The sequence below is a fragment of the Ovis aries genome, chromosome 4 (assembly GCF_016772045.2).
Source record: "Ovis aries strain OAR_USU_Benz2616 breed Rambouillet chromosome 4, ARS-UI_Ramb_v3.0, whole genome shotgun sequence".
Classification (NCBI taxonomy): Eukaryota; Metazoa; Chordata; class Mammalia; order Artiodactyla; family Bovidae; genus Ovis; species Ovis aries.
Window position 1 is genome coordinate 113835468 of NC_056057.1, and position 113130 is coordinate 113948597.

Sequence of the window (113130 nt, forward strand, 5' to 3'; positions counted from 1 at the left end):
ATTTTGAGATTAATCTGTCAAGCAAAATAAATAATGCAGGAGGTTGCAAATAAATTTATTGGGAATCTTAAGAATTACAATTCAGGAGACATGGATATGGGTAATCCTGAAGGAGTGTTCTGAGGAAGAGAAAGACTTGGGGGCTAATAAAAACAAAGAGCCATGAGGTTGTTTAAAGTTGCCTGGAGAGAGTGGATTGAGTCTGATGTGAGTCAGAAAATAGTTGATAAGCAATCAGGTGGCACTAGTGGTGAAGAATCCACCTGCAAATTCAGGAGGACGAAAGAGACAAGGGTTCAGTCCCTGGGTCAGGAAGATTCCCTGCAGTAAGAAGTGGCAACCCACTCCAGTATTCTTAGCTGGAAAATTCCACGGACAGAGGAGCCTGGTGGGCTACATATGGGGTTGAAAAAGAGTCAGACATGACTGAGCACACTACTAATACTAAGAATCAGGAGTCGTTTTAAAGAAGGCCTGTCAATGGAAGAAAAACACGCCACCTAAAAATTGCCTGTTTTATTTGGACCCCTTACTGAGGACTATGTTTTGGGAGACAGCCTCTCAGACAGCTCTGAGGAACTCTGAGACAGTGGAGGAATATATAGAAGATTTTTCTGAGGATTAAAAATGTAGTTGAATGTCAACTGATTATTGCTAATCACAAAATACTGATATCTCCAGTTAATGATTATAGTGCTTTTCTATGTATGGGAAGATGCAAGAGTCTGGGTTCACTGAAATTATCCCTTACCTATGCATCTTAACTATTTGGGTCAGTACCCTGTTTTCCTCCATCCTGAATCCCCTCAGGGTACACATGGAGCTGTGGCTACAGTTGTTGATGGCTTGATGGCAGCAACAGTTATTGTTAACTAAAATAGCATGCAACATTGCTTTGTCCGTGGATCCAAGAAGCAAAGAGATGATCCTATTTTAGGGTAGGGGTCTGGTGTATCTTGAGTTTCTGGCAGGTATTCTGGACCCTGTATTCCCCAAGCCAACAAGTCAAAAGATCAGATTCCACCCAGGCTGAGAAATGAATAAGTCACATGTCCTTAGCTTTCTTAGCAATACCAACTCCATTTTTATTTTCCTTTCCTTTCACACTTTCATATTACAGCATGTGCCAGCAGCTTGTTCCCTTTTGTTGCTGAATAGTAATCCATTGTGTGGATATGCCATATTTTATCAACGCATTCATCAGTTGATGGACAGTTGAGTACTTCCTTATTTTTGGTCTACTATGAATAAAGCTGCCATCAATTCAGTTCAATTTAGTCATTTAGTTGTGTCCGACTCTTTGTGACTCCATGGAATATAGCATACCAGGCTTCCCTGTCCATCACCAACTCCTGGAGCTTGCTCAAACTCATGCTATAAACAGTTAAAGCTGCTATAAACATTCCTATACAAGTCTTTGTGTGGTCATGTTTTCATTTCTCTTGAGTATATACCTAGCAGTGGAAATTGCTAGGTCATATGGTAAGTTTAACCTCTTAAGAAACTTTCAAACTGTTTCCCTAAGTGGTTGCACCATTTTACATCTCCCTCCCCTGTCCCTATGCCATCCCCACTTTTGCCCCAAAATGTACCAGGGCTCATTTCTCTACATCCTCGCCAACACTTGTTGTTATTGGTCTTTCTTATTTTTTAAAAATTACCCATTCAGTGGATATGAAGTCGCATTGCAATTTTAATTTGTATTTCCTTAATGACTAATGAAATGGTTAGATAACATCACTGACTCAATGTCCATGAATCTGAGCAAACTCTGGGAGATAGTTAAGGACAGGGAAGCCTGGCGTGCTGCAGTCCATGGGATCGCAAAGAGCTGGACATAACTTAGTGACTCAACAACAAATGGCCAGTGATGCTGAGCATTCTTGTTCATGTGCTGATTTGCCATTATATAGCTTCTTTTCGAAGAAGGCAATGGCACCCGACTCCAGCACTCTTGCCTGGAAAATCCCATGGATAGAGCAGCCTGGTAGGCTGCAGTCCATGGGGTCTCGAACAGTCGGACACGACTGAGCAACTTCACTTTCACTTTTCACTCTCATGCATTGGAGAAGGAAATGGCAACCCACTCCAGCGTTCTTGCCTGGAGAATCCCAGGGACGGGGGAGCCTGGTGGGCTGCCGTCTTTGGGGTCGTACAGAGTGGGACACGATTGAAGCGACTTAGCAGCAGCAGCAGCAGCAGTAGCAGCAGCAGCAGCAGCAGCAGCAGCAGCTTCTTTTCAAGCTTCTTTTGCTTTCTGCCCCAGGGCTTTCTGACCACAGAGAGTGTCCACTTGGCCTCCATACAAGCACAGCTAGAAGTACAAGTGTGAGGACGGAGTGCAGTTACCGTCTCTTGGGGCAACTCTCAACTTCTGGGGATGGGAGCAATGGGTGAATGCTGAGCTCCCCTCCCCCCATTGTTCAATGGACTATTATGGGGAGGGGCATTCTGTATAATTCTTAGAAGTGGAATGAAGCCCCCAATACCCACAGCAGTGACCTCGAAAACGCATCCATCCATCAATTTTTCCTCTTCCCTGCTTAATCCTCTCAAGTCCCAAGGTCTGCTCTCTGGGGTCACTTTCCAGGACCAAACCCTGGTCTCCAGCTCTGCTTCCAGAATGGGGTGGATATGGAGGAAGCCGGGGTGGATAGGGAGGAAGCCAGGCTGGACGCTTCTGCTCCAATGCCCAGTGATTCTGTATTTACCCTCTGTCCCTTCATATTCCTCAGACCACCCCGACAGGAGAGTCCTATGCAACTGCAGTTACTGGCAAAAATGGGAGGGAACTAGCCCAGTCAGAGCACTCTGCCCTTACTATCCGGCCTTGGAGAGTGGGAAGGGTAGAGAGCGAACCGCTCTGTCCGATCCAGACCCCGTATTCCTGAAGCCAACAAGCGGCTCTCAGAGCCGCTTACTGAGCCTGGACTGCGCGTCCCATGATGCCCCGGGCTGGGCGGCTGCCGTAAAGCGGTTCGCCGGCTGCGACGCGAGTACCGGCGCGCGCCTCTCCGGGAGCCGCGAGCGCCACCGCCCCCTGTGAGGAGGCACTGCCGGTCCCGGGCCGCGCTCCCTCCCTCTCCGGCGCTCTCCCCTCCGGAAATCCGGGTTCCCTCAGGTGGTCGCGGCGGCGGCGGCGGCCTCCTCATGCCAGGCCGCGGGGGGAGGGGGCGGCCTGGCGGCAGTGGCGGGGGCGGCACGGGCCACCGAAAGCGGGGCCATGGAGCCCAGGGAGTCGGGGAAGGTAGGCCTGGAAGGGCCCGGGGGCCGCCACTCCCCTCCCGTCGGTCCCAGGTCTGGGCTCCGGTGAGGCAGGCGCTACAGGCGGAGTCCGCACAGATGAGCCAGCCTTGCAGGGAAGGACTCGCCCGCTCGCCCGCCTCTTCGTTCGCTCTCCGGGCGAGTCCCGCGCAGCCTTCCGCTCCCTCCCTCCGCGGCTGGCTCAGCCGCGCTCTGCCGAGTGGTCGCCCCCTTTGGTGCTGGGTGGGTGACCCGCTTAGTGGAGTAATGCGAAAGGGCTTCCCGTTTTTCCCAACGTTAGCATTTAGAGGCCTGTGGTGTTTTAAGGCTTTGAGGCTGGATAAGACACCACTGCTGGGAGCCAGGGGAGGGCAGGGTGAGGGCTTGGCCCTGCCTAGATGCCTCTTCCCAAGAAAGGGCTGAGAAGCAAAAGGCTTGGCATCTGGCGTATTTCTTGCCAATTTCTACTTCGTGGAGTATCTGAGTATTTCTGAGAAGCATATCCCATAAACTTTTCTTCAGGCTTTGGACAAGAAGCTGAGTTGTAAAAAAAGATGGGGAAGAATGCTTGAAGATAGTTAAGTGTTTGGCAGGATTGCTAAGAGTTCAGAGTCTGTCAGCAAAGACCAGTGTGGTCGCATGCTCTTGACTTGGAGACCATGGCAGACTTTGGGGACTAAGATCTTTCTGGATATTGTTTGATGCTAGTTCTTGAGAGTTTCTTCTCTGCCCAAAGAGGAATGTCTTCAGCAAACATTTTCGAATGCGGATTGAGTCTCTTCTTTTTAAAAAATTGCTCATTTAATAAGCCTTTGTGGTTAGGGATTTAAGTTGACGGAGATTCTGGAAGTACAGGATAAATATGAAATGACCACTTTCCTCCAGGAACTCTCCTGCATTTTTTACCTTGGTAACATGGACAAGCACGGCAAGGTGGCCCCACAGACAAAAGAGAGAAAGAATCAGGAGGGTATTTTGATGCTGTACTTTTTCCTGGGAAGACTGGGAAAGACTTTGAATTACAAAAGAAGTTACTCCTTGCTTAAGCATCTTTTCCTTACTCAGTCCTCTCCACAATGCATTTTCCAGATGTAACAACCTATAAACAGTCCAGGACAATAAAGCCCAACAATGTAACCAAAGAAAGATTGAAGATGACCTGCCTGCCAGCCTCATACTAAGCACTTTAGGGCAGCAGTCCCCAGCGTTTTTGGTGCCAGGGACTGGTTATCTGAAGGACAATTTTTCCACGGACCAGAGGGAAATAATGTTGCGGGGAGGGTGGTGACAGATGTGGGAGATGGTTTCAGGATTATTCAAGCACATTGTATTTATTGTGTACTTTTTATTATTACATCAGCTCCACCTCAGATCATTCAGCATTAGATCCTGGAGGTTGGGGGACCCCTGCTTTGCTGTGCTGTGCCATGCTAAGTCACTTTAGTCGTGTCCAACTTTTTGCAACCCTAAGGACTGTAGCCCGCCAGGCTCCTCTGTCCATGGGATTCTCCAGGCAACAACACTGGAGTGGGTTGCCATGCCTTCCTCCAGGGGATCTTCCCAACCCAGGGATCTGACCATTGTCTGTTACGGCTCCTGCATTGGCAGGTGGATTCTTTACCACTAGCACCAACTGGGAGGGCTTTCCTGGTGGCTCAGATGGTACAGAGTATGCCTGCAGCGCAGGAAACCCAGGTTCGATCCTTGGGTTGGGAAGATATCCTGGAGAAGGAAATGGCAACCCACTCCAGTATTCTTGCCTGGAAAAACCCCGTGGATGGAGGAACCTGGCAAGCTACAGTCCATAGGGTCACAAAGAGTCGGATACGACTGAGTGACTTCACTTCACCACCTGGGAAGCCCCAAGTCCTGCTTTAGGGGATACCAAAAAAGGAAATGGCCCTTGCCCTCAGGTAATATCCGAGGTTTAGTTTAAACTGAACCTGATTTTGGACAGGGGAAGCAAAATGTTAGTGGGAAAGAAGGGCTATAAACAATTGGCATTGCAAATTGGAATTAGTGATTTGAGGTTGATTTCAAGTGATTCTGTCCATTTGTAGACTTTCTTAGTCTTTAGTATGAGAAGAGAAAACTACAAATGTTTTGGGAAGTGGAAGACAAATATTATGTCCTTTTCAGGAAAGTGAAAGTCACTTAGTAATGTCCAACTCTTTGCACCCCTATGGACTTCCATGGAATTCTCCAGGCCAGAATACTGGGTAGCCTTTCCCTTCTCCAGGGGATCTTCTCCACCCAGGGATTGAACCCAGGTCTCCTGCATTGCAGGCAGCTTCTTTACCAGCTGAACCACAAGGGAAGCCCAAGAATACTCAAGTGGGTAGCCTATCCCTTCTCCAGGGGATCTTCCTGACCAAGGAATCAAACTGGGGTCTCCTGCATTGTAGGCGTGTTCTTTACCAACTGAGCTATGAGGGAAATCCTTTTCAGGTCCAATCACTACTTGAAACCCTTGGGGACTGGAAATTTCATTCTTGATTCCAATCTTGATTGCAGGATATCAAAAGGACACCCTTTCCAGATGTATCAGTTTTTTTAGCTTGGGGAATGAGAATGCTATTCAAAGATAAAGTGATTACAGAACAAACTAGACATGTAAGATGCATTGCAAATGATTGATGATAACTAAGGCCTGGGTAGAATAACTGTGCTATTCTAAAAGTGAAAGTGTTAGTCACTCAGTTGTATCCAACTCTTTGCAGCCCCATGGACTGAAGCCTACTAGTCTCCTTTGTCCATGGCATTCTCCAGGAAAGAATATGGGAATGGATAGCCATTCCCTTCTTCAGGGGATCTTCCCAATCCATGGATTGAACTGAGTTCTCCTGCGCGGCAGGCAGATTCTTTACTGTCTGAGCCGCCAGGGAAAGTTCCATTCTTTATTTCACTCTTTTGGCTCAAAGCGGGAAGAATGGGGGGTACATGTGAGGTATTATTGGTCTGTTACTAGAATCTTCCTTTGATGCTATTTTGTGATATTTATTAAGTAAAGGCAGTCTTGGCCTATAGGATTGGGTGTGGGATGTCTTGCTTGTCATTGGCAGAAGAATGGATAGAGGTCAAAGACTCCCCCGTCACTCTATACCATTATCCTGTTTCATCTTCTTCCCAGTCCTTATCACTGTATGTAAAATTCTCACATTTATTTACTCACATGTTTGCTGATTCACTGTCTGCTATATCCCCAGCTAGAATAGTGGAGCAGTATATAGCATGTAATAGGTTCTCTGCTTCTGTTAGGTCCATACCATTTCTGTCCTTTATCAAGCCCATCTTTGCATGAAATGTTCCCTTGGTGTCTCTAATTTTCTTGAAATCTCTAGTCTTTCCCATTCTGTTGTTTTCCTCTATTTCTTTGCATTGATTGCTGAAGAAGGCTTTCTTATCTCTTGTTGCTATTCTTTGAAACTCTGCATTCAGATGCTTCTATCTTTCCTTTTCTTCTTTGCGTTTCACCTCTCTTCTTTTCACAGCTATTTGGAAGGCCTCCCCAGACAGCCATTTTGCTTTTTTGCATTTCTCTTCCATGGGGATGGTCTTGATCCCTGTCTCCTGTACAATGTCACGAACCTCATTCCATAGTTCATCAGGCACTCTATCTATCAGATCTAGGCCCTTAAATCTATTTCTCACTTCCACTGTATAATCATAAGGGATTTGATTTAGGTCATACCTGAATGGTGTAGCAGTTTTCCCTACTTTCTTCAATTTGAGTCTGAATTTGGTAATAAGGAGTTCATGATCTGAGCCACAGTCAGCTCCTAGTCTTGTTTTTGTTGACTGTATACAGCTTCTCCATCTTTGGCTGCAAAGAATATAATCAATCTGATTTCAGTGTTGACCATCTGGTGATGTCCATGTGTAGAGTCTTCTCTTGTGTTGTTGGAAGAGGGTGTTTGCTATGACCAGTGCATTTTCTTGGCAAAACTATATTAGTCTTTGCCCTGCTTCATGCCGCATTCCAAGGTCAAATTTGCTTGTTACTCCAGGCGTTTCTTGACTTCCTACTTTTGCATTCCAGTCCCCTATAATGAAAAGGACATCTTTTTTGGGTGTTAGTTCTAAAAGGTTCTTGTAGGCCTTCATAAAACCGTTCAACTTCAGCTTCTTCAGTGTTACTGGTTGGGGCATAGACTTGGATAACTGTGATATTGAATGATTTGCCTTGGAGACGAACAGAGATCATTCTGTCGTTTTTGAGATTGCATCCAAGTACTGCATTTCGGACACCTAACCTGCCTCTTGAGAAATCTGTATGCAGGTCAGGAAGCAACAATTCGAACTGGACATGGAACAACAGACTGGTTCCAAATAGGAAAAGGAGTACGTCAAGGCTGTATATTGTCACCCTGCTTATTTAGCTTATATGCAGAGTACATCATGAGAAACGCTGGACTGGAAGAAACACAAGCTGGAATCAAGATTGCTGGGAGAAATATCAATAACCTCAGATATGCAGATGACACCACCCTTATGGCAGAAAGTGAAGAGGAACTAAAAAGCCTCTTGATGAAAGTGAAAGAGGAGAGTGAAAAAGTTGGCTTAAAGCTCAACATTCAGAAAACGAAGATCATGGCATCCGGTCCCACCACTTCATGGGAAATAGATGGAGAAACAGTGGAAACAGTGTCAGACTTTATTTGGGGGGCCTCCAAAATCACTGCAGATGGTGATTGCAGCCATGAAATTAAAAGACGCTTACTCCTTGGAAGAAAAGTTATGACCAACCTAGATAGTATATTGAAGAGCAGAGACATTACTTTGCCAACAAAGGTCCATCTAGTCAAGGCTATGGTTTTTCCTGTGGTCGTGTATGGATGTGAGAGTTGGACTGTGAAGAAGGCTGAGCGCCAAAGAATTGATGCTTTTGAATTGTGGTGTTGGAGAAGACTCTTGAGAGTCCCTTGGACTGCAAGGAGATCCAACCAGTCCATTGTGAAGGAGATCAACCCTGGGATTTCTTTGGAAGGAATAATGCTAAAGCTGAAGCTCCAGTACTTTGGCCACCTCATGCGAAGAGTTGACTCATTGGAAAAGACTCTGATGCTGGGAGGGATTGGGGGCAGGAGGAGAAGGGGACGAGAGAGGATGAGATGGCTGGATGGCATCGCTGACTCGATGGGTGTGAGTCTGAGTGAACTCCGGGAGTTGGTGATGGACAGGGAGGCCTGGCGTGCTGCGATTCATGGGGTCGCAAAGAGTCGGACACGACTGAGCAACTGAACTGAATAGGTTCTTAATATTTTTTGAATGAATGACTCAAAATAGCATCTCTCCAGGGGTCTTTCTTCTGTACGTGCGGGTGCCGTGATGAACGCCGTGTTCTGTGTCCGCTGGGAGATATGTTGGTGCTGCCAGATAGGGGTATTTATTGTGTGTTTGTTTATTGCCTCAACATCTTTGGTTCCTAGTCACTGACCTCTAGCAAACCTCCTCCCTTTCCCCTAGAAGTGATTTTTCCCTTCTCATTTGCTCTCTGGACCCAGTTTTGTTATTGCACTTATATCACAGTTGTCTGTCACCTCCCAAGGGGTTTTATTCTCCTTGACGAATATGGTGTCTTTTATATCTTAGGATCTCCAAGCACACGCAGAAACAAATAAAATGTGTGTTCAGTGAAGAAATGAATTAAATCCCTATGAAATCCTGTGGTGGTGATGGGAGGAAGGGTGGTGATGGTGAACGTGGTTATAAAATAAGATAAGTAGCATAGGCTTCTGAGCACCAGGCATCATAAGGTCTTTCTGCTCAGGGGAAGCAGAAGTGCTTTGCTCTGTGGACAGGAAATGCCTTGAGAAACAGATGGACTGTGAGTAGGAACTTAAGTGAGTCGGTGGAAGTGGGCAGAATCGGGGAATCTGAAGACTGGGTGTGTGGAGGGAAGAAAGGTATAATACAGGGTTGTGATTACAATTATATTCACCTGACCTGACTGTAGTAGAGGTTCCAGGTGGGGCAATGTCTAGAGCTGAGGAAGGGGAGTCAGGCTCAGATCCAGGGCACTTGGTAGAACTCAGAGCTCTACCTTATAGACAGTAGGAATCACTAAAATAAAACATCCAGGGATATTCCTTGCTGTCTGTGTAGGTAAGAAATTCCTCCTGTTTAAGCAGATTTGTGTGTCTTGTGTAGGTGTGTGTTTTACATTGCAGTCATCACAAGGCTCTTGCTATAATATTGGTTAAAAGAGAGGTACCAGGGCCAGGTAATCATCATTCTTGTTGGGAAGATACTTCTTTAGTATCTAAACATTCAGCCCTGGCTGTGCCGTTCGTCCTTGTGGCACTCATAGAGTGATGGGTCTGTTGGCTTTCATTATGCCACCTGTTCCCTCAGGGAGGCAGGGTGGGTGGGAATGAACAGCGAGCCCTGCTTGCCCTTGGTCACACACTCTGACCTGTCCTGATCGGAACAGCTTGCCCTGTTGCCCTGGTGTGCAGTAGTCCTCCTGGGATCTTCCTTCGTTATAATCTTGAGGGTTTTCTACCCCCTTCCCTGCATTGGCTCTCCTTAGGCCATATCCTGTGTGTACCTGTTTCCTGTCTGATTGCCTGCTTTTAGTGGAGCCCATCCTGCAGCGTGCTTGCAGCGGTTTTTTGGAATTATAATCATATTTTGCTTTGGAAGACACTCTGAGAGCAAATAGTTATTTAAAACATACACATTGGCAGTACAATTCTATTGTTGCTTTTAAAACTGTTCATTCATACATATTCATAGACAAAAGACTGGAAAGTTGCATATCAAATGTCAACACATTCTTTTTTACTAGGGAGATTGTGGATGATCTTAAAGCATTTTTTGTTTTTGTTTTTTGGCTTTCTGTCTAAATTTTCTGCAGTAAATATTGATTTACAAGAAAAATGCTCAAATTATTTTTAAATATACAAATCAATAGTGACTGATAAGAATTATGTATACTGTTTTTTTCAAGAAGCTTCTTTGCTGAAATTAGATATTTCATGTACTTAAAATTGGAATATAAAGTTACAGGCAAATTTTTAAAAATGTACTATAACTTGCTATAAATGGAAATAGCCATTGGACTATTTGGACTTACCAAATAGTCTCCTCAGTGTTGTCACTTTGGAATGGCCAATACCCCAAGGATGTGATTTCCCAAAATGTTTTTCTTTGGGGGAGGTTTTTTTTGTTGTTGAGAATTTTATTTATTATTTCTTTGACTAGCTGATAAATATTGGTGGTACAAAATTTAAAAGGATAACCAGCAACAAATTCTGAGTGTTTTCTGATTATTTCTCTTATAACCGCTTGGTTCATGGCTGCAGTGTCTTACTTCTCTGGGGCTATTGATGATACTTTTGTTTTTTGCAGACTGTTTTCTCCCTGCCTCACATCCATTTCCTCAGTTCCTCCTCCCCCTTTCCCCAACCCCCATCTGTTTTGGACTCTGTCAGGCGTGAAAGAGCCTTTTGCTGTGTCTTGATAGTCCAGTTGTTTGCTGACTCTAAACAGTGGGAACCCAGAATTCTAACTGGAAGCTCTGACCATGTGGGAAGGAGGATCTTGCCATCTTGGAGCCTGTGTAAGGGGTCTGGCATTTGTTGGCAAACAGGTTTCCCCCAGCTCTTGTTATTTTCACCTCACTGCCTTCACTCCCAGCCAGTGGTTCCTGGCGCGGCCAGGGCCTGAGTCTCTCTAGAGAGACTCAATAAATCCTCTGATTTATTGGTGTAACTTGGGTTGTTCGTCCGTTTGTCTACTGTTGGGTGAGAATTCAGTTTTCTTGGATCTGCTCAGATATTACTTTTTCATCTGCTTCTCAGTTAGCAAAATGATATTGCTATTGTCCCCTTGTTGTGTTGTCCATCCTAGTGGGTGTATCATTTGGAGTTTTTTTCATGGGAAGAGGGTGTCTTTTAAATTCACAGGAGGAAGCAAAATTCAGTGTACTTGTTGAACTTGCTATCTTAATCCAAAACTCCTTGAAACATTTTCTGAATTTCCTTGCCCCTTTCTGGTGGAACCGAGCTCCTTTACAAGCCCCACGGCATGTAGTTCTCAGTTTTAAAGCCTTGCCCATCTTGATCATTGACACATTCACAGGCATAGTTCTCAGTGACATTTGACTATTTTCAGAAATCAGATACATCTTCCTAAGTGGATATTTACCACGTTCAAGATTTTGCAAAAAGAAGCACTGTTGGTTGTTTCTTATGCACTGGCTGAGAAGTAATGGGTCCTGTGGGACAGCAGGTACGGAGCATGCAGGGAGAGGATTGTGAGAGTCCAGAGTCAGCCTTCGTTACAGCACTTTGGTTTCAGGGTGTGGCCCTCCCTAGAAGAAGGGGGTCTCTTTCCCTCTGTGACTTGCGCTCAGTGGGAGAGAGCGATGAGGTGCACTCCTGTGTGTAGACTGACGGTGCTCCCTCCTCCAGTCTGATCTGTTTCCAGAGTAAATCCCAGTAGGTCCCACCTCTGTTCCCAGGGTGCCCTCAGGTGATCGTGAACACAGCCGTGGAAGACTAAGGAGGAAGTTGGTGCTTACCTGGTGTCATTTTTCCTTCCAGGCTCCTGTGACATTTGACGACATCACTGTGTACTTGCTTGAGGAGGAGTGGGTGCTGCTGAGTCAGCAACAGAAGGACATCTGTGGTTCTGACAAGCTGGTGGCACCCCTGGGTATGGCTCCTGTTCACTTCCCCACAGCATTCCCAACCATGTCTGACTGTGACGTGCTTGAGAATTGTCTGGAATCCGATCATGTATCCCCCAGCATCTTGACACTGTTTATCCACTCAGTCCTCTATCTGGCTTAACTGCCTGTGGGTTCACACATCACGCTTTCTCTTCTCCACTTAAACTGGCCAAGATAAGTGGGGGAATTGGGTGGGCTAGACCTGGATGCCTCAGCATATCCCAGGGCACTGGGGGCAGGGGAAGCCCCACCTGTGGACCTTGCTGCTGGAAGGTGGGTTTTGTTTCAGTGCCCAGAGGACACTGGAGGCGGTGGGCAGTGGTGGAAAGAAGCCTCAGATCTGCAGTGTGGAAATCTGGTCTCAGTGCTGGTTCTGCCACAAGGCCTGGCCATTAGCCTTGTCGAGACTTGGTGTCTTTCTTCACAAGCTTTCCTTTTTCACAGGCTTGTTGTAGTGGTTTAATGAAATGAAACAACTTAAAAGTTTGTGCCCAAGTAGATAGTTTTCATCTTTTTTATTTTCTGAATGTCCTTTCTCTGCCTCTGTGGATAGACTTCCGGTACCATGGACAGAGGTGATTGTAGTTGGTTGTGTCTATGTGCATATATACCCACTCCAGTGTTCCCGCCTGGAGAATCCCAGGGACAGCGGAGTCTGTGGGGTCGCACAGAGTTGGACACGACTGAAGCGACTTAGCAGTAGCAGTAGCAGCATGTCCATATATATTCTTCTGATTTCAATTTGATGAACATCACCATGCCTTTCTTTACTTCTTTTCATCTTGGCCCTTGTCTAAGGCTTATGGGGGCAACAGTCTCAGCTCTCTTTGGATGGAGGGGTTGTGTTCTTTGTGTCTACTAAAAAGTTTGACAACTGATGATTCTTTTAAATGAGAAGTTGCAAAATAGCGCTGGGCCAGATTTGGCCTACACCTTTTTTCTCTTTCTTTTTTTTTTGGTTTGACTTCTTTAAAATGCTTAAATAAGAGGCTTTCCTGGTGGCTCAGTGGTAAAGAAACCGCCTGCCAATGCAGCAGGCACAGATTTGATCACTGATCCAGGAAGATTCCACATACCTCAGAGCAACTAAGCCCATGCACCACAAGCGTTCAGTCTGCGCTCTAGAGCCCAGAAACAGCAACTACCAAAGCCCACCCACCCTATAGCCTGTGCTCCGCAGCAAGAGAGGCCCCTGCCATGAGAAGCCTACACACCATTAACTCAACAGTAGCCCCTGCTCTCTGCAACTAAAAAGAAAGCCCATGCAGCAAAGAAAACCTAGCCCAGCCACAAATAAATCAACAAAATTATATATTTAAAAAAATACTTCAATTAGTTGTCAGTGTTTAGCCATGGAGAGGAACACATAGAAATATGATTTCTGGCTTCTCTTGAAAACTGGGATGGTCTGGCTGTGCTGACCCTGCATTTAACTGATGGCCCCTCCTGAATCTGAGCAGCTGCCCACACCTGGGCTCAGATCCGCAGCCTCCCCTGCTTCCCCCTCCTCCCCACCCCGCACTTGGTTTCCTCAGATTGTTGTCTGGTCCACTCAGCATTTGAGTTTGAGCTTCTGTTCTGAACCAATAGTTTTCATAACCTTTTTAACCTATGTGACCTGGATTCAACCTCATAGTGCTTTTCTCTGTTCCTGACTCAGGACCAACTATTGCCAGCCCGGAGCTGTTCTATAAATTTGAGCGAGGGCCAGAGCCATGGCTCGCCAGTGTCCAAGGTCAGAGGAGTCACTTGAGCCCCAACCCAGGTGAGAGTAGCCCTGTCCCAACCCAGGTGAGAGTAGCCCTGTTCTGGGAGGAGGGGTGCTTTGCTAGAGGGAGGGAGCAGGAAGCTGGGCTCCAGGCCTCTGGCCTTGTCCCCTGCTTCTCCTTGTGCACCAGTTACACACGAACGCTGCTCCTCCCCCAGCAGTCACTTGATCTAAGGCATGCACACCTCGTTCTCCGCACTCTCATCTCCCTGTAGTGCATTTCTACCTGAGGGTAGATGTTTCTGTGTAACGATATAGTCTAAGTTCCGTGAAGACATGCCTCAGTCTCATTTACCACCATAGTCCCGATGCCAGGAGAGATGCCTGGCAAGCAGTTGCTCAGTACTTGAATGTGGAGTGAATGGGTGAAGGAACGGAGCTGCTAACTCCTGGGGATTGATGTTTGCTTTCCTCCTTGGATAAGCCTGTCCTCTTCAGGGACTGGCTTGGCCAGAGCCAGGCCAGATGGCATCTGTCACCGTGTAAGAGACAGCGTTAACCCAGCCCCTCCTGCTGGAGAAAGGGGAGGTGGAGCTACTTCCTCCAGGAATGGAATCAGGGAAGATTGCTCTCCCCTTGTGGCCTGTCTCAGATGGACCACACAGAGCCCTAGACTTCACAGACACTGACTTGTTTTGGTTTGTGTTTGCTGTGTTTGGCTCTTAACTTTGGACCTATTGAGTCTATTAGTAGATTTGTGCTTCCGGGGTTCATAATGGACCATTTCGTGGTCCAGTGGCCTGGAGCAAATACTGTCAAGTCCTTGACTGCTGGGCATCTGAACTTGGTGCATGAGAGCAGTTAGAGGTGTCTAAGCTGCATTTCAACTAAGGCGTGAATAAAGAAACTTCTGGTTTAGCTTAGAGAAGAAAATTCTTAGTGAGGTCCTGGGAGTTTTCACCTTTCAGAAGGGATGTGGTGTGAGAGAGGGCTGAAGTAGCCCTCCCAGGGGGAAGGTGCTCCAAGATGGATGCAGCTCAAGGAGAACTCTCTGGGGGCCAAAATTGTCTGCCCAGTAGTGGGGCGGGGGTGCGTTCTCTCACTCTGAAGATACGTGAGCCAAGTGCAGATGCCTGTCTGGCAGGGGTACCAAAGAGGGGGATTCCTGCTAAGTGTGGAGTAGTGGTGTTTGCTTCAGGTACCTCTTTAACCCTACATTCTCTGAGTTCAGTGTTCAGTCTCTAGTAAATAAGTCTGCTCTCCTGAAGGCTGTGCCACTGTCTTAGGCTGCACAGGTCAAATGGTAGAGCTCTCTTTTTGGCCAGGTGTATCTGTCCTTTACATTAGGAAAAAAAGGAACTTTTTCTTAAAGTCCATTTGTTTCTTTGGGGTTAGGCAAAGTGGGCCTGGGGGCTGAGGGCTGGAGAGAAGAGAACACGGACACAGTGGGTCACTTTGTGCCTGTGGTTCCAGCTTTCACAGAAGGTAGATCTGAGCACCTCTGAGTTGCAGTGACTCAACCTGTAGGATTTCAGAGAAAATTCCATCTGTCTCTTTTCTCTAAAGGAAAAACCAAGATGGGCTTCATGGAGGAAATGGACATGCAGCGCCCATCCAGAGAAGCTGGACTCTACCTGCCTCCTCAGAAGGAAGCCTGTCTGTCCTACTTCAGCTCAGAGAGAGGCAGCCTCCAGGGAGACTATGCAGGAAGAGGCAGCAAACCCTCCAAACCCCGATCCATCCAGAAGTCGTGGTTTGCGCAGTTCCCGTGGTTGGTCATGAATGAGGAGCAGACAGCTCTGTTTTGCTCTGCTTGCCGGGAATACCCATCTGTCAGGGACAAGCGGTCAAGGTTAATAGAAGGTTATACCGGACCATTCAAGGTGGAGACTCTCAAATACCACGCCAAGAGCAAGGCTCACGTGTTCTGTGTCAAGGCCTTGGCGGCACGGGACCCCCTCTGGGCAGCCCGTTTCCAGAGCACCCAGGAGGTGTCTGGTGATATACTGGCCAGCCAGGGGCCCTTCTTCCCTGCAGATTATCCCATATTTTACTCCCCAGGGCCTCTGGGAGCCTGTGATAATGTGGCCCAACTCCTGCCCAGCTCAAGAGCTGCCCTGGGGGACCCTGGAGGGAATGGAGCAATTCCTGCATTGTACCTGGACCGCATCCCTGATTTCAGGCAAACAGAAATCATTGATGACATCCACAGTTCCTCAGATGATAACGTTTTATGTAATGACTCTGCTGAACCCTGTGGCCAGGTAATATGTTTATAATGATGGGTCAAGGGGGAGGATTCCATGCTGACAACAATGTATATTGCACGATGATGGTGGAACAATTCCATTAGCCATAGCTGCTACTAACATTATCATGTTACCATAAGCTGCCATGCTTCAGCTGTGCCAGGTCTTATTTTAAGTGCTCTACATGTATCAGCCCCTTTATTGGCCACATCAGCCCTACTACTATTATCTCCTTTTGGCAGATAACAAAACATATTAATGGGTCCAAATACTCTAACTTCTGACATAAACAGAACAGCTACATTCAGAAAAGCCATCTTTATCCAGAATCTAAACTGACACAGAACTCCAGAAATAACCCACAACCACGAAACAGCCACAGAGCTCTTAAATAATCAATGTAAAAGATATGTTTCAGCTTTAACTTTGGACTCATGTTTCTTCAGACTTTGTATAATGTTTTTTAAATGCTGCACTGAGAGGGTAGAGCAAGCGCAGTTAAACTCATCTTGTTGGGCAAGAACAAAGATGTAGCCAGAGAACAAGGGCGCTCGTGGTGCTGCCCTCCCCCTGAGCCCCTGGCTGCCAGCCCAGGGCTCTCCTTCCAACCTGCTGCACTCCTGAGACCTCCAGACTCCACTTCTCACCTCAGGCCTGTTTTATCAAATGCAACGGGTTTAGTTTCTGATTCTTTGGAAAATTGCCCTGCAAGGAAGCTGTGTTAATTGAAGTCTCTGAGTAAACAGATCCATCTCCCTTTCTCAATCCCCCCCACCCATATAAGCGGGGTTTTACTACAAGTCATTTTGAGCAGCCCCTTCTAGTATTCTGTTGAGAAGAGCTCAGACGTTCCTTATTCCTAACATCGTAGGTAAAGTTAGTAGGTTCGGATTTTTATGGAATCCAGAAAAGGGACAAAGCTCATTTCCCTTCATGTTCCTTCAGTGTTTAGGATTAGAAGATGATAAACAGATCTAACCTTTTATAGCCTGAATTCCTTTAGCAGTAAAGTGTGTGTTAACCTAGTCACTGAACCGGAGCATCTTTACTTGTTGTTTTACTGCTCTTTCCATCCCGATGGGGAACCTCAGCAGTGGCTCAGAGGCAGCGGCCACCTGTGCAACGGTGGATAAGTAGAAGGTGCTCCTGAGGATGGGTGCAGCCATGAGGCTCTGCAAGACCCTCTTCCTCAGTGCCCTGCCCTTTCCTTCCCAGAGAGAAGAGGAAGGGTCTTCTCTTCCTTCTAGGATCACGGTGAGGTTTGTGTAGTTGTTACCTACCAACTCTGGGCCACACACGTTTGCTCCTTTGACTTTAGGTGGATAGCTGAATTCCTCAGAGAGCGTCTGGGCCTCTCCGCAGGCTTCCCAGGAGAAACAGGCTGTGAGCAGGATCCCCGGAGCATCATGCTGGGTGTCCAACGTGAGAGGAGTACTGAGTGCCTGCTACTCTTTGTTGCAGGATCCTTCTGAGGAGGGGCTGTTGGAGAAGCTCCCAGTGGTGTTTGAGGATGTGGCAGTGTATTTCACCCGGGAGGAGTGGGGCACGCTAGACAAGCGGCAGAAGGAGCTGTACAGAGACGTGATGCGGATGAACTATGAGCTGTTGGCGTCCCTGGGTAAAGATCCTAGAAGCTCCTCTGTCTGTGCCATCACTGGAGATGGGGACCCGCGAGGGCAGCTCCGTTTGTCCTTGTTGTCCCTTTCCTGCCCTTTCCCTGCATGTAGGCAGAGAACGTTTAGATCTTTGCATCTCAGAACTTTCCCTGCCTCGGGGTGCTGTGCTCTATCTCCTCTTCATCCACCCGTCGTCATCCGTCTTCCACCACTTACTGAGCACCTACAGTGTGCTGGCTGAACGGGCACGAGTCAGGGCTCGGCTTCCAAGAGACAAGCAGGTTGTGGAAGAGACAGGCACTTTAATAAGAAACTAGAAAATAACACAAGCTTTGTGAAAGAGGTTCAGGAAGCACCCTGGGGCCGCTGGAGACAGTGGCTTAATGTGGCCAGGCATCCGAGGGAGGGGTAAGGACAGGCTTTACGAAGAATGAAGTGCTTTAACTGCGCTGAAAACCAGGTGCAGGAGGAGGCCAGGCTTCCAGACATGACAGAGCTGGGGACGGTGGGAGCAGAGGCAGGGAGGCGAGAAAGGGCGTCCGGCTGGGCTCCTGGATTCCCACCTCTACTTTGAGCCAGCACTGCTTCATGCCGGGGCCAGCAGGGTGGGCAGGGCCGGTCCGGGAGTCCCTGGGCTACAGGCCCCGGAGATTGATCCGCACATGCTGCTGCCACCTTCCCAGAGCAGGCTCCTCTCGCATCTGCTCCTTGTTCTTCTCTTTGCCTCCTTTATCCATCAGGCAGCCCGGATTTTCACGTGGCACCAAAGAGACAACTCTTCATCTTAAACGCTGTTATTGTTATTATTATTATTATTACTAGCCTATATTGTAACAAAAGCCTTGCAGAACAGGCTGCCGTGCCTAACTTAGGAATTCCACCAGTGACCTGGGTCATGATTTCTACAGAATAAGGAGTCCGAGTATTTGTGGCTTACTTGGTGTCATGTGCCTGGCTCACAGTGCCCTTTCCTGGGCACCTGAGTATTTTCTGTACATCCTTGACCAATATAAAACTTCTTATAATTGTTCACAGAGTTTTAAATGGCTCCTCAAACATTGAGAAAGGATGTGAAAAATTGTCTTTCATGAGGACAGAGGTATTGTACTTGTGTCCTGGGCCAAGGCCTTTGAAGCACAACTTCAAAGAACACTACCATCCACAGTGTCTGAGAGAGTGAGTGAGCGAGGGTGAGACTGGTTTAAACCAATCTCACAGGAAGTTGGTTTTTCCTTTGAAGGAGTGAACAGTAGTGGTTGCACTCTGTACTCTGCCCTCTGGGCCCCTGCGGAAAGTCATGGGGAAGACGGGGGTGACCAGTGGTATAGCAGTGTGTTTCCCACAGCGTGGGCCTGACTTGGATTGTTGAGCTGGACCATGTCATCTAAGCGTTTTTTATCCTTTTCTTTTTAATTTCTATATGTTCAGAAGTGGGGAAATCTTCAGTAAGTAGGCCTCTCCTCCGGGAGAACTGAGGTACAGAAAGGGGCTACTGCCCTGGGGTGAGAGGTTGGGATTGGCTCAGGTCAGCTCAGCTCAGGTCCTGGGTCTTTGTGGTCTGGTGGGCCTCAGGCTGCATCGAAGCACATTTGTGCTGTCGATTTCCTTGTGCTCTTTTCATTCGAGGAAACCCAGCTAGTTCTTTAGTTTCTGTTATTAGGACTTACAACTAGTAGATTTGTTCTTTTAGATTTTATTATCATAGTACCTGTTTTTTAAAAAGACAGTCTCAATTTGATGCAGTCAGATTTAATGTTAATCTGTCAGTTGTGCAGCAGTTAAACTGTTGTCGACTAAAGCTTTTCAGCTGGTAGTTTCCAGGTTAGGTTCAGCCTCCGTGGCCCCCCCAGTTGTCTTATCAATAGGACTGAACTTGTAGAGGACCGTCACTTTGATTATGGAGAAAAGAAGAGGTTTGTGCTTTGATTTTAGTGCTTTCCTCTGTCAACCTTTACTTTTGTGGACTTGCTCATTTAGAACTCTTTATCACTATGTAGAGTTCCAGCTGTTCTTTTATTTCAGTATTTTAAATTCTGGTTTCAAACTTTGGCCATATTTGGTGATATCTCTTGCTCCCCCCACCCCCCAAAAAAGAAAATTCAGTTACATTTCACTGTTAAGAAATTAATAGCTGTCATTACAGAAACAGACAGGCAATACAGGGACTAGGTGGTAGCCCTTGTTTTTACTAGTAAAGGTATCATCGTATGCGGAGTAGCAGGTCACTCACTTCAGGTGGGCAGTGCCTTTTCTACAGATGAGCTCATCAGCGATAGCTGGACCTCACAGCTGGGAGAAGTCAGGTCACTAAGTGGAAAGAAAACTGAGTGGGAGAGCCCTCAGTGACATGAGCGGGATTAGAGTGGCTTATGTGTTATCTAGGAGGCTAGCTGCTGCACAGTGGGCCGTATCTGGCCTCCCGGTGGGGCCCTGCTGAGCTAGAGAGAGAGAAGCAGTGCCAGGAGCCCGAGGGGCCGTCTCCAAACCGGTGCGGGAGCCAGCCTGGCAACCTTGGGGTCAGAGTAGCCTGAAAGGATCAGAATCTGTCTTTGCAAGCCAGGCCATTTTTCTGGACTCTGTGTGTGTGTGTGTGTCTGTGTGTGTGTGTCTGTGTGTGTGTGTGTGTGTGTGTCTGTGTGTGTGTGTGTCTGTGTGTGTGTGTGTGTCAACATGCACATGTGTGCATGTGCTATATTTATATCTCTTCAGTCACTTTTCTGTTACTAAGACATGGAGAATCTGTTTGCAAATTCCCTCTGTTTCACTTGTTCTGAAGAGAACAAAAAGAAAAGGTTTTTTAGCACCATTTCAGCCATAGTTTCAAAGAGCTGGGCCTGGGCTCCAGCACTTCTGGGGCCACTGCTGCGGGCAGTCAGAGGTGACCGATCCTCAGGGGAGCGTAACTGAGGCAAACATTTTCTGGGATATTCAGTCTCATGTATGATTTCAGTTAGTCTTTAAAAATATTTCTTCATAATTATGTTTTTTAAAGACCTTTACTTATCTATTTGATTTTTTGACTGTGCTGGGTCTTTGCTGTGGTGGGCGGGCTTCGCATTGTGGTGGCTTCTCATTATGGAGCACAGCTTCTAGGCTCAGAGTCGTGGCTCACCGACTTGGTTGCTCCTCAGCATGTGGCATCTTCCTAGACCAGAGATTGAACCCGGGTCCCCTGTATTGCAAGGCAGATCCTTAACCAGAGGACCACCAAGGAAGCCCAATAATTATATATATTTTTAATCGAAATAGTTCTCATATAACAAAAAAAATGACAGTTCCTGTCCCACCATTCTCTATCACTGAGTCCTCCTCACCAAAAATTTTTAGCTGTTTTTTTCCAGTAGCTGGTTTCATTATGCCTAAGAAACACACATATATAGATATTGTTTTTAAAGGACCAACTTCAGCAGGATGCATTTCTAAAACAGCTTCATTCTTTTCCATCACCACTTGCTTGGGTCACCTCTTTGGGGATTTTGTTTTTCACCCTTTGCATTGTTAAAAGAAAATTAAGAGAGCTTTCCTGATAGGAATATTTTATTGAGGAAGAAACAAACTGTTCATGAACTGGGAGACTTCACACCCAAAGTGGTTAAAAGTTCGGCTCTCAGCAGGTAATGCTTGGTTTATAAAATGTGAATTAAGGACTATTTTTTTTCTATTGTGATTATATTCTCTGTAGGGTAGTAGCACTGTTTACCTTTTCTTGTGTGTAGCTAATTGTCTCAGAAGCTGTATAGTCACTCTGACATGAAGGAAACTTAAATCTTATTTAAGACCAGAGTCAGCATTTTGAGGAAATTAGGACAGTTTAAGATTTGGTTCTGTGATTATGAGTGTTTGGTCCAGGGGTTTATTCAAAAGGTGGCCTCTGGGACTTCCCTGGTGGTCTAGTGGTTAAGACTCTGCCCTACCACTGCAGGGGACATGAGTTCAATCCCTGGTCAGGGAACTAAGATCCCGCATGCTGAGGCCAAAAATAAAAGCAAGTTGTGGCCTCCATTTTGGCTTTTTTATAGGGTGAAACCTTGATCGGGGCCCATGACTCGTCACACTCAGGTAGCAGATAGGCCTCCAATCACTTTTTAGTCACATTTGTGTTCTAATTTTAATTAATAAAATGACCAGTACTGTACTCTTCAAAACTGTCCTGATTAGGAGGAGAACTCTGGGAAGAGCACCAAGAATCTGCTTCCTTACCTGGACAACAGTTGCACTGGTAGAATCTGTCTGGTGTAGCTATTTTGGAACTCTGAAATCTGCCAGAGGCTTTCAGCTTACAGGGGAAGAGTTGGAAAGTAAATTGTGGTTCAGTTCAGTTCAGTCGCTCAGTCGTGTCCGACTCTGCGACCCCGTGAATCGCAGCACGCCAGGCCTCCCTGTCCATCACTAACTCCCACAGTTCACTCAGACTCAAGTCCATTGAGTCGGTGATGCCATCCAGCCATCTCATCCTCTGTCGTCCCCTTCTCCTCCTGCCCCCAATCCCTCCCAGCATCAGAGTCTTTTCCAATGAGTCAACTCTTTGCATGAGGTGGCCAAAGTACTGGAGTTTCAGCTTTAGCATCATTCCTTCCAAAGAAATCCCAGGGCTGATCTCTTTCACAGTGGATTGGTTGGATCTCCTTGCAGTCCAAGGGACTCTCAACAGTTTTTTCCAGCAGCACAGTTCAAACTCATCAATTCTTTGGCGCTCAGCCTTCTTCACAGTCCAACTCTCACATCCATACACGACCACAGGAAAAACCATAGCCTTGACTAGACGGACCTTTGTTGGCAAAGTAATGTCTCTGCTCTTCAATATACTATCTAGGTTGGTCATAACTTTCCTTCCAAGGAGTAAGCGTCTTTTAATTTCATGGCTGCAGTCACCATCTGCAGTGATTTTGGAGTCCAAAAAAATAAAGTCTGACACTGTTTCCACTGTTTCCCCATCTATTTCCCATGAAGTGATGGGACCGGATGCCATGATCTTTGTTTTCTGAACTTTTTCACTCTCCTCTTTCACTTTCATCAAGAGGCTTTTTAGCTCCTCTTCACTTTCTGCCATAAGGGTGGTGTCATCTGGATATCTGATGTTATTGATATTTCTCCTGGCAATCTTGATTCCAGCTTGTGTTTCTTCCAGCCCAGCATTTCTCATGATGTACTCTGCATAGAAGTTAAATAAGCAGGGTGACAATATACAGCCTTGACGTACTCCTTTTCCTATTTGGAACCAGTCTGTTGTTCCATGTCCAGTTCTAACTGTTGCTTCCTGACCTGCATACAGATTTCTCAAGAGGCAGGTCAGGTGGTTGTTTGGTCCATTTTAGCTCTTAGCACAGTAGCAGCTGCCCATCTCTCGCTCCTACCACAGTGCAAGCAGCTATACTGTATGACTAGAGCAGGTTGCACACAATTGGCAGGAATTGGGGTGGGCCAAAAGGGCACTGTCCTCAAAATATCAGTCAGGGGTCAGTGCTCTGATCACTGATTGCTGATTCTTATCACAGAGGTGCAGACAAAGAAGTAAGCAGCCAGGGTTGTATACCTCCTCCATTGCTGCAGGTTCTTACCCCTCCTCTTTAATTTTTCTCTTTTTCCTGTTTTGGAAACCAGACATTAGAGACTAGGACATTCAAAACCATATAGGAGGAAAATTAAGACAGTGATTTTGCGTGACTAGGGAAGGACTCGAAAAGACCTGAGAAGACTTTAAGTTTACACTTCAGGCTAATATTTGGCACACAGATAGCCTATAATGATTAAAAAATTAAAAAAAAAATAATGGTAACCCAAAACAATAAAAACAGCAAACCTTGGGGACAGGGGAGAATCTGATTTCCAGAGTTACCACATTATTAGATTCAAATGTCCAGTGCTCAACAAAAAAATCACAAGGCACACAAAGAAATAGGATAGTATGACCCATTCAGAGGAAAAAATTAAACAAAAACTGTCCCTGAAAAAGACCTGATGGCAGGTATACTAAATAAATACTTTAAAACAACTGTCTTAAAAATGCTCAGAGAACTTTAGGGAGATATGGAGAAAGTCAAGACAGTAATGTATGGATAAAATGGAAATATCAATAAAGAGAGAAAACCAAAGAAGGATCCAGAAAGAAAACTGAGAGCTTAAAACTACAACTGAAATGAAAAATTAACTAGAGGAATACAAAAACAGATTTGACCAAGGAAAATAAAGAATCGGCAAGCTTGAGGATAGGACAATGGAAATTATGGAGCCCCTGAAACAGAAAAAAAGTCAAAGAAAAATGAACAGAGCCCAAGGGACATGTGGGAAACCATCAAGTGGACCAACATGGACATTGTTGGAGTCCCAGAAGGAAAAGAGAGAAAAGGAAAGAAAGAATGACTAAAATCTCCTCAGTTTGATCAGAGACATGGTGGCTCACACTGTAAAGAATCTGCCCGCAGGGCGGGAGACTGGGTTCGATCCCTGGGTCAGGAAGATCCCCTGAAGAAGAGAATGGCAACCCACTCCAGTATCCTTGCCTGGAGAATCCCATGGACAGAGGCATAGTGGGCTACTGTCCGTGGGGTTGCAAAAAGTTGTACAGGACTGAGTGACCTACACTTTCACTTCATGAATACAAATATCCAAGAAGCTCAGTAGACTTCAGGTAAGATGAACTCATATCCACACTGAGACACACACTATAGTCAAACTTTCAAAAACAAAGAGAACCTTGAAAGCAGCAAGAGAGAAGTGAATCATCTCATACAAGGGACCTCAATAAGATTATAAACAGATTTAACTTCCAGAGGCCAGAAGGCAGTGGGCAGATATATTCAAAGTGCTAAATGAAAAAAAAAAGTCAACTGAGTCCTATATCTGGCAAAACTGTCCTTCAAAAGTGAGGGTGGAATTTAGAGATGCCAAGCTAAACAAAAATTGAGGGAGCTCCTTACCACTAGATGTTCCTTGCAAATAACACTCAAGGGAGGTCTGCAAGGTGAAATGAAAGGACACTAGACAGTAACTTGAAGGCTTATGGAGAAATAAAGATCTCAATCAAGGTAAATAAATGGGCAGTTATAAAAGCTGGTGTTATCATAACAATGGTTTGTAACTGTACCTTTTGTTTCCTGCATAATTTGAGAGACTGGTACATTTAAAGGAAAAAAACAATTATTAATCTATAAGCTAGTATTTTCTAACTTTTTAAACTCCATATCTTATTTTCTACATAATTTAATACATTTAAAAGAATTACTAGTTTATGTTTTGGGACACATATATAAAGATGTAATTTTGTGACATCAATGATAGAAAGAGATAGATGGGAAAGTTGTAAAGGAGCAGTTTTTGTGTACTATTGAAGTTAAGCTAAATTGAAATTAAGAGTGTTGGTACTTTAGGATGTTAAATGTAATCCCCATGTTTGTTATTGTTTAGTCACTAAGTCGTGTCCGACTCTGTGATCCCATGGACTGTGGCCTGCTAGGCTCCTCTGTCTGTGGGATTTTCCTGGCAAGAATACTGGAGTAGGTTACCATCTTCTCTTCCAGAGGATCGTCCCTACCCAGGAATTGAATCCATTTCTTTTGCATTGGCAGGCTGATTCTTTACCACTGAGCCACCTGGGAATCCCTAAATGTAATTCCCATGTAACCAGAAAGAAAATAGCTATAGAATATACACAAAAGGGAATTAGAAAGGAATTTAAACATTGTCACTACAAAAATAAACAAAACACAAAAGAAGACTCTGATGATGGAAATGAAGGACAAAAGCTTAAGGCATATGGAAAACAAATAGCAAGATGACAGTCCCTTCTTATCAGTAATTACTTTAAATGTAAATAGGTTAAACACTGCAATCAAAAAACATTGTCAGAACAGATAAAAACACATGATCCAACTATTTGCTGTCCATAGGAAACTAATTTTGTACCCAAAGACACAAATAGATTAAAAATGAAAGCATGGAAAACAATATTCCATGCAAATAGTAATCAAAAGAGAGCAAGAGTTGGCTATACAAGTATCAGAAAAAATAGACTTTAAATCAAAAAAACATATAAGAGACACAGACATTATATGTTTATAAAAGTTTCAGTATAGAAAGAAGATATAAAATTATATATATAAACCTAATGACAGACTCTCAAAATTTGTGAAGCAAAAATTACTAGAGTTGAAGGAAGTAAACAGTTCTACAGTAATAGTTATAGACTTCAATATCCCAGTCACAATAATGAGTAGAAAAACCAGAGAGAAGATAAAGAAATAGAGTACTTAGACAATAAACCAACTAGATCTAATAGATATCTACTAGATACAGCACTCTATGAAACAGCAGCAGTGTTCACATTCTCACATGCACGTGAGGCATTTTGTAGGCTAGATTATGTGTGGTGACAAATTAAGCCTCAATAGATTAAAAAAAAAGATATCAAACAGTATCTTCTCCAAATGTAATGGGATGAGATTAGAAATCAATAACAAAGAAAACTGGAAAACTCACAAAATTGTGGAAATTAAGCAATTTTAAACAACCAATGGATTAAGGAAGAAAATCACAAGAGAAATTAGAAGATACTTAAAGATGAGTGAAAACAAAAACAACATATCATTTTGATGTGGGACAGAATAAGTGGTGCTAAGGGGGATATTTATAAATGCTTCCATTAAAAACAAGAAAAATCTTAAATCAACAACCTAACTTTACAACTTAAGGAACTTGGAAAAGAAGAATAAACTAGACCCAAAGCTGATGGAGGGAAGCAAATGATAAGGGTTAGAGCAGAGAGAAATAGACAATAGAAAAACAATAGAGAAAAATCAGTGGAAACAAAACTTGGTTCTTTGAAAAGATCAACAAAATTGAAAACCCTTTACCTACATAGATTAAGAGGCACAAGCAACAGAGAGAAAAATAGACAAGTTGGGCTTTATGAAAACTGTAAAATTTTGTGCATCAAAGGACATATAACCTGGGGATTGTCTAGTGGTCCAGTGGTTAAGACTTTGTGCTCTTACTTTAGACCTGGGTTCAATCCCTAGTTGGGGAACTAAGATCCCACAAGCCATGTGGCATGGCCGGAAAAAGAAAAAAAAAAAAAGACATAAACCTAATACAAAGTCAGCACACACAATGGGAGAAAATATTAGCAAACCATAGATAAGGGATTAATACCAGACTATACAGAGACCTCCTAAAACTCAACAGCAATAAAGCTGATTAAAAATGGATACAGGACTTGAATAGGCATTTCTTCAAAGAAGATATACAAATGGCCAGTAAACACATGAAAAGATAATATCACTCATCATTAGAGAAACAGATCAGTGCTACAATGAGATACCACCTCACACCCATTAGGATGGCTACTATCAAAAAAATGGAAAAGCACTGATGAAGTTGTGAAGAAATTAGAATCCTTATGCCTTGTTGGTGGGAATATAAAACAGTACTGTCACTGTGGGAAACAATATGGCAGTTCCTCAAAGAGCTAAAGATAGAATTATCGTGTGTGTATGTGTCAGTTGCTCAGTTGTGTCTGACTCTGTGACCCCATGGACTGTAGCCCACCAGGCTCCTCTGTCCAAGGGATTCTCCAGGCAAGAGTACTGGAGTGGGTTGCCATTGCCTTCTCCAATAATTTTCCTACCATCCAGCAATTTTACTTCTGGGTATATATCCAAAATAATTGAAAGCAAGGTTTAAACAGAATAGCAGCAATATTTTCAGAATATTCTGAAAACAGAATAGCAGCATTAGTCGCAATAGCTAAAATGTGGAAGGAACCCAAATGTCCATGGATGGATGAATGGATGAGCAAATGTAATCTATACATACAATGGAATATTATTCAGCTTTGAAATGGAAGGAAATTCTGACACATGTCAAAACATTGATGAACCTTGAGAACATTATGCTAGGTGAAATAAGCCAGTCACAAAATGATAAAAACTATTATTCTATTTACAATAAATAATCTGAAAAAGTACTTAGAATGGTCAAATTCAGAGAGACAGGGACTTCCCTGGTGGTCCAATGGTTAAGAATCTGCCTTCCAATTGAAGTGATGCAGGTTTGATCAGGGATCCTGGTCAGGGATCTTAAGGTTCCACCTGCCTTGGTATAGCTGGGCCCATGGGTCAGTTTATGTCTTCAGTCTTTTCTAGGCCCGGGTTCCTGAGTAGTCCCACAACTCCAGGAGATGCAGGTCATACCTCATTCCCATTAGGCAGAGGAAAGAAGCCCACCCCACTCTACCCTTCCCCATTGTAGTGTGGGGGACTCAGTACACCTAACAGCTCTTTCCAGAAACATCTCCAATATCCAACTCCCTGACCTCTTCAGGTCCAGTGTTCTGACTCCCTCTTGGTGGCGAAGCTTTGGGTTACAGCCCAGTGTTTCAGCCATTCTTTCCAAGTAGGGCTTTGGTGGTCTAGCTTTGGAATGGGGAAAGAGTTGTCTCCTATTTTGAGGGGGACTTTAAAACAGGCAGACAGAACCACACTTTAATATCTTGTTGCATATATTTATTGCTATTCCTGATTTATTGATTTTAGATATTATCTATTGATTCCTACTGTGGAGGATGAAGATATGGCCCTCTTACATCACCCCAGACCCCCACTTCTCTTCCTTCCATCCTCTCAGAACAGGTATATCATACTTTTTTGGTTAATTCAATGTGAATTATTTGCCTAATAATGATTATGTATTATTTACTTTTAATCAAAGTGACATATGATGATGTTTCATCTGCTGTAATTTTTTCTTATTTTTTATTTTGTGAGTTTTCTGTGCTATCACCACTATTTCTCAAGTTCTTCCTGGAATTAGACAACTCTTCAAAGAGTTTCTTCCACATGATTGAACAGCCTGTGACTTATCTCACTTTTTTTCTGGAGATGTCTATCACTGAGTCTTCCATCCCTCTGCTCTGCCTAAGCTAGTTATTCTTTAGGCCTGCTGCATATCCGTGGCCTTGGACTTTCTTTTGTCTCTCCCCTATTTCCCAGATCTATTGTTTCTTTTAGGTTTATGTCTTCATTTTATTGGAGCACATCCTTCAGTAACTTTCTAAGAAAGGGTTCATGGGAGGAAATGTTTTAAAAGAGTCTGTATACCTAAAAATGCCCTCATTCTGCTCTCACAATTGCTAACTTGGTTTGGGTATAGAGTTCCAGGTTGGAGATGATTATCTTCAGCATTTTGAAAGCACTGCTTTTAAGTTTTACAGGTCCTATTGAGAAGTCTAATTACATTTTTATTCCTAAATCTTTGAACACAGCCTGTTTTTCCACTCTTAAAGGTTTTAAGGTCTATCCCAGTGTTATGAAGTACTTAGTGCTTAATGATATAAATGTTTTTTCATCATCTTTTGTTCTAGGTATCTGGTGCTTCCCCTTCCATGTGGAAACACTTTCCAGTTTGAGGAAACATTTTTGTATTATTTCTTCCTTCCTATTTTTTCTTTCTTCCAAGTCCTATTAGTTAGATATTAGACTTTCTAAATCGAGTTCCTGGTTTTGTTTTATTTTTTACTTTTTCTCCTGTTTTCTGCTTCTATATTTTTTCTTATACTTTCCTAGAGATTTCCTCCATTTTATTTTCTAACAATTCTACTTAATTTTTAAAAATTTATTCTATCATATTTTTAATCTCAGAGTCTTTATTGCTCTTTTCATGGATAACTATCGTGACTTTTCTTGGTGGGAATATTCTCCTTTTTAGGGGAGGGGTTGAAATTTTGTTTTGCTTCTATCTCTAGTACCTTCCATTCTTTTTCCTTCTTGTTTCATGTTCACAGTTTGTCTTGGATAAATATCTTTAGGTTCATTCATATTTAAGAATAAAGCCTTAAAAACTGACTGGAATCTCTGTGTGCATGGCTGGGACTCAAGGGGTAGGTTATGAAAGGTTGTTGCTAAGCCATGAAAGACGTGGGATTCTTGGCCTCCAGAGGAGAGGAATTCAATCCAGGGCCAGTGATAAGCTTTTGTGTAGTAAAGTTTTATTAAAGTATAAAAGAGATAGAGAAAGCTTCTGACATGGACATCAGAAGGGAGCAGAAAGAGTGCCCACCTGCTAGTCTTTTGCAAGCTGTTTTATGTCTGTTACAAAGCTATTAATCAGATAAGAGAGACACCACAAGGCTGAGGGAGTTTTACCAGGTGCCTCTCCCACAATATGCATTTTTGAGATAGGATGGCCCCCAGCCATAAAACAATTGATATGACATCAGCCCAAGGTTTGAGAAAAGAAAGAAAGTTAGTCTTAGCTGGAACTGTTTTGAAGAAAGGCAAATTCCAAAGCAAATACATAGTTTCATTAACATAGCTTAAGAAAAATATTTCCATAAGAAAAATGCATTGGTTAGCTCTGGGTTTGAGAAAAGTTAAGTTCAGGTGGAACCAGGTGTCGTCATGGCAACACAGAATTTTAAGAGCGACCTCCTTTTAATTTTGTATAGAGAAGGAAAAAAATCTGACCCTTGTAGTTTGTTTCTTCCTGCCGCCTAAGGGAGAGACAAGAAATGTCTGACACTTGCAGCCTATTTCCTCCATTTGGAGACCCCTGGCCTTCCTGCCTGTTACCCTCTCAGTTACATTCACTGTCGGGTGACCATCTGTGAACCTGGATGTTTCACTGAAACACCTTCCAAAGTCTGGATCCGTAGGTATTTTGGTGAGGGGGGCTGGGGAGGGGCAGTTCTATTTCTCTAAAGAAAATGTGTACTCTCCCGATTGGCTGTATGCCAAGCTGGTGTTCCTGGAGCCCAGGAATACAACTTCTGGTCTATAGGCTGTCTTCATCTATTTGCATTGCAGTGCTTCTCCTTCATCTTTCACTCACCCCACCATCCCAGGGCCTAGAACCTTTCTGGTTAAGTTTTTTTAGGAGAATAATCTCTCTTCTCCTCCTCGAGGGAGGGTGGTGGTATTTTCCGGTTTCCTGGAATAGGTGAGAGGAGCTGGACTTAAACAGGTCTCTTCTTGCCCACCACCTTCTGCCGCGCCTGGTGCCTCCAGGTCCTGGCTCTTGTGGGGATTCTGAGGTCAGCCTCACTTCTTTCTCCTTGTTACCCGCTCTGCTGGCGTTTGGTGTTCAGCTCTGTTAGTTCTTCTCTTTTATCTCCTTTCCTTCTAAAAATGCATTAACATTTCTAGTGCAGCGTCTCTCTTGGGCTTATGCTTCTTTTTACTGTTATTATTCCTTTGCCCTCATTTAAGAGATGTTTGAAGGATATGTGTTCAGTCTACCACAGATTAATAATCTATTATATTTTCATGAGTAGTAATTATGTGGGTACACACACACACGAACATATAAATATATCCCAATGATCCAAAGATGAATAGTGAAAATAATCTCCCTTTACCTTGTTCTTCAGTCCCTCAGCAGAAGTGCCCACAGTTACCAGTTGCTTGCATATGTCTTTCCAAAAAAGTTTATACACCCATTCACATTGATACGTAAAAAGCATGTAAGTAGAGATGATGGATTTTATTTTAAATCAAGAAAGAAAAATTTTCACATGCCCCTGAAGACTATTTATGTTTTCAGTAAAGGGCAGTGCTTAACCCAAAGACATGTATCTCTTTGAGGTGGATTTCAGGGCCCACTGCCGGTGTAGACACAGCATTAGGGGCCTTTCAAGTGCCCCGTGTAGTAGCCACCTGCACCAAGGCCAGCCATGGGTGTCTCTGAGAAGCACGTACATGGGACAGTTGTTGGTGACCCTCTCCCACTTCTTGTGTGACTTTATCATCCCTGTCTTCTTTACTTTTGGCCTCTGTATTTCTTCCTGTTTTTACCCTTTCCCCTCTAGATGTATGTAGCCGACTCATGGCTTCCATGTCTGGCCCATGGAGCTAAGGGATACCCCTAATCTGGCTGCCTTTTTTGGGTTTTAAGAATCAATTGGAATCCCAGACCAGTTTGCTTTCATCATACCCCTAGTTGAATAGATTTTATCAGGAAATACTCCCGAGGCCTTCCCAGGTCTTTCGGGTGGGTTGCTTGACTTGATAGTCCAGGGCTGTGACGTCACTGTGACTCTTTGTCCCCGCAACAGGGCCTGCTGCTGCCAAACCAGACCTGATCTCAAAACTGGAGCGGAGAGCTGCACCCTGGATCAGGGACCCACACAGGCCAAAGTGGGGGAAAGGCCATCCTCCTTCAGGTGGGTCTTGACCTGCTGAGCGCTTGAAGGGTCTATCGGGGGGCCAGGCAGCTACAGCATGCCACACAGTATTAGTTCAGCCACACTCGTGTGAATCTATCGTACATGCAGCCCTGTGTTAGGCCCTGGGTAGAAAAACATGAATATGAAACTAACCCTGCCTTCACAGCATAGAATAGTCTGAGAAACTGGGATTGTTTGGGAAAAGGAAGGAGCTTTGATGAGTGGAGGTGAAACCAGGATGGTGTGGTAGAGCTGATGGGGGAGATACGTGGTGGACACTGGTCACGAGGAGCCATGTGACCCACAGGCTGTGAGCCTCCCCCAGCTCCTCTGGTGTTTAGTGACAACACTGCTGGTCTGTGGGAGTCAGCAGTTTTGCATATGTCTGTCAGTAACTTATTGGCCCCTAGCTACTGTGTATACCTCTATGCCCCCTTTGTTTCTCAGGCTAATAAGAAGACTTATGGATGTTTACCCTCATTTCTTTATGGTGCCTCGAAAGAGGATTAAGACCATCCAACAGCATCTACGGCCAAGGTGGTTAATTAAGCTTATGAGCATCTGATGTCACGTGATCCCAGGGTAGCTTTGTGGGTAGAGAAGGGGTGGCTGGCTGAAGCAACCATGAGGATTAGCACATAACCCGTGGGGAGCCAGACTGACTTTCAGAGAAAATAATGGGAAAGGGTTTCAAGAGAAGCCACTCCTGGGAAGATCCCCTGGAGAAGGGGACAGCTACCCACTCCAGTATTCCGGCCTGGAGAATGCCATGGACTGTATAGTCCATGGGGTTGCAAAGAGTCCAACACGACTGAGCGACTTTCACTTTTCACTTTCTGATTTCTAGAAAGGTGGAGCCCATCCATCTTCTCTGCTTTGCATAAGGGGTACTTACTGAATTGGGATGTCTTAGCTGATAGGATGCTGCAGAGTCCTCGGCAGCAAAACCAAGCACAGTCTGATTTGCCCCAAAGGGAAAAAGAAGATGGTGGCCGTTAGAGAGGCGCACACACAGGCCTCGGCTGTAGAGTCCACGTGGCTTCCAGTTCCTTCTGTGGAGACGTGTACTTCCTACTGCAGGCCCCGCCTTTGTGAGGCAGACGGACAGGCCAAAATCAAGAGGACTTACAGACCCCGATCAATTCAGAGGTCGTGGTTTGGGCAGTTCCCATGGTTAGTGATGGACCCCAAAGAGACCAAGCTCTTCTGCTCAGCTTGCAGAGAAAGGCCTAGTCTCCATGACAGTTCATCCCGGCTGGTCCGCGGCTACACGGGCCCTTTCAAAGTGGAGACTTTAAAGTACCACGAAGTCAGCAAAGCACACAAGCTCTGTGTAAACACCGTGGAAGTCAGGGAGGACGCCCCGCAGACCGCCGCAGTCCCCGAGATCTCCAGTGACCTGATGGCCAACATGGAGCACTTTTTCCATGCCGCCTACTCGATCGCATACCACTCGAGGCCCCTGAACGACTTTGAGAAGATCCTGCAGCTCCTCCAGAGCACGGGGACCATAATTTTGGGCAAATACCGAAACCGTACCGCCTGCACGCAGTTCATCAAGTGCATCTCCGAGACTCTGAAGAAGGAGATCCTGGAGGACGTGCGCAACTCCCCGTGCCTGAGCGTGCTGCTGGACAGTGCCACGGACGCCTCCGACCAGTCCTGCCTGGGCATCTACCTGCGCTACTTGAAGGGGATGGAGGTGAAGGAGTCTTACCTCACGCTGGCCCCCCTCCACAGTGAGACGGCCGATGGATACTTCGAGACCATCATCTCGGCCCTAGACGAGCTGGACATCCCCTTCCGGAAGCCGGGCTGGGTGGTGGGCCTGGGAACCGACGGCTCCGCCCCGCTGCGCTGCGGGGGAGGCCTGGTGGAGAAGCTGCAGGAGATCCTGCCCGGGCTGCTGCCGGTGCACTGTGTGGCCCACCGGCTCCCCCTGGCTGTGGTCGATGCCTGCGGGGGCATCGGCCTGGTCAAGAAGTGTGACCGGCACATCCGAACCGTCTTCAAGTTCTACCAGTCCTCCAACAAGAGGCTGAATGAACTGCAGGAGAGCGCGGCTCCCCTGGAGCAGGAAATGGTCCGCCTGAAGGACCTGAATGCGGTCAGGTGGGTGGCCAGCGAGAGGCGCACGCTGAACGCGCTCACCCTGAGCTGGCCCGCCCTGGCCAGGCACCTCCAGAGCGTGGCGGACGCGGGTGGGCAGGTTGGGCACAGGGCCCAAGGCATGCTGAAGCTGATGAAGGGCTTCCATTTCCTCAAGTTCTGCCACTTCCTCTTGGACTTCCTGAGCCTCTACCGGCCTCTGTCCGAGGTGTGCCAGAAGGAGATTGTGCTGATCACCGAGGTGAACGCCACGCTGGGGCAGGCCTACGTGGCACTGGAGACCCTCCGTCACCGGGCAGGCCCCAAAGAGGAAGAGTTCAATGCCAGCTTCAGGGATGGGCGGCTCCACGGCATCGTGCTGGAGAGGACTGAGATGGCAGAACAGCGGTTCCAGGCAGACAGGGAGAGAGTGGTCCTGACGGGGATCGAATACCTCCAGCGGAGGTTCGACGCTGACCGTCCCCCGCAGCTCAGGAACATGGAGGTGTTTGACACCAAGGCCTGGCCAAGCGGGATGGCCCTGGCCAGTTTTGGGAATGATGACATCCTGACCCTGGCCAGGTATTTTGAGCTCTCGCTGCCCCCAGGATACAGCAAGCAGGCGCTGCTGGAGGAGTGGCTGGGCCTGAAGGCCGCGGCCCAGAACCTGCCGTTCTCCATGCTGTGCGAGCACACGCTGGCCCGGCACCGCCGCTTCCCCCTGCTCAGCCGGCTCCTGGCCCTGGTGGTCTGTGTGCCCGTCTCCACCGCCTGCTGTGAGCGCGGATTCAGTGCCATGAACCGGATCAGGACCGATGAGAGGACCAAGCTCTCCAACGAGGTGATCAACATGCTCATGATGACGGCTGTGAACGGTGTGGCGGTCTCAGAGTATGACCCCCAGCCGGCCATCCAGCACTGGTACCTGACCTCCTCAGGCCGGCGGTTCAGCCACGTCTGCACCTGTGCCCCGGTGCCGCCCCGCTCTCATGCAAGTAAGTATGCATGGCAGAGCTCCTAGACGCGGGGATGCCAAAGAGGAGAACCTCAGCTTCCCAGCCCCTCCCTGAGCTGACAGCCTGGTAGATTCCGCTCAAGTCAGCCGTCACCACAGACTTGCTTTAAGGGGTCACTTGCTCAACTGTTTGCTAGACCAGTGGGTGCTCAGGACAGGTCACCTTAATTCAGCTAGACAGGCTGGGCGCCCACACTGCAGGCCACAGGGCGCAGCGCTAAGAGCAGGAAGTTCCAGAGCCAGGCTGCCCAGGTTCAAGTTCTAGTCATGCCGCTAACTAGCATGTGACCTCGGGCAACTTAATCTCTCTGTACTTTGGTTTTTCATCTGTAAAGTGAATTAATAACTCTGGGAGATGGGAAGGGACAGGGAAGCCTAGGGTGCTGCAGTCCATGGGGTTGTGAAGAGTCGTATACAACTTGGTGACTGAACAACAACAACAACGGTGCTTAGAACAGCGTCTGGCGGGTAACACCCATGGTGGTCGTTAAAGGTTCAGCTATGACCAGGACTAACTCGACGACTGGACGAGTGCTGGCAGGGACACCACCTTGCCATGGTCTGTGGGGACCCTGTCTGCAGCAGGAAGAGGTCAGTGCAGGTCAGAGGGGCCGTGAGGACCATGTTGCGTGGAGGAGAAGGTTAGGGGTTTCAGGCAGGGGAGGGGTCCATGAGGAGAGCCTCTCAACTGGAGGGCTGGGCTGGGACTAGGTTAGAGGGGAAGTGATATTATCCCGGAGGCCCAGTTACTGAAAGTCTTAAGCAAGAAATTTTCCTCTTTTCAAGTAGTCACTGAACAAAGAAAACCAGAGCTTCTCCAGGCTGTGCACGGGGCTCCGTCCTGTTGCTTCCACTCTCATTCTGTCTCGGGGTCTGTGGTCATCAGCAGTGGACTGGCCTCAGGGTTGACAGAGGCTCTGTGGGAAGCAGGGTGGCCCTGGGCCTGCAGCTAGGCGGTGGGTGCAGGGAGGTGGGAGGTGGAAGTGGGGAGAAGGAGAGGGTGCTTCTGAGATAGTGTCCTTCACCCAGCATCTGTTGAACGAGTTACTCTTTGAGCTTGGCCCCGGGGAGTGGAGGAGAAGGTGCCCTCATCCGTGCCCTTCTGCAGGTTGTAACCACAGGGCGATGGGACTGTACCTCTGAAGCAAAGAGAACCCAGCCAGATTTTTATATAATGAAACCTTCCTCCCCAGGCAGTTTCTCAGCCTCGGCACTGTGGACATTTGGGGCCAGATAGTTCTTTGTTGTGGGGGCCCATCCTGTGCTTGGCCAACCCTAGCTTGCCCATTACACACCCACTGGTTACCAGCAGCACCATCCCGGTTGTAGGAATCAGAAACGTCTCCCTCCAGACTCTGCCTAGGGTCCCCTGGGGGCAGAATCGCCCCATGAGCTCCGCTGCCCTCGGGTGGAAGAGTCCACAGAGTGGGACTCGCTTGAGCCCCGGAGAGCAGTCCTCATCCGCCTCCAGTCTGTTTTGCCAGGGGCTACTCCCCCAGCCTCCCTCGGGTGCAGCTGAATGTGGGGGGGATGGATTATCACCTGAACTGTTCTCTCCTGCTCACTGTGCCTTCTCTTTCCTCCCACACGAGGGGCGGGGCTCAGGAAGAAGACTGGCGCGTTCTGCAGGGAGGAGCCCACCGCCCAGAAGCCTCCTGGCCTGTCCTGCAGGGAACCGATGGAAGTCCTGACGGCCTGCGTCCCGGAACCTCCTGAGAGGCTCCTGTGTCCCCTCCTTGGCCAGGAGGCCCCAGGCTGTCCTGCCAAAGCGCTCCTGTAGTAGGAGCAGGAATCTGAGGGGTTCACTCCTTGGAGCCCCCTGCTGCCCTGGCCCCGTGATCGTGGTGACAGGCCCTGGGATTCGAGGCTGCCCGAGTCTTCACTGGGTGGGACTCTAAGCACCAGGAGGTGGGCAGTGACAAGGCAGTTAAAGCCACACCCTGGGAGGCAGGGGGTTAGGAGGTGCACGGCCTGTTTCCCGGGGCCCTTCTCCAGGCCCAGGGGGACCTCACAGCACTTATATATGCACAGAGGTTCTATCTCAAGCTCACTTTCAAGGTGCTTCAGCACGTAATCCCATCATGAAATCCCCAGCTTCTGGTGGCAAGGAGACTTTTCCAAAGTGGGAATGACAGCTGGGGGAAGGGGCTTGAAGGAGCTCTCCGGCCCCTGGGTAGTTGGGGAGCATCCAGGGGGCAGCCCACAGCCTGAGGCACAAGGTGAGGGCAGAGGGTGAACAGGACTGGGGTCGGCCTGGCTCCGGGCTCTGTCCCCCTGGCTCCACAGAAGCAGGGAAGCCTCAACCTCACATGGGAGACCTGCCTCAGAGGCTGTCTCTGCCTCGTCGCGGGGCCTGCCTCTGCGATGCAGCAGGCAGAACCCCTGCACCCTGAGCAGCCAACAGCTCCTGGACGGGAGGAGTGTCTCCCTGGAGGGGCCCGGCGCTTCCCACCAGTCCAGCCCCTGTGTCATGCCGAGCCCTGGATTTCTGCGGAGCAGAGCGTAAGGACGAGTTTGCACTTGGGGGGCTTGGGATCCAGCCCCAGCTCTGCTTCAGGCAGTGGGTCAACCGTGATGGCCCCCTCCCGTCTCCTGTGCCTTCGCGTCCCTCTCTGTGAAACGGCAGCAGAGAAGCCAAGTGCCTGTCAGTGCCCGGCCCCCGCGGGACTGCTGGCTGACAGCTCCTATGCGGGCAAAGACGGGCCTCAGGAGGCAGAGTGGACTTGGCTGTCATCAGCTCTTGTCCCTGTCCCTTGCCACTGATGTCCTTATTGTGGAAGGAGGTGCCCTCACCATACTGGTCTAGTCCATTCTTCCCAGAGGTGCTCTGGGGACCGGCCTGGGAATCAATAGGGGTGTTGGTTTAAATGTTTTAACACAGACCCACCTGATCAGTTCCCCGGGCCTGTTTCCTGCAGGCCCACCAGAAACTTCATGGGCTCACTGAAGCCTGAGGAGACCACCCTGGCGGCACAGAGGGTGTCCCACACGATTCGGTTCCCGTTGCCTCTCCCCGTCTCCCTTTCCACCCGGAAGTAAGGCATGTTTCCTTCTAGGGCAGCTGCCCTGGGGAGGCCTAGGCTGCTTGTTTGCCCGAGGACGATATGGTATCTGCCTCCCGCCTTCCTTTCCACAGGTGGGAAACCAGGGGAGCTTGGAGGGAAGGCTTCGGCCTTTCTCTGGCTTTAGACAGGCAAGAAGCAGTTCTCCGTCCTGACTTGCTGCCGGGCCCCAAGTGGGGTCCCTGCCTGTGCTTCAGGCCCAAGCAGTCTGACCTCGAGCAGACCCTGGAAAGGTGCTGAGAGCCCCTGAGATGTTGGTACCGAGTGTCTCATGGGCAGAACCCATGGTTCCCAGTGTTCCTGACTCTGCCTTACCACCATTACTTTCCCGTTTTCTTCAGCTTTGAGCCAGGAGTTTTGTTCTCGCTTCCTGCCTTTTAACCTGTGGCGCTGTGTCCTGGGGGCTGAGCTGTACCGGGGGCCCTTGGAGCTCTGGCTGCGCCACTGTCCACATAGCCAAGATGGAGCCCAGGCCTCCCGACCCATTCACATGGGGCTCTACAGGGAGTTGAGGAATCCGTCCTTGGCCAGTTGCCTAGGGTGTGAAATGGCAGGGTGGAAGAGAGAAGGGCCCTTTCAAGTGGGGCTTTTATAGCTCCCACCTGACCTGTCGGGATTCCCTTTGCGTGACGTTCCTGTAGCAGCTGCCGTCCTTTAAGACTTCTCAGAGCAAGAGATTAGTCCTGCGAGCACCACTGTGTGTGAGCGCCACTGCACAAACCCCGCGTGTGGCGGAGGCCCGCCAGAGCTGCCCCTGCCCCTCCACACCTGTGCCCTGAGGAAGCCTCCAGTGCCAGCTGTGAGGAACTTGGGCCCCTTGGGCGGGGGGACTATTGAAAATGCTGTTTATCATGGGAGGTTACACCGCCCAGTTCCTCAAGGAGCACAGCCGTGCCTCTGGCTCCCCGCTGTTAGCTCATGGAAGAGAGGACGCTGGCCATTTTGCGGAGGGCCCCAGGGCCGAAGCATGGAGAGACCCCGCCCCCTCGCCTCTTGCCCAGGTTCCTGTGTTTTGTTTCAAGAGTCTGGCAGCCTTTCAGACTCCAGGGCCTGGAGACCCCACTGTTGGAGAGCCTGCCTACTTTTGCCTGGAGAAAACAAGCTGAACGGCGCTGGGTATGGAAGGAGCGAGCTCTCTGCCTTTGGCCAGAGCCCTAGCCCTGCCTCCACCCTTGTTCCCCACCTGTAGTCTCCATAGCGATGCCGAGAGGGCTGACAAGCTCAGTGACCAGCGGTATAACAGACAACGTGAGTTCAATAGCCATAGAGACCAGGCAGGAGGTGGGGCCGGCCCCCACCCTAGCCAGACGCAGAGGAGGTCAGCTCCTCCAGACCTTTTGCTTCCCTCAAACCCAGGTTCAGTTCCTAGGGTGCTAAGTACCTAAGGACCAGGTGATGATGGGCCTGTTCCCTCCATCCAGGGGTCCGTCTGCCGAGGTCCACTTCTCTGGTTTCAAAGATGTGCAAAACATAGTTTAAGAAAACCATGTTCGATTTTCAACTTGTGTGCTATCCGAATAAAGCAGAGCTTTTCCCCATATATGCCTCTATCCCATAACTCCTATAGGAAACCGTTGGAGCGGATCAAAGTCTGCCTCCGCCCCCGAGTGTCGAGCTGCCGCGCATGCGCGAGCGGAGCGGCCGAACGCGCGCTCTCGGGACGGTGGGGTCCTGCTGCGCATGCTCGGCGTCCCCTGCCCGGCCGCGACAGGTACTCAGCGGAGCATCCGCATCTCTGACCCGCATCCCGCGCCTGGCCATGACGGCGCATTCCTTCGCCCTCCCGGTCGTCATCTTCACCACGTTCTGGGGCCTCATCGGCATCGCCGGGCCCTGGTTCGTGCCCAAAGGACCGAACCGCGGGTAAGGATCGCGCGCGGCCCAGCCTCCCTGGGGACCCCTCTGCTCCTGGGCCCACCCCTCCTCCGGCGCGAGGCGGCAGCGGTGCAGCGGGCACTGGTCCCGGCGCACGGTGCTCCAGTCCTCCTCCCGGGTCCGCGCTGGGTCGCGAACAACCGGGTACAGGCGGGCTGTCGGGGCCAAAGGGCAGAGAAGGTCGTGCTGTCGAAAGGAGGAGACAGCTACGCCCGCGCTGTCCCCTGCCCCCGCGCCTGGGAAGGTAGTCTGTGGCGAGCCACTGATGCAGCTTGCCCACTCCTGCCCAGCTGTGACCTTGAGCGTCCCTCACCTCTTCAAGCCTCACTTTCTTCTTGGGTCACTGGGGGTGATGATGACTTCTGCCTTTTAAGGCTGCTCTGAGGATTACACAAAATATATAAAAGTGTTAGTTGTGCATGGCACATACTGTATGGAATAATTTTTTGCCAGTGTCAGTGTTTCTTGGGGGCCCCCAGCAGGTTTCTATACCTGTGGCACCACTCACCGGTTTCTGCTTCATAGTCTCTTCAGCAGTGATGGGCCCTCACTCTTTGATGACAAGTTCCTCAAGGTGGAAGACTGTCTTTTCACCACTGTAGACCCCAGTGCCCAGCTCAGGACCGGCCTATGGTGCTTGGTAATGCTGAGAGAATGGATCAGATGCTGATGTCTCTGGCGCCAACCTCAAGCAGAGGTCATAGGGCCTGGTTTGGGTTAGGGTTAGCTTCAGCTGGAGGCTGCATATGGGTGTTTCCTCTGTTTTTCAAGATTCTTGGGGCTGAGGTCCCATGGCCTCGCCTTGTAAACCGTTTTAGTGCATCAGCTCTCCTGCACACTTTGGTGAGTTTTTTCTTGTAACTGAAGTCTCTCCTGCTGCATTTAAAGCCTCTGTTTCCAGTCTTGGAGTGGGACTCAAGGCAACCAGCCCCTATTCTCAGTGTAACTGCTTACTCTGCTTCAGAGGTGACCCTCGGTCTCCTTGCTTCTTGCTCTGTCTTCTGTCTTCCCTTTGCCCAGTGAATTTTGGATCCCAGAGACCACTCCATGGTGGGTGGCTGCAAATGCAGCTGTGTGCAGTGTCGTTCTCCAACGTGACTCCTCTACGATGGAGAAACAGTGGGTGATGGAGAAGGGACATAGGTGAAGGGAAAGATTCATAATGTAAGTTGGATGTGGTCGAGGTTGGCTTTCCCAAGAGGTGACACTTGGAGTTTTTCTTTTCCATCTAGCAATTCTTACCTAAGAAGATCTCAGCCTCCTTGTGTTCAGGTGGCATCAAGAAGGCCAGAGGGAAAGGGGTTGGCACCAGGAGCTCTTTCTCTGGCCTTGGCGAGGCCTCCTGAGGGCGCTGCTTCAATCCATCCTGACCTGGCATCCTCTTCCATTGCAGAGTGATCATCACCATGCTGGTGGCCACCGCCGTTTGCTGTTACCTCTTGTAAGTACTGCTCTCCCAGCTCCTAGTCCACAGGGGCCCTTCTCCTCCCTTCTTTCCTCCTCTCCCAGCCCTGCTCTCACCTCTGTCTTGGTACCGACGCATTCAGCTCTTGAAAGGCTGAGTCTGTAAACCACAGAAGAGGAGGGGTTTGGAGTAGCAAAGAGAGCGACAGGCTGGGAGTTATGAACTCAGGGTTCTGGTTCTGAGTGTATCATCTGGACAAGCTCTGCCATGTCCATGGGCTGTGGTTGTCTCATCTGTGACATGAGTGAGTGGGGCCTGCTCGGTGCCTGTTGTCCCCGATGGGCATCAGAATCCCCTGGAGAGATTGTAAAACACAGGTTTCAGGGTTCCACCTTGGACTCACTACATCACAGTTCTCACAGTCTGCACGTGGGAATCTGTGTTTTTATTTAAAATTTATTTATTTGTCTGCATCAAGTCTTAGTTGCAGCACACAGAGTCTTGTGTTGTGGCGTGAGGGGCTTAGTTGCCCCACATGTGGGATCTTAGTTCCCCAGCCAGGGATTGAACTCACATCCCTAGCACTGGAAGGCAGATTCTTAACCACTGGACCACCGGGGAAGTCCCTCCAGGAATCTGTATTTTTAATGCATGTCCTTGAGTGCTTGTGATGCAGACCATTTAGAACCACTGGGTGAACAGTGATCTTCAAACTTGGAAAAGTAAGTACATATAGAATACTGTCCTATATTCCAAGTCCTGGGATACAGGACACATACCAAGAGATGCAAGTGCCTGGACCATGTGAGGGGGTCAATTTCCATGTCAGTAGGGTCTAGGTGTTCTCTTTCTATAAGTGCGTTTCATGGTAGCCCCTCCCCTTTTGCAAAAGAGACACTCCGCCATTGCTCCCCAGTTCTTCTATGTCAGCCTGCTCCATGTTTAAATCTCCCTGGCTGCCAAATTGAGGAATAAGTCCAAGCTCTGGTTTTGAGGAAGGCCTTTCTCATGAGCAGTTGGTGGTGGTGGTTTAGTCACTCAGTCGTGTCCGACTCTTGTGACCCCATGGATTTAGCCCACCAGGCTCCTCTGTCCATGGGATTCTCCAGACAGTTAAGCCATCTTAAGTCGGAATGGCTTCCCTCTGTGCCCCTGGGGGCCGTCTTACCTCTTCTCTAACGCCCTGAGTCCAGCCCCAACACAGGGATCTTATAAATCTACAAAATAAGTCAAACTAAACCTAAACCCAAACCCATGTGCCCAGACTGAGCCCCCGAGCTGGCTGCAGTGCAGATGTTTCCGAGGGACCCTTCCCTCTGAAACCCAGACCGTCCATGTGCTGGGTGGGTCCTGTGACCACTGGCGTGGTGCATGGCGGAGTTCCTGGTGCCCCGGGCTCACCTGCACTGTGCTGTCCCTGGCAGCTGGCTCATTGCCATCTTGGCTCAGCTGAACCCCCTGTTCGGGCCCCAGCTGAAGAATGAGACCATCTGGTACGTTCGCTTCCTGTGGGAGTGACCGTCGCCTCTGCGGCCCCAGGTACTGCCGGGCGGGCGGGCAGGCAGGGGTGGGGAGGACGAGGTCAGGCAGGGTTGCAGGACTTTGCATGTGGACACAGGTGGTCATTTATTATGAAGAACAAACCCCTGAGCACCTGCTCCGTGCCCCCCCACCACCCCCACGCTGTGCTGCGCAGCGCAGACAGAAGATCAGGATCCTGGGGGGAGCACGTGGGCCCAGCCTCACTCATGGGTTCCCAGACCCCCGAGGAGGCAGCGGAATCTGTTGGGAGGGCGGGCTCAGGGGTCGTGGTGAGCCGCGGCTCCCCAAGGCGGGGCTGGGGGGCAGGGTCTCCACTGCGAGGCCATGACCCTGTCATGTGATGTGATTTCAGGTGCCCCCGCTGTCCAGATGACCGTGGCTCCACTGTCCCTGATGACCCTTTTGTCACCGTCCCCCCACCTCCGTCCCCCTAGCTGTGTCCGGTCCCTCTGGGCCCCCTCCCCTAAGGCCTGCCGGGTTCTGGAAAGGCCTGCCGGGTTCTGGAAAGTCCCGCCTTCCCCAGCTCAGGAAGGCCGAACTCAGAGCCAGCCCTCAAGTTCCCTCTGCCCGCTCCTCCCCAAGTAGGTTCTGACCGGAAGCTGACTAGGGTGGGGGCTGCCTTGTACTACAAGGGGGAGCCCAAGGCCGGCTGGGGCATCGGCATCCTGGGGAGGAGGGCTTGGAGCCAAGATGCTCAGAGGCTGGAGAGGAAGCCCTAGGGAGGAGGCTGGGTCCTGCAATGCCCAGCTCTGTGATCCCAGAGCATCTGCCCGCATGAGGTCCTTACCCGTGAGATGGGCTGTGGTGAAGGCCCGTCTTGGGAGTTCTCCTTTGATTTTCTGACATGCTTTGATGTGAAATTTCTGGAAACGTTGACATAACGGTCAAACATTCACACACAAAAAGCGCCACAGTAATTTGGATCAAGATTGAAAAGCTGTACGTTCAGCATCCTTTATCCTCCGAGTAACTCAAAGGGGCTTGCTCAGGAAGTGGCATCTCCTCTGCATATTCTCTCCTCGCTTCCTCCCTGACCTGGGCCTCCCTGTCTGGGGATCGGGCTACCTCCCTTCCCGGGGGCTCAGCCTGAAGCAGCTCCCCCTGCACCTCAGGCCTAGACTCCCCATGGGAGGAGGATTTCTGAGCCCCTCGAGGTCGCCTGGATGGAGGGAGGGCGAAGACAGACAGGTGTGAGTGATGTGTGGGCAGCGCCGTGGGCCCTGAGGACTGTCTCCAGTGCAGGCTGGGAACCCCTGGCCTGGTGAGGACCGCAGGCAGAGCTTGCGGGCATGGACCAGAGGGAGCCTGGGGCCCCAGCCCGTGCGCTCACTTCCCCCAGCAGAGTTGGGGCAGACACCTGACAGTCCCAGAGCTGACTCGAGTCCCCGACTCCATTCTGCCACGCTGCCTCCCTGGGGAGGGGGAAGCCAGTCTCTTGTCTTTATTGACTTTGTTTGATTGGCATTCTGTTCAGCAGGCATCTTTTTTGGCACAGTGGCAGAATGTGGTACATCTTCCCTGGATTTCTTGCCCCTGGGCTTGGCCTCTTGCTCAGGTGGGGGCCTCTCTTTGACATTCCTCCACCCCCTGTCTGGCCCCCTTGCTGTGCTGAGCTCTGCGGCCCCCTTGGAGTGGGGTGCTGAGCCTCGTGGCCATGTCTAGTGACTAATGAATGAAAGGTGGGGAGACTCCTGTCTGGGAGCCAAGTCCTGGCTGAGGCCAAGTTTGCTGCCTGTCGCACCCCTGCCTGCCCAGTTCCCGTTTCCTTGGTGGGAGGATTTGAGGGGCAGGAAAGGGGCCTGGCAGCTGCTTGGCCCTGCAGCCGTGGAGTATGGACATCAAGGACTACGTTTTCCTGAGACCTGAGAGCGAGTACAACTTCCCGGATTCTGCCCAGAACCAGGCCTGGCAGGAGGAGGAAGACGGAGGACTCTTTCAAGTGGAACTTTGCCCACCTCCCAGCTGTGATTAGAGAGTGCACGGCCTCTGGGGTCTGCAATAAAGCCTGTTCCCAGCTTGTGGAGCGTGGCCTTCCTCCTTCCTAAGTGTTCCTAAATATCCATGGTTCCCTGCACAGGGGAGGGTGATGGAGTGAGTAGAGAGAGGAGCTCCAGGAGGAGCAGCTGGGAAGCTAGGGGTGGGGTGTGTGGAGATGGGACTGGGAGAAGTGAGGAGCCTGGGTTCATCCAAAATGAATGTGGAGCCATGAAAGGGATGGGGGGCATGGGATGTGACCCCACTAGGCTTCTAGGATGATCTCTGCTCTGGGCGTAATGGGCCCCAGATGAGAATGGTGGGGAGGATGGGGGCCCATGAATGGGTGAAGGGCTAATTAGGAGATCAGGGGGCCCAGCGAGGGCTGTGGGAGGAGGGATGAGGCAGGATGCACCCTGCAGGGAGCTGTGGACAAAGGGGTGCCCAGGACCTGGTGGCTGGAACCTGTCAGCAACAGGCCACAGAGGAGAAGTGATGATCTGGGGCATCCTGCGTGTCCTGGTGAGCCTGGTCTCCCTGTGGAGATGCCCAGCAAGTGGTTGGATGCTTGGGTTTGGAGATCAGGATGAAGCTGTGGCCTGAAGACCTGAGATGTGTGTGTGTCTGTCCCCGAGTTCTCACTGAACAACTGGGTGGCAGCCTCTGTCCCGAGGAGCCCCCACCCCCCAACCCCCACTCTCTGGGGAGTCTCTGCAGCCCAGGGCAGGCAGAACCCTCCCAGCAGGCTGCCTCCCTGCCCTCCCTCCCTTTCTGCCTTTGCAGCCATTCAAGGAGAGAGAGCTTGGGACGTCCTCCCGGGGTCTGTGCCCACTCTGTGTGGATGCTGCGGCTCTCAAAGCTCTCAGCCCACCTCAGTGCAGGGAGGAGGGGGGACCACAAGGCGAGCAGGTTTTGTCAGAAATAAACACAATCAGACATCAGTTAAAGCCGTGAAAGCACATTTTATTCTGTAACAACTGACAGGGAAATGAGAACGCTGCGGGATCTGGGCATTTTGGCAGGAAGGTGAAAGCCGGTGGGGGGGGGGGGGTGTGTGGACAGGGCCCAAGCAGAGCCAGGAGTGAAAAGTCACAAAGGGTTGGTAGGCACAAGTGCGGCTAGGCCACTGAGAACGGGACACGGGCCCAAGCTTTCCTGAGTTCATCTCAGAAGGAGGGTTCTTAAGAGCCACCCCTGGTCTGCAGGAGATACATCTCTCTCCCAGAGGGACCGAGGAGGATCCACAACCGTGGATGTACTAGGAAAGGGCGGAGGGGTGGGGGTCAGAGGCCCGTGGTTGGGCACTGGCTAGAACAGACAGTATATTCTAACAGTACATCCTTCTGACAGCCCAGAGCTTGGTCAGACAGGAACCCAGCGTGGCCAGGTTGTCCCAGGGATGTGGCTTAGGCAGCCAGAAGCCAAGCCAGGCGGGTTGAATGTCCTAGTGCTGGGTGTGGACGGGCTTGTTTGTTTCAAGCAGGAAGTACCCTACCACCCCCTTTGCCTTGCCAAGTGGGATGGAAATCAGTAAATGACTGCCTCTGACACAGACACTCACTACAGGAAGCAAACGATCCCTGAAGATGGGCAGTGGGCAAGGGTGGGACACCCCTGCCCACCCCTAGTGGCAGAGTGGAAAGCTTAGCTCAGCTGCACTCACAGAGGCTGGCCAGCAGAGGGCGGCGCTGCCCAAAGGATGGAGACCTCAGACCAGATTATGCTGTCATTGGGAGTGCAACTGCTCTGCACTGATGTTAGAGGGTGTGGCAGTTATAGGGAATGGGGAAGATTTTCCAGATGGTACTGGAGCCTGGGTGAAATGTCACTGAACGATATGTAACTGCAACAGCCAGGTATTTCTGGGGAAATCCAAAGGGCGGAGAACTAAGGGACCTTGGCAACTGGATGCTCCTGTGAGGCCAGGCTTCCCAATGATCTTCCGTGACTTATCCCCACCTCAACATCCTGAGACCTGGCACGTTCCAGTCTACGGTAGGGACACCCATCGGCCCAGTGGAGAGGATGAAGGTGTCTGTTACTGCAGGCTGCAGGGCCACCCTCCCTGATGAAACACCTAGACCAAGGCCTGTGATGAGGGCCTTTGGGTTGCTTTGAACAAAAAATCAGTGTGTAGATAACACTGGGAATGTGAAGAGCAGAGAAATCAAGTGGGGGTGGTTGCTGTCTGCTCCTGAGAACCTCCAGGGTCACCTGCAGGACATGATCTTTGTTTATAAGCCTTGGGGTTTCCAGAAATGGAGTCAGTTGGCAGCCACTGCAGTTCTGCTTGACTTGGAGCCAGAAGGGTGAGGGCCGGTGACCAAAGTCTGCACTAGCTCAGCGCACGCTTCATGTAATGAACCTGGGTGAGAATCACCCAGGACAAACAGACCCATAGAATGCTGGGACTAAAGCCAGGCCCATCACGAAAGGATCTCCAGGGCTGGAGCGAGGATCCCAGACTTTTAATCCCAGTGCTCTGGGTCATTCTTAGGCAGGCCCACACAGGTCTTAGGACCTGAGTTTTGGAATCATGCAGTGGTATTTCTGTGCTGAGACATAAAGAGCCAGAGCTCCGTGGAGCCTCTGGAAATGCCGTCTAGCAGTTTTAGGAGCACCAAAGCCTTCAGGGATTACAGGGTGTCTGAGTGGACTCTAATCCCAGTGCCACGTGGCCCAGCAGAGGCCAGGTGAGGGACAGGGTGTCACACAAGCCCAGCTGAACTTTGGCTCACCCTGCAGGCATCTGCTCCGAAAAGGGTTGGGGTGGATATTCTCAGAAACCCATACAGCCCCCACCTCAGCTCCCTGATCTGGGGATTAAGGGCTGTGATGGCAGCAAGGCTTTCCCTCTGCAGTAAAGGTCAGCCTTTCTTCCCCTGACAAAGACCCAGGAGACATCAATGAGTGATCCTCTGTGCCTGACCACTCCCTGTCTTGTACAATGGGAGCATGGGGCCACAAGGACCATTGCCAAAGTCTGGGCTCCCTGTCCCCCAATGCCTAATAGAAACATGGAGACAGAGTTTGGAGGAAATTGAAAAGAGTAGCTTTATTATTTTTTGCCAGGCAAAAGGGATGCATAGCAGGCTAGAGCCTGAAGAGCTGTGTCCCCTTCTCTTGGGAGTAGGGAGAGGATTTATATACTCTTGAAGGTCTTGCCTTTTTTTTTTTTCCTCTTGCAAAGTTTCAGAGTGACTACAGCTGGCATCAGGCAACTCAATAGCTGGGTGTGGTGTCCCTGAAGTTATCGGCCTGTGACCTTTCTGAAATGCAGGATGCCACAAGAGAATATATGGGGGAAGAAGAATGCCAGGTGCAGGGTGTAATCTATATGGAGTCACAGAGTAATTAGCTTGGTGAAGAACAAGTCCAGCTACAAGTGTCTGCTAGTGGTAACAGCTAAAGCATACCCCAGGTTGTTTACCTTTTGGAGGCCTGTTTGGCCGGTGTGCGCCAAAGGCTGTTCACTCATTTCTGGTTTTGCTGCAACAGGATCATGGCATAGCCTGCAGCTTTCACCCGTGCTGATACCAGGGGCAACAGCTGTGCTCTTGGTCTGCAGCAATTGATTCAGCAAACAAATTTTTCTCTGTTTTTCTGTCTGGTCAGCCTCCCAGAGGCCTTTCACTTAGACTGAGCCGCAGGAACTGGGCTGCCTGAGTTCAAAGTGCAGCTTCTCCAGTAATTAGTTGAGTGAAAGTTATTTAATCTTTCTGAGCTTCGGTTTTACCACCCAGTTGGTATGATACTACTAGTGCCTGCCTTGTAGAGGTTCTGAGTGAAGAGTGAAGTCGCTCACTTGTGTCTGACTCTTTGCGACCCCACCGACAGCAGACTACCAGGCTCCGCCGTCCATGGGATTTTCCAGGCAAGGATACTGGAGTGGGCTGCCATTTCCTTCTCCAGGGGATCTTCTCAACCCAGGGATCGAACCTGGGTCTCCTGCATTGCAGTCAGACGCTTTCACGTCTGAGCCACCAGGGAAGTCCTGTAGAGGTTGTGACTGTGTGATAAATGGGTTAATAGTGCCTGCCTCCTCAATAAATGCCATCAACCAATCACGTGACTTTTACATAGTAACTCTACTTTCATGGTTCCCTTCATTCTGCCAGGATCTCAGCTTCCTTCACCTTTTCTTATTCCCATCACGTACTCTACACCGATCTACCTTGTGGAGCAGAAAGTGGCAAGCACCCTGAGTGCTTTGATGTGTGAGATAGAACCTGGGAAATATGTGCCACAAAAAGTACCCAGAGCTTGTTTATGCAGCTGTATTTCTGTGTTTTGTGTTAAATGTCCTTAACGTAGTCTATAAATGTACTGTCCTCTTGATAAAACACTCATGCTTTGGGGGTGTGGGGATGAAGAGGGAATGGGTACTAGACTAGATCTGCTGAATCTAAAGTTCTTGGGGAAAATAAATGTTTAAGAAACAACCAGGAGATTTCATAAAAAGCAGAATATTGACAAGAACACTAGCCCTCCCAGATATTTAAAAGTATTGTGAAGTCACAAGATGAGAGGCTACAGAAATGAAAACAATGGTGTTAGCACATGAAAAGACAAGTCAATAGAAGAAAAGTCTAAAAATAAACTGATAAACATTCAAAGCAAATCTATGAGGGGAAGATGAGTAAAGGCAATGAGGAGTGTGGGGACTCTCTCCCTCCTGGTGACAAAATTACTACTGGCTGGATCAGAGATTTAACAAATGTAAATGAAACTATAAATGTACCAGAAGAAAACATAGGGGAATTTTAAAAAATTACTTAATTATGGGAAAGGTCTAAGTAAGAGGGGAAACAAAGAAATCCAGCAGTGATGAAGATAAAATGGATAAACTTTAATTAAAATTTAGATTTTCTGCAAAGCAAAAAATGTGAATGACAGACAAGGAAATTATTTGCAACCCATGACATACACATACACAGAACAACTGTACAAAAAAAGGTCATAATGACCTGGACAACCACGATGGTGTGATCACTCACCTAGAGCCAGACATCCTGGAGTATGAAGTCAAGGGGGCCTTAGGAAGCATCACTACGAACAAAGCTAGGGGAGGAGATGGAATTCCAGCTGAGCTATTTCAAATCCTAGAAGTTGATGCTGTTAAAAGTGCTGCACTCAATATGCCAGCAAATTTGGAAACCTCAGCAGTGGCCATAGGAATGGAAAGGTCAGTTTTCACTCCAAACCCAAAGTTCAAACTACCACATAATTGCACTCATTTCACATGCTAGCAAAGCAATGCTCAAAATCCTTCAAGCTAGGCTTCAACAGTATGTGAACCAATAACTTCCAGATGTTGAAGTTGGATTTAGAAAAGGCAGAGGAACAAGAGATCAAATTGCCAACATGCACTGGATCATAGAAAAAGCAAGGGAATTCCAGAAAAACATCTACTTCTGCTTCACTGACTACGCTAAAGCCTTTGACTGTGCAGATCACAACAAACGGTGGAAAACTCTTAAAGAGATGGGAATTCCAGACCACCTTACTTGCCTCCTGTGAAACCTGTATGCAGGTCAAGAAGCAACAGTTAGAACCGACAAGGGAAAAATGGATTGGTTGCAAACTGGGAAAGGAGTATGTCAAGGCTGTATATTGTCACCCTTTAACTTCTATGCAGAGTAAATCATGTGAAATGCCAGGCTGGATGAAGCACAAGCTGGAATCAAGGTTGCTGGGAGAAATAGCTATAACCTCAAGTGTGAAGATGACACCACTTGCAGAAAGTGAAGAGGAACTAAAGAGCCTCTTGAAGAAGGTGAAAGAGGAGAGTGAAAAAGCTGGCTTAAAACTCAACATTCAAAAAATGAAGATTATCACTTCATGGCAAATGGATGGGGAAACACTGGAAACAGTGACAGACTTTATTTTCCTGGGTTCCAAAATCACTGCAGATGGTGACTGCAGCCATGAAATTAAAAGACACTTGCTCCTTGGAAGAAAAGCTCTGACAAGCAGACAGTGTACTGAAAAGTGTATTGAAATTACTTTGCCAACAAAGATCCATATAGTCAAAGCTATGGTTTTTCCAGTAGTCATGTACAGATGTGATAGTTGGACCATAAAGAAGGCTGAGTGCCAAAGAATTGATACTTTTGAACTGTGGTGTTGGAGAAGATTCTTGAGAGTCCCTTGAACTGCAAGGAGATCAAACGAGTCAATCCTAAAGGAAATCAACCCTGAATATTCATTGGAAGGACTGACGCTGAAGCTGAAGCTCCAATACTTTGGCCACCTGATGGGAAGAGCTGGCTCATTGGAAAAGACCCTGATGCTGGGAAAGATTGAAGGCAGAAGGGGCCAGCAGAGGGATGAGATGGCTGGATGGCATCACCGACTCGATGGACATGAGTTTGAGCAGCTCCAGGACTTGGTGATGGACAGGGAAGCCTGCTATGCTGCAGTCCATGAAGTTGCAAAGAGTCAGACACCAGTGAGTGACTGAACAACAAACACATATACAGAGGTCATCAATAAGGCACAGCAGGTTAATGGGAAAGGAGACAAGCAGGCAATTCACAAAAGAAGTGGTAGAAGTGACTTTTCAGCATGAAAAGACGCTTCCCATCATTTATAAGCAAGGAAAGCAGATGGAAACAACAATGTAGCCCCATCATTACCTGTTCTGTTAACAGAGGTCAAAACTGCTGACAAACTATAACAGACATGTCTCCTAACAGTCACAGTCAGTGTCGCCCGCAGCTCCCCTTGCCTGAATACTTCCACGCACACTAGCTGACTTCGGGCTGTCAGCGCTGTCTTCCTGCCCTGTGCTGCAGGCTGGAAGTGCTGTCAGGAAGTTATTGCCATCGGCGTACTCTTCCACCAGTGGTTGCTAGGGCTTGCATGTGCATGCTCCTGGGGTTTCCCCAGCTCTGGTGGCCCCCTGAGCGGGTGGTTTGTGCTTTTGTCTTCATCAAGAGGTGTGTTCCCCGGGCCGCCTACCAACGCCATAGAAGAAACGTGGCAAACAGACCAACCACAAGATGACCTGGAGCCAAGTGTTGCCAAACCTCAGCAGAAGCAGAGTCACATGAGTGAAAGAGAAATGCTTATTGTTCTAAGTCAGGGTTTTCAAGTGTGGATATGCAGCATCATGGTGGCATAGCTGACTGACGCAGCGTAATGACAGGTCTAGCGCAGGGTGATATACCTGTTGTGTTTCTACTCCCTTGTTGATGATACTTGCATTACTCCAGGTTCTCCTGTTACAATGAGCATCCCTTCATAGGTCTTTGTGCACATGTGCTGGAACTTTGCTAGGATGTATGTCTCCATGTAAAGAGCAGAGTTGTGGGTGCTGTTTACTTTCAATGTTACAAGATATTACCAAATTGTCCTCCAAAGCAATTATTTACGCTCTGACAACACTTACAGGAACTCCTGGGCTTCATTTGTTACTCAGCCTTTTTTATTTTTTCAACCAGATAGTGTGTGTAAAATGGTATCTTGTTTTAACTTACATTTTACTAATAATACCTGATGAGCCTGACTCTCTTCATCTGTGTGTTGACCGTTTGGATTTCGACTTCTCTAATTTGTTCATGTTGTTTGCTTGCTGTTCTATTAGACTTTTTTGGTCTTTTTCTCACTGATTTATGGAATTTCTGTATATATTTTAGCTACAAGTCGCCCTGATCCCATACAGCTAGTGCCAGGAAGAGAGATGGAAGGAGACAGTGTGTGTGGGGGAGGCGGGGGGGTACAGTGCAGTTCAGTTGCTCAGTCGTGTCTGAATCTTTGTGACCCCTGGGCTGCAGGATGCCAGGCTTCCCTGTCCATCACTGTCTCCCGGAGCTGCTCAAACTCATGTCCATCGAGTCGGTGGTGCCATCCAACCATTTCATCCTCTGTCACCCCCTTCTCCTCCTGCCTTCAATCTTTCCCAGCATCAGGGTCTTTTCCAATGAGTCAGCTCTTCACATCAGGTGGCCAAAGTATTGGAGCTTCAGCTTCAGCATCAGTCCTTCCAATGAATATTCAGGACTGATTTCCTTCAGGATTGACTGGTTTGATTTCCTTGCAGTCCAAGCAACTCTCAACCAGTATATTGCTAGTTACCGAAGTCCTTTTCTTTTCTTTTCCCCCCTTTCCCCCCTCTTCTTTTATATAGTTATCCTTACATTCAGTTGACCATTTCTTCATTTGATTCCCTTGCTCACCACAGACAGTTCCTGCTGAGCTCTGTCTCTCCTGTGTCTGGCATCAAGTAGAACACAAGTATGTCTTTGAGTAAATGGATGATTCTGTGATAACCATTGCTCTTATTTCTGCAAGCTTTGTGAGGATAGCGTGGGGGTCAAAGAGCCCATGCCACTGTAGGGAAGATGGGTCAGGAGCAGTGGTGTGCTTGAGCCCGCTTGCACCAGGGAGTCACTTGTCAGCATGTCTTCCCAACACCATGATCAGCGATCTTGTGTTTGTGGCTTGACATTGGACTTGGTGAGATTATTTATACCGTGAAGTTGAAAAACACTGCAAATCAATGCTTCCCCTCCCCTCAAGAGCTGGTTGTTAAACACTTAGCAACACAGCACTGACTTAGGGCAATGAAAACATGTAGAAATAAGCCTATGTAGAACAAGACCAGTGGTAAGTGAAAGAAAAAGTTGTAGTTGGAGGAACGTATCACTCTAGAGTTGTGGTGTTCAGAGACAGGGTTTTAAGTTACCCCAGATTTTTCCCCAGATTTGAGAAGACTTGGTATCCTGAGGCCCTGGATTAGGGAAAGGAGCTGAACCTTCAATACCAGCTCCAGCTAGCAAAAGTGAAGGACAGCAGGGGGCACCTGGATTTGAACCAGGGACCTCTTGATCTGCAGTCAAATGCTCTACCCCTGAGCTATACCCCCTCATGTAAGTAGAGGCCTTAGTACTGCCTTTTATCTGTGTCGCCATGCCCAACATTCCTATAAATTTTTGCCACAAGATGTTCACCAGGCTGGGCCTGCTCAAAGCTGCCAAACCAGCCTCACTATAATTTTACTCCCTTGATGCAAAACAAGCAACAGGTTCCCCTCCCTGTAACCACCTCCCTGCTCTTTCTGGAAAAGCACTGACACTGGTATTCATGGCAGGAGAGGCCTTCAGGGTCACTGGTCTGTGCCCTTCACAGTGGGCATCTGAACACGGAGATTCAGGATTTCTGGTGTGCCCAAGCACACACAGCTCCTTACAGATAAACTCAGGACCTGAATCCACTTGTCCTGACTTTGGGTTCAGGACCTTGTAACTAAGCCAGTGAGTCTGTTGTCTTCCTCTTTTCCCTATCCTCTATCAGTCAAAAAATGGAAAGGCTACAGAGGAGGAGTGTTTTACTAGATTAATGATGAGTTGGGACCATCAGGGGAACTAGAGTGTGGGCTTAGCAGAGCACACAGTGCCATGCAACCGAAGGACCACAGGGAAAAGCTAACGGGGACACCAGAAGTTGACCCTGGGCACGCTGCACCCTTCGGGCCAGTCCTCAGATTTCCTGTGCTCAGGAAGCATCTTGGGAGGTTGTCAAACATGCAGATGTGATGTGGGGTTAGGAACAAGCTTCTTATTGAGGGTCTGGGGGATCCCACTTTGAGAAACACTTGTCACAGATCTATATCGGCTCTCTTGCGTGTCACTTGCAGGAAGCCTTAGGTACTGAACCCCCAGGATGGGAGGGGTTAGGAATTCTAGCGCCTGCCCCAGGGTCAGACTGAGCTGGTGGGCAGAGGCAGAATGAACACGAAGGACCACAATCAGATTGCTCATCCTCTGAACTCTGCTCTAGACACATGGTTCTTAATTGTAGGGTGCGTCAAAATCACTTGGAGGACTTGTTAAAACAGGGATGTCTGGGCTGGGAAATTCTCCGGTAACGCTGATGCTGGGAGTCTGGGGCCATGCTTTCAGAACTGCTGCTCTAGGTCCACACATCTGTGACCAGGCCCTTTCACACTCACAGCCACACCCAGGGCACCTGTTCACCCTTGCCTCATCTGTGTGTTTACTGAGCACTGGTGCCTCCACTCCACCAAAGACCCATAACCTGAAACCGCCCCCTCTTTCCTCCCATTGCCTGCTGGGAGACCCTCGGAGGGTCTTCTTTGTCCTGGATTACCTCTCTTCCCAGTTTACCATTTAGGAAACTAAATCTAAAGAAGCTTTTGCCAATATGGGGAAAACTCATTCAAGGGAGCCAAGGAGATCCAGCTGTTCTGTCTGAAGCAGCCCAATTCAAGCTGAAGATCTCAGCCTGCCTCAGAAAAATTCAGCCCAGGGGGTTGTATTATTACACGTATATTGCAGATGAGGAATCAGAGATTGGCCCCACAAAGGCAAGTAGCTCAGGAGAGAAGGCGGCTCCAGATATTCCAGGGGAGTCATCCTTCAGCTTTACATTTCCTTGTTTCTCTTTGGCTTCATCTCCCTTCTTTCTCCTTAATTCATTGAGGTTATGATCCAGTTAATGCTCTTAGGTTAGACACATCTGAAATGTCTTTGTTTTGTCCTCTTGCTTGAGTGTCCATTTACCTGGGTTCCGAATTATAGATTGAGTTTACAGCCATAACACCCTAAATGCACCTGACCTTGTCAGAATTCTAGATTGGAAGTTATTTTCCTTTATACCTAAAAATGTGTTTTATAATGCTATAAACTATCAGTAAAGACAACTTTATTATTCAATTACTCTTCTCACCAAATATCAAGTTTTAAAAAAATTTGAAATGCATGCATGGTTCATGGTTCTGGCCACACAGCTGCTTAATTTTAGTTATTAGTGCCTATATTTTCACTTATACAATTTAAAAAAATAACATTTTCCTAATTATGATAAATAATAATAAAGTGCTGTACTCAGTATATCAGCAAATCTGGAAAACTAAGCAGTGGCCACAAGAGTAGAAAGGTCAGTTTTCATTCCAATCCCAAAGGAAGGCAATGCTGAATAATGCTCAAGTGACCATACAGTTGTGCTCATTTCACATGAATGCAAGGTAATGCTCAAAATCCTTCAAACCAGACTTCAGCAGTACATGAACCAAGACCTTCCAGATGTTGAAGCTGGATTTAGAAAAGGAACCAGAGATCAAATTGCCAACATGCATTGGATCATAGGAAAAGCAAGAGAATTCCAGAAGAACATCTACTGCTTCATTGATACTCTAAAGCCTTTGACTGTGTGGATCACAACAAACTGTGGAAAATTCTTAAAGAGATGGGAATACCAGACCAACTTACCTGTCTCCTGAGAAACCTGTATTCAGGTCAAGAAACAACAGTTTGAGTGAAAAAACTGGCTTAAAACTCAACATTCCCAAAAACTAAGATTGTAGCATCCAGTCCCATCACTTCATGATACGTAGATGGGGAAAAAGTGGAAACAGTGACAGACTTTATCTCCTTGGGCTCCAAAATCACTGCAGGTAGTGACTGTAGCCACAATATTAAAGACACTTGGTCCTTGGAAGGAAAGCTATGACAAACCTAGATAGCATATTAAAAAGCAGAACATCACTTTGCCAACAAAGGTCTATATAGCTGAAGCTGTGGTTTCTTCAGCAGTCATGTCTGGATGTGAGAGTCGGACCACAGAAGGCTGAGTGCCAAAGAATTAATGGTTTTTAATTGTGATTGCTGGAGAAGACTCTTGAGAGTCGCTTGGACTACAAGGAGATCAAACCAGTGAACCCTAAAGGAAATCAACCCTGAATATTCACTGAAAGGACTGATGCTGAAGCTGAAGCTCCAGTACTTTGCCACCTGATGCAAAGAGCTGACTCACTGGAAAAGACCTTGATGCTTAGAAATATTGAGGAGAGGAGGAGAAGACAACAGAGGATGAGATGGTTGGGTGGCATCACTGACTCACTAGACATGAGTTTGAGCATACTCGAGGAGATGGTGAAGGACAGGGAAACCTGGTGTGCTGCAATCCGTGTGGTCACAAAAAGTTGGACACAGCTTAGCAACTGAACAACAATGATAATAAAGCAGTAAAAAGGTATAAACCTACAGGACAAAAAGTATATGGATGAGATAATTAGTTTCACATGGAAGAAAAAAATAAAACAGCTGACATAGTCTGTAGAGAAATCATCCAAGAAGTATTCTGTGGGAGGTGCAGGGGAGGTTGGAGACCCGAGGGCATTACTGAGGGATGCTGTTCTACAGGTTCCCACTGGCTCTTGGAGAATGGATGGTGATTGCCATCAACTGCATACCTGGGTGTTATGACATAGTGAATTGGTGCTAGTTCAGAACCTACAATGGCCTGGGGGTATAGCTCAGGGGTAGAGCATTTGACTGCAGATCAAGAGGTCCCCGGTTCAAATCCGGGTGCCCCCTGCTGATTTTCTTTACATCTGGAGACTATACATGTGGTCACTGTAGATTAGATCTCAGTACCACCAATCTTCATCTCCACCCCCAACCCCGCTTGTTGGGAGGCTTTTTAAATTAGGCTACTTTCCTCCAAGGGGGCTTAGCAAACTGAACATGGAAGGAGTAAGGAGAGGAGAGGAAAGGTAGGAAAGGTCATCTTCTGACTCAGGAAATGGTTGGAAGTTTTCCTCATCCAGCGTTAGAGGCTTTGTCTTGACCTTAAGAGCTGTGTGTGTTTGGTCAGCTCTTCCAATTGTTGTTTATATTATTATTTCTCTTTTCAAGTAGTTAGGAAGGTCCAAGGAGCCAACTGAATTAGCAGCTGTGTCCTGCAGACTCGGGACGAATCCGAATACTTTTATTTGAAAAACAACACATTCTCTGCTCTTCCTACGCGACCAGCACTATCTACCCGATCAGACACATTTGGGGAGAGATGACACTGGATGATTTTCAAGCGCATTTTGCCTGAACATGGGCTTTCCAGGTGGTGCAAGTGATAAAAGAACCTGCCTGCCAATGCAGGAGACTAAGAGATGAAGGTTCAATCCCTGGGACAGAAAGATCCCCTGGAGGAGGCCATGGCAACCCACTCCAGTGTTCTTGCTTGGAGAATCCCATGGACAGAGGAGCCTGGCGGGCTATAGTCCATGAGGTCGCAAAGAGTCAGACATGACTGAAACGACTTAGCATGCACATATGATTATCAAAGCCAGTGCCCTCGACAGGGCCAGAAGCAAGGAGGGAGAGGGTGGGAAGAAGACCTGGTGGGAAAGTCGTGCTTCTGCCATGGGGCAGACCCCCAGGTTCTGGAAGCCACAAACATCTGGGTGACTGACTGTGCTATGGGTGGAAAGATGCTTTTTAGATAATAATGGCTCAGAGTTAGATCATTTAAACACAGATCACAAGGTCTCTGATTCATAATCCAAATAACCCTGCTGCTGTCACTTTAAAAAATTAATAGACTTTATTTTTCAGAGTAGTTTTAATTTTACAGAAAAACTGAGCAGAAAGTACAGAGAGCTCCCCTCCATTCCCTCACCTCAGCTGCCCCCTCCCAGGTGCCCCATTATTAAATTTTATATCAGTGTTGTTGTTGTTGTCCAGTTGTCCAGTCATGCCTCTTTGCGACACCATTGACTGCAGCACGCCAGCTTCCCTGTCCATCACCATCTCCTGGAACTTGCTCAAACTCATGTCCATTGAGTTGGTGATGCCATCCAACCATCTCATCCTCTGTGGTCCCCTTCTCCTCCTGCCTTCAGTCTTTCCCAGCATCAGGGTCTTTTCCAATGAATCAGGTCTTCACAGCAGGTGGCCAAAGTATTGGAGCTTCAGTGTCAGTCCTTCCAATAAATATTCAGGACTGATTTCCTTCAGGATTGACTGTTTTGATTTCCTTGCAGTCCAAGGGACTCTCAAGAGTCTTCTCCAACACCACAGTTTGAAAGCATCAATTCTTCTGTGCTCAGCCTTCTTTATGATCCAACTCTCACATCTGTACATGACTACTGGAAAAACACAGCTTTGACTAGATGGACCTTTGTTGGCAAAGTAATGTCTCTGCTTTTTAATATGCTGTCTCAGTTTGTCATAGCTTTGAGGAGCAAGAGTCTTTTAATTTCATGGCTGCAGTCACCATCTGCAGTGATTTTGGAACCCAAGAAAAGAAAGTCTGTGACTGTTTCCAGTGTTTTCCCATCCGTTTGCCATGAAGTGATAATCTTTGTTTTCTGAATGTTGAGTTTTAAGCCAGCTTTTTCACTCTCCTCTTTCACCCTTATCAAGAGACTCTTTAGTTCCTCTTCGCTTTCTGCCATAAGGGTGGTGTCATCTTCCTATTTGAGGTTATTGATATTTCTCCGGGCAATCTTGATTCCAGCTTGTGCTTCATCCAGTCTGGCATTTCACATGATATACTCCACATATAAGTTAAATAAGGATGGTGACAATATACAGCCTTGACTTACTCCTTTCCCAGTTTGAAACCAGTCGGTTGTTCCCTGTCCAGTTCTAAGTGTTGCTTCTTGACCTGCATACAGATTTCTCAGGAGGCAAGTAAGGTGGTCTGGTATTCCCATCTCTTGAAGAATTTTCCAGGTTGTTGTGATCCATATAGTCAAAGGCTTTGGTGTAGTTAGTAAAGCACAAATAGATGTTTTTCTGGAACTCTCTTGCTTTTTCTATGATCCAACAGATGTTGGCAATTTGATCTCTGGTTCCTCTGTGTGGGGGTGATGGTGGTGAGATCAGACAGTGCCATCTCTACTACTGGTCTTTGAAACATTGTTAAGAAAGTTTGGAGAAAATATCTGCAGTGCATATATCCAGAATATATAATGAACTGAGCCAAATATAAATATATAAAGAATTCAACAGTAAGACAAACCCAATGTTTTAAAGTAGGCAAAGAATTTGCAACCACACTTCACAAAAGAAGACGGATAAATGGCAAATAAGCACCTGAAAATGTAATCACCATTATTATTCACCTGGAAATGCAAATGACTAAAATGAAAAGGGCTGACAATAAAGTGCTGATGAGGATTTGGAGGCAATTTGAACATTGTTCCTAGGAATATAAAATGGCACAAACACTTTGGAGAATAGTTTGGCAGTTTCTTACAGAGTTAAGCATGATTTGTCATAGACCCCACCACGGTCACTCCTATCTTACCAAAGATAAATGAAAACCTCCACCCTCACAAAGACAGGTCTATTCATAGCAGTTTTATTTGTGATATCCTAAAATTGAAAAGAATCCAAGTCTTCAAAAGGGTAAATGGGTAAACAAATTATGCTACATTCATATAAAGGAATTCTACTCAGCAATAAAAATGAATGAGTTCCTGATTCATACATCAGCATGGCTGAATCCCGGAAACATTGTGTTAAGCCTAAGAGGCTATACATAAAAACTGCATAGTGTGTAGTGCCATCTTTATGAAGCAGCCGGGAATGTAAACCCAGTCTTTCATGACAGATGGCATATTAGCTCTTACCTGGGGCACAGGGTGGAAGGTTCATTGGGAAAAGGTGAAGTGGTTTATTACTTTATTATTACTGGATGTATGTGTGGATAGAAATATCCTGTACTCTGATTGCGAAGGTGGTTCTGCAGGTGAACAAATTTGTCAAAATCCACTGCAATGCACACTTAAAATTGGGACACTGATTGGATCCAAATCATACCTTTAAAAACCAGAAATGTATTCCTGCAGGGAGAGACTATTAGTATAGAATAAAAATGCATTAGAATATGGAGCCTAGGAATAGATCCCTATGCCTATGGGAGTGAAAGAAGGCGGAGGTAGGGGGCAGAAGTAATCAGTGAGGAAGCAATACACACTGCAGGAGGATCAGCTCTCTAAATGGAAAAAAGGTCAGATGAACTCTCCGTCTCAAATCATGCACAAAAGTCAAGCTCAGGTGGGTTAAAGGCCCCGGGGTGTAAGGGACCTTGGGGATCGGCCAGTGGAAAAGGAAGACTTGGTCGCCATCGGCCCAAAGCTCATGCCAGCGCTTTTTCCAAGACCATAGAGTTAAACTAGCACGACTATAAACAAGCAAACAAGTCCCTCCCCGACCCCTCCAAACTAGCACCGTTAAACTAGAGCAAAGTCTATCTGGGCAGAGCAATGAGCGACTTCCGGCGGAGGAGCAGGCGGGACCCCACCGTTTCCGGCCGGGGCCCGCCGCGCCTGCGCACTCCCTGCTGACTGCTGGCAGGAGGAACGTGGGAGCCTCGGGACGTGGGTGGGCCCGGAGGATCCCTTGGGCTGTCGCTTCCGGAAGTCCACCCCGGAACCTGGACTCCTCCCCCTTGGCTGTGCTGGGCCCTGGGCGCCTCCTGGTAGGTTCAGCTGCTGCGCTGCGCGAGCGGGTGGGAGGCGGCGCCCTGCTCCCAGCTGCGGGGCCGCGGCCGGTTGCCGGTGGAGCGGCGCCGGCGTCCCGTCTCCGTCGGTCCTGCCGGCGGGCCTGACTCTCGGCAGTAGGTAAGCCGGGGAGCGGGCGTGGCGGTCCCTGGATTCCAGGGGCTGAGGCGGCTTGTCCTGACCTCGGCCCAGCGGGCGGCCTGGTCTCCCCCGTCTTCAGAGCCCGCTCTGGACAGAGGGCTCATGTCCATCAGTCAGTCTATGCCTGGAACTGTCGCTCGATACCGTGATGCGAAGAACTAACTCATTGGAAAAGACCCTGATGCTGGGAAAGATTGAGGGCGGGAGGAGAAGGGGACGACAGAGGATGAGATGGCTGGATGGCATCACTGCCTCGATGGACAGAGATTCCTGGCGTGCTGCAGTCCATGGGGTCCCAAAGAGTCGGACACGACTGAGAGACTGAACTGACCTGAACCGAACGTCACTAATCCTTCACAAGCCAGTGAGGCAGGTGCTGTTCTCCCTGTTGTGTAGACGGGAAACCGAGGCTCAGTAGCGGGAGGAACACACAGCTCTTCGCCCACAGGCAGGATTTAAGCCCCCATAGACTGGCTCTGGAACTTGATGCTCTCAATCCACTATGGAGAGCAGCCTCCCAGAAAAGAGCCAAGTGTGTGTAGTTTAAAACACCTCATTTTGTGTCACTTTTTGCATATGATGAAATCTAATGATGCATGTTTGTTTCAAGCCTCTCCTTTAGGGTTTGCGTGTAACCAAGTGTGCACTTGGGACCAAAGCCGGAAATGTACCGTGGTTTGCTCTAGGCTTTTACATCCATGTGTTCCTCTAGTTCCATGCTCTTCTTCACCATCTTTCATCTCCTCCTAGCTTGAGGGGGCAGGGGAATGAGAAGCCCAGGACTTGAAGGCTCATCCAGTGCTTTGAAGTCCCCTGCAGGTCTGGCAGGGATGGGCTGGCACCACCCCCTCCCACCCTCCACCCGCCCAGTGCACAGGCTGACAGAGGTGGGGGCTGGTGACTGAGCAGGGTGAAGATGTCTCTCTGGCATAGGTCCTGAATGCCCAAGGTAGGCTGAGTTGCAAACAAGGTGCTGGGGTGAGGCAGGCCTAGGAAAAATAGAAAAGTGGCCCCTTTCCTTCTGGGCTTGCGCGTGGGAAAAGGCCTGGTAAGAGTTGTTGTTCAGGTGCTAAGGCATGTCTGACTCTTTTTCACCCCATGACTGTAACCCAACAGGTTCCTCTGTCCGTGGGATTGTCCAGGCAGGAATACTGGAGTGGGTTGTCATTTCTTTCTCCAGGGGATCTTGCTGACCCAGGGATTGAACCCACATCTCCTGCCTGGGCAGGTGGATGCTTTACCCCTGAGCCACCTGGGAAGCCACTGGTAAAGGTGGTGAGGAAACCTCTGATCCGTGGAGCCAGCGCCTGTGTTAAGTGCCGAGGCCTCGCCTGCCTCAGGCTCAGCCAGCAGGTTGCTGCTTCTCTGAGTATATGGCTTCCCCTTGGGAGTCTGTAGGGTCCTGGACATAAACTGCCTGGGTCCTCCCCTTACCCTTAAGGACTTGTCTGCCACCACAGCATCCTTCTTTGCTGTGTCGGGGGGAAAAAAATAGATTCTTTCTTGTCTCTGAGGATAACCCCTTCCACCTCCTCCCACCCCACGCACCTGTGCCTTGAGCCCCTCACCTTCTGGAGGCCCCTGCCACCAGTCCTCACTATCTTCCCACTGCACCTTTGCTCTGTCTTGAGATGGAGCTAAGCCTTTCCCCTCCTAACCCTTTGACACTGCAAGCGCCTGCACCCCCTGCTCCTCACTGCATAGCCGGGGGCTCCAGCCACTTCATCCCACTGAAGTGACCCTGTCTGTCCTTTCTGGAAGGGCTTCCCTTGTCCCTCCCTAACATCACTTAGGTGTTTCTCTGCCCCCTGCCCGTCGGGCACCTTTGGAGACTGCTCCTCCTCTACCCTCCCCACAGTGTGTTGCCTGGGCAACCACCCTCCCCTCTCTTCTCCTGCCAGTGTTTTCCCTCCGTTTCTATGGGGACTTTTCCATGGATCTTCATCTTTAGCTCAGTACCTGCCACGTCTACTCCTGAAGACTTGTTGCAGGAGAACCTTAAAATCGCCACATCTGTAACTGATCTGGGTTAGTGGGGAGGACCACTGGGGAGGCCCTGTGTGTCCCCTCCTCCTCCACGCAGCGGCCCAAGCACACCTGCCCCCCGCATGGCTCTCCAAACTGTCCCTTCACCTGCAGTCCCGCTGCCATCACCTGCTCCTCCTCCCCCCTGCCCCCCATTTGCTTCTCAGGGCCAGGCCTGCCTCTATGGGGTCTCCCCCCACCCCCCAGCTCAGCCCCAGACTGTCCATCTTGTCATCATCCTTGAAGGTGCGTGTGTCAGCTGTTATAAGACGTGTCACAAACAACCTCTCACTAATAACCAAAGTCCTGGAGTTTGTGGATGACTTTCTTTTTAAATTTCACACTTTGGATTCGTGTAGACTCGAGGCCGGCTTTCCGCAGCTCTCATCCTGCTGTGCTTCGGTGGAGAGAAGGGGGCGCTTTACTGTGGGTGCCACCGGGTTCCTGATCCGCCCAGGGCTCTGTCCAGAGACGGGGTTCCTCAAGCAGTAGCCCCTGGGGAGCCACCCTCCGGAGACAGCACTAAACTCCAGTGTCATAGACTTGGTGTGCCTATTGGGCAGCCCGCCTGGGCTCTGCAGTGCTCGCCCCGCTTGCTTTGCTGTTCCCAAGTTGTCTTGTCATCCTGAGCCCTGTGTGCCAGCTGACAGTTCCTCTCCTGTGTGTGTGTGTTTAGGGCACAGTGCTGGCTTACAGTAGATACTGATGAAGTTTTGTTAAATAGTCAAGTGGATCAAAGGTGTCCGCAGAATACAGACTGGTGGGACGAGGCTGGTCGGGGATGGAACAGGATTGGTGCCCTGGGGTCCACTTGGGCCCTCGGGTGAAGGCGTTGAGGTGTGCCCTGGGCTGCAGCCTGACTCACAGGTGTTATGCTTTTCTCTGCCCCCATCCGTGAGCACAGGCGGGACACAGGCCTGCCTTCAGTACCCTGCTCTGCGGGCCCAAGAGCTACGGAACCGGCAGACTGCTCCGGTCCGCTGCTGTGCCACGGAGCATTATGTTTCTGCTCTGGGTTTCCTTTTCTTCAGTCAAAATAAGAGCAGAGGTGAGTCCGTTTTGGTTCTGACATCTAGAGCCCTTCTTCTGGACCACGACAGCATCTGGCCCTTCATCTGTGCCTCGACCGGGCCCCTCCGCACATCCCCTCCAGTGGGCTCCAGGTGCCTGGTGTGGTGGTGGCTGACTCGGTTGTCGAGTGATGGGCTGGGGCAGTTTCCTCTTGGTACTCCTGAGGCCTCTCCCGTTGGACAGGGCTCCTTGGTGTCAAGCCGTCCACCCGCTTTCATGGCCGAACCTCCCTTGAGCTGCCCAGCAAGCTCGTCACCAGTGAAGGCCATCCTGCCATCCCTGATGGCCCTTCTGAACGTTTCACATTACCGAGTCAGAACGTCCTGGCTTAAGTCTCCTCGGTTAGCCTGCGTCTCGTCCTGGGCTGGAGGAACGTGCATACCTCCTCCTCAGGTGCCCAGGGCGGATCCGCCATCCTCCACTGAACCCTCTCTTTCCCGGGAGACACATCCTCGCTTGCTGGCCTTTCACCTTCCCTCTCATTTGCTTTTCTCCTTTCTGCATATTTCGTCCCTGACGTCTTCGTGCCTCTTTTCTTTTGAGAGCAGCCCTGAATTTGATCTCATCTCCAGGAAAATCAATGTGGGGGGTGCGGAGGGGTTGAGGACAGTGCCTGGATGTGGGTTCTGAGCGTCTGGGTGAACCGGAGTCTGTGCCCTGGTTTGAGCTGACTGCAGGCAGAGTGGGCAAGGGGCAGCCCGCGAGGGGGTCGTGAGCCAGGCAGGGTTGGGGGATGCAGCGCTCGCTTGCTCGGTGGTGTGGAGGGGCCCAGTCGGTGGGAGGGCGTGGTAGGAGAGACGAGGAAATGCCATTAAGGGGCAGGCAGAGGACAAGGGAGCAGGGCAGAGGCTGGGAAGGAGTCTCCGGTGACAGGAAGCCAAGGAGACCGTGCTGTCCAGAGCCGAGAGGATGGGGTGAGTGGGGCTGGTGCAGAGGAGTCGGGGTCACTGGGGGCCTTGGGGTCAGTGGGGGGCAGCGCCAGGGAGTGGTGGGAGCCGGACCCAGAGCAGAGTGGGCTCTGAGGGGAGGAGATGCTGGAGGCCTGAGTCGCCAGCGTCAGGAGCTGCCCCGTCCTTTGTGCCCTGATGGAGCTTGGGAAGCCTCAGGCTGCCTCGCTCCGCAGGACCGAGTGATGCCCCTGCTTTCCTGGGCCCTGTGGGTGCCCTGGACGCTGAGCCCGGTCCCCTCTGCTCCCATGGCCTCGCTGACAGTGTGGGCACCCATGGCTCTCCCCGGGAAGCCTGCCCGGCGCCTTGGAGCCCTACATCGTGGTGAGGTCAGCCCCCTGGGGTCCCACAGCCCCGAGGTGCCCCCGTACAGCCCGCACTGGGGCTCTCCTCTTCCTGTCGTGTGAGCGAGAGTTTCATTCATGTCTGCCTCTCCCGCCAGCCTGGGGGCCCACCTGCATGCAGGGGCCTTGCCTACTGTATACTGTATCCAGCACACAGAAACGTTGTCAGGTGCCTACTAGGTTCTGGATAAACACTGGAAAAAAAAAGAAACAGCATTAGCGTGGCAAAGAAAATGGACACAGACACCACTCAGGTGCTGAGGGCCACGGTTCCGCTGGGTCTGGAAGAGTGAATGTCAGGCCTCCCTCGCCAAGGAGGGTGGGGTCTGGAGAGCTCTGTCCTGGGATTGATCTTTGGTGGTCACAACTCCTCAGGTCTTCCGGCGCTCCCTTCTCCCCACCTCTGGCCTCACGTCCCCCTGCAATGGTGCCCATGGTAGCCCACTAGACAAGAGCCATCCTCTTCCGCTTGCCTTCCAGCCCGGGCCCATGTTCTCACTGCCCCAAGCTCCCAGGCATGTCAGAAGTAGAAAAAGCCAGAAAGCCCCGCAAGAAGCAGACGTCAGGATCCGTGGGACAAGAGCCCCCTGATGTGTGCTGACTCCTCCAGGACTAGACCCATGACCCCACCTGCCATTCTGGCTCTTCCCGGCTCCAAGTTCAATGCCAGAGCTACTAACGCCTCTTGTGGACTCGGCCAGGGTGCCAGGCAGCACCTCCAGAGACTGAGGTCAAGCTTGAGTTTGCAGACGTAGAGGAGAAGGCCAGCAGTGGCCCCCGGAAGAACAGAAGCTCCAGTGCCCAGAAGATGGTTGGGAGGGACCCTTCCCAGCAGAGGAAGAGAACCCGCCCCCTGCCCAGCAGCCTGTGGGTCCCTGCGCCTGACCAGGCTTTCCGGGAGGGGCAGGAGGGAGGTCTCCTGGGCCTCGGTGTCCTCAGTGAGGACACAGGGGCCCACTGCCTGGGGAGGCCTGGGCCTGGCTCGGCTGCCCCCTCTGCAGATTGTCATGCCCACCCTGAAGGAGAGACTCCAGGCCCCATGGCCTCCTGTCCAGGAGTGCCCTGTGCAGCGGGGGTTGAAGGTGTGCAGGTGTAAGGCCCCAGACGGTATGAGGCGGAGGACCCAATGCTCAGCCCTGGCCAGGCCGGACAGGCTGGAGGCAGGCCCGCCCAGCGAGGGTGAGGAGGCGAGGTCGGCCGGCATCCTCATAGCCCATCTGGCCAGAGAGGCACGTCACCTCAAGAAGCGGAAGAAGAGACACTTGCTTCCTGGTGGGGGGGAGTGGCCACATGGCCCTGAAACTGCTGTGCCTACAGAAGCCGGGGAGAACCACGCAGGCTGAGGCCAAGGGCTGGGCACCCAGGCTGTCCCGGGGTTAGCGGCCCTCGCCTGACGTGAGGTGCTTCTTTACTGTCAACTTGCAGGAATGCCCGCTGGGTCACCCGCACCCCATGCCAGTTGAGCGTCAGGCCTGGCGAAGTGAAGGGTCAGCCCCAATGCTCACATCTGCCCCATCACTTGGCAGGGAAGCACAGGGCTGGAGGCGGGAGGCCGCGGGGGGACAGTGGGGAGGGCCGCCCGAGAAGCAGCAGAAGGGCCTGGCCTTGGTGGGCCAGCAGCCGCATCCCCGTGGGCTGCCGTCACCACGCCAGCACCCGATGCCTCGCCTCTGGAAGATAGAGATAGGTGATTCCGCGTGGGCCTCCCCAGCCTGCTCCCCTCCCCCAGAGATGACCCTGCTTCTCCCCTGACGGTGGTCGGGCAGGACCCAGGTGGCATGTATGCCCCCCAAGCAGCCCCAGGCCCGGGCCTGGAACCAGAGCACCGCGGAGCTCCTCTGTAGCCCAGCCCTGGCGCTCTCCTTTGTCTGGTCTCCACCCTTTCAGGAGGTTCGTGGCGCCGGGGGACGCTTGCTACCGCCTCCGGCCTTCCTCTCCCACAAAGCAGAGCCCCTGCTCCACGAGGCAATGGGAGAGCAGGTGAGGGGCCGAGGGCGTCCGAGTCTACCTCACCGTCTCCCTGGCAGCCAGCCCGAGGACGTGGACTCCATGGGCGTCACTGCCCACCGGGGGGCCGGCAGGGGGCGTAGGGGAGCCCGAGGAGGCAGGTGGTGCTCGGGGTCCGCGGCCTGCCCCTGGGCGGCGATCCGGAGGACAGGCTACGGGGACAGCTCGGCCTGTGGGTCTCGGACCCGTCTCCCCTCGCCCGGGCTTCCTGGTGAGAAACTTCCGCGGACCAGAGGGTGTCCGCGCATCGCTGGCTGGAGTGGCTGGTGGCGCAGCAGCGGCAGCCTCGCGAGTTTGCGAGAAGCAGCGGCTGGGCGAGGCGGGGGCCGCCCTGTCTCCGGGCCACCTCCTGGAGCCTGACCGACAGCCCGGTCCTGCGCTCACGGCTCTTCCGGATGGCGGCCGCGGAGGCGCATGCCGCCCAGGCCGCGTTCCGCCCGGTGCCACCCCCAGCTGCGCTACTACTTGGAGCTGTAGTGCAGGCACTTCGAGGAACGGAGCGCCCGGGAGATGGGCGCGGCTGTGCGGCCGGCCGAGGGCCTGGCCCCTGCAGCTCTCCACGGACCACCAGCTTACCGAGCTCTTTCACCGCGAGGACCCTGCTAGACCCCCGGTTCAAGGGCAGGATCGAGACCATCCTCCCCGAGGGGGCGAACACGGACCACTGGAAGCAGGCTCTCGTGTACAAGGTGAAGGAGCTCATGCTGTCTGAATAGCCCGTGCCACCCTCCCCTTCCCTGCAGGGCCCCAAGGCTGGGCAGGTGGAGGCCACCCTGAGCAACAGAGGCGCTAGGAGCCCCAGGGCAGAAGGGAAGGGCCTGGGAGAGCCAGTGCAGAGAGGCCGGCCCCCCTCCTCCGGGTCCTTGCTGCTGGGCCAGAGCAAGAAGAGCCTGTTGGAGCGGCTGGAGAGCATGGGGTTGCTGGCCTCTGCGTGGAGCGATGCCTCCCTCTCCACGGAGAGCCACCTGGCTAGCTTCATCGTCAAGAAGCACCCGTGTGAGAATGAGACAGTGGGTGCCCAGGAGGACCCCTTGGCTTACTGGAAGAAGCGGCGGGACATCTGGCCAGCCCTGGCGAGACTGGCCACCACCTATCTGTCCTGTCCTTCTCCTGCCGACAAGCACCTCCTTGGCAAGCATCTTTGCCTCCCTGGGCAGCCCCACCATCATGGAGTACGACTCCCTGCTCCTGGTGGAGACGGTTAAGCATCTTCTTTTGAAGACCAACCTGGAGCATTTCTCCAGCTAGATGCCCCCCACCCCTCATTTCCCCCCCGCGGAGACCTGGCCAAGGAGGGGCAGAGCTGGGAGTCTGAGCGCTCAGAAGCCCCAGAAAGCTGCCCCGGGGGATGGCTACCTAGATGAGAGAAGTGGGCAGAGCGTCCTGTCCTAGGATGGCCAAACTCTGAAGCCTCTTTGAGAAGAATGAGGACGGTTTCTCAGTTCTGGCCAGGTTGCCAGTTTTGTTTTCAGGGAGAAGCCGTTTTCCATCTGCCCACTGTTTGTGTTACTGCCAGTGGCGTGTGTGTGGAAAGGTGGGCTGTGTTCCTCGGTGACTCGAGCCGTCCCGCCCGGTGTACGGCTGCGGTGCCCCTTTAAAGCGTTGGCGGGGAGGGAGGGCCCACACGCAGGGCCTGTGTTGGCTGTGACGGCCCTGGAGGGCGGCTTTCTCAGAGGGGCCGGGGCTGGGGAGGTGGGGGCGCCACGGGCACCGCGGGGAATGCCCTCAGCCGCCCTTCCTGGCAAAGGAAAGAGCCCCAAAGATACAGCAGCCACCTCAAGAGGGACGTGCCCATGCACCCGCCAGTCTCCTTCAGCTCCATCCGTTCCAGGGCATCCTGGGTGCCAGAGCCCTGGGGGGCTGGACTGCCCAGCTCCTGCAGGCAGGCGTGTGGTGGAGCAGACCTGAGACTCCTCTCACGGCCGTTCTCACCTGTAGTTTGTTTCCAGGCTGCTGGGAACCTCAGGGTTTCTTGTTTGTACAGTGACAGTGGTCTCAGGAAGCCAGAAAGGGCATGTGTTCTGGTACCCACCAGCCAGAGTTCCTTTAGGGCTGGGCACAGGCCCTGGGGGCTTGTGAGTCCCAGTGCTGGTGGGATTGGGTGGGAGAAGGTGAAAGGGTGAGGCTGGAGGGCCTGTCTGTCCCACGAGCTGTGAATCCAGCTCTTCTGAGGTGCTGGGAGCCGGGCCCTGAGGAGGGAAGGTTGTGGAGGCTGGGAGGCAGCAGGCTAACCTGCACTTTGGCACCGGCCATGGGGGCGAGCCCCGGAAACCTGTCCCCTCTTTCCCGCCGAGTCACTGTGGCTAGTTCACTGCAGGACATTCAGAAGTTACTGAGAATGGTAGGCAGCAGGAGAAATTCATGGTGATCGTTTTTGCTCAGCAGCCTCCGTGAACTCTTTACCTTGAGATTGTAACCCTCGGTACTAGTCAGTCTGCTCTGTGCTCATTTGAGCAGGGTCATGTGGCTCCTTCTTGAAGAAAGCCTTGAGTGGCTTGTGTTCAGTGTTTGCAACAGCGTGAGCTGGAGTCACCTCCACTCTCTGCTCAGGTGGCGTCTTCTCCCCTGCTGCTGGAAGGCATGTGTGCGGGGGTGGGCTGTCCTGGGGGCCACGTATTATTGGTCGGTGCCGCCATCCCTTGGTCAGCTCTCAGGAGAGGCACTCTTTGGTGTGGCGTCACCCCCAGCGGCTTCTCCACATTCCTGGAGAAGGGAAACCTGGACTGGAGCAGCAGGGGGTGTGCGAGGAGGCGGGCGAAGGCAGGGGTAAGAGCCTTGAGGGTCCTGAGCTCGGGGGCTTGGGCTCTGGAGCAGCCGTGCCCCACCAGGGGCAGTTTGGTCCCCCAGATGTTTGGATGGTCGCGGCTTGTGGGTGGGTCACTCCTGTCCTCTCGTGGGTGGGAGATGGGCACATGGCAGAGGCAACACCTCGCTCCCGGGCAGCGCCCGGACCCCGTCTGCCTGGACTCAAGCCGGCCTCCTGAGGCTGGCGCCATCAGCACCCCACCCCTCATCCTTTCTGCACCCACATGCCTGAGATGGACCTGGGCGTCTGGTCACATGGCCAGCTCCGAGGCCACGTCCTCCCTCTCTGTGGCTCCCTGACTGCCGTGGGGGCCTGGCCTCTGGCTCCTGCATTTATGGCAGGACTCCAGTGCCCTTCATGTGCCCCCCACCCTGTGGGCCAGATGAGGTTTAACCTGATGCGGCGGTGACCCCGTCGCCACGCTCCTTACAAGCAAACCCTAGCAGACGCTTCTGCAGAGTGAGCCAGGCTTCTCATCAGGTACCTCCGTGCTTTGGGACAGAAACTTTGCTAGAAATGAAGGCGGAGCTGGGCTGCTGAAGATTAAAGATGTGGGACCCCCTTCTTAGAGGTGGAGTGGGGGTGGGATGTGTTGGCAGCCCCCACAGCTTCCTAGGGGGTGTGGGAGGAGCTCTGGGTCTGGTTTCCTTGGTGGGGATGAGAAGTGGCATTGCTATGGAGACACAGCCTGGGAGCCTGACCACGGCCCTGGAGACCCGGGCTTCGTAAACCGCAGGAGTGAATGGCCCCGTGGTTCTCCCCGGGCACCACCCTGTCTGGCCTGCGCCTGGCTGGTCTGCAGGTTGGGGAGCTGCCACTTGGAACAGAGGTCTCTGGTGGTTTTCCTCTCTGCCTGAACCCTGACCCCTCTGTGCTCCTCTGGCATGGCAGCCGCCCCTCCCCCTGGGCCGCCTCCCTTGGGCTCTGGGCTTTCGGTGGCCCCTGGGTCACTGCCCGTCCCAAGGCCACTGGCGGCTTGGAAGTCCCCTCCCTCCCCTTTTCCGGAGAGAGCGTTGGGGCCACCCTGCCCCTGCCTCCAGGACGGCTTCCCGGACTATTCTGCCTTCCCTCCCCAGCCCCTCTGCCTACTTGGGAAACGGCGTCATGTTTGTGGCTGGAACCATGCTCTCTGGCTTATGGGAAGGGACATTCTGTTGAGGCCAGAGTGAAGCGCTGGTCTTGTCGGGCAGGGGTCAGGGGAGCAAAGGCATGGGGCCTGGCGGTGCTGCCACTCACTCCATCAACCCCAGCTTCCTCGTCTAGGACTGAAGGCTGGGCGCTCAGCCCCCACAGCTGCCACCAGGGTGGACCATGGAACCCTGAACCCATTTTGAGTTCATTGCTGATGTTGAAAAAAATAGAGTCGAGAACACCTTGGAGGGAATAAGGCAAGGCTCATGTGCTCTCAGCTGTGTCTGCAAAAGCAGGGCACTCCCAGGAAGGAAGCAAAGGAGATTGGTGACTCTGGGGGCCTGTGTCTATTCAAAAATAGATTGAAAGGGTTTGAGAAGAAACGTCTCAATTTGTGATACTCACGAGCAGTTACCGAAAAAGGAAAGGAATGAGATTGTGTACCCTGGGGCCGCGGAGGGGTTGTAACGTCGGGCCTGTAACGTCGGGCCTGAACTTCATCTGGGACCCCCTCAGGTGGGGGCCTTTGCTTGGCCAGTTCCTGCTGTGGGGTCTTGGCCCTCCTGCGCCTTGGGCTGGAGTCCTCCGGTCCTGCTGGGCAGCTAACCCTGGCGGCAGGGGACTGGTGGTCACAGACGCGTCCCCTGCTGCAGGTCTGTGGTGCTCAGAGGCCCACTCACTGTTCGATTGTCTCTCCTTAGGGACCTGCTGGCCCTCGAGTGAGGGTGTAGGAGACGTGTCCAACCCTGGCCCAGGCCGAGTGGAGGGGGCGACCTGTGGGGTGAGCAGCCTGCTGACCGCCAGCGGCACCTACATCGCAGCTGCCTGACCCCTGGCCCCCCAGACCCACTTGGTCTCATGGAGCCTCGGGGCGAGAAGTCGGGAGAGGCTGACGGGGTGCACGTGACGCCCCAGCTGCTCAAGGCGCGCTCGGGCGAGTTTGCCCTGGAGTCCATCTTGCTGCTCAAGCTGCGGGGCCTGGGACTGGTAGGCCTGGGCTGCCTGGGGGACTGCCTGGGCCTCGAGTGGCTGGACCTGTCTGGCAATGCGCTCACCCAGCTGGGTCCGCTGGCCTCCCTGCGGCAGCTGGCCGTGCTCAACGTGGCTGACAACCGGCTGACGAGCCTGGAGCCCCTGGCCGCTTGCGAGAACCTGCAGCGTCTTAATGCCGCGGGCAACCTGCTGGCTGGGCCCGCGCAGCTGCAGTGCCTGGCGGGGCTACGGGGTCTGGAGCGCCTGCGGCTCCGAGACCCCTTGGCACGGCTCAGCAACCCGCTGTGCACCAGCCCCTGCTACTGGGCCTCAGTGCGCGAGCTGCTGCCTGGCCTGAAAGTCCTCGATGGCGAGCGCGTGAGTGGGCGCGGCAGTGACTTCTACCAGCTGTGCCGGGACCTCGACAGCTCCTTGAGCCCTGACCCTGGCGCCCCTGGCCCCCAGCCTGCGGAGGCCCAGCCCTGGGTGGAGCCTGGCTACTGGGAGGCCTGGCCCCCGCGCAGCAGCTCCATCCTGGAGGAGGCCTGCCGCCAGTTCCAGGACACACTGCAGGAGTGCCACGACCTGGACCGCCAGGCCCGGGACAGCCTGGCCCAGGCCGCTCGAGCGCTCAGCCCTGCGGGCGCCGCTGCCACCTCCTTTGTCTTCTGAAGGCGCCCTGGGGCCCTCGGTGGCCTCCCTGCTTGTCTGGACGGTTTTGTCCCACTGCTTGTTGCCCTTCAAGGAAAACTCCCCACGCGTCCATCAGAGTTGTACCTCCCTTGGGCCCTCCCCAAGCAGCCGGCTCAGCCTGAGGCTGTCCTGCCACCACCTAGCAGAGCGCCTGGGAGGAGGTCCCTGGCCCCTTCCGCGGCTACAGCTGCTGCCTGTCCTGGCTCCATGAGCCTGAGACTTGGAGGAAGAAAGCGGCTTGGTCCTAAGACTGCAGCTGGGTGAGGCAGGAAAGGCCAGCCTCCTGCCCTGCCCGCTCTGGGAGAGGCTGTGGCTGAGCTCGACAGCGGCAGCTGGCCGTGGAAGCTGCATTTACCCACCTCCCTGGTTCTGCTATGTCCGTCACTCCTGGGTCTCTCTGGAACCTCCACTGTCCCCATTCCCACCCATGCTCATCCCTATTAAATTGTTTTAATTAGTATCAGTACACGTGGGCGTGCTTGGTTTTCCCAAGAGGGAGCACCTGAAAGCAAGCCTGGGTCCTCCACCCCCACCCCCACCTCTGGTCTCCCCTGGGCAAGGAGGAGGCGTCTGTGGCTTTCTGGGTGTCCAGGCGGCTGGGTCCTGCCCCCCCTCCCCGCCCCCGCCTCAGGGCTTTGCTTCCTCCCTGTGAGGCCGGAGCACCAGGGCCTTTGCTCACACACAGGCTGCCCTGCAGCCAAGCTGGGGGAGGGAGGGAATTTGAGGGAGCGTGAGAACTCAGCTGAGCGCAGCTTTATTAGCTCAGGGGTCAGGGGGTGGCCCCTCCCCGGCTCAGAGGAGGGAGGCGGGCTTTCACTGGCGACCTCCCTTCCTTCCAGGAAGCTGGGTGACTTCTAGAGGAAGAGAAACAGGCCAGGCGTGAGGGAGGCGGTCTTCGCAGGCTCCCAGCCTCCCGCAGCCCAGCTCCAGCGCCCTCTCAGTCCTCTCGTCCCCCTCCCTCCTGGCCGGCCGCCTACCCGCCAGGCCTTAGCTCAGGGGGACAAGGCTTTGATGAAGGCGAACTGTCCGGGAAGGTAGTAGCTGTGGGGGTCCTCGCCGAAGCGCTCCACCCTGCTGCACTGGGCATCCTGGGCGTTGTCCAGCTCCTGCCAGCACAGGGCCACTCGGGCCGCCCCGTTCCAGCCAGCGCCTATTGCCCCCCTCCCCCCTCCCAGGGAGTGTCTGGGCCGAGCCCAGAACCCCTCCTCGACACCCCCAAACCTCTTTATCCAGGCCACTCCCAAGGCCCAGTCTCTCCCCACCTTACCAGCCCCCTCCTCACCCGTTGAACCTGTGTCTGTATGGGACAGTGCACCATCCGACCTAGGACTTGATCCTTTGAGTCCAGCTTGATGCAGGCCAGGCATTTCCGCTTTCTCTGGGGAGCGGGTGTGGAGGCCAGAGAGGAAAGGGGTGAAGGGAGGCGTGCAGCCCTGTGAGGGCGGAACCTAGGGCCAGCCTGCAGTGGGGCCTGTTCCTTTGGCAGGCCAGCTGGGTCCAGGCGCAGCCTAGCTCTGGCCTGGGAATTTTCAAGTCGGAACTATCCTGCAGTTTTCAAACTGTGTGTGTGTGTGTGTCTGTGTGTATGTGTCTGTCTGTAGGCGGCACTTAGTTTTCAAACTGTGTGTATGTCTGTGTGTCTGGCTGTGTCTGACACAGGCAGGTTCTCCCCACCTGGCTTCCACTGCGCTGCCATCTGTTACATTTATCTGTATGTTCTGTTTTCTTGCAAGATTTGAATTGAACACAGGGATCCCGGTGTATAAGTCCAGAAAAGCACTAGTCTGATCCAGCACTCCTCAGCAGAGGGAGGTGACTGAAGCCTTGACGAGCCAGCGCAGGAACAGGACTGGGGGTTGGCAGAAGTGGTTGTGTTCCGAGCCCAGGGATCACCCCCATGGCAGTGACTTGGCCCCGAAGGTGGCTGACAATAGTCAAGCCCTCTTAGGAGTCAGCCCAGGCCGAGCCATCGTCCCCTTGAAAACTCATGAGAAATGGGAAGTTCACTAGGCCTAAGGTGGGGACCACGGCGTCCTTCCGCCAGTGACCTGCAGCCTGGGTGGACCAGCTCTGGAACCTGTGTGTCCATCTCCCTGCCTGTTGCGGCCCCCTCAGCCCAGCCACAGCCATCACCGCCACGGGTGCAGGCAGGCAGGCCGGTCAGAGCCAGGGAGGCTGCCCCGCCCCAGGGTCTCCAACCTCAGGATTCTCCAACTGTGAAGTCCACTGCCCACTCCTGCGCCCACTCCTGCCCTGAGCACGCACCCTGCCATCAGCTCACCCCATTGGGCTTGACCTTGCAGTCTGCTTTCCTCCAGTCCTTCTTCCGACAGCTCGTCTGCTGGAGCTTGAACTCCAGCCTCACAAACTGCCCGGCCGGGAAGAGCTGCCAACAGACGAGAGAGGCCCGCGGCCCAGCTGAGCAGGTGCCGGTGTGACCTGTCCCTGCTTCCCAGCAGTACACCCTGGGGCAGGGGCAGGCGGCTGGGCCAGCGGAGAGCTGGGCGGCTTGCTGGGGCCCAAGCATCGGGGCACCTGCTCTCGGTGGGGGGCACATTCTGGTCTCCTGATCCCCATCCCGCCCTCCCCTCGCTGGGCTGGCGCTTACCGTGTCCGAGGCATTGTCTACGCTGGTCACCTGGAAGGCCCACTGCACAGGCGGATGCTTGTGGAACTCCTCCAGGGCCACCTGCAGGCCCCGGTGCTGGGCTGCCGTGAGCTCTGCCCTGCCCAAGCCCATGGAGCCCAGCCCCAGGGCCAGTGGGAGCAGCAGCTGCCACATGGCTTCACCTCTGTCTCCCGGACCCTGCAGAGGACTGTGCGTCGGTCTGGAGGAGGAGCCACCGGCTCCTGGGCCCCGTGTTTCGGGGCCGCGTCTGGTGGGCTCTGGGCAGAGGTGGGGGGACGCGGATTGGCCCTGCAGACCCCGTCCCCACCCCACTGTGTTCCCCTGACCCATCCCTCTCCTCCCATCCGGCCCCACTGTTCCCAAGGCCGGCCCAGGTTGGCCCTATCCGAGGTAGGTGCTGGGTCCGCTCCAGTCCTTGGGCCAAAAGCTGGGGAGCAGGGCCTGCTCCAGCTCTCTCTACGGGCCTCCCCCATCTTCACCATCCGGGGCCCAAAACGGGGTTGTGGGGGAGGAATGGAGGCTGAATATTTTGGGGAGGACATAAACATGTGGGAGGGGCCCAGGGCGGGTGGGCTTTAGGAGCCCACTTAACCCTCGCTGTGCTGAAAGAGCCCGTTGCCATGGCCCCACCACCTCCGCACTTCCCCCAGAAAATGGGGGTCCCTCCTCCACCCCGCCTCCTCTGTCTTCTTAGGCAGTCTCCCTCCCTTGCCTTGTTCTTTTCTGGAGCCTTCCTCTCCCAGCCCGCCAACCCCGCACCTCAATCCGCGAGACTGGGATGGGGGGCGCCTGAGGGCCGGACTTCCCCGAGAACTCTGCCCGAGAGCAGCCTCCCGAGGACCAGAAAGCCCCAGGTGTGGAGACCCAGGCCCCGCCGGGCAAAGGTGCCAAGCCGTCGCCTCGAAGACAGGACAGGGCTCGCGGAGCAGCCGACAAACGCCGGCCTCCGGAGCTGCGCCCTTTACCCGCCCCGCGCTCCCTCCCTACTCCTCTCCCGCGCCTCGGGGTCTCCCCCCCCCTCCCCTACTCTCCCTCGGGGTCTCCCCCCTCCCCTCCTCCCCTGCACCTTGGGGTCTCCCCCCTCCCCTCCTCTCCCTCTGGGTCTCCCCCGCTCCCCTCCTCTCCCGCGCCTCGGGGTCTCCCCGCCTCGGGGTCTCCCCGCCTCCCCTCCTCTCCCTCTGGGTCTCCCCCCTCCCCTCCTCTCCCTCTGGGTCTCCCCCCTCCCCTCCTCTCCCGCGCCTCGGGGTCTCCCCTCCTCACCTCCTCTCCCGCGCCTCGGGGTCTCCCCTGCGGTCCCGGCCTCTTCCCGGCACCCGTCAGGCTGCCCCCGCGGCGCGCCCGTCTCCTCCCACCTCCTCCTGGGCCCCCTCCAGCGCCCCGCGGCTCCTCCCCGCCCGCCCGCCCGCCGGGACCGGCCTTGGCCGACGGCCCTCCCGGGATTCCCCTCCTCATCCCCGCCCTGCGCTGTCCGGCCCTGCCCTCCCGTCCCCTCCCGCTGGCCCAGCGGGCCGCCCCAGCCCGGGCGCTGCCCTGCCCCCAGGAACAGGGCGACCCCTTCCCCTCAGGCCCCTCCAGGCAGTCCCCAAGACACTCACTCCAGAAAATTCTTCCCAGAAATCCAGACTTCCTCAAACCCCAGGAGACCTCGACGAGTCATTTGAACCGTCCCCCTGCACCTTGGAAACACACTGAAAAGGAGGGTGTCTCCAACACCAGCAAACACATCAGGCGTGAAGGATCACGTCCTGTCTGTGGTGGCAATGGGCTCCCAGGGTCTCCCGTGTGGGTGAAGGGCGGCATGGTGGGGTTCCGAAGGCTGCTGGGGGGTCAGGGGAAAACAAGGGCTCAGCTCCTGCTGCTGCTGAGCAAATAAGAACAAGCCCTGGGACTTGGTGTGTCAGCCACCAGACACGCTGCTACCTAAGTCCCAGGCCCTCTGCCCCTTGCCTGTTGCCCACGGAGAGAGAGTGACAGCCGCTCAGTCGTGAGCAACTCTTTGCGACCCCATGGACTACACAGTTCATGGAATTCTCCAGGCCTAATACTGGAGCCGTTTCCTTCTCCAGGGGATCTTCCCAACCCAGGGATCGAACCAGGGTCTCCTGCATTGCAGGCGGATTCTTTACCAGCTGAGCCACCAGGGAAGCCCTCAGGAAGATGACCTGGTTTAACCACCAGGACCCCTGAACCTTCTGCTCCCTTCTCTGTGGTGTGGGGGCCAGAGGCCCTCCCGCTAGGGGGTTGTTTGGAGGATTAAACAGGGAGATGTATGGAGAGGGATGGATGACCCTGTGTTTGGTCCCCTTCCCAGGCACCCCTGGCAGGATTCTCCACGTGGAGCCCAGAGCTTCCTTTGCAATGTGCCCTGGGGGTGCCAGAAAGATCCTCGCCTTCAATTAGCCAGTTCTGGGGGCTGAAATCCCACCTTGGACATTTCAGTCCCATCTGCGAGTTGTCAACAATCACTAAGCAGAGATGAGAGCTGGGGTCTTTGTTCTCCCGGAACTTCCTCTGGGGCTAGAGAAACAGCAGGGCCACGTGCTGGGGGAGGCCCAGGAAGTGGGTGACCAGGGAAAACTTCAAGACAAGGTGGGCTTGTGCTGAGGAAGGCAGGAAAGTGACCCCGCCTTCAGCGGGGGCTGCCTCAGGCCTGGGGCGGGCAAGGCAGGAGAGTGGGGGCCAGGTGCAGACGCAGGCAGGTCACTCAGCCGACAGAATGGCCTGTGGGGGCAAGGATCGTGAGTGGCGGGCAGCACAGGGCTGATGAGGGTGGGGCTGCCATGCCCTCCTCCAGAGGATCTTCCCGACACAGGGACCGACCCCACACCCTTGTCTCCTGTGAAGGCAGGCAGGTTCTTTACCACTAGTGCGCCCGGGAAGCCCCGTTACTGTTCAGTTCAGTTCAGGGGTTACTCAGGGTACATTCATGAGCTCAGAGTCAGATGACCCAGGCGAGCAGCGACAGTGCTTAGCTGTTTACTGGTGGTTAATGATCTCCCCGGAGATCACAGTTGAAAGCAGAAATTCACATATCCGGGTCCTTCTGACAAAGATTTCAAAATGTGCCCAGTTGCTCAGTTTTGTCCGATTCTTGGCGGCTGCGTAGCCCACCAGCCTCCTTTGCCCATGGAATTTTCTAGGCAAGAATACTGGAGTGGGCTGCCATTTCCTCCTCCAGGGGATCTTCCCTACTAAGGGACTGAGGCCACGTCTCTTACGTCCCCTGCACTGGCAGGTGGATTCTTTACCACTATTGCCACCTAGGGAGAAGGCAATGGCAACCCGCTCCAGTACTCTTGCCTGGCAAATCCCATGGACGGAGGAGCCTGGTGGGCTGCAGTCCATGGGGTTGCTAGGAGTTGGACACGACTGAGCGAATTCACTTTCATGCATTGGAGAAGGAAATGGCAACCCACTCCAGTGTTCTTGCCTGGAGGATCCCAGGGACGGGGGAGCCTGGTGGGCTGCCGTCTATGGGGTCGCACAGAGTCGGACACGACTGAAGCGACTTAGCAGCAGCAGCAGCAGCAGCAGTGCCACCTAGAAAGTCCTTGGTTATAGGAGTGTTATATTGGTGAGAAAACTTATACTAATTTAAAATTTTTGATGTTGAATATCTGGTTAACATTATTTTTGAGTTTTTTTTTTTTTTTTTTTGCATTGCCACATGGCATGTGGGATCCTAGCTCTCTGACCAGGATTGAACCCATGACCCCTGCTCTGGAAGTGCAGAGTCTTAATCCCTGGAACCCCGGGGAAGTCTCAATGTTCTTTTAGTTTCAGGAAAATATTGGTACATGTTTGCTCATGCTAAGTCACTTTAGTCGTGTTTGTGATCCTATGGACTGTAGCCTGCCAGGCTCCTCCGTCCATGGGGATTCTCCCAGCAAGAATACGGGAATGGGTTGCCATGCCCTCCTCCAGAGGATCTTCCCGACCCAGGGATTGAACCCGCATCTCTTGTCTCCTGCATTGGCTGGCAAGTTCTTTACCACTACTGCCACCTGGGGATGCCCCATTACTGAAAACCTTAGTAAAACCCTTCCATGACTCAAGCAATGAGTGTTGGCAAAACAAACAAACAAACAAACAAACTTATCCATTGTCTTTTACTTCTTTCCACAGTCTCATAAACCAGTGATGTTTCATGGCATTTGCCCTTAAATACTAACTGACTTTAACTGTAACCATGATGCTTGCATAGAGCCTGCTCAGAAAAGTGAACACAAATATTTTCAATATTCAGTGGAATGAAGCAACACGGGAAACATTGGTCTCTTGTTTGAAAACTCCAAGACCTCAGCCACACTGGCCACATCTCAAGTGCTCATCACGAATGACGTGTGTCTACCTGTGCTCATGCATGTGTAGAATGTTTCTAGAAGGAGAAACAAAAAGCTTGTGGCAGTGGTTGCCTCTGAGGAGAGAAACTGTCTGGCTCCGAGAGGGGAAAGGGGAAGCAGAGAGGAAAACAGCATGCCCTTTGTATCTGTACAGGCTCATACCATCTGGGTAATTTGTTGATTGCAGTGTAAAAGTAATTTTTTTAAAGTTTAAAAATCACAGAGTAAATAGAGTTGTTGAAAACTCACTCTGGCCAGCGAATGGAGGGGAGACAAGTTCAGGTGCAGGACGCCCTCAGGAGGAGAGAGACAATGGAAGTAGGTAATGAACGTGGCAGAAACCAGGGTGGTGAAGATGGAGACAAGCAGAGGAGGTTAAATCCTTCACCTTTATTTACCGTGTGCCCTGATTTCTGATCCAGTTATGTGTAATCCACTTTTCAGCAGGCTATTACATCTTAAGTTCCATTAAAATTTTTCTGGATGTTCTATTTGCTTCTTTTTCAAATCTTCCTATTCCTTTCAGCTGCTCTTTTGGGCTTATTGGCCATTCGTATACCTTCTTTGGAGAAATGACTGTGCAGTCCCTTGGACCATATTTTAACTTGTCTGTTTGTTGTTGAGTTGTTGGAGTTCTTTATATGTCCTGCACATTAATCCCTTGTCAGATATATGATTTGCAAATACTTTCTCCCATTCTATCGGCTGCTTTTCTACTCTTTTCATAGTGTCCATAAGCTTTTAATTTTCCTGAAGTTCAGCTTATCTACTTATTGCTTCTTTGCTCAGTTGCTCTGTCTAGAACTTCCAGTATTTTGTTCACTAGAAGAGGTAAAAGCAGACATGCTTTCCCTTGTTCCTGATCTTAAAGGAGAAGATTTCAGCTATTTTTGTCATTTGAGCATGATGTTCACTATGTGTTTCTTAGGTATGGTTTTTCCTAAGGAGATAATTTCCTTCTATTACTGGTTTGTTGAGTGGTTTTTATCATGAAAGGGTATTGAATTTTGTCACATGCTTTTCCTGTTTCAGTTTAAAAAATTTTTTTTTCCCCTGCACTGTGAGGCTTGTGGGATGTCAGTTCCCTGAGCAGGGATTGAAACTGTGCCCTCCACAGTGAAAGCACAGAGTCCTCCCCACTGGACCTCCAGGGAATTCCCTATGTGGTTTTGTTCCTTCATTCTGTGAATATGGTTTTGACATTGATGAATTTTTCATATGTTGAAATATTGGGTGGGTCAAGAAATTTGTTCATTCCCCCCCCCAACGTAAGCTAGTTTTAAGAACACTGAATTGTTTTTAACTTCGTTTGAAACAATTTTGTTAGGTTGTATTGTGATAGCTGTCTTATCAGCATGCATTTGAAAAAGAAACTTACCAAAACTGGTGAATTTTTGTGTAGCCATCTTAATATGGAAGATGGAAGAAAAAAAGCAATATTTTTGGTGTATTATGCTTTATTATTATTTCAAGAAAGGTAAAAATGCAAAAATAAAAGATTTGTGCAGTGTATGGAGAAGGTGCTGTGACTGATTTAAAGTGTCAAAAGTGGTTTGCAAAGTTTTATACAGGATGATGCTCCCTGGTCAGGTAGGTCAGTTGATGTTGATACTGATCAAATCAAGACATTGATTGAAAGCAATCAACATTATACAACTTGGGAGATAGCCGACATACTTGAAATATGCAAACCAAGCGCTGAAAATCATTTGCATCAGCTTGATGATGTTCATTCACTGCTTTGATACTTGGCTTCCATGTTAAGCAGAAAAAAACCTTCTTGACTGTATTTCCACATGTAATTCTCTACTTAAATGTAAATGTTCCACTTTTAAAACAAATTTTGACGGGCAATGAAAAGTGGATACTGTACAATAATGTGCAACAGAAGAGATCGTGGGGCAAGTGAGATAAACTACCACCACCACACCAAAGGCCAGTCTTCATCCAGAGAAGGTGTGTTGTGTGTATGGTGGGATTGCAAGGGAATCTTCTATTGTGAGCTCATTCCAGAAAACTGATTAATTCCAGTAAGTACTATTCCCAGTTAGACCAGCTGAAAGAAAAGCGTCTGGAATTAGTCAGCACAAAATGCTGACTTCCATCAGGGGAACTCAAGACTGCACTTCTTTGATGACCAGGCAAACACTGTTACAGTTTGGCTGGGAAGTTCTGATTCCCCCACCGTATTCACCGGACATTTCACCTTCAGATTTCCATTTATTTCAGTCTTTACAAAATTCTGTTAATGGAAAAAACTTCAATTCCCTGGAAGACTGTAAAAAACCGCCTGGAATAGTTCTTTGCTCAAAAAGATAAAAAGTTTTGGGAAGATGGAATAATGAAGTTGCCTGAAAAATGGCAGAAGATAGTTGAAAGAAATGATTCCACCACCATTTTGGTGACTATGTTGTTCAATAAAGCGCTTGGTAAAAATGAAAAACGTGTCTTTTATTTTTACTTAAAAACTGAAGAAACTTTTTGGCCAACCCAATATTTTTGCATTCCAAGAATAAATCTCACTTGGTCGTGATGTATAATCCTTTTAATAGGTGCTGAATTTTGTTTGCTAATATTTTGTTGAGGTTTTTCTTTTGCATCAGTGTTCATGAGGGATATTGGTCTATAGGTTTCTTATAGTTTTTTTTTTTTTTTTCCTCCTGGCTTTGGTATCAAGGCAATGCTGCCTTCATAGAATTATTTAGGAAGTGTTCCCTCTTCAATATTTTGCAAAAGTATGAGTAATAACTCATATTATTTCTTTAAATGTTTGATAAAATTCACCAGTGAAGCCATCTCATCCTGAACTCTTTGTTGGGATAATTTTGATTACTGACTTAATCTTCTTGCTAGTTATAGGTTTAATCAGCTTTTTTATTGCTTTGTGATTTACTTTTGGTTAGTTTTTTGTTTCTAGAAATTTGTCCATTTCATCTAAGTTATCCAATTTGTTGGCATACAATTCTTCATAGTAATCTCATAATACTTTCTATTTCTGTACAATCAATAGTAATGCCTCCACTTTCATTTCTGATTTTAGTAATGTGAGAGATATTCTTGACTTTATCTTTTAAACCTTTCATTGCACTTTTAAGTTAAAATTTCATTTGTGTTTTTTAACATCCAAAACTCTTTCCTATTTAAAAATACCATCCTGTAATGATAAGATTTCTTTATAAAAGTTCCATCTGTTCATTATTTCAGTTCATAGGTTTGGTTTTTCATGTTGAAAGCATTCCTCGAATGAAAGTTTTATGGGAAATTTGAGGCCTTGTCGACTGGTGGGCTGCCCTATAGGGTAATCAGGTGGTAAGCCTGAATTTTTATTATTGTTTGAACGATTCCCAGTATTGGAATTACTCACAGGTCTTTTCTTTGTAGCCATCCAATTTTTCCAAAGAGTCTTTTGAGTTCTTGCGTGTGGCGGGGGTCGCTGGCTGGCTGTGTTCTGGGTGCCCGGTGTGGCCAGGGGCTGAGTGCCATCACTGGCACAGGGGCTCTGACTTGCCCCTTCCACTCTCATGTGGGCCACTCGCCTGATTCTGAGCACCCTGTGGTCCTTGTCGCTCCGTGTTCTCTGCCTGCCTTTTGTCTGTGGAAAACTTTGTCAAAGAATAAGTTTAATCAGAGAAGACAGACATGTGGAAACAAAGGCAGACAGTCCGAGGAGACTAAATAATAATAACGTAGTCGTTAAGCACAGTCAAGGACCTTGAGTTCTCAAGGGCTATAGATAATATTGTGAGTCATATCCTGTGAGCTGTCTGATGGATACCAAAACCCCAGGTGGAGAAGTTAACTACACAAAGACCAGACTGTACCCACAACATAAGCTGCCACAATTCTGAGAACTGGCCTCAAAGAAATGAGAACCAGTGGACCCTGGAACTGAAGATTAACTGGATCTAAAGAGGACACTGATCAGACCACCGAGGTCAATTTGAAGATGACTGCCAGAGGTGATGGTGCTGTTTCTGCTTGTAGTTCCTTCCCCCCCACCCCACCCCAACCCGCCTCCGCCTCACCGCCTCTGCTGTCTATAAAAGCTTTTGCCCCACTGACTGCCAGTGGGGGGATGTCAGCCTTTGGACAGACGTCTGCCACTCTCTCCCCTCAGTTGCCAGCATCTGAAATAAAGCAAATTTTCCTTTCCCCCAACCTGGTCTGTTTATTGGCTTTTGTGCAGCAAGCAGCCAGACCTCACACACTCCTCTAGGTACCAGTTCTATTTTTACAGAGCAAAGCCTCCAGTCTGCAGCAGAGTCCAGGTCCTAAAACTTGCTGCTATGCACTCAACCCGATAGTTTGCAAAGCCAAGTTTTTGTCTGTGATTCTATAATCAGGTATCTTTGTGATAGAAAGAACAAGGCTAGGATGGATAAAATGAAAAAATAAAAATTTCCTGCTTTAGAATAAACGTATGAAAGGATAAGAAATCAGGGTGCCATTTTTAATGTTTTCACGTGGCTGGAAATGAAACCTGGATTTTAATCAGTGGATGCACCTTACCATTAATGTAACCTACCATTATGATGACTCTTTCAAGGAAATTCAGCAAACTGATTGCACCTTTATCAAGTGCATTTAAAAAGTCAGCTTGATGAGTGCGAAATATTTTCCCAAATCAAAATGGTCAGGAGGTTGTTTGTCCAAAAGTTCCGAATGAGCCCATTAAACGCACCCCAGGATCTACCACTAGAGGGCGATGGTGAGCACAAGCTGGGTCTGCACTTTTTGAGTTCCCTATTTTTTTCAAATAACAAGGCTGTGGAATTATTTTTCCTACATCCTTGGGGTAACCTATCATTGCGTTTTGATGCCGGTTTTGCTGGGAAAGATTGAAGGCAGGAGAAGAAGGGGACTACAGAGGATGAGAGGGCTGGATAGCATCACCAACTCGATGGACCTGAGTTTGAGTAAACTCCGGGAGCTGGTGATGGACAGGGAAGACTGGTGTGCTGCAGTCCATGGGGTCGCAAAGAGCCAGACACGAGTGAGCAACTGAACTGAACGGAACTGAACTTAACCCTAAGGACTTCTCATAACTCCATCTGACTCATAAACCATGCCAATTTGTTGCAATGATTTTGTATATGACTTTCTGTTGTGTATATAGATATAACATGTCTTTTATGATTGTAAAAGGGCACACAGCAAGGATAATATTGTAAGCAGCATCTTGGTGAATGAAAAGCACTTAGGGTACTTGAGATGCTATGAAATGCAATACTTTTCAAGTGTTCTTTTTTTTTAATGGAGTGAAAGCTTGCTTTATTAATTTAATTTTAAATTTATTTTTTAATTGAAGGATAATTGCTTTACTGAATTGTGTTGGTTTCTACCAAACATCAACGCGAATCAGCCAAGTGTTCTTTTTGAAATGAATTTTACTTGGTATATTATTTATTGAATGTAGTAATTTAATGCTGATAGAATGTTACCATGTAGTAATGCAACATGTTACAGTGTTTTAATGTCTAATAACATCTCCAAAATAAGCCTCACTAAATCCTGCTAAGGGGAAACTTCCTTCTCATGTTTTGAGACAGAGAAGGCAAACAAGTTCTGAGACTATCAGAGACTTCTCTGGCCAGCTCTGGAGGCACCAAATTTATCTGTGACCCAGATTTGATCTGGAGCTGAGAGGAAGCATGCCAAGTTGAAGCCAAGTTTACAGTCTGATTCCTCTGACTCAAGTGGCTTTATTCAAAAGGAGCTGAGTAGGAATGAGCCGAGGTTAGAGGCAACATTTTTGTTATTTGGTCTGAAGCTCCAATACTTTGGCCACCTCATGCGAAGAGCTGACTCATTGGAAAAGACTCTGATGCTGGGAGGGATTGGGGGTGGGAGGAGAAGGGGACGACAGAGGATGAGATGGCTGGATGGCATCACCGACTCGATGCACATGAGTTTGGGTGAACTGCGGGAGTTAGTGATGGACAGGGAGGCCTGCCATGCTGCGATTCATGGGGTCGCAAAGAGTCGGACACGACTGAGGGACTGAACTGAATTGAACTGAAACAGGTACAGATGGCATTCATAAACAGCAGTACATGGCATTCACAGGAAACAAAACACTTGGAAATACATGTGCTTTTCTAAGTTGCAGGCTTCCCAGAGGGTTGTCTTGTGCTTCTGAAATGGAGCAGGACCCTGTAGTCCTTGCTCCTCCTCCTTGTCCTCTGCCTGCCTTTTGTCTTCAGAAAACTTTAGTCAAAGAATAAGTTGAACCAGAGAAATGAGAACATACATAAACAAAGGAAAACAGTCAAAGGAGACCAAATAATAATAATAATAATAATGTAGTCATTAAGCATAGTTGAGGAACTTTAGCTCTTTCTCAAGGACTTTCTGAGCATATCCTATGAGCTGTCTTATAGATACCAAAACAACAGGTGGAGAAGTTAACTACATGATGTCCAGACTGTACAGAAGCTGCCACAATTCTGAGAACTGGCCGCAAAGAAATGGGAACAAATGGGCCCTGGACCTAAAGATTAACTGTACCTAAAACAACCAAGATGATGCAGGTCAGACCACCAGTGACCAATTTGAAGATGACTGTCACAGCTGACTGTTCTGTTTCTGCATGTAGCCCCCTCCTTCTGTCTATAAAACCTCTTGCCCAACTGGTTACCGGAGGGAGCTGGGAGTCGGCCTTTGGACAGACGTCCGCCCTCCCCTGCCCCCAGTTGCCGGCATCTGAAATAAAGCAAACTTTCCTTTCCATAAGCCTGGGCTGCTTATTGGCTTTTGAGCAGCGAGCAGCCAGATGGTCACACACACTCTTTCGGTAACTCTTCCAAATCAAGCTTGGCTTTAAGCTACCCACTCCACTATTCTGGCCTGGAGAATCATATGGGCTATATAGTCCAAAGAGTCGGACACGACTGAGCGACTTTCACGTTCACGTTCAAGCCAAGAATGGATACACCCCGGTCTCTGAATCCATCTTTTGAATTTAGTTGAAGAAGGCAGAGCCTGATGCCAGTCTGCAATAGAAAAAGACATAAATAAGGGACTTCCCTGGTGGTCCAGTGGTTAGGACTCTGTGCTCCCAATGCAGAGGGCACAGGTTTGATGCCTGGTTGGGGAACTAAGATCCCCCAGCCTACTTGGTGCTGCTGAAAAAAAAAAAAACAAAAACAGATATAGATGAGATTTGACAGTCAAAACGCAAAAATGTCAATTTCTAGAGGAAATCAAGTACTTTCTCTCTTGGCTGAGACACCAGGGTGACTGATTCATGGCAGCTCCTCCCGGCAATGTGTGATGCCTGGACCAGACCCCTACCTGGGGGTAACAGTGGTCGCCAGGATGTGGAGCACCCTCCTCCCCGCTGAGTGGGTGACTCTGGCCACTTTCATCCCCCTTGGAGCCAGAGGTTCTTCAGTGATTCCCGCCCTCCAGTTACTCTGCAATAATGTTCCAGATAAAAGAATACGTTCACAGCACCGCTACCAACAGTCAGAGCCCTTCCAGTGGGAAAGCTACAAACTGAAGTTTTCTCCCAGGTTTCTTGTTCTTTGCCTCACTCACATACTGATTGGAATTTTTCTGCAAGAAAAAAAAAAAGTGTTTTTGTTTTTTTTTCCTCTCTCACTAAAAGTTCTGTCCAACTCCATCGACTGCTTAACAAGCAATAGCCAAGGCAGGAGGTTTGAAGGTCACTGGTTGACAGCTGGGGGTGCTCTGAGTGGTCTAATCAAACTCGCCTCCCCATGGAGTCGAGAACTCACATTTCCTCTTTCATTCGGTCCACAAACACTCATGGAGTTCCCGCCAGGGGCTGGCACCTTTCTAGAGGCTGGCTGTCTAAAGGGTTCTCTCGTGGCTCAGACGGTAAAGAATCCGCCTGCTAAGCAGGAAACCCAGGTTCAATCCCTGGGTGGGTAAAATCCCCTGGAGAAGGGAATGGCAACCCCCTCCAGAATGCTTGCCTGGAGAATCCCATGGACAGAGGAGCCTGGAGGGCAAACAGTCGGACATGACTGAATGACTAACAGTTTCACTTTCACTTTTCATGTAGTGCATCAGTTCAGTTCAGTCGCTCAGTCGTGTCTGACTCTTTGCGACCCCATGAATCACAGCACGCCAGGCCTCCTTGTCCATCACCATCTCCCGGAGTTCACTCAGACTCACGTTCATCGAGTCCATGATGCCATCCAGCCATCTCATCCTGTTGTTCCCTTCTCCTCCCGCCCCCAATCCTTCCCAGCATCAGAGTCTTTTCCAATGAGTCAACTCTTCACATGAGGTGGCCAAAGTACTGGAGTTTCAGCTTTAGCATCATTCCTTCCAAAGAAATCCCAAGGCTGATCTCCTTCAGAATGGATTGGTTGGATCTCCCTGCAGTCCAAGGGACTCTCAAGAGTCTTCTCCAACACCACAGTTCAAAAGCATCAATTCTTCGGCGCTCAGCCTTCTTCACAGTCCAACTCTCACATCCATACATGACCACAGGAAAAACCATAGCCTTGACTAGACGGACCTTTGTTGGCAAAGTAATGTCTCTGCTTTTGAATATACTATCTAGGTTGGTCATAACTTTTCTTCCAAGGAGTAAGCATTTTTTAATTTCATGGCTGCAGTCACCATCTGCAGTGATTTTGGAGCCCAAAAAAAGTCTGACACTGTTTCTACTGTTTCCCCATCTATTTCCCCTGAAGTTATGGGAAAGTAGGGAAAACCACTAGACCATTCAGGTATGACCTAAATCAAATCCCTTATGATTATACAATGGAAGTAAGAAATAGATTTAAGGGCCTAGATCTGATAGATAGAGTGCCTGATGAACTAAGGAATGAGGTTCGTGACATTGTAGAGGAGACAGGGATCAAGACCATCTCCATGGAAAAGAAATGCAAAAAAGCAAAATGGCTGTCTGGGGAGGCCTTACAAGTAGCTGTGAAAAGCCGAGAGGCGAAATGCAAAGGAGAAAAGGAAAGATTAAGCATCTGAATGCAGAGTTCCAAAGAATAGCAAGAAGAGATAAGAAAGCCTTCTTCAGGGATCAATGCAAAGAGGGCATCAGACGGCAGACACACTGAAACCATGTAGTGCATAAAAAAGGTCAAATCCCTGACTTCATATGGCTTATATTGTGCTGGGTAACTAAACAAGAGTTATTCAACTGAAGTGAATGAGTGAAGTTGCTCAGTCGTGTTCGACTCTTTGTGACCCCATGGGCTGTAGCCCACCAGGCTCCTCTGTCCTTCCTGGATCTTCCAGACCCAGGGATCAAACCCAGGTCTCCCGCATCGTAGGCAGATGTTTTACTGTCTGAGCCACCAGAGAAGATCCCTATTTAACTGAACACATGTCCAATAATGTCAGGTAGGTGATCAAACCTATGAGAGCAATAAAACTGAGTAGGGGGCGAGAAGGGGATGGGGTAGGAGTGGGCGGTGAGTTGAATCATGGCTCTAATCCCTTTCCAGACCCTAATCCCTGCCCAATCCTAATCCCTACAACCTGGAAATGTTACCTCCTATGGCAAAAAGGATTTGCAGATGTGATTAAGTCAAGAATTCTGAGATGGGGAGATTATGTTAGGGAAATAAAATTAAAAACAAAATCTCCTGCCTGCCCCGGAAAGCTCTGCACCAAGGTAGAGGAGAAATAAAACAGTTTTATTACTGGATAAGCATTAAGCCAGCAAGATGCACATCACAGGCGATGCACATCACAGGCGATGCACAAACAGACGGCAAAAACAGAGAGAAATGTCATGCTATCTTACAGCCCAGCAGGTGCAACCCCACTACGCTCGTGTTCTCGAGGGAAAGCATAACCGGTTCTGGGTGAAGGGACCTGATAGCACCATTCGTCACACAGAGTTCACCCTACATTCACCTGGAGTTGGCGGCCACCAGGGAGAGCTCACTGCCTTCATGCAAAGGAAGCACACACTTCACGGATCTCGGTGACGATGGGAGGAGGTTGGCATCTTGGAGCCGGGCGCTGCTGAGTTAGGTTCCCACCTCCCACGGGAGGGGACACTGGCTGCTGTTCCTTTGATGTTTGCTGTTCGAAGAGATGGCTCCCAGGTCCTCAAAAAACACAGTCCTGGGTGTAAATCTGGCAAGAGGCTTAGTGAGCTTTTCAAAATATTTACATACACCTCAAAGGCACAGAGAAAGGACTTCCAATTAGAAGTTTTCTAAAGAAAATGCCCCTAGGGATAGAGTGGGAGGGGGACTTTTCCCCCTTTTAGCACCAGGGAGAATTAGAATGTTTTTCTTTGCACTTGTATCTTCCCTTACATTACCCTGAGAGATCTGGGTTCCCCCCACCCCCAAGTGTAACCACAAGTGTCCTCATTAGAGAGGTGCAGAGAGAGGGTTGACTATAGCAGAGACAGATGTGGCCATGAACCCAGATGCCACCCTGCGGGCTCTGATAATGGAGGAAGGGGCCCTGAGCTGCAGAGCACACGCGAGGCAGTGCTGGGAGCTGGAAAAGGCAGGCCCAGCTTAGCCCTGGGAGCCTCTGCAGGGAATGTGGCCTTGCTGACACCTTGCTTTTCACCCAGTTGAAACTGGTTTGGGGGACTTCAGACATCCAGAACCATGAGAGAATAAATGTGTGTTGTCTGAAGCCACGGAGTTTGTGGTCATTTGTCATTTGTGATCTCACCCAGGTGGGGGTGCAGAAGGGAGAAGAGGGTCATTGGGGAGCATGTTGTGAGGAGATGAGGTGTGTGCATTTGTTAGTTGCTTGGTCGTGTCCGACTCTCTGTGGCCCCATGGACTGTAGCCCACCAGGTTCCTCTGTCCATGAAACTCTCCAGGCAAGAACACTGGAGTGGGTACCATCCCTTCTCCAGGGAATCTTCCCGACCCATACTTGAGCCCAAATCTGAACAAAGTGAAAGAGTGACTACAAAGAGCTGGAGAAAGAACAACTCAGGCAGACGAAGCAGGGACTCCAGAGGCTCTCCCTGCGGTGGATGGGCTTTTGAGGATACCCCAAGCATCTGGTGGGAGGTCAGATCCTGCAGAACCTTAGAGGCCCAGGAAGCCTATTGCCATGTTGTCACATGGGGAGAGAGCCACCGATCTCTGTTTAAAAGGATTACATGGTCTGGGAGACTGGGCTCAGGATGGTCGGGGCAGGGTGGGGAGAGCAAACGGCAGCTGGCAGGGCAGGAGCAGTCAGCCGGCAGGAAACCCGGTTTTCTTTGGATCAACTGTGTTCTTTTCTTTCAGGCGAACGGACCCCTGGAACTAGACCCACAACGGAAGCACTTTGTTGGCACTTGGCCACAGGGCTGGAGGGATGACATTTGATCTCAACCTGGATTCTGTACAGGGTCTGTGCTTGCCTTGTGTCCTGAGGTCACGTTCCTGCATTTAAGGATGGTTTGGGAACTGCAGAGGGAGGAGCACTATGACCTTTTCCTGAAGTTTCCACAGGACCCAGCAAGATCCCTTTCACGCAGGATGCTGGCCTTGGACAGTCTGGCTTCCACTCCTGGTCTCCCTGTGGGAGGCTGGGAAGACTCCGGGAGTCGAAGACTGCGAGAGCACCCAGGGGTGATGGCGCCCACGTGACACCCCCCCCTGCAGACGTGTCCTCCACCATGGTCAGCGGGGAGGAGCTTCCTGCCTCCTCCCCTCACTGTCTGCTGCCCAGGAAATGAGCCCTGAGAGTTTCCGAATCGGTCTTGGGGATGCTGTGTGAAGCCAGAGAAAAAGATACAGTGAACCGAAGTTTCCTCTCTCTTCTCTTGCTCCCTATTGGTTCTTTCAGAAATCAGCAACAAGTATTTGGCTTTATTTCATATGAAGTACTAACTCAAGAGGCTTCCCAGGTAGGGCTAGTGGTAAAGAGCCCACCTGCCAACGCAAGAGACATAGGAGACACAGGTTTGATCCCTGGGTTGGGAAGATCCCCTGGAGAAGGGAATGGCTACCCACTCCAGTATTCTTGCCTGGAGAATCCCATGGACAGAGGAGCGTGGTGGGCTACATCCATGGGGTTGCAAAGAGTCGGACACGACTGAAGCAACTTTGGACGCGCGCACACGAACCCAAGAGGTGCTTCCATCGTTAAACCAACTTCCTCTAAGCATCCTTCTGCACCAAGGAGAAGCAGCACAGACCATTTCTGTTGGGCTCTTGGTCAGGCCCAGCAGCAGGTGGTGGCACTGACAACATATTTGCTGGGTGTCATGAGCAAGGCCTCAGAGCAGGGCTGGGATACTGTACCTGCTAGAGGGATGCAGTTTTCCTTCTTGTGGATGCGAGCCTCCTGCTAACCAATACCTGGGTGTCTTGGAACTGGGCAGGACCCTGTGGGGACTTCTCGGGGACAGAGCCCTCCACCAAATTCTCGGCTGTAGCATCTCTCTGAAGTACCTAGATAACAGTATCTGATGCACATTTCCTGAGTTGTTTTACAGCTACAACCACCCCCCCCCGCCCCACAAGGAAGAATTTAACTATTTGATGACCATGAGCTTGAGAGTTGGTCATGGATTAACTCCTGTGACACAGCTCTATTACTCCACCATCAACCAGAGGCTGACCACACACCAAGACTCCCCTCCCTCACCTGTCCTTTAAAAATGCTTGGCTCATGGGGAGGGAGGTGGGAGGGGGTTCAGGATGGGGAACACATGTACACTTGTGGCGAATTTATGTCAATGTATGACAAAACCAATACAATATAGAAATTAGTATAGTAATTAGCCTCCAAAAAAAATAAAGTGGAAAAAAAAAAATGAAACGCTTGGCTCTAAAGTGGAAACAGAGACACAGAAGCATACTGATGCCAAGTGGGGAAAAGAGGATGGGATGAATTGGGAGATGGAGATTGACACATATATACTATTAATACGACATGTGTGCTAAGTCGCTTCAGTCCTGTCTGACTCTTTTTGGTCCCATGGACTATAGCCCACCAGGCTCCTCTGTCCATGGGATTCTCCAGGCAAGAATACTGCAGTAGGTTGCCATGCCCTCCTTCAGGGGATCTTCCCAACCCAGGGATCGAACCCAAGGCTCTTACATTTTCTGCATTGGCAGGCAGATTCTTTACCACTAGCGACACCTGGGAAGTCCTTTGTGTTAATATAAAACAGTTAACTAATGAGAACCTACTGTATAGCAAAGGGAACTCTTACTCACTGCTCTGTGGTGACCTAAATGGGAAGGAAATCCAAAAAAGAGGGAATATAGGCATATGCATGGCTGATTCACTTTGCTGTACAACAGAAACTAAACAATATCATAAAGCAACTATTCAGTTCAGTTCAGTTCAGTCGCTCAGTCATGTCCGACTCTTTGCAACCCCATGAATCGCAGCACGCCAGGCCTCCTTGTCCATCACCATCTCCCAGAGTTCACTCAGACTCACGTCCATCGAGTCCGTGATGCCATCCAGCCATCTCATCCTCTGTCGTCCCCTTCTCCTTCTTCCCCCAATCCTTCCCAGCATCAGAGTCTTTTCCAATGAGTCAACTCTTCTCATGAGGAGGCCAAAGTACTGGAGTTTCAGCCTTAGCATCATTCCTTCCAAAGGAATCCCAGGGCTGATCTCCTTCAGAATGGACTGGTTGGATCTCCTTGCAGTCCAAGGGACTCTCAAGAGTCTTCTCCAACACCACAGTTCAAAAGCATCAATTCTTCGGCACTCAGCCTTCTTCACAGTCCAACTCTCACATCCATACATGACCACAGGGAAAACCATAGCCTTGACTAGACGGACCTTTGTTGGCAAAGTAATGTCTCTGCTTTTGAATATACTATCTAGGTTGGTCATAACTTTTCTTCCAAGGAGTAAGTGTCTTTTAATTTCATGGCTGCAGTCACCATCTGAAGTGATTTTTGGAGCCCCAAAAAATAAAGTCTGACACTGTTTCCACTGTTTCCCCATCTATTTCCCATGACGTGATGGGACCGGATGCCATGATCTTCGTTTTCTGAATGTTGAGCTTTAGGCCAACTTTTTCACTCTCCTCTTTCACTTTCATCAAGAGGCTTTTTAGCTCCTCTTCACTTTCTGCCATAAGGGTGGTGTCATCTGCATATCTGAGGTTATTGATATTTCTCCTGGCAATCTTGTTTCCAACTTGTGTTTCTTCCAGCCCAGCGTTTCTCATGATGTACTCTGCATATAAGTTAAATAAGCAGGGTGACAATATACAACCTTGACGTACTCCTTTTCCTATTTGGAACCAGTCTGTTGTTCCATGTCCAGTTCTAACTGTTGCTTCCTGACCTGCATACAGATTTCTCAAGAGGCAGGTCAGATGGTCTGCTATTCCCATCTCTTTCAGAATTTTCCACAGTTTCTTGTGATCCACACAGTCAAAGGCTTTGGCATAGTCAATAAAGCAGAAATAGATGATTTTCTAGAACTCTCTTGCTTTTTCGATGATCGAGCGGACGATGGCAATTTGATCTCTGGTTCCTTTGCCTTTTCTAAAACCAGCTTGAATATCAGGGAGTTCACGGTTCCCGTATCGCTGAAGCCTGGCTTGGAGAATTTTTAGCATTACTTTACTAGCATGTGAGATGAGCGTAATTGTGCGGTAATTTGAGCATTCTTTCGCATTTCCTTTCTTTGGAATTGGAGTGAAAACTGACCTTTTCCAGTCCTGTGGCCACTGCTGAGTTTTCCAAATTTGCTGGCATATTGAGTGCAGCACTTTCACAGCATCATCTTTCAGGATTTGAAACAGCTCAACTGGGATTCCATCACTGCCACTAGCTTTGTTTGTAGTGATGCTTTCTAAGGCCCACTTGACTTCACTTTCCAAGATGTCTGGCTCTAGATTAGTGATCACATCATCATGATTATCTGGGTCGTGAAGATCTTTTTTGTACAGTTCTTCCATGTATTCTTGCCACCTCTTCTTAATATTTTCTGCTTCTGTTAGGTCCATACCCTTTCTGTCCTTTATTGAGCCCATCTTTGCATGAAATGTTCCCTTGGTATCTCTAATTTTCTTGAAGAGATCTCTAGTCTTTCCCATTCTGTTCTTTTCCTCTATTTCTTTGCATTGATCGCTGAGGAAGGCTTTCTTATCTCTTCTTGCTATTCTTTGGAACTCTGCATTCAGATGCTTATATCTTTCCTTTTCTCCTTTGCTTTTTGCCTCTCTTCTTTTCACAGCTATTTGTAAGGCCTCCCCAGACAGCCATTTTGCTTTTTTGCATTTCTTTTCCATGGGGATGGTCTCGATTCCTGTCTCCTGTACAATGTCAGGAACCTCATTCCATAGTTCATCAGGCACTCTATCTATCAGATCTAGTTCCTTAAATCTATTTCTTACTTCCACTGTATAATCATAAGGGATTTGATTTAGGTCATACCTGAATGGTCTAGCGATTTTCCCTACTAAGCAACTATATTTTAATAAAAATTAATTTTAAAATATTCTTATTAACGCTTCAAAAAGTGCATTGCTGAAACCCATCAAGGAGTTTAGGTTTTTTGAGCACTAGCTGTCCTGGACTCCTTGCTTGGCGCCTGAATTAAATGCTGCATTTTACTTCACCACAATCTGGGGTCGATTGGCTTCACAGCGTGCAGGCAGCGAGTGGATCCAAGTTTGGTTTGGTAATGTCTTCACAGGGGATTTCTGGAGACATTGCCCCCTGTACCCCTGGCAAGCCCACCTGCCTTGCCATGTAATCCAGTAGTGGGTGTGGTCGTGGGTTCAGGCGCCAGTGAGAGGGAAGAAGAAGCCTCCCAGTGTCCCTCTCTAGTTTCACTGTCCACTGGGCCCCTGACCCTGTACAGGCCTATCTTTTTCTCACAGGCATGTTGAGGCTGAGACAGTGTCCACAAGGCTAGGCCATTTGGCCGTTTGGCTGGTCGTAGAACCGTGCCTCCCTAAGGTATGTTGAGTGGTGAATCCCCGCATGCCAAGGTTCTAGAATGTCTGCCTGAGTGAAGGTCATGAGTCCCTCTCTATTCCTGTGCGTTTCCTCTCTGCCGAGGGAAGACCCTGTGGTTCTATATAAGTTCCCTTCATAAAAGATGAAGGTACAGTGGATGGAAAACTTCTGACTGGACAAGAGGATACTTCTAGTCAGGACCGGGGACTGCAGAGTAGTTGCTCTTGTTGTTGTTCACTTGCTAAGTCCTGTCCAATTCTGTAGCCTCCTGGACTGCAGCACCCAGGCTTCCCTGTCCTTCACTATCTCCTGGAGCTTTCTCAAACTCATGTCCATTGAGTCAGTGATGCCATCCAATCATCTCGTCCTGTGTCGTCCCCTTCTCCTGCCTTCAATCTTTCCCAGCATCAGGGTCTTTTCCAATGAATTGGCTCTTCACATCAGGTTGCCAAAATATTGGAGTTTCAGCTTCAGCATCAATCCTTCTGATGAATATACAGGACTGATTTCCTTTAGGATGGACTGGTTTGATCTCCTTGCAGTCCAAGGGACTCTCAAGAGTCTTTTCCAGGACCACAGTTCAAAAGCATCAATTCTTTGGCACTCAGTCTTTTATATGGTCCAACTCTCAAATCCATACATGACTACTATAAAAAGCATAGCTTTGACTACACAGACTTTTGTCAGCAAAGTAGTATCTCTGCTTTTTAACATGCTATCTAGGCTTTTCATAGCTTTTCTTCCAAGGAGCAAGGGTCTTTTAATTTCACAGCTGCAGTCACCATCTGCAGTGATTTTGGAGCCCAAGAAAATAAAGTCTGTCACTGTTATCATTGTTTTCCCATCTTTTTGCCATGAAGTGATGGACCCAGAATCAAGGCAAACTGGAAGTGGTCAAACAGGAGATGACAAGAGTGAATATCAACATGGTAGGAATCAGCGAACTAAGATGGACTGGAATGGGTGAATTTAACTCAGATGACCATTATATCTACTACTGCAGGCAAGAATCCCTTAGAAAAAATTGAGTAGCCATCATAGTCAACAAGAGTCCAAAATGCAGTACTTGGATGCAGTCTTAAAAATGACAGAATGATCTCTGTTCGTTTCCAAGGCAAACCATTCAACATCATGGTAATCCAGGTCTATGCCTTTGCCAGTAGCACTGAAGAAGCTGAAGTTGAACAGTTCTATGAAAACCTACAAGACCTGCTAGAACTAACACCCCCAAAAGATGTCCTTTTCATATAGGGGACTGGAATGCAAAAGTAGGAAGTCAAGAAACACCTGGAGTAACAGGAAAATTTGGCCTTGGAGTACAGAATGAAGCAGGGCAAAGGCTAACAGAATTCTGCCAAGAGAACACACTGGTCATAGCAAACACCCTCTCCCAACAACACAGGAGAAGACTCTATACATGGACATCGGCAGATGGTCAACACTGAAATCAGACTGATTATATTCTTTGCAGCCAAAGATGGAGAAGGTCTATACAGTCAGCAAAAACAAGGCCAGGAGCTGACTGTGGCTCAGATCATGAACTTCTTATTGCCAAATTCAAACTTAAATTGAAGAAAGTGGAGAAAACCATTAGACCATTCAGGTATGACCTAAATCAAATCCTTTATGATTATACAGTGGAAGTGAGAAATAGATTTAAGGAACTAGATCTGATAGACAGAGTGCCTGATGAACTAGGATGGAGGTTCGTGACATTGTACAGGAGACAGGGATCAAGACCATCCCCATGGAAAAGAAATGCAAAAAAGCAAAATGGCTGTCTGGGGAGGCCTTACAAATAGCTGTGAAAAGAAGAGAAGTGAAAAGGAAAGGAGAAAAGGACAGAAATACCCATTTGAATGCAGGGTTCCAAAGAATAGCAAGGAGAGACAAGAAAGCCTTCCTCAGCGATCAGTGCAAAGAAATAGAGGAAAACAATAGAATGAGAAAGACTAGAGATCTCCTCAAGAAAATTAGAGATACCAAGGGAACATTTTATTCAAAGATGGGGTCAATAAAGGACAGAAATGGTAGGGACCTAAAAGAAGCAGAAGATATTAAGAAGAGGTGGCAAGAATACACAGAAGAACTGTACAAAAAAGATCTTCATGACCCAGATTATCATGATGGTATGATCACTCATCTAGAGCCAGACATCCTGGAATGTGAAGTCAAGTGGGCCTTAGAAAGCATCACTACGAACAAAGCTAGTGGAGGTGATGGAATTCCAGTTGAGCTATTTCAAATCCTGAAAGATGATGCTGTGAAAGTGCTCCACTCAGTAGGCCAGTAAATTTGGAAAACTCAGCAGTGGCCACAGGACTGGAAAAGGTCAGTTTTCATTCCAATCTCAAAGAAAGGCAATGCCAAAGAATGCTCAAACTACCGCACAATTGCGCTCATCTCACATGCTAGTAAAGTAATGCTAAAAATTCTCCAAGCCAGGCTTCAGCAGTACGTGAACCATGAACTTCCAGATGTTCAAGATGGTTTTAGAAAAGGCAGAGGAACCGGAGATCAAATTGCCAACATCCACTGGACCATGGAAAAAGAGAGAGTTCCAGAAAAACATCTATTTCTGCTTTATTGACTATGCCAAAGCCTTTGACTGTGTGGATCACAATAACCTGTGGAAAATTCTGAAAGAAATGGGAATAGCAGACCATCTGACCTGCCTCTTGAGAAATCTGTATGCAGGTCAGGAAGCAACAGTTAGAACTGGACATGGAACAACAGACTGGTTCCAAATAGGAAAAGGAGTACGTCAAGGCTGTATATTGTCACCTTACTTATTTAACTTATAAGCAGAGTACATCATGAGAAATGCTGGACTGGAAGAAGCACAAGCTGGAATCAAGATTGCCGGGAGAAATATCAATAACCTCAGATAGGCAGATGACTTTGGCAGAAAGTGAAGAACTAAAGAGCCTCTTGATGAAAGTGAAAGAGGAGAGTGAAAAAGTTGGCCTAAAGCTCAACATTCAGAAAACGAAGATCATGGCATCTGGTCCCATCACTTCATGGCAAATAGATGGGGAAACAGTGGAAACAGTGGCTGACTTTATTTCTCTGGGCTCCAAAATCACTGCAGATGATGACTGCAGCCATGAAATTAAAAGACGCTTACTTCTTGAAAGGAAAGTTATGATCAACCTAGACAGCATATTAAAAAGCAGAGACATTACTTTGCCAACAAAGGTCTGTCTAGTCAAGGCTATGGTTTTTCCAGTGGTCATGTATGGATGTGAGATTGGACTATAAAGAAAGCTGAGCACCAAAGAATTGATGCTTTTGAACTGTGGTGTTGGAGAAGACTCTTGAGAGTCCCTTGGACTGCAAGGAGATCCAACCAGTCCATCCTAAAGGAAATCAGTCCTGGGTGTTGACTGGAAGGACTGATGTTGAAGCTGAAACTCCAATATTTTGTCCACCTGATGCAAAGAGCTGACTCATTTGAAAAGACCCTGATGTTGGTAAAGATTAAAGGCAGGAGGAGAAGGGGACAACAGAGGATGAGATGGTTAGATGATATCACCAACTTAATGGACATGGGTTTGTGTGGACTCCGGGAGTTGGTAATGGACAGGGAGGCCTGGCATGCTGCGGTTCACAGGGTCACAAAGAGTCATACACGACTGAGTGACTGAACTGAACTGAACTGAACTGAACTGATGGGCCCAGATACCATGATCTTCATGTTTTGAATGTTGAGTTTTAAGCCAGGTTTTTTACTCTCCTCTTTCACTTTCATCAAGAGGCTCTTTAGTTCCTCTTCGCTTTCTGTCATAAGAGTGGTATTATCTGCATATCTGAGGTTATTGATATTTCTCCTGGCAATCTTGATTCCAGCCTGTGCTTCATCCAGCCTGGCCAATCGTGTGATGTACTCTGCATATAAATTAAAAGATGCTTACTCCTTGGAAGGAAAGTCATGACCAACCTAGACAGCATAAAAAGCAGAGACATTACTTTGTCAACAAACGTCTTTGTCAACTCCGGGAGTTGGTGATGGACAGGGAGGCCTGGCGTGCTGCATTTTATGGGGTCGCAAAGAGTCGGACACAACTGAGCGCCTGAACTGAAGTCTGCATATAAGTTAAATAAGCAGGGTGACAATATACAGCCTTGACATACTCCTTTCCCAATTTGGAACCAGTGTGTTGTTCCATGTCCGGTTCTAACTGTTGCTTCCTGATCTGCATACAGGTTTCGCAGGAGGCAGGTAAGGTGGTCTAGTATTCCCACCTCTTTAAAGAGTTTTCCACAGTTGATTGTGATCCACACAGTCAAAGGCTTTAGCATAGTCATGAAGCAGAAGTAGATGTTCTTCTGGAATTCTCTTGCTTTTTCTATGATCCAATCGATGTTGGCAATTTGATCTTTGGTTCCTCTGCTTTTTCTAAATCCAGCTTCAGTTCAGTTCAGTCGTTCAGTCATGTCCGACTCTTTGCGACCCCATGGAGTGCAGCATGCCAGGCCTCCCTGTCCATCACCAACTCCCAGAGCTTCCTCTAAGTCATGTCCATTGAGTCGGTGATGCCATCCAACCATCTCATCCTCTGTTGTCCCCTTCTCCTCCTGCCTTAAATTGTTTCTAGCATCAGGGTCTTTTACAATGTGTCAGTTCTTCACAACAGGTGGCCAAAGTATTGGAGCTTCAGCATCAGTCCTTTTCATGAATATTCAGGACTCATTTCCTTTAGGATTGACTGGTTTGATCTCCTTGCAGTCCAAGGGACTCTCTAGAGGCTTCTCTAACACCACAATTCAAAAGCATCAATTCTTTGGTGCTTAGCTTTCTTTATAGTCCAACTCTTGAACATCTGGAAATTCTTGGTTCACGTACTATTGAGCGTAGCTTGGGGAATTTTGAACATTACTTTGTTGGCATGTCAAATGAGTGCAGTTGTGCGGTAGTTTGAACACTTTTTGGCATTGCCCTTCTTTGGGATTGGAATTAAAAGTGATCTTTTCCAGTCCTGTGGCCACTGCTTAGTTTTCCAAATTTTCTGGTATATTGAGTGCAGCACTTTCACAGCATCATCTTTTAGGATTTGAAATGGCTCAGCTGGAATTCCATCACCTCCACTTGCTTTGTTCGTAGTGATGCTTCCTAAGGTCTCCTTGACTTCACACTCCAAGCTGTCTGGCTCTAGGTGAGTGTTCACATCATCGTGGTTATTGGGTAATGCAGATCTTTTTCGTATAGTTCTCCTGTGTATTCTTGACACCTCTTCCTAATATCTTCTGCTTCTGTTAGGTCCATACCATTTCTGTCCTCTATTCTTCCCAATAATATTAACTATTATTATTAAGCATTTTGGGGTCCCTGGTCACTCAGATGGTAAAGAATCTGCCTCCAGTGTGGGAGACCTGGGTTCAATCCCTGGGTCAGGGAAGATGCCCTGGAGAAGGGAATGGCTACCTACTCTAATATTCTTGCTTGCAGAATTCCATAAAGAGAGGAGCCTGGCAGGCTATAGTTCATGGGGTCACAAAGAGTTGGACATGACTGAGCAAGTAACACACAGTAAGTATTTCAGTAAAAACTCAAGCATTTTCTGATTGCATGCATAGAAAATCCATTCTATAATCATCAGACTTAGCTTATGTGCTACAATATCCATTCTACCATATTTTCTCAACCTTAAAACTCTGACAAAGTTTCTGACAGAGATTTCTCATATTTGTAAATTTTGTATAGGATAAGTATAAAAGTTACACTATTTAATCAGCAAATAGAAAATGACTATTAGAGGTAAAATAAAGCCTGGACAAATAGAGGGACATGAATCTTAACTCTCTTCATCTGGGTTTTTTAAATAATGACAAGAAAAAATGTTAAATATTGACAAGAAATTCTAAAGTTCATTTAGAAGAATAAATGATTGATTTTATTTATTTATTCATTCAGGTAAGAAGCGGATTTATTGAGAGAGAAACACACTCCACAGACAAAGTGTGGACCATCTCAAAAGGAGAAGTGATAAATGAGTCATTTTAGCTAAGAAAGTTTTGGAGAGAAAAAGGAAATCTGTGTATAAGGGGAGTAGTTACACTAAAAACATTAAAACATTTTCTGTCATAAAAATACAAACATAAAATTTAATTTGGGGAGGGGTGGTGTGATCTCTCTAAATATAAGGCAGAAACCATAGAAGCCTTTTACTTTAAAAGGAGTGCCCCCCACCCCCAAACAAAGTGAAATAAAACCAATTTCCCAACTGTTTTTTTTTTTTTTTGAGGTATTGATTTACAATATCATATTAGTTTCAGGTATACAGCATGGTGATTCAAAATTTTTATAATTTATACTCTATAGTTATTGTAAAATATTTGCTATATTCCCTGTGATCTTATAGGAAATAAAAGAAATAAATAAAAGGATACAATTTATCCTTGTAGCTTATTTATATCTCTGTAGTATACCTACCCTTATCTTGCTCCTCCCTCCTTCCCTCTCCTTATTGGTAGCCACAAGTTTGTTCTCTGTATGTGTGAGTCAGTTTCTTTTTTGTTATATTCAGTAGGTTGTTTTTTCTTATGTTTTAGATTTAACTTATGAGTGATAACATAACAGTATTTGGTTTTCTCTGTTTGATTTATTTCACTAAGCATAATATCCTCCATATCCATTCACATTGCGGCAAAGGGTAACATTTCATTCTTTTAAGGCTGAGTAGTATTCCATTGTTTATGTACACCACAACTTCTTTATCTTTTTTGTCTGTTGGAGGACACTTAGGATGCTTCCCTATCGTGGCTATTGTAAATAATGCTGCTATCAACATTGAGATGCATGTATCTTTTTGAATTATCTTCAGACATATACCCAGAAGTCAATTTCCCAACTTTTTAAAATGAACAAACAGAAAAGTGGGCAAAGGGACATAAGCAAATTCACAAAAGACAAAATACAGTTAATATATAACTACATGAAAAACAAGCCAGTTAACTAGTAATTTAAGAAGCAACATTCAAAACAATGAGAAAGAACAACTTTAAATTTGAAAAAACAGCCTGTATTTTCAAGGATATGGAAAAGAGGGCATTTCTCATAATAAAACCAATAAACTTTTCTCAAAGATAGTTTAGAAAACGTTTGAAAAATATACTTTGCCTTTGACCTGCCAGTTCCCCACTTCTAGAATTTTTAAATCAGCCATCTGCAATAAACTATGAATCCATGATACAGAAAAGTAGAAAATGTATGTGCAGTTATGTTGCAGTTAAGAATCTTGTTATAAAAGAATATTTAATAGGACAGAAGAAAATTCACAACATTGTTAAGCGAGAAAGGCAGAATACATCTTTGTAAGGCATTACCCCAACCTCAAACAGCATAGACAAGCCCAGAAAAAATGCCCGATGATACGTTATGTTGTTCAGTCGCTAAGTCCTGTCCTACTCTTGCATGCCAGGCTTCTCTGTCTTCCACTATTTCCTGGAGTTTGCTCAAATTCATATCCAAAAGGATTCCTGATGGTGATACATACCAAGGCATTAAATGTAACTGATATTTTACGTTACATTTAATGTAAATGTATGAGGTAAGTATGAGAAATCTGCATATTTTATTTCCTATTAATGCAACAGACTTTGTGTTTTAAACAATAATCGTACAGGAGAACGGATACATGTATGCATACGGCTCTCTGCTGTCCACCTGAAACTGTCACATCTTGTTAATCAGCTACACTCCCCAATACAAAATAAAGTTTTTTTTTAAAAATGTACAATTATAAAGTTGCCTGTGTTGAAAAGCATAAGAATACGTGAGACTGTCCAAGTCTAGAAAACCCATGAAGTGTTTCGTTGGGAAAGCCAAGGCCACCTGCTAGACGGTGAGTCAGGGACGCAGACTCGCACCTGCCTCCGCACTCGCCTTTGGGATGCGGTGCGTTTCCAAGCGCAGCGTCCTAGGTGCCAGGACCGCCCGCGCCTGCGCTCGGCTGATTTCTGGAAGCGAGGGCGGCCCGTTTTCAAAGTTCACCCCATCGGGCCTTTCCTTTTCTCCAGCTCTGAACTACCCAGAAGCCGACTTTCTCGGGTCAGCCGTGCCCCCAGCCCGGGCTCAGCCGCTGCGCTATTCACGTTCTGCGGCGCGGCCAAAGGTCCAGGTGGTCGGAGAAGCGGAGGGCGACGGCCGGGTGGGTGGGGGTCGAGGAGCGCCCTCGCCAAGGCTCGGGCCAGCGAGGTCGGGTCTCGCCGAGTGACCGCGGTCCGGCCATGCGGTCGCCCAGGCACCCGCGCTCGCCGGGAGGGACAAAGGGTCGGGGAAACCTGAGCCGGGCCAGTCCAGGAAAAATCCTGCCGGTAGCCATAGCAACGGAGTCGGGGCCCCGCGCGGCCCGCGAGGGGGCGCTGGGGGCGGGAGAGGGGCCCCGCGCGGCCGGCCCCGCGGCCCGCCCCGCCCTCCGGCCTCGGCCGCCGGCCCGAGCCCGCGACTGACCCTCGGCAGCTCCTGTAGTCACGTGGCGCTGGGAACCGGCGGGGCGGGCGGGGGTGGGGGGGCTGGGCACGGGCCTGGCGGTGGTGAACCCGAACCTGCTGCTGTCGCCGCGGCGGGGTGGCGAGCGCGGCCGGCGCCGGCTCTCGGGCCTCATGGACGCGCGACGCGCCTCCGCGCTCCCCGGTGGAGAGGTTCGTCCTGGGCAGGGCGCGGGGTTCCACGCGGGCCCGTGGTGGTGGTGGTGGTTAGAGGGGGGGGGGCCCTACCTGCGGGGCGCGTGACCGGGTGCGCGCTGTGTTGGGGGGTGGTGCACTGCTGGACCGAGTCGGGGGGCGAGTCCGCGCACCTGCGCGCAGGATCCGCGAGCCGCGCTCTGCGTGGGGACCGGAGGGGGGGGGGCCCTTCGGAGAGCGCGGAACCGTGTGTCTGCGAACGTAGACGGGGGGGAGGGGGGCAAAGCACACGCTCGAATACAAAAAGGGGGAGTGTGGGGGTCTGCACGGCCCTCTGCCACCTGGGACGCGGCAGGGGACTCTGCCCGAGTCCTCGTCACAGGAGCGCGCCTGGCAGCCCCCCTGGGAACCCGGCCTGGAATTCCTGTCGGGAGGAGGGTGGGGGAAGGGGAGCCAGCGGGGATTTCAGAGTTCCTGCCCTCGGCCCGGGGGCCTTTGGCCATCAGCATGGACAGTTCGTGCTGTGACCTTACCAGGGGAGGAAGTGAGCCTCCAACGCAGCCCCGGGCTTCCTTGGTGTAGGGGGCACGTTCAGTTTTTAATCCGATGGCCACTGAGGTCACTCTGCCCCGCGGGGTGCCGGGGTGGGGGAGGGGGCCGTGGCTGCCGAGGACACAAAGATGACTTCCCTCGGGGAGCGCTGAGCCTCACGCACGCGTCTTCTCCCCTCCCCGCAGGTAAGACTGGCCTCTCTGCCACCGGAGGTCTGAGCTCTGCCATGGGGGTAGGGGTGTCTTTACTGCTGCAGTTTTCACTGACATCCGGGGGCTACCCGAGTGTGGGCCGAAGCAGGCGCTCCAGCCGCAGAAGTATCCTCGGGAACAGCCCCAGGAGGAGCTGGGCCAAGCCTCATCTCCAGCTCCACAGCCTCCAGGGTAGAGTGTGGGCTTCTTTGTTGGATTCTCGAACCATTTCATGGCCCCAGTGCCCCACTACGGCGGGGGTTGGGGGGGGGCGCTGGAGGGAGGAGGGGGGAAGTTTCACGTTCATCACATCCTGGGAGTCTTCCCAGGGCTCAGTCTGGCCGCTGGGAATGAGTCATGTCTGTGCTCCTGGAGAGGACTACAGGTTTGGGGGAACTTCGGGGGAACTTGTGAGCAGGCAGTGAAGGTCCCTTAGGAGTCTCATCACCACCCCATCTGGCAGTGGGTGTAGGAGACTCCCCTGCAGGAGTCTGGGTTCTCCCCGCTCTGGAAGAGCTGCCCATGGGGCAGCCCCTGGCGGGGCTGGGGCAGGCCGGGACAAGGGACAGAGATTACAATCTCCTTCCCTTTCTTTGCCCCAGTAATCCCAGTCCCCCGAGGGAAGGCAGCGAGGCAGGCTCACCCCCGAGGGCAGCAAGCTGTGGGCGTTCTTTGGATTCAAGAGCGCTCTCCTTCCTGCAATGTCCTCATCACGTGCGGGGGCGGAGGAGGGCAGGCGGGCAGAATGCGGGCACAGTCTGGGCAGGCAGTGGCCTGGCATCGCGCTGGGCTGGCAGTAGCATCCGGAGCTCTCTCCTGCTCCCGAGAAGGGGCCGTTCTCACTGGCTTTCCTGGCCGTGGGAGGCTGAGGCTCGGGAGGTCAAAGTGCCTTCCCTAAGACGGGGTTAGATTGGAGCCCTCGTTCGGGTTCTGCTGTAGGTTTACTCTGTGGCCCCTGGGGCAAGTCCCGTCACCCTGTCGTTCCTGACAGTGGCTTCATCCATCAGACCGGGAGTTCGTATCTCTTGCCCAGCCTCACTGAGTTGCTGCGGAGCTCGGATGTGACAAGAGCAAATAGAAACAAGGAGAGGGAAGCACTCGGGAAAGCATATAAAGCGCTGAAGGGGGAGGTGACTGCGTGTTTTGGTGAGTCCCAAGGCAGCAATCTTTGCGCAGCCAGCCCTGGCGTGTTTACTCCATGCCGGAGGGGGATTCCAAGAAGGGTCAGGGTTCTTCCTTCTAGTCGTTTCCAGGGCCAATAAAGACTTAACAGCAGATCCACTTGAAATGCTTTCTAGAAACCCAAGATGGAAATAACGTAATAGGAGGAAGCAGAAGAGTAGTCTAGTGGTCCTAATTCCAGGGCTGGAGGAGTGGAGGGGGCAGGTTCCTCTTGGGTCCGCTGGGAGGGGCTGAGGGGGGTGCCGGTTGTGTGGTTCTCCAGCGTGACTGTGCCTTTCCACCCTTAGCAGAGGAAGAACCGATGCTGGAACGTCGCTGCAGGGGCCCCGTGGCCATGGGCCCGGTCCAGCCCCGACTCCTTTCCGGGCCCTCCCAGGAGTCGCCCCAGACCCTGGAGAAGGAGCCCCAAGGGCTGAGGTCGCGAAGCACCGCCGCGGCCCAGTCGGGCGGCCAGCCCCTAGGTCGGGCTCATCGCTGTGCCCACTGTCGGAGGCACTTCCCCGGCTGGGTGGCCCTCTGGCTTCATGCCCGGCGCTGCCAGGCCCGCCTGCCCCGGCCGTGTCCCGAGTGCGGCCGCCGCTTCCGCCACGCCCCTTTCTTGGCATTGCACTGCCAGGTCCATGCCGCCGCCACCCCAGACCTGGGCTTTGCCTGCCACCTGTGCGGGCACGGCTTCCGAGGCTGGGTGGCCCTGGTTCTGCACCTGCGGGCCCACTCGGCGGCGAAGCGGCCCATCGCCTGTCCCGCCTGTGAGAGACGCTTCTGGCGGAGAAAGCAGCTGCGGGCCCATTTGCGGCGCTGCCACCCCCCGGCCCCCGAGGCCCGGCCCTTCATCTGCGGCAACTGTGGCCGCAGCTTCGCTCAGTGGGACCAGCTGGTGACGCACAAGCGGGTCCACGTGGCCGAGGCGCTGGAGGAGACGGCGGCCAAGGCCCTGGGGCCGCGGCCCCGGGGGCGCCCGGCAGTGACCGCGCCCCGGCCGGGCGGGGACGCCGTCGACCGCCCGTTCCAGTGTGCCTGCTGTGGCAAGCGCTTCCGCCACAAGCCCAACCTGATCGCCCACCGCCGCGTGCATACGGGCGAGCGCCCGCACCAGTGCCCCGAGTGCGGGAAGCGCTTCACCAATAAGCCCTACCTGACCTCGCACCGGCGCATCCACACGGGCGAGAAGCCGTACCCGTGCACCGAGTGTGGCCGCCGCTTCCGCCACAAGCCCAACCTGCTGTCGCACAGCAAGATCCACAAGCGCTCCGAGGGGTCCGCGCAGGGCGGGCCCCAGCCGCCCGCCAGCGCCCCGGAGCGCGCCCCGGAGCCCCCTCCGGAGCCGGCCCCAGAGCCCGCCGAAGTCCCGGCTGGGCCCGGGCCGCCAGGCGCCGCGGCAGAGGCCCCGCCCTCCCTCCACACCTGCGCCGACTGTGGGCGGGGCTTCCGGCTGGAGCGCTTCCTGCGCGCGCACCAGCGGCAGCACGGCGGCGAGCGCCCCTTCGCGTGCGCCGAGTGCGGCAAGCACTTTGGCAAGAAGACGCACCTAGTGGCGCACTCCCGGGTGCACTCGGGGGAGCGGCCCTTCGCGTGCGAGGAGTGCGGGCGCCGCTTCTCCCAGGGGAGCCACCTGGCCGCCCACCGGCGCGACCACGCGCCCGAGAGGCCCTTCGTGTGCCCGGACTGCGGAAAGGCCTTCCGCCACAAGCCCTATCTGGCCGCGCACCGGCGCATCCACACCGGCGAGAAGCCGTACGTCTGCCCCGAGTGCGGCAAGGCGTTCAGCCAGAAGTCCAACCTGGTGTCCCACCGGCGCATCCACACGGGCGAGCGCCCCTACGCCTGCCCCGACTGCGACCGCAGCTTTAGCCAGAAGTCCAACCTCATCACCCACCGCAAGAGCCACATCCGGGACGGCGCCTTCTGCTGCGCCATCTGTGGCCAGACCTTTGACGACGAGGGGAAGCTCCTGGCCCACCAGAAGAAGCACGACGTTTGAGCGGGCCGGGGCGGCGGAGGCCGAGGGAGGGGGGGCCGGGGCGTCGTTCACACTGTGCCCTCTGCTGCTGCTGTCGGCGCAGGGGGTGGCGAGGTGGGGTGAGCCGGCCCCGTTAGGGAGGGAGGTCCCCCGCTGTAATCAGGGAGTCCACTTGCAGAGCAGGGACCCCGGCCTCCCGCTCGTGTTTGCTAAGGTTCGGTCCGACTATCCTGTGCCCTGGAAAAGTAGCAATAGCAGCTCCACCCACCCCTTAGAGCCCTCCGGCCGGAGGGGCCACCAGTGGACAGGAGGACCCCTCTCCTCTGGTGTTAACGCCTTAACGTCCCGTCTCTTAATTATGAGTTCCTTCGGCTCGTTTTTTTTTTTTTTTTTTTTTTTGCAAGTAGGTGTGGTTCAGCCTTTAGTGAATGAATGCCCAGGAAGATCAATGGACCAGCTGGGCACACCTGGGAGAACCTGCCAGCCTTGTTGGGCAGCACCTGGGCCTTTTCCAGTCCTGGGAGGCAAAGCCGAGCTCCTCCATCCTGCCCCAGCCCGGCCCCTCGCTCCTGCCCCTGCACAGGCACCCAGATTTGGAGAGACCCGTCTCCTGTTAGTGCCCTGGCTCCCCTTCCTCTACCGAAAGATCAGTTCCGCACCGCGCCCCCCCCACCCCCCCCAAGAGCATCTTCCCACGCTGCGACTGCCTTCATCCAACCACCTTCCCAGCACTTAGAGCAATCCCATGGCTGTCCGCCGCCCTGTGTCAGGGCTTTTGTCCGAATACCCCAGCCTGCTTTCACTCCCTTCAGAGCTCAGCACATTGTGGGGAGGACTGCTCCATTGCTAACAGAAGGCCAGCTGATGGGAAGTGGGAGTGAGTTTCCCTTCCAGCATTCTAGCGTGTGGATCCCCAACCTCTGCTTGAACACTTCGGTGACAGGGAATCTCCTGAGGCCCTGGTTCTGTTGTAGAATAATTCTAATTGTTAGAAATTCTTCCTTATAATGAATGAAGTCCGCTTCCCTGTAATTTCTACTGTTGGGCCTTGTTCTCTGGAACTAAACACAACCACTTAACCCTCCTTTTCCAACTAGAGAATAAAGATCTGGTTTTAGAGCTGGTGGCTGTAAGTGTTCCTTTGTCCTGGGGAGGGAAGGGCAGCTGTTCCACACCACTGGGGGCTGGGATGGGTGAAGGCTGGATTCAAGCTTCTCTACTACCCCTGGCTGTAACCCCCGCCCCAATTTAGGGTCAGGCACCCTCAGCAAGTGAGGTTTCTTCTCTAGGAGTCCAGCCTTGTGTGGGGTCAGGTCAGCCCCGCTCAGTGTCAGTCCTCTGGGAGAGAAGGTCTGACTTGCTGCTGTTCTCCTGGGCCTCCCTGGCTCGCCTGCCGCAGTGCTCATGTCTGTTACAGTGTATGCTTCGCTGCACTGGTTGTTTCACATGCATTTGAGTGCCTGTTTTTGACAGGCTCTTCTGACTGCCTTGCTAGTTTCTATATAGACTTCCAGCACCTCGCACAGGGTCTGGTGCAACCACCATTTGTCTATATGACTGGCACCTTGCAAAGTTTACCTAAATGATCTAACAACTTAGGAGTTCAATAGGTACTCGTTTTGTCTTTTTTTTTTTCTTTCCAGATGAAAACATTTGCTCAAGGTCATATAACCGTTAATCACCAGAAGCAGTTCAAACCCGGGTCTGTTCAACCCGAAAACCATGCTGTTGACCACCACTGCATGTTTATTAGACAAATGCAGGGCTGCTGCTTTTGGTGTAGACAACTGTTAAATGTCTATGGTGTGCTTGATGCAGTGGAAACTGGGAGTTTACAAAAATAAGACCCAATCTTACCCCTTAAGAGGCCTAAGTCTGGGAGGACCTATTCCTATCCCCAGATTGTGAATAGAGAGAGATGGATGTGGGGTGGGGTGGGTTCTAAATGTGTAGGATGGAAGCAGACAGCTTCAAAGTTTTTTAGAGGTTTATGGGGTGATGGGGCCACTTCAAAACCTGTGTCATTGAGGGCAAATGATCTCTCAGAGCCTAGGAACATGGTGTCAAGAAAGCCCCACCTAAATATGTCTTTTTAAGGGAGCTCAGGGCTTCCCAGGTGGTACCAGAGGTGAAGAATCTACCTGCCAATGCAGAAGGTGCAAGAGATGCACATTCCATCCCCGAGTCAGGAAGATCCCCTGGAGAAGGAAATGGCAACCCACTCCAGTATTTCTTCCCTGGAGAATTCCATGGACAGAGGAGCCTGGTAGGCTACAGTCCCTGGGGTTTCAAAGAGCTGGGCTCGATGGAGCGCTCTCGTGACTGAACAGGCACATGACTGAGAATGCACATGCCGTGCCAGGGCAGTGCAGAGTTTCTAGGGAAGGGAGCTTTTTTTCAAGTGATCAGGAGAGTAGTTAGATGTCTGAGGATGATGGCAGGAAACAGTCTTCAGGCATCAAGGATTGGGAGGGGGTGACTGGGGAAAAGGATGAAGGAGAGGGAATGTGATCAGGGTTCCTGACTTCCTGAGAAGTCATTACTTGTATAGGAAATGCCTGGCGGTGGGTCCCCTAGAAACATGCCTGCCCACTGCTTTGGGGCAGGGGGTGAGGAGAGGACCAAAGTTCAGGGAAAGCCATGGAAGTGACCTTACGGGGGCAAGGACAGAGTGAACTTGCCCGTGGCTCCTTCCTGAGTCCCTCAGGGGGCCTGGTGGGAGCTGAGTCCTTGCTCAGCAGGGCATGTGAGGGATGGCCCCATTGGAGGGGTCAACACGCTAAGAGGACCTCCCCTTCTAAAGAGTCCAGGTTTGTTTTTTTTCCCCTCCTTCTACAATTACAAAGTATTAAATTATCAAATTTAACAATGAAGAGATATTTTTTAAGGTGAAAGTTATCCTTTACTTTCTCCCACTCCAGCCCCCCTCCCCTTCCCCCCCACTTTGTGGCTTTTCTCTCTGCATCCAGTAAAGAGTGTGAGGGTGGCCTTCCTGACATTTTCTCTGTGCCTTCCCAAACACGCATGTGCAGCCTCCCTCTTGTTTTCCATCAAGGGAAATAGGATCCCAGATGTGCTTTATTGTTTTCCACCCTTGAAGCAGCCTTGGTCATGAAATGTCCATCTGGAGGAAGTCTTTCACTCTGTTGAAAGAGGGAGCAGGCCAGAGAGTGGAGATGACTTTCCCACTCACAGCCAGTGGCAGAGCGGAACTATAACACAGGAATTCCGTAAGTCTTGGTTGAACTTCCCCCTAGGTACTCTAGAAAATAAGATGACGGAGACTCTTTAAAGGATTGATAACCTAGTGATGGATAGGGAGGCCTGGCATGCTGCAGTCCATGGGTTCTCAAAGAGTTGGACATGACTGAGCAACTGAACTGAACTGAACCTAGGGATGTCTGGCCACTGGGTAGGGTTTTACACTTTACAAATGCTTCTGTAGACCGTAGAACCAATTAGGGTCCTGCAAAAACCCAGGGTCTCTCAGGATCCTCAGGGGATTATTTCCAGGACTCCTCTGGATAGCAAAATCTTTGGATGCTGGAGTCCCTTCTTTAAATGGCATTGCATTTTCATATAACCTTACGTGCTCATGTCCTCTCCTATACTTTAAATTACCTCTAGATTATTTATAATACTTAATGTAAATGTTATATACAGTTACCTGCGCCCGGGAAAATTCAAATTTTGCTTTTTTTGGAACTACCTTTTATTTCCGTCTGCATATTTTTATTGGGCTATTGGTTGAATTCATGGATGTGGAATTGGCAGATGTGGAAAGCTGACTGTAACTAGGAAATTATTAACTCTTACAGAAGAATAAGTCAAAGTCCAGGGACAGAAAATATCTTTTGTTAAAACAGAACAAAACTGCACTGGAAGACTGTGGCAAAAGATAGAATCTTGGGCTTCCGGTTCCTCTTGTGATATGAGGCTAAACAACAGCTGAGCCCCGGGGCAAACGCTTAGTAGACTGTAGCTGACTGATTAGAGTAAGATCCAACGGCTTAACAGTAAGGTTTGTAGGAAGTCTCAGAGTGAGGCTGGTTTTCCTCCGTATCAACCTCATGTCCCAAAGGCAGTTTCTAAGCAGTTCCGGAGAGTGTGCCCGTGGGAGTTGCCCTAGGTGGCCGGCCCGCTTTGAGCTGGCAGTGAGGAATTTTATTGACTTTATAAAGGAGCATTGCCTTCCGATCAGGGTGGGTAGATGAGAAAATCCTCTCTTGTGAAGGACTAAGACCCTGCTTGGCCATCTGAACGCTGCCTCTAAATCAGCAGTCGCACTCCACCCAGGAACGTTAAGTCAGTGTTTCCTCAACTGCAGGGCGAGGGGTTGGATTTAATGAAGTCTAAGTCTCTCCTGGAAACCCCGGGGCCATTTATCACGCGCCTACGACGTGTCTAGGGCCGCGAGGGTGCGGAGGGCGATATCTCTCTGGTCACACGAGACGCGAACATCTCACTCTAACACCTGGTGTGCTGTCGTGCAAAGTGCCACCACCATGATACATGCACACTCGAGTGTGAGCGTTGGAGCAGGCTTCGTGTGTCTTTTTTTTTTTCCTCCAGATCCCGGCACCTAGGGCGGTGCGGGAGCGCAGCTGGCGTCGGACCGAGAGTGGCCCAGCGACTGGATCGGTTTCAGAGCGCGCGTCTGCGGGGCAAGGACCTGGAGGGGAGAGCTCGGCGGATGGGAGGAGCGGGTGCTGCGGCACCGTCAGGTCACCAGTGACCTGGCGTCATCCCCATCCCTCCTCCCCCACCAGGAGACCAGAGCCCCGCGCCCGCCCGCC

At 50.2% G+C, this 113130-nt stretch overlaps 5 protein-coding genes and 2 non-coding genes across 41 annotated transcripts; 5 read left to right on the forward strand and 2 right to left on the reverse strand.

The window, feature by feature from the left end:
• Window positions 1–2994: 2994 nt before the first annotated feature.
• On the forward strand, window positions 2995–39351 carry ZNF862 (zinc finger protein 862). 3 transcript variants are annotated; one of them, XM_060415191.1, is made up of 8 exons: window positions 2995–3121; window positions 11793–11904; window positions 13581–13685; window positions 15195–15892; window positions 17339–17495; window positions 31538–31645; window positions 32623–34731; window positions 36344–39351. In XM_060415191.1, the coding sequence occupies exons 4-8, from the start codon at window positions 15206–15208 to the stop codon at window positions 36529–36531; spliced, it is 3249 nt and encodes a 1082-aa protein (XP_060271174.1). In that variant the 5' UTR covers window positions 2995–3121; window positions 11793–11904; window positions 13581–13685; window positions 15195–15205; the 3' UTR covers window positions 36532–39351. The 3 variants fall into 3 exon arrangements, with proteins under 3 accessions (XP_060271174.1, XP_004008209.3, XP_042104932.1); XM_004008160.6 differs by lacking the exon at window positions 2995–3121 and adding an exon at window positions 3170–3247; XM_042248998.2 differs by lacking the exons at window positions 2995–3121; window positions 13581–13685; window positions 15195–15892; window positions 17339–17495 and adding an exon at window positions 3170–3247.
• A 142-nt stretch (window positions 39352–39493) lies between these two features.
• On the forward strand, window positions 39494–44656 carry ATP6V0E2 (ATPase H+ transporting V0 subunit e2). The gene is made up of 4 exons (XM_012177362.3): window positions 39494–39676; window positions 41082–41129; window positions 42518–42632; window positions 42988–44656. Exons 1-3 carry the CDS (start codon window positions 39573–39575, stop codon window positions 42609–42611), a joined length of 246 nt encoding a protein of 81 aa, XP_012032752.2. The 5' UTR covers window positions 39494–39572; the 3' UTR covers window positions 42612–42632; window positions 42988–44656.
• Window positions 41111–73467, forward strand: LRRC61 (leucine rich repeat containing 61). Of its 12 annotated transcripts, none has more exons than XM_060415196.1 (3): window positions 60717–60842; window positions 63935–68088; window positions 72038–73467. In XM_060415196.1, exon 3 carries the CDS (start codon window positions 72195–72197, stop codon window positions 72978–72980), a length of 786 nt encoding a protein of 261 aa, XP_060271179.1. In that variant the 5' UTR covers window positions 60717–60842; window positions 63935–68088; window positions 72038–72194; the 3' UTR covers window positions 72981–73467. The 12 variants fall into 12 exon arrangements, with proteins under 12 accessions (XP_042104937.1, XP_060271179.1, XP_060271180.1 ...); XM_060415197.1 differs by having other exon boundaries at window positions 65873–68088; XM_060415195.1 differs by having other exon boundaries at window positions 60793–60984.
• TRNAC-GCA (transfer RNA cysteine (anticodon GCA)) lies at window positions 53407–53478 on the reverse strand. Its single transcript has one exon. It is a non-coding gene; the product is annotated as a tRNA-Cys (tRNA).
• Window positions 56879–56950, forward strand: TRNAC-GCA (transfer RNA cysteine (anticodon GCA)). The gene has a single exon. It is a non-coding gene; the product is annotated as a tRNA-Cys (tRNA).
• Window positions 73468–73739: 272 nt separating the features above from the next.
• RARRES2 (retinoic acid receptor responder 2) lies at window positions 73740–76953 on the reverse strand. Of its 11 annotated transcripts, none has more exons than XM_027968950.3 (6): window positions 76891–76953; window positions 75610–75807; window positions 75283–75387; window positions 74293–74379; window positions 73979–74107; window positions 73740–73855 (listed from the first exon to the last, which is right to left on the reverse strand). In XM_027968950.3, exons 2-5 carry the CDS (start codon window positions 75781–75783, stop codon window positions 73994–73996), a joined length of 480 nt encoding a protein of 159 aa, XP_027824751.1. In that variant the 5' UTR covers window positions 75784–75807; window positions 76891–76953; the 3' UTR covers window positions 73740–73855; window positions 73979–73993. The 11 variants fall into 11 exon arrangements, with proteins under 11 accessions (XP_027824751.1, XP_027824748.1, XP_027824744.1 ...); XM_027968947.3 differs by having other exon boundaries at window positions 74284–74379; XM_027968943.3 differs by having other exon boundaries at window positions 74269–74379.
• Window positions 76954–103802: 26849 nt separating this feature from the next.
• Window positions 103803–109453, forward strand: REPIN1 (replication initiator 1). Of its 12 annotated transcripts, none has more exons than XM_042249008.2 (4): window positions 103803–103974; window positions 105187–105384; window positions 106132–106338; window positions 106662–109453. In XM_042249008.2, exons 2-4 carry the CDS (start codon window positions 105228–105230, stop codon window positions 108353–108355), a joined length of 2058 nt encoding a protein of 685 aa, XP_042104942.1. In that variant the 5' UTR covers window positions 103803–103974; window positions 105187–105227; the 3' UTR covers window positions 108356–109453. The 12 variants fall into 12 exon arrangements, with proteins under 12 accessions (XP_042104942.1, XP_042104941.1, XP_042104943.1 ...); XM_042249007.2 differs by having other exon boundaries at window positions 103803–103938; XM_042249009.2 differs by having other exon boundaries at window positions 103803–103874.
• The last annotated feature ends 3677 nt before the right edge of the window (window positions 109454–113130 follow it).

Excerpts from the sequence above, each read along its gene's own strand:
- ZNF862 (XM_004008160.6), top strand. The coding sequence starts at position 3,224 with ATGGAGCCCAGGGAGTCGGGGAAG. Across the intron at positions 13,686-15,194 it reads TCACTTGAGCCCCAACCCAG|GAAAAACCAAGATGGGCTTC; the intron begins GTGAGAGTAGCC and ends TTTTCTCTAAAG. Across the intron at positions 34,732-36,343 it reads GCCGCCCCGCTCTCATGCAA|GGGCGGGGCTCAGGAAGAAG; the intron begins GTAAGTATGCAT and ends CTCCCACACGAG.
- ATP6V0E2 (XM_012177362.3), top strand. The coding sequence starts at position 39,573 with ATGACGGCGCATTCCTTCGCCCTCCCGGTCGTCATCTTCACCACGTTC. Across the intron at positions 39,677-41,081 it reads CCCAAAGGACCGAACCGCGG|AGTGATCATCACCATGCTGG; the intron begins GTAAGGATCGCG and ends CTTCCATTGCAG. Across the intron at positions 41,130-42,517 it reads GCCGTTTGCTGTTACCTCTT|CTGGCTCATTGCCATCTTGG; the intron begins GTAAGTACTGCT and ends TGTCCCTGGCAG.
- LRRC61 (XM_042249003.1), top strand. The coding sequence starts at position 72,195 with ATGGAGCCTCGGGGCGAGAAGTCGGGAGAGGCTGACGGGGTGCACGTG.
- RARRES2 (XM_027968943.3), bottom strand. The coding sequence starts at position 75,783 with ATGTGGCAGCTGCTGCTCCCACTGGCCCTGGGGCTGGGCTCCATGGGC. Across the intron at positions 75,388-75,609 it reads TAGACAATGCCTCGGACACG|CTCTTCCCGGCCGGGCAGTT; the intron begins GTAAGCGCCAGC and ends GTCTGTTGGCAG. Across the intron at positions 74,108-74,268 it reads AACGGGTGAGGAGGGGGCTG|GAGCTGGACAACGCCCAGGA; the intron begins GTAAGGTGGGGA and ends CTGTGCTGGCAG.
- REPIN1 (XM_042249008.2), top strand. The coding sequence starts at position 105,228 with ATGGGGGTAGGGGTGTCTTTACTGCTGCAGTTTTCACTGACATCCGGG. Across the intron at positions 105,385-106,131 it reads CCAGCTCCACAGCCTCCAGG|GTTTACTCTGTGGCCCCTGG; the intron begins GTAGAGTGTGGG and ends GTTCTGCTGTAG. Across the intron at positions 106,339-106,661 it reads GGAGGTGACTGCGTGTTTTG|CAGAGGAAGAACCGATGCTG; the intron begins GTGAGTCCCAAG and ends TTCCACCCTTAG.